This window comes from Perissodus microlepis, chromosome 23, assembly GCF_051167445.1.
Source record: "Perissodus microlepis isolate ML-2025 ecotype Zambia chromosome 23, ASM5116744v1, whole genome shotgun sequence".
Taxonomy (NCBI): domain Eukaryota; kingdom Metazoa; phylum Chordata; class Actinopteri; order Cichliformes; family Cichlidae; genus Perissodus; species Perissodus microlepis.
This window is the reverse complement of record NC_140482.1, coordinates 36,597,877-36,731,904: the sequence shown is the minus strand read 5'-3', so window position 1 is coordinate 36,731,904 and position 134,028 is coordinate 36,597,877. Positions and strand designations below refer to the sequence as shown.

The 134,028-nt window shown below is 40.2% G+C and overlaps 11 protein-coding genes across 16 annotated transcripts; 7 read left to right on the top strand and 4 right to left on the bottom strand.

The window, feature by feature from the left end:
* Positions 1–5,150: 5,150 nt before the first annotated feature.
* On the top strand, positions 5,151–9,620 carry LOC146362022 (cytochrome P450 2J6-like). The gene is made up of 9 exons (XM_084922190.1): positions 5,151–5,695; positions 7,406–7,571; positions 7,659–7,811; positions 7,904–8,064; positions 8,160–8,336; positions 8,419–8,557; positions 8,669–8,856; positions 8,951–9,092; positions 9,198–9,620. Exons 1-9 carry the CDS (start codon positions 5,510–5,512, stop codon positions 9,371–9,373), a joined length of 1,488 nt encoding a protein of 495 aa, XP_084778316.1. The 5' UTR covers positions 5,151–5,509; the 3' UTR covers positions 9,374–9,620.
* A 5,927-nt stretch (positions 9,621–15,547) lies between these two features.
* On the top strand, positions 15,548–16,721 carry LOC146362021 (cytochrome P450 2J6-like). Its single transcript, XM_084922377.1, has 5 exons — positions 15,548–15,638; positions 15,724–15,832; positions 16,021–16,129; positions 16,277–16,453; positions 16,548–16,721. The coding sequence occupies exons 1-5, from the start codon at positions 15,548–15,550 to the stop codon at positions 16,719–16,721; spliced, it is 660 nt and encodes a 219-aa protein (XP_084778503.1).
* Positions 16,722–18,720: 1,999 nt separating this feature from the next.
* Positions 18,721–19,424, top strand: LOC146362020 (cytochrome P450 2K1-like). Its single transcript, XM_084922193.1, has 3 exons — positions 18,721–18,908; positions 19,003–19,144; positions 19,249–19,424. The coding sequence occupies exons 1-3, from the start codon at positions 18,774–18,776 to the stop codon at positions 19,422–19,424; spliced, it is 453 nt and encodes a 150-aa protein (XP_084778319.1). The 5' UTR covers positions 18,721–18,773.
* Positions 19,425–20,265: 841 nt separating this feature from the next.
* LOC146362019 (cytochrome P450 2J6-like) lies at positions 20,266–23,345 on the top strand. Its single transcript, XM_084922192.1, has 9 exons — positions 20,266–20,463; positions 20,774–20,939; positions 21,042–21,194; positions 21,267–21,427; positions 21,526–21,699; positions 21,794–21,935; positions 22,044–22,231; positions 22,815–22,956; positions 23,032–23,345. The coding sequence occupies exons 1-9, from the start codon at positions 20,266–20,268 to the stop codon at positions 23,205–23,207; spliced, it is 1,500 nt and encodes a 499-aa protein (XP_084778318.1). The 3' UTR covers positions 23,208–23,345.
* A 3,732-nt stretch (positions 23,346–27,077) lies between these two features.
* Positions 27,078–42,142, bottom strand: hook1 (hook microtubule-tethering protein 1). 2 transcript variants are annotated; one of them, XM_084922188.1, is made up of 22 exons: positions 41,893–42,142; positions 38,955–39,040; positions 37,880–37,952; positions 36,264–36,314; positions 35,967–36,099; positions 35,659–35,726; positions 35,362–35,424; positions 34,344–34,427; positions 32,706–32,869; positions 32,486–32,626; positions 31,259–31,460; positions 30,980–31,090; positions 30,792–30,879; positions 30,640–30,706; positions 30,408–30,548; positions 30,184–30,271; positions 29,744–29,775; positions 29,553–29,635; positions 29,372–29,472; positions 29,193–29,294; positions 28,665–28,733; positions 27,078–28,573 (listed from the first exon to the last, which is right to left on the bottom strand). In XM_084922188.1, the coding sequence occupies exons 1-22, from the start codon at positions 41,935–41,937 to the stop codon at positions 28,415–28,417; spliced, it is 2,151 nt and encodes a 716-aa protein (XP_084778314.1). In that variant the 5' UTR covers positions 41,938–42,142; the 3' UTR covers positions 27,078–28,414. The 2 variants fall into 2 exon arrangements, with proteins under 2 accessions (XP_084778314.1, XP_084778315.1); XM_084922189.1 differs by lacking the exons at positions 38,955–39,040; positions 41,893–42,142 and adding an exon at positions 37,655–37,724 and having other exon boundaries at positions 37,880–37,945.
* A 2,433-nt stretch (positions 42,143–44,575) lies between these two features.
* Positions 44,576–48,278, top strand: LOC146362017 (E3 ubiquitin-protein ligase RNF170). The gene is made up of 5 exons (XM_084920593.1): positions 44,576–44,674; positions 45,186–45,294; positions 46,568–46,641; positions 46,728–46,838; positions 47,415–48,278. The coding sequence occupies exons 1-5, from the start codon at positions 44,654–44,656 to the stop codon at positions 47,751–47,753; spliced, it is 654 nt and encodes a 217-aa protein (XP_084776719.1). The 5' UTR covers positions 44,576–44,653; the 3' UTR covers positions 47,754–48,278.
* pfas (phosphoribosylformylglycinamidine synthase) lies at positions 48,238–65,357 on the bottom strand. Of its 2 annotated transcripts, XM_084920590.1 has the most exons (28): positions 63,784–65,357; positions 61,772–61,894; positions 61,470–61,605; positions 60,468–60,573; positions 60,162–60,360; positions 57,507–57,612; positions 57,270–57,410; positions 57,064–57,188; positions 56,848–56,976; positions 55,738–55,875; positions 55,391–55,519; positions 55,218–55,291; positions 54,984–55,140; positions 54,829–54,890; positions 54,552–54,713; positions 54,179–54,415; positions 53,853–54,083; positions 53,531–53,711; positions 53,358–53,441; positions 53,031–53,186; positions 52,652–52,771; positions 52,409–52,554; positions 52,118–52,325; positions 51,544–51,623; positions 51,328–51,442; positions 51,090–51,239; positions 50,791–50,931; positions 48,238–48,961 (listed from the first exon to the last, which is right to left on the bottom strand). In XM_084920590.1, exons 2-28 carry the CDS (start codon positions 61,890–61,892, stop codon positions 48,651–48,653), a joined length of 3,945 nt encoding a protein of 1,314 aa, XP_084776716.1. In that variant the 5' UTR covers positions 61,893–61,894; positions 63,784–65,357; the 3' UTR covers positions 48,238–48,650. The 2 variants fall into 2 exon arrangements, with proteins under 2 accessions (XP_084776716.1, XP_084776717.1); XM_084920591.1 differs by lacking the exons at positions 60,468–60,573; positions 61,470–61,605; positions 61,772–61,894; positions 63,784–65,357 and adding an exon at positions 59,945–59,958 and having other exon boundaries at positions 60,162–60,234.
* A 103-nt stretch (positions 65,358–65,460) lies between these two features.
* Positions 65,461–96,529, bottom strand: LOC146362015 (importin-13-like). 2 transcript variants are annotated; one of them, XM_084920592.1, is made up of 23 exons: positions 96,418–96,529; positions 95,918–96,004; positions 87,497–87,622; positions 87,047–87,403; positions 86,267–86,520; positions 83,083–83,223; positions 79,689–79,830; positions 79,009–79,175; positions 78,593–78,713; positions 78,085–78,232; positions 77,785–77,966; positions 77,493–77,519; positions 77,130–77,264; positions 75,439–75,591; positions 74,969–75,049; positions 74,753–74,890; positions 73,116–73,212; positions 71,034–71,086; positions 69,431–69,497; positions 69,230–69,288; positions 68,957–69,046; positions 68,631–68,812; positions 65,461–67,644 (listed from the first exon to the last, which is right to left on the bottom strand). In XM_084920592.1, the coding sequence occupies exons 2-23, from the start codon at positions 95,984–95,986 to the stop codon at positions 67,548–67,550; spliced, it is 2,886 nt and encodes a 961-aa protein (XP_084776718.1). In that variant the 5' UTR covers positions 95,987–96,004; positions 96,418–96,529; the 3' UTR covers positions 65,461–67,547. The 2 variants fall into 2 exon arrangements, 1 of the variants encoding a protein (XP_084776718.1); XR_014799381.1 differs by lacking the exons at positions 65,461–67,644; positions 68,631–68,812; positions 71,034–71,086 and having other exon boundaries at positions 68,990–69,046.
* Positions 96,530–98,520: 1,991 nt separating this feature from the next.
* LOC146362014 (uncharacterized) lies at positions 98,521–110,919 on the top strand. The gene is made up of 5 exons (XM_084921329.1): positions 98,521–98,822; positions 102,559–102,786; positions 106,553–106,960; positions 108,088–108,242; positions 109,291–110,919. Exons 1-5 carry the CDS (start codon positions 98,753–98,755, stop codon positions 109,330–109,332), a joined length of 903 nt encoding a protein of 300 aa, XP_084777455.1. The 5' UTR covers positions 98,521–98,752; the 3' UTR covers positions 109,333–110,919.
* An 87-nt stretch (positions 110,920–111,006) lies between these two features.
* Positions 111,007–123,403, bottom strand: LOC146362013 (uncharacterized). Of its 3 annotated transcripts, none has more exons than XM_084921327.1 (13): positions 123,278–123,363; positions 122,143–122,397; positions 121,619–121,696; positions 121,126–121,168; positions 120,801–120,961; positions 120,609–120,690; positions 117,149–117,332; positions 116,926–116,999; positions 116,716–116,792; positions 116,523–116,623; positions 116,338–116,429; positions 116,112–116,252; positions 111,007–113,091 (listed from the first exon to the last, which is right to left on the bottom strand). In XM_084921327.1, exons 3-13 carry the CDS (start codon positions 121,682–121,684, stop codon positions 112,919–112,921), a joined length of 1,194 nt encoding a protein of 397 aa, XP_084777453.1. In that variant the 5' UTR covers positions 121,685–121,696; positions 122,143–122,397; positions 123,278–123,363; the 3' UTR covers positions 111,007–112,918. The 3 variants fall into 3 exon arrangements, with proteins under 3 accessions (XP_084777453.1, XP_084777452.1, XP_084777454.1); XM_084921326.1 differs by having other exon boundaries at positions 122,143–122,409; positions 123,278–123,339; XM_084921328.1 differs by lacking the exon at positions 122,143–122,397 and having other exon boundaries at positions 123,278–123,403.
* Positions 123,404–123,561: 158 nt separating this feature from the next.
* On the top strand, positions 123,562–128,531 carry mmachc (metabolism of cobalamin associated C). Its single transcript, XM_084921330.1, has 5 exons — positions 123,562–123,684; positions 124,019–124,216; positions 127,026–127,178; positions 127,273–127,449; positions 127,756–128,531. The coding sequence occupies exons 1-5, from the start codon at positions 123,595–123,597 to the stop codon at positions 127,936–127,938; spliced, it is 801 nt and encodes a 266-aa protein (XP_084777456.1). The 5' UTR covers positions 123,562–123,594; the 3' UTR covers positions 127,939–128,531.
* Positions 128,532–134,028: the final 5,497 nt, after the last annotated feature.

Sequence of the window (134,028 nt, the reverse complement as noted above, 5' to 3'; positions counted from 1 at the left end):
AGCCACTCGCCTAGCTTGGGAGTCACCGCACCTAGTGCTCCGATTACCACGGGGACCACCGTCACCTTCACCCTCCACATCCTCTCGAGCTCTTCTCTGAGCCCTTGGTATTTCTCCAGCTTCTCGTGTTCCTTCTTCCTGATATTGCTGTCATTCGGAACCGCTACATCGATCACTACGGCCGTCTTCTTCTGTTTGTCTACCACCACTATGTCCGGTTGGTTAGCCACCACCATTTTGTCCGTCTGTATCTGGAAGTCCCACAGGATCTTAGCTCGGTCATTCTCCACCACCCTTGGAGGCATCTCCCATTTTGACCTCGGGACTTCCAGGTTATACTCGGCACAGATGTTCCTGTACACTATGCCGGCCACTTGGTTATGGCGTTCCATGTATGCCTTGCCTGCTAGCATCTTGCACCCTGCTGTTATGTGCTGGATTGTCTCTGGAGCATCTTTACACAGCCTGCACCTGGGGTCTTGCCTGGTGTGATAGACCCCAGCCTCTATGGATCTTGTACTCAGAGCTTGTTCTTGTGCTGCCATGATTAGTGCCTCTGTGCTGTCTTTCAGTCCAGCTTTGTCCAGCCACTGGTAGGATTTCTGGATGTCAGCCACCTCCTCTATCTGCCGGTGGTACATACCGTGCAGGGCCCTGTCCTTCCATGATGGTTCCTCGTCTCCCTCCTCTTTCTTGGGTTTCTGCTGCCTGAGGTATTCACTGAGCACTCGGTCAGTTGGGGCCATCTTCCCAATGTATTCTTGGATGTTCGTTGTCTCATCCTGGACTGTGGTGCTGACACTCACCAGTCCCCGGCCCCCTTCCTTCCGCTTAGCGTACAGCCTCAGGGTGCTGGACTTGGGGTGAAACCCTCCATGCATGGTAAGGAGCTTTCTTGTCTTTATGTCAGTGGCTTCTATCTCCTCCTTTGGCCAGCCTATTACCCCAGCAGGGTACCTGATCACGGGCAGGGCGTAGGTGTTGATGGCCCGGATCTTGTTCTTACCGTTCAGCTGACTCCTCAGGACTTGCCTGACCCTCTGCAGGTACTTGGTGGTTGCAGCCTTTCTAGCGGCCTCTTCATGGTTCCCATTCGCCTGCGGGATCCCCAGGTACTTGTAACTGTCCTCTATGTCTGCAATGTTGCCTTCTGGTAGTTCAATCCCCTCAGTTCTGACTACCTTCCCTCTCTTCATTACCATTCGACTACACTTCTCCAGTCCGAACGACATTCCAATGTCATTGCTGTATAGCCTGGTAGTGTGGATCAGTGAATCGATGTCTCGTTCACTCTTGGCATACAGCTTGATGTCATCCATGTACAGGAGGTGGCTGACAACTGCTCCGTTCCGTAGTCGGTATCCGTAGCCAGTCTTGTTAATGATCTCACTGAGGGGGTTCAGGCCTATGCAGAACAGCAGTGGGGACAGAGCATCTCCTTGGTAGATCCCGCACTTGATGGTGACTTGTGCTATGGGCTTGGAGTTGGCCTCTAGTGTTGTACGCCACATCCCCATTGAGTTCCTGATGAAGGCTCTTAGGGTCCTGTTGATCTTGTACAATTCTAAGCATTCCAGGATCCAGCTGTGGGGCATTGAGTCATAGGCCTTCTTGTAATCAATCCAGGCAGTGCACAGGTTGGTCAGTCTGGTCTTGCAGTCTCGGCTGACTGTTCTGTCTACCAGTAGCTGGTGTTTTGCACCTCTGGTATTCTTGCCAATCCCTTTCTGTGCCCCACTCATGTATTGACCCATGTGCCTGTTCATCTTAGCCGATATGATGCCTGACAGGAGCTTCCATGTAGTACTGAGGCAGGTTATTGGTCGGTAGTTGGATGGGACCGGTCCCTTCTTGGGGTCCTTGGGGATCAGGACCGTTCGACCTTCGGTTAGCCATTCCGGGTGTCTCTCGTTAACTAGCAGCTGGTTCATTTGTGCTGCCAGACGCTCGTGGAGTGCAGTCAGCTTCTTCAGCCAGTAGGCGTGAACCATGTCGGGCCCTGGTGCTGTCCAACTCTTCATACTGGAGACCCTTTCTTGGATATCTGCCACTGTGATGGTTACTGGTCCCTGTTCAGGGAGGTCGCTATGGTCTGCCCTCAGATCCACTAGCCACTGAGCATTGCCGTTATGGGTTGCGTCCTTCTCCCATATGCTCTTCCAGTATTGCTCCGTCTCCAGCCTTGGTGGTGCTGTTCTCTTATTGTTCCCTTGCCACTGAGAGTACACCTTTGCTGGTTCTGTGGAGAACAGCTGGTTTATTCTCCTGCCTTCTATCTCTCTGGTGTACCTCCTCAAGCGGCTGGCCAAGGCTGTGAGTCTTTGCTTGGCAGTTTCCAAGGCCTCAGGTATGGACAGTTTGCTGTATTTCTTATGCACCTTCTTTGCCGCACCTTTCTGCAACTCCGTTAGTTGGCTAACCTCCCTCCGTGCTGCTTTGATCTTGCTCTCTAGCCTCCTTCTCCATGGAGGGTACTGCCCCTTGTGGCTGAATTGGGATACAGCCTGTGTCACCTCTCCTCTGCAGCAGGCCAACAACCCACGCCCCCACCACACCTTCCCCACCGCCACACCGAGGCCGGGGACTAGGGATAAAGGGATCAATAACAATTTAAAATTTATAATTTACAGTTTGATTATTTAAAGTCACACACACAACCCGTCGAAAGGGGAGGGGGCCGGCTGCTTCCAAATAGAGCACATTTCATTTATAATGTTGTAAATCCAAGCCCATTATGTAGTCATGATTTGAATCTTGGGTTGTGTGAAATCCCAGAAATACACCTTAGACAAAGTGAATCTGTGAACTAAGGAGTAGGTCTGTTAGATTATGTTGTGGTGATCCTTGGGTTGGGGGATAAGTGTTCATACTGGAGTGCAAAATTAAAATCAATGGAAGATGGACAAGAAAAGTTCAAAGCCATCAGGTCCAGAGGGAGTGTTCACCTGGGGTGCCAAACAGGCTAGGACCGCCACTGCCGGGTGCTTCCAAAAACAATAGATGGGGGCCGATAAGTCTGGGGGCGATACACCTGCTGGGCATCACCTTGCTGTGCAAGTTTAAAACAATGAGGGTGGGGCGCGCAGTTGCTGAGCTCCGGTGTAACTGGCCAAGATAGGCCTAAGGGTCCGCTGTTGCTGGCTACTTCAGAAAACAGGCGAGACCCTGCCCGACTGGTACATCTGCGGGGCTTTTACCTTCTCGAGGAATTACAAAAAGAGCCGATACCGGCCACTTTAAACAATAGGTTGGGCCCTTGTTCGCATGGTACTCTCAACAACTAAGTGATACACCTATCTTTTGTCTTCCTATGGAATCACATGATGATAAATGCAATCCTGAACACTTTCAAACAATTAACCGGCTGTTGAAAAGACGGGGCGGGTCTGTGCGACTGGTTTTAGAAGTATCACTGCAGCGTTTATTTTCTGAAGGGCTGAATGTTATTTGCGACCATCTGTTGTGTTAAAAACTACTCTGAAACCATGAAACCCATGAAAATTCCCATTTTAAATAAATAAAATGCTTGCATCGCTGCATGCAGTGACATCAGAATCACAAAATGAGTGTGATTAAAACACAATTAGTTTGAAAGAGCGATACTGGCTGCTTTGGGGGAAAAGGTGACATAGTGTGCAACGTGTTGTAGAAGTAGCCCAATAGCGTTTATTTTCTAAAGGGCTGAATGTTATTTGTGACCATTTACTGTGTTAAAAAACTAGCTGGCTCTGTCTCCCTCTTAGTTCAACATTCCGAAATCCCGATTTTTTTTAAATAAAATGATTGCATCAACCCATGAAAGAAACCCCAGTAGATGCGTAAAAACTAGTTAGATTAAAAACTAGTGGTTTGATTAAATGAAACGCTTGTGAACAGGCTGACATTGCCCATTCAGAAGAAATTCCCATTTGTGCCGTTTTTAAAATAAAATGCTTGCATCGCTGCATTCTGAGACATTGTCAGAATCACAAAATTAGTGTGATTAAAATAATAATAATAATAATAATAATAATAATGGATTGGATTTATATAGTGTTTTTCAAGGTACCCAAAGCGCTTTACAATGCCACTATTCATTCACTCTCGCATTCACACACTGGTGGAGGCAAGCTGGTTGTAGCCACAGCTGCCCTGGGGCAGACTGACAGAAGCGAGGCTGCCATGTCACGCCATCGGCCCCTCTGGCCAACACCAGTAGGCGGTAGGGTAAAGTGTCTTGCCCAAGGACACAACGACCAGTTACAGAGGTAACACTGTTACCAACACTTTTGACTAGACGTAAATAAAAAGCATTCCAGCTTTGTTAATGCGCACTGTGAAGCACCCCTCCACGCAAAAACAAAGAATTGCTCTTAAGAACACATATGTCTGCATAACTGAATGTTGAGACACGCCAAAGCGATAAAATAGTTTAATTAAAAATCCTATGGTTTGTTTAAATTGAAACCCAGTTAAAAACACATAAACTCATATAACCTCTCTGACGCCATGTGTGTTTCCACATGAACTCGCTATGGGGCGCCGTTTGTAAAGTGAAACATGCTGAAATTAACGGCAACATTTTTCCACATTTAGCTCAAAACAAGTCCTTTTTTACAACATTTAGTAAAATATTTCTAACTTTTCATATTTAAAACAGAATTTTAAATGTTAAATCTAAATGTTAAATATTCAATCTAAATGTTAAATGTTAAATCTAAATATTATATTTAAATCTAAATCTAAATGTTAAATCTAAATGTTAAATCTATATATTATATTTAAATCTAAATGCTAAATATTGGACTAGTGCCATCGTATTACTACTATCACAGATAAATACAACAAAATAAAATGATACTGAAATGTGCCTACAACATTGAGAGTAAAATCCTCCTCTATGTCCCTTAATGCTCTCTGGTCACTATGGTAACGGGCAAATATTTCTTTCAAAGTAAGACAGACAACTACAACACGGAAAAAGACCCAGGGAAACCGAGTTAACGATAAAAACCCCGAAAAAGATCAATTTCACCCCCGAGCCTCAACTCTCACAGCCCGGCCGGTACCAAACTGTTATGATATTACTTCAGGGAGCAGACATGACATCGTCTTAGGTTTTAGCCATCACTTTTTTATTATCTCCACACCACCCTCCGGTGGCTTCCACATGAACTGCACCTTAAACAACAACTGTTCACTCATATCATGACACAAACGACTCACGGACAGGTACCAGTCCGTGGCCCAGGGGTTGGGGGACCACTGCTCTAAGGTGATCATTTGGGGGGAGGCGCCAGAGGGAGTGTTCGCCCAGGGCGCCAAACAGGCTAGGACCGCTACTGACTACATCACATTCACCTTTGTTTACAGATAAGGCTCATATATAAACTTTGTGACGCCTGGTCTGTCCTGAAATTCTACATAACAAAAGGAGTTAACCAGGCGTGTTGTTATAAAACCCTCTGTCATCCGCGAGGACGCACATAATACAGATAGTGTACTGCTCACGTCTTCGCTCTCTGTAACGATGTGGTTTTCCAATTTTGTGCTGAGCACTGAGGGGATTTTACTTTCATTTTTCTTTATCCTTTTGATCGCATACTACTTCAAAAACAGGAATCCAAGAAATTTTCCGCCTGGACCTTTTGCTTTACCTCTCCTCGGGAATCTTCAGTTTATTGGCAAGAAACATTTGCATCTTTACTTCGCTGAGGTACTGATTCACACTTCTGTTACATTTAGTATTGAGTGTACTTTGTAGTATAGCTTTGTTTGTTTGTATGCTCTTGTGTGCTGGTGTGTTTGAAATTGAGATATTTATTCAATGTTCTATGGAGGGAAATATGCCTTAAAAGGGTTTCAAATCCGTAAAACAGTTTTACGTGTCTTCAGATTTCTGTGGATTTGTGTGTGGATTGAAGCAGGCGCCTGTCTGTCCTTAAAGGTTACACCCAAATCATTGTACACATTTGTAAATCTTAGTTTACGCTTGTGGAAGATATCGTACGCATTTGAGGCAGATTTCTCTTCTCTCTTTATTTTTTACTGAAACACGGAAGGAAGGACAACTGCATGCATCGATGCAGAGAATATCAGAGCCATGAAAACTAAGGGCGCTTTTACTGTAGCCCGACTCAGTTAATAAGTTTGTAAACTTGTAGCTTTTCCACGTAATTTAGTTTGTTTTCACACAGCGAACAAAAATGCTTAACCAAAAAACACCTGTGAATGTCTCGATGCATGTTCGAAAAGGAAAGGAAATCAAAAAGTGGATTCTGTTCATCTGGATGAATTTTCAGTGGGATAATTCGTTGGTCACTCATGGAAACACCTTTCTCAGTCTCAGCTGAATGCAGGTGTCGTGCAAAGGTAATTATCCCCGACAGAATTTGTTTCCACTGCTGGACGGAAACAATCTCTCTCTCTCTCTCTCTCTCTCTCTATATATATATATATATATATATATATATATATATATATATATATATATATATATATATGAGAGAGAGAGAGAGAGAGAGAGAGAGAGACATTTATATATAGAGAGAGAGAGATTTATGTAGAGAGAGAGAGGGGGGAGAGAGATATTTGATATCTGTATGGTTGCCATATATGAACATATAGCTTATATAGCTATAAGTGGACAGGCCTCGCCTGCATAAGAAATGGCTTATCAGACAATTGTCCCATTCAGTTTGAGGCAGTGAGAAAGAGGGGCTGAATATCGCCACCTGGGATGGCTGGAAGACTGTTTACTTGGCCTAGCAGGGCGAAGGACACGCACACACATACATATACACTGATATGCACACACTCATCCCCCATCCCTTTCCAAACGCCTTCGACGCTTATTCCCTTCCGATGCTGCACCCTTTACCCATCCCTGTTGCTTGTCATGTGTTTCTTTGGTGTATTAAGAGTTTTTTCATGTGCTATGTGCAGAGGTGTTTTTTTCTGTTCTCAAACTGATCTCCCTGTTGGAGCTCAGTCTGGGGGGAGTTATTTTTTCTCCTTATCTTTCCTCATGTGGTGCATTTTCGATTGTTATACCTCTCTGACCTGTCTTCCCCATGTGATGTTTTGTGTAATGTATGTATGGTCGGAGGGTAAGATGGCGCCGCCATTGCGTGCAATAGGTCGGCAGCCTTGTGAAATTTCCCCTTGTGGGACTAATAAAGGTATATCAAATCAAATATAAAATGGGCTGGACGTCCTAAGGAGCAACACAAATACAACGCTTTTGTAAAACCCCTTAAATTAAAGTCTGTACTTGATTGATTGATTGATTGATTGATTGATTGATTACTTCACATAATGATTATTTGATCTGTGGCTGTGCACAGAGGGAAATCTACAAAAATTGCACCTTTGTCCAATAAATTATGGACCTAACAATATTGTTCATGCTTGTGTTTTTTTGTAGCTGGCTGAAGTCTATGGGAACGTGTTCAGTTTCTGCTTCGGCAGGGATAAAATGGTAATGATCTCTGGATACAAGATGGTAAAAGAGGCTCTTATGACGCAAGCTGACAACTTTGTGGATCGACCATACCGTGCCCTGGCTGACAGGTTTTACTCGGGACCCACAGGTTAAGAAATTATTCTCTATTTCCTCTCATTCAGCGCAGGAATTGTTTCCCAGTTATTAACTCCCAAATCTGCATGTTTGTATTTAGAGGGTCTGTTCATGAGCAACGGTGGGAAATGGAAGGCACAGAGACGCTTTGCTATGTCTACATTACGAGACTTCGGCCTGGGGAAAAAACGCATGGAACAGTGTATCTGTGAGGAGATCCGATACCTGCAGGAGGAGATAGAGCAGGAGAAAGGTGTTTTACATTAAGGGGAACATAAGCTCACAATCTTGCACAAGGGAGCAAAAATTTACCTGTAACAATTGTCTCTTCTTCTTCTTCTTCAGGTAAACTTTTCAGTGCAGCAGGTCTCTTCAACAATGCTGTGTCTAATATAGTTTGCCAGCTGGTGATGGGGAAAAGATATGATTACAGTGACCACAACTTCCAGCTCATGCTGAAGTATCTGTCTGAGAGTCTTCAGTTGGAGGGCTCTGTATGGGGTCAGGTAAGTGAATTTCAGAAAGTGAAAAAGGGACAGCAGTATGGCATGCGTGGGATTTGTCTTAATCATTTATAAATTTAACTTCCTCTCATCACCAGCTCTACGACTCTTTCCCTGGAGTGATGAAACTTTTGCCAGGTCCTCATAACAAAATGTTCAGCTATTTCGACATAGTCAAAGATTTCATCGCTCAGGAGATAAAGAGCCACAAGGAGGACCTGGATCACAACAATCCAAGAGACTACATTGATGCTTTCCTTATCAAGATGGAGAATGTATGTGGACACTGCATTGCACAAACTGCACTCTACCAGTTACTGTGACTGTGTACTGTAACTTTTTCATTTGTCTGAACAGCTCAACAAATCTGACCTGGGCTTCACTGAGACCAACCTGGTTATGTGCTCTGCTGATCTTTTCCTGGCTGGAACAGAAACAACAGCCACCACTTTGCTGTGGGCTCTGGTTTTCTTGATCAGAAATCCTGATATTCAGGGTGGGTGACATGCTGGGCTTCATATGTTTTAAAGTAGCCAAAACATAAAGCCAGCAAAAGTAAATATTTCTCCCACAGTTAAAGCTGAACTCCTTTAATTCTCTTTCACAGAGAAAGTCCAGGCAGAGATAGATAACGTGATTGGACAAACTCGCCAGCCTTCCATGGCTGACAGACCAAATCTGCCCTACACTGATGCCGTCATCCACGAGATTCAGAGGATGGGAAATATTGTTCCTCTCAATGGATTCAGAATTGCCGCCAAGGATACAACCCTGGATGGTTACCACATACCCAAGGTGCATGCAATATACATTTTAAGCTTCACATGTTTGTTCTGTCAGGTGTTGTTGTTAAAGTGCATCTTGTTGTTTTCTTGTCTATTTTTTCTAGGGTACCAGTGTGTTGCCTGTACTCACCTCTGTGCTGTTTGACAAGACTGAGTGGGAGACTCCAGACACCTTCAACCCAGGACACTTCCTGGATGCTGATGGGAAGTTTGTGAAGAGAGAAGCATTCCTACCTTTCTCTGCAGGTAAAACCCACAATGAGTGTTTTGTTTTAGCACAACCTGAACAAGAAAAAAAACATCATCCACAGGTTGTAAACCTGCACGTGTATATGTTTGTGAATTCTTCAGGGAAGCGTGTGTGTCTTGGTGAAAGCCTCGCCAAGATGGAGCTGTTCCTGTTTTTTGTCGGCTTGCTGCAGAAGTTCACTTTCTCTGTTCCTGATGGAGTGGAGCTGAGTACAGAGGGAGTTTCTGGAATTGCACGTGTGCCTGAACCCTTCAAGGTTCACGCCAAGACTCGCTGAATTATGAAAAATCTTTCCAGTTAACCAACATGTAACAGTCTAAGACTGTTAGCCGTCATTAAAGTAATTTGATAAATGTCTGTTTTTTGTTACCATGCGTAGGGGGTCATCACTGTATGATTGCTGCCTTTAAAATTGACGGATTCATTTTTTATCCGTACATTTTATTCAGTATGAACCAGTTATGTTCCCTTAACAATATTCCTTCAGTACCAGTATTATTAAGAAATAAATGCTATAAGATATGTACATGATGCATTTTATTAAAAACATTTGCTAAAAAAGCTGTGTTGGTTTTAGAACAGTGAGAACAATCCATGTATTGTATTACATGTAGGCTCAGGACAACAGTGCGAAAAATAGAAATTATTATTGGTATTGTCATCTTTTATAAGACACAGATCTACATTGACTTGAGGTAAAAATTAAAAAAAAAAAACAATTATGATTTCTTTTTTTGGGGGGGGGGCAGTCACATTAAAATGTTTGGATATCTTAAAATACCAGAATGATTGAACAATTTTTATTTTATTTTACTGTTTAGCCTTCTAAACAAATGAAGACTGATAAGTTTTTACTGGAAAATATGTTTCTTGTGGCTGAAAGCTTTTTTCACAGACACAGAGATTATTATATCCACCCAAGTTCCGAGTCAGCGGTGTACCAGCCCATCTCTAACTAGGAAGGAGTGATTCAGTCACGCAAATCTTCTGTACACAAATGCAGTACATCAGCAATAAAGAAGTAAAACCATCATCTCAGCCACACCTGGGTAATGTTTGCTTTCTTTTTCTTTCACTGGGTCTTTTCTTCAGCAGTGGGAAGGTGTGTAGGAGACAGCAACATTTTGCCATGGCAACATTACATACCTCTGGTCTGGGTAAGAGGCCAAAAGGAAAGAGTATTTGCCATGGAAGTCATACACAGATACACATACATTGATCATTATGAGGAATCTGACTCAGATGACTCTAGGATGGTCCATATGGGTTCCTGTAAGATGCAAATAAAACTATTTTGTATGACCACATTCAAGCATAAAGCCGTTTTTGTACACATTCAAGTAAATTACTGAGACACAGTGTGATTCAGATGACTGATGCAGATCAGTGGTTATTGTTCCAGTGAAAGTGCGTTCTTATAGAGAATATTGTGAGTTAAACCAGCAAAACAACTTCCTTATTTCCTCCCCTAACAGTTCAATTCAGTTACATTTAATTTTATTTATACTGCGCCAAATCAGACAATAGTCACCTCAAGTTTTAAACTTAAACTCGAAAGAAAGGATACCTGCCTCCCAAATCCAAACTGTGTGTTGGTTCCACAGAACAGGGGCCTGAAAACTGAAGGCTCTGCCTCTTATTCTACTTTTAAATACCCTAGGAACCACAAGTAAGCCAGCAGTCTGAAAGCAGAGTGCTCTACTGGAGTGATATTGAACTATGAGGTCTTTAAGATACGATGGGCCCTTATATGTGATGAGAAGGATTTTAAAATCAATTTAACTGAAGGGCTTTCTAGGAGTTTTTAGGACCACACATCAATAATGAATCACAAGTCCAGCCTAGAAGTAATAAGTGCATGAACTAGTTTTTCAGCATCACTCTGAGAAAGGATGTTTCTGATTTAAGAGAATTAAATTTTTCTTGTAATTGTGAGAAAAGTCTTACATATTGGTTTAATGTCACCACTGAAGAACATATTCTGGTCAAAAACGACTCCAAGATTCCTCACAGTGTTACTGGAAGCCAAGCTAATGCGATCTAGAGTAAGCATCTGGCTAGATACCATATCTTTTGAGCCGAGTAGAATAACTTTAGTTGTATCTGAATTTAAAAGCGGGAAATTATCCAGGTCTTTATGCCTTTCAGACATTTCTACAATTTAAATAATTGATGTGTGTCAATTGGCTTTATTGACAAATAAAGCTGGGTGTCATCGACATCACAATGAAAATGTATGCTGTGCCTTTTAAATGATACTACCTAAGGGAAGCACTGCACCCAGGCTGAGCGGAAGAGGCTTCAGAGAGTGGTCAACACAGCGCAGAAGATCATCGGCTGTCCCCTCCCCTTTGTCACAGACATCCATACATCCGAGTGCAATACTCACAGAATGTCACTTTTTGTTTTATTGTTTGCTTGTTTTTACCATTCACTAACCCTTAAAGAACAGGGGGGAAAGGTTCCCTCATGCTTCTACAACTGTGAAACCTGACTGTTACAACTGAGCTGTTGTCCTGGGAGACCATGGAGGCCTAAATAATACAGAATCAGGGGGGAAAGGCAGTCCAGCTTATTATTCCATCAGTCCATTTTCTTCTTCCTATCCATTTCAGGGTTGCAGAGTTGCTGGAACACAGCTCTCTGTGAGAGGTATGGTACATCTCTTGTCCTATGACAACTCTGCATAATTACACAACTGTACATAATAGACCAAATTTAATCAGTTAATCAGACCACATACATATTCCACACTGAAAACTTCTTAGCTTTACAATAAAGACACCTTATGAAACACATCTGATTTTGCAAAAGTGTTCATTCATATAACTGACAGTTTCAATTTACAAAGTTAAATTCTTTTATATATATATATATATATATATATATATATATATATATATATATATATATATATATATATATATATATATATAAAGATGAATAAAGTTTTTGTGAAAATGACTACTGAGTCCGGTGCATCTCTGGAGGCCCCAGGAATGAAAAGAACCGGGGTAAAACTGATTTCCCAACAATAGATAGATAGATATATAGATATATACATGAAACTGCAGAATCAATCTCTTAGATTATGTTTTTTCATCAGTGCGTTACATGTACAACGACAATAAGGGGATATTCTATTCTGTTCTATTCTATGAGGTGAAAGGTTCATTCATTGACTTTGAATAGATTTCATCATGCAGACACAAGGGAATGCGGTGCTCTTTCAATGTCTCTCTCAACCACCCAGGTTAGGAGGGAACTGAGGAGGATTAATGGCAAGAAGGCAGCGGGCCCAGATGGCATCAGCTCGAGGGTCGTCAGGTCCTGCGCGGACCAACTGTGTGGGGTGATGGAGCACCTCTTCAACCTGAGCCTGAGGCTGGGAAGAGTCCCACAGCTCTGGAAAACCTCCTGTGTTGTACCAGTGCCAAAGACTTCACGCCCCAAGGACCTCAACAGCTACAGGCCGGTGGCTCTGACATCCCACCTGATGAAGACCCTGGAGCGGTTGGTCCTGGCTCAGCTTCGGCGCCTGGTGAGCTCATCACTGGACCCACTTCAGTTTGCCTACCAGCCTGGCATTGGAGCGGATGATGCCGTCATTCACCTCCTACATCGTTCCCTCGCTCACCTGGAGACCGCTGGAAGCACTGTGAGAATCATGTTCTTTGATTTCTCCAGTGCCTTCAACACTATTCTTCCCTCGGTCCTAAAGGACAAGCTGGTGAACTCTGGAGTGGACCATCACCTCACTACCTGGATTTTGGACTACCTCACCGACCGACCACAGTATGTGAGGACTCAGGGCTGTGTGTCGGACAGGGTCGTTTGCAGTACGGGGGCCCCACAGGGAACGGTTCTGGCTCCGTTCCTCTTCACCATCTACACTGCAGACTTCTCCCACAATTCCACCCAGTGCTTCCTGCAGAAGTTCTCTGATGACTCTGCAATAGTCGGCCTCATCACTGATGGGGACGACAAGGAGTACAGAGGACTGACCCAAGACTTTGTGGACTGGTGCCAGCTGAACTACCTCCAGATCAACGCCAGTAAAACCAAGGAACTGGTGGTAGACTTCCGCAGGCACAAGCATTCTCCACTGCAACCACTGAACATCCAAGGTATGGACATTGAGGCTGTGGACAGCTACAGGTACCTTGGTGTTCATCTGAACAACAGACTGGACTGGACTCATAACTCAGACGCCCTCTACAGGAAAGGGCAGAGCAGGCTGTACCTGCTGCGGAGACTCAGGTCGTTTAGAGTGGAGGGCCCACTCCTGAAGACCTTCTATGACTCTGTGGTGGCTTCTGCTATCTTTTATGGTGTGGTCTGCTGGGGCGGCAGCATCTCTGCCGGGGACAGGAAGAGACTGAACAGGCTGATTAGAAGGGCCAGCTCTGTTCTAGGATGCCCTCTGGACCCAGTGGAGGTTGTGAGTGACAGGAGAATGGTGGCTAAGCTGTCATCACTGTTGGACAACATCTCCCACCCCATGCAGCAGACTGTGACAGCACTGAGCAGCTCCTTCAGTGGGAGACTGCGGCACCCACGGTGTGGGACAGAGAGATTTCGCAGGTCTTTCCTCCCCACTGCTGTCAGACTCCACAATAAAGACTTTAACTGATCAAACACACACATCCACACATGTGCAATAACACTAAGTGCAATAATCTTTTCTGTCATCATTGTATTTTTACTCAGTTGTATATAGCATTTGTATTCTATTTTTATCTTATTGTATATTTATTTTATTTTATTCTACTGTATATAGTATTTTATTTTATTCTATTCTGTACAGTTGTGTACTGTATTTATTCTTATTGTATCCTAATTTTTGCCTCATAACTTTTGCACTGTCCACTTCCTGCTGTGACAAAACAAATTTCCCACGTGTGGGACTAATAAAGGTTATCTTATCTTATCTTATCTTAAACACAGGCTGTTGTGAAAGCGCTGTATCACCATCACCTTTAGACTCAGATAATTATGAGCCTTTTCTTGACTCATCTGACCTGAACTTCTGGCTAACAACCCCCCCCCCCCCCCCCCCCCCCCCAAGCGTGACAGGCTTACAAAACCACGGCTTTGTGCCTGGAAAAGACAGATTACAGACTTTCAGCTGCTGCTGTCTCTGTCTTTAACTATGTGGTTTTCCAGCTTTTTGCTGAGCACTGAGGGGGTTTTACTCTCTATTTTTTTATTCCTTCTGATCACATACCACCTCAAAAACAGGAATCCAAGGAATTTTCCACCAGGACCATTTGCTTTACCCTTTATTGGGAATTTCCAGATTGTGGACAAGAAGCACCCACACATTTATTTTACCAAGGTATTGAGTCATACTTGTATTATGTTAAGTGGATTCTAAGTATTGAGTGTCATTGAGTGTTTATAGTACTGCTTTGTTTATTTGGACATATTGTTGTGTGCTGGTGTGTCTACATGCTCTACTTTCAAGACAGAAACTGAGATGTTCATGTTACACTCACAAATAATTCTTATTTCTACTTAAACACAGGGAGGAGAGAATACTTCAGAAACAAGTCCATTGTTGTGGAAATTTATTAACAAAGCCTGCAGACACGATCAGCAGTTAAAACCCAACACTTTATTTCCCATGCATGAGGAGAGACGTCAGTCAGGGGGCACTGAAAGTCGTCTCTGACAATGAACAGTTCAGGTCCCTTTTAAACACAGTCACAGAACAAAAGGCTTTTACAGCTGCAGTTCACACCTTGGCTCTAAACAGAAAAACTCTCTATCACCTGTGTGAATCTCCCCCAATCTGGGGTCAAGTCTTCCTGTGTGAGCTTCCGTCTCCTGGGAGGCATTCACTTTAAAGCGCTTTGGGTGCCTTGAAAAGCGCTATATAAATCCAATCCATTATTATTATTATTATTATTATTATTATTATTATTATTATTATTACCAGTTTCTCACCGTCTGTTTCCCAGCGTGAATGAGGTGTGAACCAGACATACTAAACTAAGTAACATGAAGGCATTTCATCAAGACAATACATTAAAGGACAATACGCTAAAGAGAAATCCCACAACACCATGCACACTGCTTGTGGTCTATGTTCATGAACTTTAGAAAAACTTTTTAAAAATCTTTATTAATGTTGCTGTGTGGTACAGCCCATCCAAGAAGTTTGTCCTCCTTTTTTGAAGACGAAAATATATTTTTTGTTTACCACTCTTAACAATGAGAAAACAAAAGTTGATGTGATTTGATTTGGATTTTGAATATTTATATTTGTTAGTCAAATTGTGAGTGTGGATTTCTGGCTTCTGAGCAGAGCAGTTTATACATATAAAACCAAACATATTTATTTCATCCTTTGTGTTTGTTGTGTTTTTTGTAGCTGGCTGAAGTCTATGGGAACGTGTTCAGTTTCTGCTTCGGCAGGGATAAAATGGTAATGATCTCTGGATATAAGATGGTAAAAGAGGCTCTGGTGACGCAAGCTGACAACTTTGTGGATCGACCATACAGGGCCCTGGCTGACAGGTTTTACTCGGGACCCACAGGTTAAGAAATTGTTCTGTTTCATGTCATCCAGTGTAGGAATTGTTTCCCAGTTATTAACTCCCAAATCTGCATGTTTGTATTTAGAGGGTCTGTTCATGAGCAACGGTGGGAAATGGAAGGCACAGAGACGCTTTGCTTTGTCTACATTACGAGACTTCGGCCTGGGGAAAAAAACGCATGGAACAGTGTATCTGTGAGGAGATCCGATACCTGCAGGAGGAGATAGAGCAGGAGAAAGGTGTTTTACATTAAGGGGAACATAAGCTCACAATCCTGCACAAGGGAGCAAAAGGTTGCCTGTAACAATTGTCTCTTCTTCTTCTTCTTCAGGTAAACTTTTCAGTGCAGCAGGTCTCTTCAACAATGCCGTGTCTAATATAGTTTGCCAGCTGGTGATGGGAAAAGATATGATTACAGTGACCACAACTTCCAGCTCATGCTGAAGTATCTGTCTGAGAGTCTTCAGTTGGAGGGCTCCATATGGGGTCAGGTAAGTCAAAAACAATTTACTTCTTCCAGAGTATGACAAAAGCATACATGCTGTGCTTTTCCTCTGACAGATTTCCCCTCTGTAAATACTAGGCTGTTGCTATAATGCTTTGAATAAAACTGTCTCTTATTATTTGTTATTAACAAGCTCTATGAATCATTCCCTGGAGTGATGAAGCGTTTGCCAGGTCCTCATAACAAAATGTTCAGCTATTTCGACATAGTCAAAGATTTCATCGCTCAGGAGATAAAGAGCCACAAGAAGGACCTGGACCCCAACGATCCCCGAGACTACATCGATGCTTTCCTTATCAAGATGGAGAATGTATGTGGACACTGCATTGCACAAACTGAACTGTAAAAATGAACCATTTTCTAATATTAATTGACAAATGTGACTTTTCAATATCTCTGTGCAGCTCAATGAATCTGACCTGGACTTCACTGAGACCAACCTGGTTTTGTGCTCTGCTGATCTTTTCCTGGCTGGAACAGAAACAACAGCCACTACTTTGCTGTGGGCTCTGGTTTTCTTGATCAGACATCCTGATGTCCAGGGTGGGTGGCTTATAAGCCCTTATATGGAGCTTTAAAATAGCCAAAACACCAAATGTGAGATTATATCCTTTTAAGAAAATCCTAACATCAGCCAAAACAAGCCACTGTTCATTTTACAGGTGTTTAATACAAACAACCGGACAAGTTCAAATTGAGTGCAGAAATGTGTATTGCTCCCAGGAGTAACTGTTCACAATGAAAAACACAGTTCATCTTGTACTGTTAATGTCCTCTCCATGTGGTTTTAGTCTGCGGGCTCCAAGTAGCTCTGCAACATCTCCATAGGGTCCATCTCCTAGCAACTTGTAGTGTGTACAGGGTGTTGTTTAAAAGAGGCACCTACATTAGTATCAATAGGACCAAATTCTGATCTCATCTGATAAGGATGGGAAATGCAATGGCCCTGCATGCATTAGCAGCATTTGCACACAGCAGATCAAGAACTGTCTTCAGAAAAAATCATAAACACACTAAAATACTGGATTAGCCGTGACGTGAGTCATGTCGCAATGGATCAGATGATTGTAAATGTGAACAGTAACAACAATAACAGGAACTAGTATGGATGCAATCCAGCAGCTATCAATTCAATATCTGGACCAAAGAAACAGTTCTTCACACAAACATGCTGACAATTGCACCACTTTTTGTTCACCAACAGTGCATTTATTTCACCGTTCTTCTTGCCACTCCGCCGGCTGTTGTACTGTCAACCGGGAAGGTGTGAGTTCATTAAGGAGAGAACTGGACTTGATTTATTGAGACAGAGAAATTAATCATTTTATATTTGATGATTGAACTCAGATGACCCATCATGGCAGAACAGAATCCTGGTTTTGATAGGAGTTAGGACAGAGTCTACCTCAGAGTGACTCAGGTCAGGTGGAGGTGTGGAGTCTGAAAGGGAGAATGACAGAAGAGTACAGAGCTTTAAAGCACACAGAGTGGATGATGATTGGCTCAATGAAGGCAGCGAGAATATGATTGGACTAGAATAATGATGTCAGTATTGATTTGGACAGTGTAAAAACTGGAAGTGATGTGAAGCATGTACTAGCAGGCAAAGTTAAATAGAGTTAAATGATTAAATAATTATCACTCCTTTTTAACCTATGCATGAGGTTCATTTCAGTTCAATAATCATAATCTCAGTATCCTCATGGTGCTTTATTTTCGAAAAAAAAAAAAAAAAAAGGACAAACAATAAGAGAGAGAAAACCCCAATAATCAGATGACCCCTTATGAATAAGCACTGTTAACGGGAAGAACCAGAATCAGAGAGGGGCAGCCATCTATTGGGCAGAGGAGAGGGAGATGGGACAAAATACTTCTAACGCTAACAACTAATAACACATTTTGTTTTCTGTTCTCATGCTGACCTCCCATAAGGAGTCCAGCATGACTAGAGGTCTCTTTTTTCCCCTCCTCCACTTGCCCATTGTTTTTTCCATATTACTACCCGTCTCCAACCTGTCTTCCCATGTCATATCTTTGCTATGTATGTATGGTCGGGGGAGGGGGGTCCAATTTCACTGCAGGTGTAAACATTGCATGTGACAAATAAAAGGCTTGATTGACATTTCAGACAAGTTTTTATGAAGCACATAGCACTAAATTCTGAATCACTGCACTAAGCTCATCCTTTTTTATTGCCCAAGAACCTCACACTCTCAGCAATTACAGCTGGAGCAGAGTTTATATCTTTGTGTTTGGTTGCTTAGCTCCAGCTCAGCAGCTCTGTTGTCTCCCCCTTTGTCTCTGAGGAACAGAATGTGTTCCATTCATTATTATGAGTGTCCTCACCACCAACAGTTTGTCCCGTGTGTAAAGTGGCTCTCTAGTGGCAAAAGAAAACATCATGAGCAAGAAAAACAAAGGTGTACAAAATAACCATGATATTACAAATAAAGAATAACAACAAAGAGTAAGTTACTCAGACCAAAAAAGCACAGACTGAGACTCATAATTGTGCTATGGTAACAGACAGGTGTTGAAATATGGCTTCTTCTGAACTCTATTAATTCTCTTTCACAGAGAAAGTCCAGGCAGAGATAGATAACGTGATTGGACAAACCCGCCAGCCTTCCATGGCTGACAGACCAAATCTGCCCTACACTGATGCCGTCATCCACGAGATTCAGAGGATGGGAAATATTGTTCCTCTCAATGGACTCAGAGTTGCTGCCAAGGATACAACCCTGGATGGTTACCACATACCCAAGGTACATGTAGTATACATTTTAAGCTTCACATATTTGTTCTGTCAGGTGTTGTTGTTAAAGTGTATCTTGTTGTTATCTTGTGGTTTTTTTCTAGGGTACCAGTGTGTTGCCTGTACTCACCTCTGTGCTGTTTGACAAGACTGAATGGGAGACTCCAGACACCTTCAACCCAGGACACTTCCTGGATGCTTATGGGAAGTTTGTGAAGAGAGAAGCATTCCTACCTTTCTCTGCAGGTAAAACCCACAATGAGTGTTTTGTTTTAGCACAACCTGAACAAGAAAAAAACATCATTCACAGGTTGTAAACCTGCACGTGTATGTGTTTGCAAATTTGTCAGGGAAGCGTGTGTGTCTTGGTGAAAGCCTCGCCAAGATGGAGCTGTTCCTGTTTTTTGTCGGCTTGCTGCAGCAGTTCACTTTCTCTGTTCCTGATGGAGTGGAGCTGAGTACAGAGGGAGTTCCTGGAATTATACGTGTGCCTGAACCCTTCAAGGTTCACGCCAAGGCTCGATAAATCTCACTGAGCCATTTAACCAACGAGTAAGAGTCAAGACTGAGAAAAAGTATTCTAATGAAGGATGGATTTTTTTTTTAATTTTAATATCTTCATTTCATTGCTGTATCACTGCTGCCTGCAAAGATTACCTGATTTTCTTTACATGTGCATCCGAATCACTATATTGTGTTTTAATTCAAGGATATTCCATCATTAAATTGCAATAACGACAAATTGTAATGTACACTTTTAGTAATAAAATGTATTCATAACTAGTTGTTTGCCAATCTGTGTCGCACACCTGATTTAATTCACTGGTTACACAAGAAACCGTATATGCAAAGCCACAACTACATATTCAACTAGCTTAACATTTGATTTTTTTCACAAGCCAGTGCTCCTCTAGTCTGCATGTCAAAGTATTGTTGTGTGTATGCATGCACGTGAATGCTAGACAAAGTGCTCAGGTATATAATCAAAGTGCTTTGTGAATGTGGTTGGTAGTAGATAGCGCTTTAAATGCTCAGCTATACTTATGTATGTGAGCACCAGCACATTTAACTATTTGTGTTACTATTCAAGTTTTTTTTCTCCCTTATATCAGTTTACTGAAAACCGTTCACCTATTTTTGTAAAGATTTCACATCAACAATGTGAACATAAAACAAAAATGTTTGTGCTACTTTTTAGTAGAATCTGTAATAATTGAGGCCTGACCCAGTATCAGACAAACTTTCACACACACACACAGATCATTATATATGCCCAAGCTGTGAGTCAGCAGTGTACCAGCCCATCTCTAAATAGGAAGGGATCCTGGAGCTGAGGTCCTGATCACTTAGTTTTACTCTGCTTCACAATGCAGCTGCGTGATTTGTTTCTTTGTCTTGATATAAAGGAGCAGCTGCTTATTATTTTTGCCGGCCTCCTTATGGTATATTTTCATTTTCGTAAGGATAAGGATCCACCGGGCTTTCCTCCAGGCCCTCCAGCTCTACCTATTTTAGGAAACATCTTCAACATTGATGCCAAACAGCCTCATATTTACCTAACCAAGGTAAGCTGACATCGTTGTGGCATTTACACATTTCTTAAAAGTCCACTTGGGCAACCTCAGGATTTTCACTGACACTGACGCTCTTTAGTTAAACTTTTATCTGACGTAGAATCACTGCTTGAATAGTTTAAAGAGAACATTAATAATAAAGTTTACAAAATGTTCATGTTTCACTCTGGAAAAATAATAAAACAATACCAAATACCTTGCAGATACTAAGTTATAGTGTTAACAACAGGTTGTGCTATGCATCTTATCAGAATCACATGCTAGACAACAGGCCACTTATTGTCTGCTGCTGCATCCACAGCTTGCTGATTTTTATGGGAATGTGTTCTGCATACGTCTGGGAAGACACAAAACAGTGTTTGTGTCCGGGTGGAAGATGGTGAAGGAAGCTTTAGTAACACAAGCGGACAACTTTGTGGACCGGCCTTACAGCCCGATGGTGACCAGAATTTATTCAGGGAACTCAGGTGAATCACAAAAAAATACACAAATGCAATACTTCAGCAACAAAGCAGTCAGGTCACCCTCTGAGCCACACCTCAGTAATTTTTGCTTTCTTTTCCTTTCAGCGGGTCTTTTCTTCAGTAATGGGAAGGTGTGGAGGAGACAGCGACGTTTTGCCATGACTACTTTACGCACCTTTGGTTTAGCTAAGGAGTCGACAGAGCAGAGTATTTGTGATGAAAGTCAACATCTGAAGGACGCGATGGAAAAGGAGAAAGGTCAAGAGACAGCAATGAGTGAAAGCAAAACACACACAGTGTACTGTGACTAAACGCGTTTCCTGTCTTCAGGTGAGCCATTTGACCCAGTGCCGTTCTTAAACAATGCTGTCTCCAACATCATCTGCAAGATAGTGTTTGGGAGACGATTTGACTACAGTGACCACAACTTCCAGGTCATGCTGAGCAATCTGACTGAGATGGCCTATCTGGAAGGTTCCATATGGGCTCTAGTAAGACACAAATTGTATCAGTGGAATTTTTTTCTTCCTGAAAATATTGAAAGGTAACCCACCACTGAATACATTTTTTCAATTTCCTCCCCTAACAGCTATATGATGCATTCCCAGGACTGATGAAACACCTGCCGGGGCCTCACAATCGCATCTTTAGCAGCTCCAAATCTTTGGTGGCATCTATCAGGGAAGAGATCGAGAAACATAAGTTAGATCTGGACCCCAACAACCTGAGAGATTACATTGACAGCTTCCTCATAAAGGAGAAAGTATGCTGTTTACGTTCAACCAAAATAATAATAACAGTAATAAATAAAATCTGTTTATTAACTTGTATTTTTGATACCTTGCTTTGCTCGCTAGAACAACAGAAATAGTCATTTGGGCTTTGAGGAAGAAAACCTGGTTCTGTGCTGTCTGGACTTGTTCCTGGCTGGCAGTGAAACCACTTCAAAGACTTTGCAGTGGGGACTCATCTATCTCATCATGAACCCTCAGATCCAGTGTAAGTTCAGAACAAAACTAGTTTTTAATACCATCCAGGTCAGAGATCAAAATAATTATATGACACAGATACCTGTTAATTAACAAGTTAATATAATTTGACTCCTAGGTAAAGTCCAGGAAGAGATAGACAGAGTGATCGGACAGACCCGTCAGCCCACCATGGCAGACAAACCCAACCTGCCTTACACTGATGCTGTCATCCACGAGATCCAGAGGATGGGAAACATCGTTCCACTCAATGGACTCAGGATGGCCGCCAAGGACACAATCCTGGGTGGTTACTTCATACCCAAGGTGCATCTGGCCTGCTCATAGAACACAGCAGCTTAAGCCCCCTACATAAGATTAAAAATGGCTTAGTTCAAGTTCTTGCGTTGGTTTCATCCAGGTAAACCATCACATTGGGGACCAGAAACAAGGTTTGCATTTGCCAAAAATAATTTAGCTTTTTACAAAAAATACTTTTCTATTTCCAAAATAAACAGTGACTGAGATTTCTATTTTTCCACTGGCCACACTGCAACTTAAAACCGACTGTTGCTTTCAAATGCATTGCAGATGCCAAAATGGGAAAACATTTTTTTCTGAAAGAGAGCAAGGTCGCTAATAATGATACATGCTAAATATATAGGCTATGCCTTAACAAAACAGTATGTGTTGTTTCCCAGATTATAACCCCCTTAACAGTGTTAGCACTGAGCAAGTGTTTACTGTCAACAAGCCCTCGCATGAGATTTTAGGCAGGGTTCTTTGTCCTTTTTTCAAGATAAAATGGTCTTTTTTTTGTCTTATATTTGTTCTTACAAACATTGCCTAGCTGTATAAACCAGCACTTTGAATACTATCTTTGAATGTGACTGCTGTCGTCTATGTGCAGGGGACCTCTGTGATGCCTAACCTGACTTCAGTGCTGTTTGATAAGAATAAATGGGAGACTCCAGACACCTTTAATCCTGAACATTTCCTAGATAGCGAGGGCAAGTTTGTGAGGAGGGGAGCATTTTTACCTTTCTCTGCAGGTAATTTTAACATATAAACTGTAATTATGATATTGGTTAGATGGGGTGATAACCAGAGTCACCTTCATTTCCCAGGAAGGCGTGCGTGTCTCGGTGAGGGGCTGGCAAGGATGGAACTCTTCCTGTTTTTTGTCAGTTTGTTTCAGAAGTTTAATTTTTCCACTCTGGATGGAGTCAAGCTGAGTACAGAAGGAGTCACCGGAGCCACTCGCACACCCTACCCTTTTAAGGTGTACGCTAAGCCGCGCTGAACCATCCCCAACAAATCAACAGAAAAAGCAAATATGAATATTGTTGTGTTGCTGTGAGATGGAGACTATGCCTTTTTCAATATTATTATTATTTATCGTATACTGAGTTTTGACTACAGACTGTACATAAAAGATAGACCTCACACTGGTTAACAAAGTGCATTGTAAAGCCTTAAGCTGGCATCTTCACTATTTTTGTGACTCAAAGGTGATGTAATAAGCAAGAGGCAGCGCTAACTTTGAAACTGAAACTTTTCTTTAAAGGAGAATATGTCCAGCAAGGGGTAGCTCAAATCTGCTGCAACATTTTCTGATTGTTGCCATGGCTGTTTGGAGGTGCTTCCATGATGTGCTGAGCAGACGTCTAGTGCTATTAAGCACTGGAATACTCCCCAATGTGTGCACACACACACAGCTACATGCAAAGGTGGAAAGTAACGAATTACATTTACTTGCGTTACTGTAATTGAGTAGTTTTTTTGTGTATTTGTACTTTTTAAAGTCATTTTCCAAGTCGGTAATTTTACTTTTACTTAAGTATATATTTTAAAAAGTATTGTACTTCGCTACATTTTCAATCACACCCGTTACTGAGTAAATTAAAAGAACAAACAAACAAAAAAAACAACATTTCGCTTTGGAAATACTGCAGGGAATGATGGGTAGTAGAACAAATTAGCGTTGGGTCACGATAAAAATGGAGTCTGACATCGGTGGTACGGATCCAGCGAAAAAAGAAACCCCATCGAATTCTGCTGACCCTGAACTCGAAGAAACCGATGTGAACCCCTGGCCGTAATTAAGGGACAATTTCGGCTTCAAGTGCAAGAAAGGCAACAGCTTTATTATGCAGTGTAAGCTGTGTTTACCCAGAGAGACCGAGTTAGCAGCTTTTAAAAATTCCACATCAAACCTGCGCAAGCATGTAGAGGTAAGTTAAATGAAACTTGTACATTTATTTTAGCAAAAAAGGCTGTGCTCAAGTTAATCACATTAAGCTAAGACATAAGCTGTTATTGGGCACGTTGTTGTCCACGCAACTTAAAATATTTTTACTTGATTGGTAAATTGCCAAAAGAAAATGTGTTCACTTTTCCTGTTTGTTAATAATAATAATTTATTTTTAAAAAAATTAGTTAAATTAGACAGAAGACAGAAGCGGCTACTTTCTTACTTAACCCACATATGTTCACACTGCAGGCAAAAGAATAACATGTGCTATGTGCAGAGGTGTTTTTTTTTCTATTCTCAAACTGATCTCCCTGTTGGAGCTCAGTCTAGGGGGACTTATTTTTTTCTCCTTAATCTTTCCTCACGTGGTGCATTTTCCATCGTTATACCTCTCTGACCTGTCTTCCCCATGTGATGTTTGTGTAATGTATGTATGGTCGGAGGGTAAGATGACGCTGGCAAAGGTCGGCAACCTTAACCCAATTTCCTTCGGGGTCAAACTTCAGGATCAATAAAGTTTTATTGAATTGAATTGAATTGAATTGCTCCTCAAAATTAACAGAGCAGGGCCAAGTTTAAAAAATTAAAACACATTTTTATAGCAGCTGCCGTACAGCTCAATTCAGTACTTGTTCTCTTATTTGACAGTTTAAAACACATTCACATGTAAAAGAATTATATGGTTTTGACAGTTTGGTTGGTTGGTTTGGTGACCATTATCCATTTTGATGTATAGACTTGCAGTTTAACTGCCACTGCGCTTTAATTTGTAAAGTTTTTCTTTTAATTAAAAAACAACTACTTTGAGATTTATCCCATTGTCTTTTTTGCACTACTCAGAAGAGGCTGTCCTCCTGCTGACAAAAAAGTAACTATGTAACTTTTACTCTGAGTAAATTTTAAATGAGCTACTTTTTACTTTTACTTGAGTAAATTTTCAGACAGGTAATTTTACTTGTACTTGAGTAAAATTTCAGCAAAGTAATAGTACTTTTACTTGAGTAAAATATTTTAGTACTCTTTCCACCTCTGGCTACATGCACGTGCCCAGTTGAACCACAATACTTTTTTGTAAGGCTATATAAGATGGCACGTGTGCAGACATTAGTCAACTATGCTGCTTGTTGCTATACCTTTTATGTTTTCCACAAAAGTGCCAATAACTGTTCCCAAATGTTTTTTTTAGTCAGTGCTGGATGTGTGGAAGCTACGAACAAACTGATATACTAGACTACAACTGCTGTTTTTTAATTACAGTTGTTTTGCTGTGGTGAATAATTCTATTTACATAAATAAAGGTTAGGCCTTGAGGCGACTTTTGTTGTGATTTGGCGCTATATAAATAAAATTGAATTGAATTGAACTGATATACAGATTAGCTTTAAATGAGACGTTAAGCAGTTGTGTGTTACGTGACCCTTAAGTGTGAGTTTTAAATTGCATTCTGTTGTTTAATTTGCTTGTGAAAATTATCAATCAAGTTTTTATATACATATTTATATTGTTATTGCACCAACATTTCCTTTAAAGTAAACAGGTTCAAAGTCATCAAAAGATTTATCTTCCTAAATTTAAATAATGCAACTTCTGCATCACCAATTGGAAGTATTTTTATTTTGTTTTTACTGTTTATTCAAAATATCCGAGGCCTACATTTCAGAGACATGTACAGTTATTACCCCAAAACCGAGGAGGTCATTTCAACAATCAGTTGAAATTTATTATTCACAATTAAAATGCTCCGGTACTTATCCAACTAGTTCAAAAACTACAAACATTCAAGTTTTAAAATGTATAATATAGTACATAAAAAAACTAAAGTAAAAAGATAGAGCAACAAACTAAAAGCATTTCTATTCACAGAGTTCTTAACTGATCTGAATAGGAAAATTAGCAACCAATGCGGAAAATAAGTGTGATGCAAAGTCGTCTCTTGATTGCAGACATTGGCCATGATGTGCCCTCACACATCATGTAATATCAACACCCAACTCAAAAATAGAGACTAACTCAAAAGTGCCATCCAAACACCCTGGACTTCATTAATACTCCATGCTCCATCATCCATGCTCATTTCCCGGTAAAGGAGTCCTGCTGATGTTTACTTGTTTCTAATGGTCTAGAGCAGTGGTCCCCAACCCCCGGGCCTCAGACCGGTACCGGTCCGTGAGTTGTTTGGTACCGGGCCGCGAGAGTTGAGGCTCAGGTGTGAAATGTATGGTTTTCAGGGTTTTTAGCGTTATTTTGTTGTCGTTTTTATCGTTAACTCGGTTTTTCTGGGTCATTTCACGTGTGTTATGAATAAATCTTTTTTCGGTACCGGTACTAGTTTTATTTTGTTGTATTTATCCGCGACACCTTAAAGGCCGGTCCGTGAAAATATTGTCGGGCATAAACCGGTCTGTGGCGCAAAAAAGGTTGGGGACCGCTGGTCTAGAGCTGAGTACAGAGTAAAATGACTCAAACTACATGTACCGGAAGACTCGCAATTTTATGGCAAGGCTTGCTGAATTATACAATCTCGCCAAGAAATCTTCTATTTATCAAAGTGTAGCAAACAAAGAAGACTGTTGCAATTTCTTTGATATCAGCCTTTGGTTGGACTAGTGTTCAGTAAGACCTGAAAGTAGAAACTGAGGTGATAAATTCACAAACAACAGGCTTGAACAGTAAGTATTTGGGACCATTTTATCTGAGTGTATCTGAGCTACAGGTGAATGATCTAGCATCATCCACACACAACAGCAGGGTGAAAAATACAGTATGAAAATGCGAATTTGAATTATTCTGGAGCCTGAACTTTTGGCTCACAGCGATGATTTGCACACACCGACCACATCATCTGAAACCTTTGGTTTGTGTGGATAATGAGGATAGAGCTGTACACCCCCCGAGTCATAAAAGAATACAATATACATGTTTAGAAAAACAAAATGCATTTATTCACAAGAAATCCAAAAGCATTAAAATTTGAACTTCTTACAACCCAGAAAGTTTATAATGCCTTTCCCCTACACTTTTTTTAATCCATTTACTCACAGTTCTCTGTGCTGTGCTACACTTGATACCACCTAGTTTTAGGAGTCACTGCTTTTTAACATCAGAAATCTATAATCTTCATTCACTCAAAAGAAAAATCAAAGCGATATTAGATACTCCTACACAAAATTATAATAGAATCTAATTATGTGTTGTGAAACTAGTGCAGTTTAACTAGAAGGTGTAACAACAGGCAGCCAGAAACCAACAACCTGAAAGACAAATTCTGCTCCTCTATAGTGCTGTTAACCTCTGCTGACACTAAAGAGCCTGAATATATGTTCACGATACAACCTGATTAGAGTAAGAAAAAAAAATTCAAGTTACAATTTGAAGGTACTATATAAATGTTCAACCTGATTCTGACATTTGGATCAAAGGCTGGTGTTAAAATCATGTTTACATTACAGTTGTACAAATTTAGAGACTACAGTCTTGGATAGTCACTGCTAAATATGATTCAAGAAGGCCCAGCAGTTTTTACTGTGATCACATCACTCCCTGGAAATATAGAAAAATATTCCTGGATTTACTTTAAACTGTTTAGGATTTTCACAGCTTTACACAATGAGCTTTTTTCCGTTGTAGTAAAAATCTTTAAGTGGCTGAAGCATAAAAGCAGTTGGTGGCCAGCACCAGACACAGAACTGATTTTTCAAAGCTTCTTTGTGTTTTTCATCAGATGCTGCTGTTTGATGACCGTGTCACCATCACTGCATACTTTGACTGTTCAACTTGGACGTATTTCAACACTCATCTAAAGTTACAAGTTCTCGGCTTTAGTGTTCATTAATATCACATTCGTTAAAACGAGTGGGCTCAAACTCTATATTAAATATTGTTAAGCAGTCAGTTATGTTTCTCTTAGTCCTGACAGGAGATAAATGAGCTGATTATAACAAGTATTCAGCTGCACAGCAAAGCAAAGACAGGGTAGAAATGTGTTCTAGTCTACTCTAGAGTTGGTGAATTGTGCACTGCTTGAGTTAACAGTAGGTTAACTTTCTATCCAGGTTCAATGTACAGTAGGAGAGCATAAATATCATCAGGTGGGTGACCTATTGGATGAGCCGATGCTCACTGATCCCAATCAGCATTTCATTGACCCCTCCCTGTCTTGAGAGCAGATGTGTTTAAGGTCACTTATGGGAGGGAGTGATGCTTATAGATTTTTCCTTAGCTGAATTAAAGGGAGACATTTGGCTCTGTGACACAGTCTACTTGGAGGTAGTGGCAGGCACGCTGATTGAAAGTGCCCGGCGGGGGGCATTTGAGATTTGCCGTTGCTGTGTCAGAAAGGACTGACCGGGGGACAGCATGGAGGCAGTGCGGCCCCCGAGACGTGATTCGATGGCCAGCTTCTGAAAGTTCAGACTCTGAGTACAGAAAGAAGACACTGAGTGAAGAAGAGGCAGTAGGTAAATATGTAACTGACCATCTTGCAGGCAATGTACCATTTTACTTTACCTTGTTATACCACGCCGTGACAATCAGCTTTTCCTCATACTCTCTCAGCTTTGCCTGCTCACACTGACGCTATGAGACAAATAACCAAAAAATGTCAGTCCATTTAAATGAAAACATAAAATAAAATGAAATAAACAACCCTTCAACTTAAAACAAGCAGTAAGCAGTAATGTTTTCATATAGCAATCAAAAGCTTTTCCACATCACTTCTTTCACACCAGAAAGACCCCCACAGGATAAATGAACCAATTTCAGATCTTTGCCCTAAAAGTGAGGCAACGGGAGGTAATCTTATTTACTGGTTTCGGAAATGCAAGAAGGGAAAACATTACTGGAACTTTATAATGGAAAAGCTAGAGACTGCCATATTCAAAAACCTGGAAATTTATGGCTTACATAAATTTTCTCACACTGTTGTTGATATCTGTATATTCTGATACAGAGTTTCTTCTCTGCAAACTGACTCAGTTTAGGGAAAAATGTAGTAAACATAACTTCAGTTTGAACAAGATTAAAATGCAGATTTACTTCCAAGCTGAGAATCTGCTTGTCTCGGTCTGCAACCTGGTTCTTCAGAGCCTGGATCTCAGCAGTAGCAGGATTCAGCTTAGGGTCCAATGCTCGGATCACCTACAGTAGGAACAAAGGAAATGAAATACTAACACAGACAATACTCAAAGTAACGAAACATGAATAATATTACCCACACTGCGAGCTTTCTCCAAATACATCTTGTATCTCTCCTCCATGGCTCTCATGTCATCATCCTTCTTCTTAAGAGCAGCCATCAGCTCATCCACCTTCAGAGCTTTCAAATAAAATAGCAACACTTATAACTAAGCCATCACTTTGTGTCTAGTGTTGATAATGACGCAGCGTGCAACTTACAGGTTTGAGTGTTGTCCGGCTGAAGGTCCTCCAGCAGCTCTTTCTTCTTCATGATTTCATCCTGGGCCTCGTTCAGTTGGACCCTGAAGGGGAAGAAAAATGCTGCTTCTTTACCTCCCTCTACTGGAAAACATAGAAATTCATTTTGCACCCCTCAGTTATTTGTCAAAGCTCAGACCAGCTGCACTTACATGTGTGCATCAAGTTTCCGCTTCAGGTTTGACTGAAAATGAGAAAATAGAAGTACAAGATTAAATGTGGTAAAGGAATTTCATTCTGGATGGCAAAATAAATAAAAGGATTTCCCCTGACACACTCACTCTAAAGTAAAAACTAACAATCAAGGCGTGATTGAACTGTGCTGGCTCTTTAAGGTGTTTTCTGAAAAAGTTAATTTGGCCTTTCTGTTCTTGAATTTAACCAGAGGTTTGCATCTTGCTGTAAACCATCTATGTGAATGTATACAAATGGCTGTAATTACAGTGCATACATCTTTCTCTACCAATACCAATCTACCTACCTTATATAAAGTGATTTTCTTTTGTAATACCCTGTCAGCATCAAATATACCAGGCTAACATTAACTCTGCATTTTCTCTGTACTAACGCCAGCCCATTTGGGCAAACTTACATCATCAGGCTTGGATGCCTGGCTCTGCAAAGCCTTTTGAAGGTCCTCAACCTGCTGCTGCAGCTCACCGACCCGTTCTCGGCTCAATCTGAAGATTAACCAGAATGTAGAGGAATGAAAGGTTAACATCCAGATCAAATACATTTGATAAATGATGAAAATACATCAAACTAAATGTATGGAGAGAACAGCTTCCATCACATCTATCAGTGCTTGACAGAAACCTGTTTTCAGTGTCCAGTTCACTGCGAGTCTTGTGTGCTTCCTCCAGCTGGGCCTGCAGAGAAGCGATCTTCTCACGCTCATATTCTTCCTGCTGCACTCTCAACATCTTATTCTCATGCTGCAGCCGGATGAACTTTTCTCTGAACAATTACACACACATAAGTCACACACATCAGTTTGGTGGGAAAAGTAGAAATCTTATTAAGTGCAGCAACAGCAGTAAGATACTACCTGTACTCAACGGGCATCAACTCAGCAGCCAGGTTATCATGACTGGGGCTGCTAGAGGGAAGCATGCCTATATGAAATAAGCATGCAAACTTCAGATTACCATAGCAACACCACAATAACTAATGTCAGGTATGACCTTTCCTATAGGATACCTGCTTGGGAGAGTTGGTGCTGCTGAGCTTGAGTGCATCGAAGCTCCTCATTGATTTCCTTCAGAGAATCTCGCTCAATGATGATCCTCTTGTGGTGGTGAAGAAATTTTTTAACAATGTTAGGAGTTTTATCACAGCTAGAAGAAAATTATTACTTTATTATTGCTAACAAAAAAATGCTGCTAAACCTCTTTTTCTTTCGTTGCAGTTTCATGTTTCTCCTCCAACTTCTTCATCTCAAACGCCAGGTTGTCTGCTCGCCTCGTCTCCTCAGACAACTTCCTGTGTAGCTCCTGGACCTAAATAAATGAAAATGTAATAATATAAATTCATCCACCACCAGACACATTATTGCTCATAAAATGCCAATAAATGTTATTATTACAAACAAATGATTATATTGTGAGATTTATAATTTGTGTGGATTTTGGATGAAATTTCGAGCTGTGCTTTTGCATGTCATTTACCTGTCTCTTGTATGTCTCGAGCTGTGCACGGGCAGCGTTGGCCTTGCGCAGCTCTTCCTCCAGACTGACTGTGTTTTGCATGTAAGTCATGTTGTTTTCCTCCAACAGTTTCATCTGCCTCTTTAAATCACCCAGATTCTCCAGCTTGCGCTTGTACGTTTCCACCGAAGCCTCCAGCATCACCACCCGATCTGAGCAGTTCCTATACAGCACATGGGAAAACTGAAATGTACAGTACTGCAGCACATATCTCAATTTACTGTGCCTGGAATAAGCAACATTTTAATACAGATATTAAGATCACTGCATACTTTAAAACTACCTCTTTAATTAGTTACATATTAAATATCGTAAAACAAACATTTTCCTACGCAAGAATATGAAGGACTGTAAAATATCGTCGCCACACATTTGAGTCTCCATTATAACCGTGAACAAGAGCGTCTTCAGAAATAACACTAAGGTAGAACGTTTTGATCCAAGGTAAGCACCTTTTGTGTTAAACTTAAAGGATCTCCCAGTGCTTGCGTGAGAGATCAAAGAGCTCTAGTTTCAAAAACCTGCTGATTATCTAGTCTCAGGACACTCTTACAAAAGAAATTCGAAATCTCATTGTTTCACTTCCTGTAACATTATCGATTAAGAATTAGTCATTTACTGGAATGAGATAATCTGTACCGGTGTTACACCGATTTCATGCCAGCAAAATTACACCCCTTATTGTTAAGGTCAGAAACTCAAACATCAGCCAGTTTCACTCATTGAAGGGTGGGGCCTTACTGCCTCTACTAGTTTCGCAGCAGGAGGCAACAGAAAGTGGCTGCTTGTAAACGGTCCTTCGATTACTCCCTTTAGAGGTCACCACAACAGATCATCTGTCTCCATCTGAGTGTATCCCTAGCATCATCTTCCTTCACACCAACCTTCTGTGTGTGTTCCGTCGCTATATCCATGAATCTTTTTTGTGGTCATCCACTTTTCCCTTCACCTAGCAACTCCATATTCAACATTGTTTTTTCATTGTAAGCACTAACCCTCCTCTACATATGTCCAAATAATCTCAGCCTTGCCTCGCTAACTTTTTCTCCAAACCAATTTAAGTTATCCAACTGATGCAATCATTTCTAATCCTGAGCCTGAAATGCATTTTTATTTTACTGAATTTGTATGATCTTACCTCTACACAATTTAATACTTTAATGAATCTGTTGTATCACAGACACAAACCTCAGCACATCCAGTTCATCTTTGAGAGCTCGCGATTCTTCTGCCAAGCTGGTGAGCTCATCGTTTCGGTGCTGAACTTCTATCAGCTGCTTCTCCAGCTCCTCACAGTGGATCCGATAGTCATCCTTAGCAGCCTCCAGCCTAGAAAATGCATAACACATCATTGTTTTGTTTTCACCATAAGGAGGTTCATCAGCCATTTCAAGAGGAAAGGACAAACCTGAAGTTCTCCTCCTGCAGTGTTTCTAGCTGTTGCTGTAACTGACTGTGTTTTCTTCCCGACGGCGTGCTTGGATCATCAAATGTGTCCAGCTGATTAGCTCGGTCTGTTAGGACGTCATTCTCAGCCAATAAGCTGTTCCGTTCCTCTTGAAGAACAGCCACCTGTGCAGGGAAAGTAAGGTGAGCGAGCCATTCCCACAAGTAGTTTTAAAGTTGAACTGGTTTCATCGGGGGAAAAAAATATGACATTAAATATCTTCATTTATTTCATGCAAAGTAAAATGTCACAACATCATCGCATCAAAAGATACACCACTGCCATGAGAATTTACTTTCCCAGCTGTTAAAGCAAACAGTGCAGTTAATCCATGCTGAAAGCAGAGCACAGACAAAGTGCACTTTAAGCAAACATGTTAATGCATGGTTAGTTTTCATTCTAACTCACCAGTACCTCAAAGCTGGTTGCCAGTTTATGAAACATTAGTTTGAGAATAACATATCACTGTTTAAATTCCTATCCTTACAACTTATCTACAACTAAAGTTGAGATATATGTTCACTATTATTCTTATTATTATGAATACCAATCAGGTACATGACTAAAAATCACAGGTATAATTTTAGTGATCTCATTATAGTGCAGAGTTCTGCTAGTAGACCTTTGATTCTGACCTTCATGTGCATTTTTCTTTGACTGATGCAACCTTTCGGCAGGATGCTGCAGACTATACACCCATGGCAACAGGCGTCCTCGAAGACAACAGCATTTCCAAACGCAAGGGTAAGTGATAAGGAGCCTACTACCAATGTAAGATGTCAAAACCTCTTACTGTGCGTGTAAAATATTTACAAAATGCACTTTCAATTTATCTACTACCACCAAACAAAACCATGTAAAATAAAATTATTTAGTAACTCTGTATGGCCTGTTGTAAGCTAACTTAAAGCCATTTATTTTGATAGTTTGAATCTTTAAAACAACACCTAATTAGTAACACAGCACATCAGTACAAAAGACCCATATACATTACAAAATAATGTAATGCTGCTTTTCTCAAAAGAATATGGCAAAGTCTTTAGGTTAACTACTGGAAAAACAGTAAAAATTATTAAATAAACATTGCGTGCCCTGTGTCAAACAGAATTCCACCTGAACCGTCTGTTAGCAGAGTTAGAGTACAAATATTTAAGGAGCTCGTTTAGTTGAGTTTAGTTGCGCGGGACAGACAACCATGTTATACTTACCTCGCTACGATCAGAGAAGAGCAAGACTGGAAACAGAACAAATCAATCTGTCGAGAGTCCAGTTGAACAGTTGATCAGTCCCTATGCTAAAATTAGTCTGCCTGTTCAGTGATGAATGAGGCCTTGTAGCAGTGGCAGAGCATGGGCTGAATGCCACGGTAGGACAAGCTGAGCCCAGACTCTAAGCTCATGGTCATTCTGCCACAGCAGCTCCACACAATGGAGCAAAGCATTACACAATTCCTGTTTATACTGTACATAGACATGTATGTGTGGAGACATAGAGACCTGAATATCAGCAAAGTAAGGCAAAAGAGCGCTAGTCAACCAGATTCAAGAATATTTCTCAATAGAAATTCTCCTTGGCTGTGTGTAACAGGTCTGCACTCACCTGTAGGTCCAGCTCTTGACATCGGTGGGTTAGCGCTTCCTTCTCTGTCTGAAGTTCAGCGAGGTCCTCAAGAACTTTTTTCAGCTGGACACATGAGGATTTAGAAGTTAAATTATCGAAGAGAGACACTGATGCGATTCTCACATGGATCAGAAAAAGCAAATATTAAATGGCTAAGTTTTTCTTAAAAAAAAGAAAGAAAAAAAAAAAGCTAAGTTCAAGAACTAAGCATAAAATGCATTACTCATAAAATCGATACAAAACCATTAATGTTCCCTGATTCATTTTCCCATTGAAGATGCAGATCTCCAGCGCTACATGTGCAGTTCATGTCAGTACTTGAGCTGTGGTAGTCTCTGCACAGTGACAATGTTCTTCCGCAAACACATCAAGGAAAATAAAGGCTCAAGTTACAGAAATAAGTTGGGTGGACTCCTTTGAAATGGCAATATTATCAGCAGCTGTGATGCCAACTGCCTGACAAAAGTTACATTACTGACTTGTGCAGTTTGCACAGTACAGTAACGCTCCAAGAACAAGTCAATAAACTGACAAGCTGAACAAGCCAGCAATTTAAATTACATACACAGGTCCTTTGCTTGACTTAGCACAAGCAAATTAGAGTAAGCTGAACTACTTTAGACTTTATGCATGTTAGAAAAAACATAATATTAAATACAACTAAAGTTTTAAATTATGAGGTCAGTATGTGTGCAAGTAATATCTATGAGCCAAACGCTGAGGTTGCAAGAAGCTCTAAAGGAACATTTTAACTGCAAAGAAATAGAGGAGTGGCTGTCACTCAGGTGGCAGATCAGGTCGTCTACCAATCGGAAGGTAGGTGGCTCAATCCTAGTCTGCTCCGGTCCACATGTCACAGTATTCTTGAGCAAGATACTGAACCCCGATTTGCCCCCCGATGCATTCACATCCACCATATCGCACCAAATGGGCATTAACAATGCATTTAGCAACACACTTTCTTTCAGAATGAGTGGGATATAATAATAATACTAACCTGCTGTTCCAAGTTCCCGGACAGCTCTGCTCCAAATGTGGTCTTGGTCTCTTTACTCATGAGCTGAAGAGGAAAATGGAGCAGAGTTTATTACATACACTAACTGAAAAAGCTGCAAAGCCTCAACCTATTTCAGCTTATGCAAGCAAATACTCGAACCTCCTTCATACACTATTGCTGCTGCTGAAACAGTTACTGTTATTTAAAATGGCAGAACTGCTCAGCAAAGCTGTTTCTGAGTATCCTTAATACAGCTAATTTGTCAGAGCAAGTAATGTTGTATTAAAACAGGCTGACCTCCTGGATGGCTGTCATGACAACATGCTGCACAGACTCCTCCAAGGTCATGATGATCTGAATGTATTCTGGTGATATAATGAGGGAGATTAAATCACACAAACGTACACACCATTGTAATATTTTGTCAAACTACCAAATGCAGCACCTGTCCTCACTGGTTTCTAATCTAGGCCATCTCATAGACTCCATCTTTGTAAGTGACATGTTACAACATTTTTATTTTTTTTACATTTTGCTCCTGAAAAATGTATTTAATTGCTTACATGAGTGTAGAGATTATGTGTAACACACAAGCAGCAACATACCCTGTTTGCGCTCACATCTGACTGCACAGCCCAGTATAAGCTGCAGAAGTCTCCCCAGTTCAGTGGGGTCTGAATGCTCTGCCACCAGTGACACATCTGGCAAGGGAAAATCTGAAATTTCCTGGGATAAGACCTGAAGGTGCACAGAAAATAAAAGCTGCACATTAACTTTTCACTAAAGCTTTTCTCTAAGATGTAGAAAAGCCGTAAACAACTGTTTATAGGTTTTCAGATTCTGTAGTCGTCTCTACCAATGACTTAACATCTCTGCATAAACAAGGATTACATACTTCATACCTCATTATAATAGTCAACCACCATCTGAAGTATCTTTTTCAGGTTGTTCATCTGAGGAAAGATATAAAATATTCTCATATTTGTTTTATATCGATCAAAATGAACAAACAACAATGGAAAACAATATACGTTCATGCAGACCAAAAGAAAAAGAGAAACTTTTCAATCACACATTTGAAAATGTCCTTTTTCATGGCAGATATTTTGAGTTGCATAGTAGATTAAGTTAATGTTAATGATAACGCTTAAGACCAAATTAGGTCATTTAATCGCTCATCATCAAATTTCTGCTCAGCCACCTCTGATTTTCCTGAAAATCTTATGGTTTAAAATCTAAAATTATATAGCAATTGCAGTCAACCTTCAGGTCATGTATCAAATCCTTGTAGATAATTATCTATAAATATCCTTTTATTTTTTTTAAAAGGCCTGTCCATCTACTGTAAAGCTTTATTTTTGCACATTGAAATCTGAGGCAATTTTTGAACTTGAATATATCTCAAAAACTATTTTGAGCCTAAAAAAGCCAAAAATTTTCACTGGTTGCTCTATAAAAATGAATGAGTAATTTGAGACACATAAATAAAAAATGTTTGCATATTTGCCAGTTAAAATATGAAAAAAGGAAACATTTCTGTAAAGTCCCATATTTTATGACACGACAATAAAAAAAAAGGCACATTGCAGGAGATAATTTCTGAAGAGTATAGAGTTGTATTTAACAATAATTCAAAAAAATGAATAAAACAAGTACAATACTATTTAACATGAAATTCTTATTCACAAATATTAAGAAAATCTTATTTACATTCAACTTTCATGCTGGACTGATCAAGAAAATGACAAGAATTTTTTTTTTTTTGGACCATAACATTTTAAGAAAAATCTGAAATGTTCAGGCAAAAGATTTGAGATGAATGACCCACATGTAAATAAGACTTCTATTATATGCACAATAAAGCAACGATCCCCAAACCCCAGGCCACGGACTGGGACCGGGCCACGAGAGTTGAGGCTCAGGTGTAAAATTCATGGTTTTCAGGATTTTTATAGTTTTTATCATTAACTCGGTTTCCTGGGTCTTTTCCCATGTGTTATGAATAAATCTTCTTTTGTTGGTACCGGTGCTGGTTTTATTTTGTTGTATTTATCCGAGACACCTTAAAGGCCGGTCTGTGAAAATATTGTCGGACATAAACTGGTCCGTGGTGCAAAAAAGGTTGGGGACCGCTGCAATAAAGGATGTGTCCATGAAAAAAAGCATTCAGGGGAGAGGACAAGGCAGCAGCAGGGAAAGCATCACAACCAAATCAATGTAGAGAAAATGGCTTTTTTTTTTTTTTTTTTTCCCATCCTTACACTTTACAGCTGACATATTTGGACAAACATACATGCACACTTTCACCAGAAGAGTCAGAGCGCAGAGTCAGAGTGCACGCTTAAGCAGAACCCCTGGAGCAGCTTGGAGATCAGTGTCATGGACAGTTTGGCAGGTGTGGAGCAAACAAAGGATTTAGCACACAAAGGGTTCAGCAAATTAGAAAAAAATTTAAAATTTAAAAAAAAAAACCCAAAGTGAACAAAAAGCAAACATGGGGCATGGTAGTACTTTGTACCTTTAATCTCCAGTTGTCTTCAACATCCGTTTTGATACGACTGAGCCATCCATCAGTGAACCATGCAGGGTCTCTGAAGCACAGAGATGATAAGACTTATTCTACACAAGAGTCCTTGTTTAGTAGTGTACAGTTCACATTCTTTGTTAGATATCCATGTTATGTGCAAGAAATTTCTGAAATAAATGCTACAACCTTTTCTACTCAAGCTGTTTAATTTCTACAACTGCCAGCATTAGATGAGATACAACAGGCAAGTTCTTTTATTCAGCTGTGGGTTGTACATGGGGAAGAGCCAGATAGAATTTAATTAGGTGAAAATGGGTTTCCATAGAAGAGACACTTGACTTTTAGAACAACTCTGTCAGGCAAAAGTGGCAAAATTGTTTCTGTAATAGAAGAAAATGTTTGAATTCTAAACTAACCCACTGATTGTGGATTATATGAGTAAGCTATTATCTTATTGGAAATATCTGACATGTGATAGGTGAGAGCATGCAAACTCCATTCTCGCTCTCAGAAATATCACACAAAGCTATAATTGTGCAATTAACTGAAATTGATATTCACTTACAATTAAAACCTCCAACAAGTGATTGAAATGGTGCTTTCACTTTGCCTTTCCTTTACAGTGGGGCACTTTCTCTGTTCTTTGTTAAACTAAAAAGTTTAACAAATGCACTTCATTTTAAGTTAATTTTTTGTGATAAATAATCCTCATCATAATTGTGATTAAGATTGTTGCCATAATTAAGCAGCTCTACTTTGTACCCAAAATGTTCTTGCTGTGAGGGGTCATTGTCAATGACTACAATGTGGTGCTGGCCAGAAATGTAATAAGATAAGATCAGCAGTTTTCTTTTTGTTTGTGTGCACTTTAAAGCATAAGTACCCTTTCTCTCTATAGTAGAGGAACTAATGAGGGCATGAGAGCAAAAGAAAAATGCAAGCACGCTATCCCAACTCTTCCAGCAGTGCACGTTTGACTTAATGTGGAGCAGGCAGGAGCATGTGTGACATGAATTACTCAAGCTTAACGAAACTGGCTGGAAATAAATAAAGCATGTGCTCTCACATCTGATGCAGAGCCTGTGACATTGCTGCTCCAGTGGTCAGCTCCTCCACTGTTTGGCAGGGTGCAGGAGTGTTGAAAGTTTGCAGCTGAGAGGCAGAAAACAAAATAATATTATGATGACTGATAAACCAAGGGAATAATGTAGTAGTGCACCAGCAAATATATTTTAAAGACTTTAACTACAACATTACAAAGATTCTGAGATGCCATACAGTGCTGTGAAGTATTTTCCCCCTTTCTATTTTTTACTTCTTTGCATATTTGCAAAGAAATTTTTACCTGTTTTAGATCAAATAAATATTATTATAGAAAGAACCCTTTAACAGAACAAAGCTATTTAAACATACCTGGACATACCTGAAAAGTAATTGCCCCTTAAACCTAATAACTAGTTGCACCACCCTTAGCAGCAAGAACTGCAAGTATTTGTGTTAAGTGACAATGAGTGTCTCGGGTTGCTGTGCAGCAGTGATTCTTAAAGTGTGGGCCAGGGCCCCCTGGTGGGCCACAGTAATAACAGAAATTCAGTGTGAAATTACTCACAAGTATGTACAGTAACATGTTTATATAAATGTATTTATTTATATAAAAAGGTGATTTAAAACTGGTAACAGAACATTACTCTGACCTAAATTTACTATTATTGAAGTTTGTGCTGCAGTGGCAAGTGGGTCAAACGTTGGCCTTTATACTTTGCATATGACTGGGTAGCATTAGCAATTTATAGCCACTTATTTTATTTATTTTTTTATAAAATTTGCGTGGAAATTGAGCACTGTTTCATATTTTGTAAAGAGTACAGATTTAATGATGGCAGGCCCCTCTGGAATCTTTCATTTTTAAATGGGCCGCAGCACTCTTAACTTTGGGAACAGCTGCTGTGGAGGAATTTTGGCCAACTGTTCTTTGCAGAATTGTTTGAATTCAGCCACAAACTAATTGTCGGAGCAGAATTTATGTCACCATCAAGTTGTCCAGGTCCTGAAGCAACAAAGCAACCATCACACTACCACCACCACCACCACGTTTGACTGTCGACATGATGTACTGTTTTTGAAATGGTATCATAGTTTTATGCAATGGGATGCAAACATTTGAAAAGGTTCAATGTGTCTTGTATATTTCTCCAAAAGTCTTGGACATGTGAGACAAGCCTTTGTTTCCTTTTTGGTCAGCAGTGGTTTTCTCCTTGGAACCTCCATGGATGGCATTTTTGCTCAATTTCCTTCTTAATTGCAAAGATCAGCCTTGACTGATGCAAGGGAAACGTGCAGTCTTCCAGGTTCCTGGTTCTTTTGTGACCTTCATGATGAGTCATTGATGGATTATTGATGATAATTTTGGTAGGCTTACCACTGTTCACTACTGTTCCAAGTTGTCTCCATTTGTGGATAATGGGTCTCACTGTGGTTCGCTGCTACCTTTTGAGACTTTTTAGCCTGTTTCATCTTGTCAGACAGGTTCCATCTAAGTGCTTTTGTGATTTAATAGTGAAATTAAACTCAGGCTTCCAAAACAAATTTGGTTAATCACAGTTAATTATGATTTAAAAGGAGGGGGAGGGGCAATTTCTTTTTCAACATCAATAAGCCAAGTAGGTTTGAAAACTTTTTTCCCTTAACAAATGAAATCATTATTTAAAACTGCACCTTTTTTACTGGGCTTATCGTTGTCTAATATTAAAATGTGATGATCTGAAACATCATGGGACAAAAAAACAAACAAAAAAATTTTTTTTTAAAGAAATCAGAAGGGTGGCAAATAGTTTTCACTGCACTGTAGTTGTTTCAAAACCCCTACAGAGAATAAGGAAAGATGAGAGGACAGAATAAGACACATCATCACTTTGCACTGTTTCATTTGTATTCTTCTTTAGTCTTGTTCGTCTCATTTATAGCAGTGTTTTTTACTTTTCTACATTTGCAAAAGGTTTCCAAAGTCAAACCACTGAGTTAAAAAAAACAACAACTCAATATTGACTAAAACAATTCCAATTATAACGTTTCCCATAATCGAGCAGCACTAGGACATAGAAGAAATGATAAATGTTTAGGGCAGGATGTACAGGGACACACAGGACAACAGTGGCAAAGAAACCACAGCAGACCCAAGTAAAGACAAAGGCTTTCTTGCTTACATGATAATGTAAATAATTCAAGCAGCAGCCACGGTGTACGGTTAATTCTCCCAGTCGAATATCAATATCCTTCCGCAAGAACAGTGCAGCTATAGCCACGATAAAATTTAAAGACCACCAAGCACGGTTTTGAAGAGTTTATAGGAAGTTTTACTCCCTTCATGGGACACCTTTACACATTTTCTTGTTTTTGGCATTGGGTAAGTTGACCCGTTACTTAGTGACACTGCTGTTCAAAGTTACGGGTTCAACAAAGTGGCTTACTGACAGACACAGCAATCGTGGATCCTGGACGAGATCTCATTAACTCAGCGCTTATCCTATTACTAACCACAAGACAGGCAGCAAAACTGTTTGTAATCTGTGAGCGCAAAGTGCCTTATTACTTGCTGCTGTTTGCTACATTTAAGCAGTTACATAACATTAGCAAAAATCCAAACCGCGACATTCCGCAAATACCCCCCTGGTTAATTGGATTAGCAGCCCGAGTCTTGCCAAGCCACATAAACTAGAGGATTGTTATCTTTGCACCTGCTAGGTGTTAACTTTACATTCAGCAGACTGCAGGACCCCCCGCCCCCAGCTACATTTCCTACCTATGGGGTCACAGAGACTAACAACAGCTGCACAAGAAGCTAATCTCTCTAATAACGACCTTATTCTGCCATTACACCGTCCGAACAAATCGTCAGATTTCCTTCATTTTCTCTCTAGTTTCTTTCGTTGACACCCCCACCAGCTACGAACAGGTGACTTAAATCCCTTCCGCGGTTTCGGCGACACATTCACAAATAGACTCACCCATATTATGAGGCTTTCGACCAGCTCCGTTTTGTTTTTGTCCATTTGTTGCCTTTTAGCTTAAAGCTAAAATATTTCTTCCTCCACCTGTCGGCAAAGCTCTTCCGCTCTGTCCCTCAGCATTTGACCTCACCTGCTGCCAAAGGTGGCTATCTAACGTCAGATACGTATTTTGAAGACGAGTGAAGACCTGTCTGACCTAAGTTTGCGTAAGATGTACGCGAATAGCGTAGCTTCTTCTTCTTGCTTACAGGTTGGGTTGTTGCGAAGTGAGAGGGTATCTAAGCAGAAACCAATCGGTATTAAGATCGGGGATGATTGACGGCTGTGACTCCACACTCTGGCCAATCAGACAGCTTGATTTGAAATTCGTGTACGCCTCAATTATCTGCACAAAATAAACACATTTTTTGTCCGCTCAGTCGTTTTCTTTGCCCACCGATATTAGGGAACAGGAAAACAAAAAGTTATTAGAAGAAAATGGAGCGTGGCTAATTTAGTATTATTTATTGTGTTCTATAAAGGTTACAGTATCCATTTCCCCCAAATGAGGTCGTCATTTCACCTGCAGTTAACAGTTAAGTAGTAAAAACCCTGCTCGAGGCTACAGCATCATGACTAAAGTCTTTATACACTGATATGATAACTTAAGGAGAAACCAGACAGTATCGAATTCCCAAAAATACAATCAGATTTGCAGGCAAAGGTAAATATTTCAAACTATTTGCTGCTTGAAACAAGTCACAACCAAAACCATGTAAAAAGTGATACTGAGCAAGAGATAGTGGCCCAAACATAAATGTGGCTCAAGCTTGCTCAGCCAACATCTCTTCACTGCAGTTTATATCATGTTTGGCTTCTCTGCTTTAAAATATTTTATTATCACACCCAACAAATTAAAAATCCTGCACAGCTAATTTTCTTAGCAGAGCTTTAAGATAAATACTGTTGGAATGATAATCCCTAGGACACGTTTTATTGGCTATACAAGTATTTCTGTAATCTGCACTGTTCCCAAAGAGCCACTAAAACCCTGGCAGCATGTCAGCTACTCTCTGCCAGTAAATCATTTCCCATGAAGGCAATACATTTCTCAAGTTACCCATTTATTTTATGCCTCACATGAGGTTGTGTCTAGTTGATATGAAATCTTCTCTGTGTCACATGCTTTCCCAAGCCACACCATGGAAAATTACAAACAAATCTTAAAGAGCACCTATTATAAGGGGATTGTTACATCACTCAGCAAGTAACCTAATGATCACAAATCAAAGCTAAAATTTGACACACTCATAAAATAGTACGTGCTTGAACTGACTCTGGACTTTACCCATTAAACTCTCTTTGGATGAGGACCTCATTTATCTCCTGATTTCTGCCACTCAGACCTTGACCCTATAGTGGCTATTTTTAGAGGATTTGATCCACATGAACTTCCCTTTTTTAGCATCTAAGGTATGGTGAAGTGCCAGGGCAAATATTTGACAAGATATTTCTGCAATAGCTGCCTTGGAAAAGTACGTGATGGCTGTCACAACATTTGGCACTACCAGACAGGTTGCTTTGCCACAAATATTTGCCACAGTAAGTCAATGCTATGTTCATGTAGTACTCTGTTTTTAATGGTTTTACTATCCACCGATTTAGACATTTCTTCCTTTCACATTGCAACTTGGATTTGGATCAAAGGATCAGTTGAAGTACCCTTAGTGTAGTAATATAAAAAAGCATTGCATGGACAAGGTTTTGGCTAAGTAAACTCTGGGTAAATTATTGGCAAGTTCAAATATAACCTACTTAAACAAAGCGTAGGAGGAATCTCTTCTGGCTTTGATCTGGTCATGCGACCCAAACCAGTTACCTCTGGCCAGACTGAAGGGACAAATATGTTGATTTTTTTTCTCATTTTTTTGTATTTATTTGAGACTAAAGGTTGACAGCTGCCTATTTTAAAGGGAAGTAAGTGAGTTTTGTACAAAGCACCAATGTATTGATCTGACCACAATGCTGTCCCCTTTAAGTAGAAAGACTCACAGGCCAGCTGATATTGGAAAATGTAGTTGATCATTAACAGGGAGCTTCAGTTTATTTTGTTCAGTGATGCTGTTGGGCAGCACTTCACTTCCTTCTAGAAGACACTGATTATCTATCTGCCTAACCTCTATACACCCGTGCAACAGATTTAAGTCCAGGTGAGTCTTTTTTCCAATGTTTTCTGTAATAGAAATATGATTTTATGATTGCCTTACCAAATTGTTAGAGAAGGTTTGGGGGAATTTGTTGAGTGTGTTTCTTACAGATTTCTTGATTTGTATGAAAGACCAGACCTAATGTTAAGGCCATTAGGCGATCTAAGCCATAAATTGATACTGAAGTTATTTGACAAATGAAATCTGTTATAAACCTGCAGCCTTCTTTGATTTGAGCATATTGTTATTAACAGTTTCATCTTTCCATCTGAAAAAATAATTTCACCTGTTAGTGCAGGCTAAGCATTACAAAGCATTTAAATTAGCAGTCCGAACGCTGAAGTCGGAGCATCAGTAGCCGTAATCCGCAAACAGAGAAGAGCTGAGCTTCTGTTCTCTTTATCTCACACATCAATAATTAAATCATTATTTAGATAAACTAGCATTACAGGTGTGTTTATCTATGTTGCTATGTCATGTCATGTTTCAGATCAGACTGAAGTTCCACTGAGTCAGGGTCGCCTGTAGGATAATCCACGTATTTGCTGTGCACACCTGATCAGTCAACATCAATGTATATGAGCTGCCTAAAGGTGAGTGGTTCACACAAACGCATACACTCACAGTAAAGCTCATGTCATGCAGGGGCTTATTATATTTCCTTGTTTTCAGTGGGGGTTACACTTCTCTTTGTCACTATCTCTGAAGCACTTGGGTGAATCTCATGGTTTAACTTAAAGAGTTACATTAATTTGGATTTTTAAAACAGTTTCTCCTACACGGAAACTGGGAAAACATTATTTATAAGACACTTCCTGTGTTATAAAAAAGGTAATTTATTGCTTTTATTGGGGGCACAGTCTGGTGGAGGAAGTTGATGTCACTGCTTGCATGACTCAAATCAAAAGTTTTCTGTTGTGTTGTGTTTTGTGTTTCACCGTTACATCGGTATAAGCTTTTCAAAGATTATTTCACTTGAAATCCATGAACACCAGGAATAAGAATAGAAAACGCTTATCGATTCTTCTGTCATTGTCCTTTTCCTTCTTCCTACTTTTCACTTATGTCTTCTCTTCTATGTCTCCTCGTCTCTCCTGTTTTTAGGAATCCATGCAGGCATGTCAGTCTTCGAACAGACGAGACTGGCACTGCCCAGTCTGCCTGCAGACGGCCAGATTCCCAGTCCAGACGAACTGCGGCCATTTGTTCTGCGGTACGAGATCCTGCACACATTTACACAAACTGACCAAAATCTTCTCAGACTCTAATTATTTTATGCACACACCTGTTCGGTCAATCATCTGTGATTAGGGCTCACACTTCATGTCTTAGTTTATGCGATTTATTCACTGATCAGTGTAGAAGTAGTTTGCTGTAGCTGTTTCAGGCCCATCTGTTTGGCCCATCTGTTTGGCTTTTAATAATTAACGTTTGCCACGGTCCACCCATTACACTTGTAGATAGAGCAGCAAACGACCAAACACAGTAAGGTATGTGTTCACAGACGATGCGAGATGGAGGTTTTATGGCAGCTACTAGGAAAGCAAAACCTCAACATCATTAACCCAAATTCATAATCTACACTTGGAGCATTAAGGAGAGTTGCGCTATGAGTTGACCTGAGAGGTGTATAATACATAGAATAAAAAAACAGAGTTCGTATCTGTATATTAGGCTAACCATGTAAAAATGTTCAGGTCTTTACAAATCTGCTTTTGAGAAGGGCTCTTGTAATTTTTGCTACAGGGTCATTCTACCTTAGATTTGCCTGAAAAAAAAAGAATCCAGGAGAAAGATTGACTTCTCAATGGGGAATACATTTCAGGTTCTGTCATTTAGGGATTGTTTTTTTAAAATAACTTGAGCTAGATCCTTCAGTTTTCTGGTGTAAATGCACTATGAATATAGAGTCTCAAGAGTGGATAGCATATAATGACTGTTGTTGAAATCCCTGAAATATTATGTCCAATCTCTACCAGCAGATTTGGAGACCTAAAGACACCACATTTTTGCAGGTAGAGGACTGATATTTTGTTCACAGCTTCTCATATTCAAGGCGCATAATATTCTTTGAAGAATATCCAAAACTTGGGATGGTGATCTCTCATGTTTCCAATATGAATTTTTGAAAATATCTCATATTTATATGTGGCAGCCAAAGATTGCTTAAGAATAACAACAAAAGCCAATTTATGCAGAGTTATGACCCAGAACCATGACTGTGCATAAACTTATTGCTTTAAAAAAACCCAAAAACTAAACAGTAGAACTGAGAACATGAAATTCTGGATAATTGTTCAAATTCCTATTAGGAAGTGTTTCTCCTGGAATTTCTTCGGGCTTATCTGAGATGGTCAATAAGATGTTCATATCTGTAGCTTTTGAGTAACATTTATGGCATGAATGCACTCATCCAACCTTGATACTACGATATATGTTACAGATTAAATGACGAGTTAAATAAATAGTTGTGTTTGATTCTGCAGCTCCCTGTCTTATCACCTATTGGAGGCATGGGTCATGGTTAGATGCAATCAGTTGTCCTCTTTGCAGACAGAAGGTGCGGTATTCTCGTAGTTCTTTTACTGTACATCATAAATGTGTTACGAGCGTGGACGTGAAATAAAAATGCTTGCAATCTTGCAGGTCAGCGTGCTCTGCCACCTGTTCAACGAGACCCGATCAGACCAGCAGTCAAAAGAAGTTCTCGATGAAATCACAGCCTACAACAAACGTTATTCTGGAGCTCCACGCAGGGTCAGTACTCTGTTAAAACATCAGTAACATCATTGTACTGCTACTCCCCAACAGCACACTCACCTATCAAAGAGCCAAGAGTACTTTTATTATTATTATTATTCTAAGATATCATAAGCCGTGGTATCTATCAGGGCATCTAAAAGGGAAGAAAAGAATTCTTTCATTATTTCCTCGAAGAGTTAGAAAAGGGAATACCTCTTATGCAACCTAGCAGTTATTGTCCTGTTTAACCAACAGTGATAGACAAAGGAGGTATGACCTCAACAGCTCACATTGACACACCTAGAAGCCACGTGACCTTCTTTGTGTGTTTTTTTTCTCCTTTGAAAACATATCCTGTAGTGTTCATGCTTAAGAACTGGAACTACTTTTGACTATACATTTAGAATAATTTATTTCTTGCTTTTAAGAGATACACAAATATAATAAATGCAGCATCAGGAAATCAGCAGAATACCCCTGACCCATGTCGAAGTGCTCAGTTAAAAATCTTGTGGATCATTTTTGATTGCTCCAACTTGAAATGTTTGGTATCTGGTTGTCTGACATCCTCCTGCATACTCACCCCTCCAGGTAACGGACTACCTCTGTGACACCCCCCTGCTTCTGCAGTTACTGGTTCGTGGCCTGGGCACCATGGGAGGACTCGTGTGGCTGTTTCTGTTCAGGGTTGCCCTGTGCTGCGTGGGGACCGTGATGTCCATCTCCTCCCCTGCTCTGGATGCCGTGTCTTCATCGAGTACCCTAGAAACAGACCCCTCTCTCTGTGGACTGCTAGGTCTCCTGGACGACCTGGTGGTGGTCATCCTGCTCCTTATCTGTGTTATCAATATCAACCAGCAAATAACACCAGAGAGAGGACAACCTGGAAATGCTACAACCTCACAGGGAGTGATGGGAGATTCACTTTAGAGAGCATGAGCAGCTGGAGCGTGGCAGCACAAGCTGTTAGACATGGACTTTTATTGAATTTCTTCCCTCTGGCTGGATTAGTGGTTAGAAGAATATTGACAACTGCACAGCATGCAACAGTCAAGGTGTTAGAGGTTGTCTGAGCCTCCCTAAATGTAGATTCAGATTCCAGGTGTTTTTGTGAACTGTTTACAGAGTTCATGCTAAACTAACTAAAAATATGATGTTATGCAATTTGTAGGTTCAGATGTGGTTACAAATCCTTAACCCTTCTTGAGTCCTTAAGTGTTTGACTTGTCTTTGTTTTCCCTTTAAAAAAAAAAAAATCTTTACCAGTTTCTATTAACATGCATCTTTTATATTTTAATAATCTATATTTTTTTTTAGCTTGTGATTTCCCAGAGACACAGATAGGGGTCTTTTAGGACCATATATATATATATATAAATAAAACAAACGTGTTGTTCCAGTAAGCTACAGAACATGTGTCACATCAGTACTGTATTATTGACATCCATGTAAATACTTGACATTGTATAAATTTAAGTTTTTATCGTTTAAATAAACAATATTTATTGATTTATATAGCTGTTCTTTATCATGTCACACAACACGTTTTTCCAGTATTAAATCATTTATTGTTAGCAAGTTCAGTAGTGGATGTTTCAGCAGACCAACACTAATAACAGCAGACCTGCAGTTTTGTACAATATGCAGATTAAACCTATGGAATTCATGTTTAATCCATAAGTCAATAAAGTATAACAGGCAGTAATAATGTATAAACACCAGCGTACCCCAGTAAGTAAAAAGCTGGGCAACAAAACGCAAACAGACATGGCAGTTTTAGTTGAGACCCTACTTTGACAGCACTAGAAACATGTTAATGGAGGAATATCACTCTTGATTGCTGCACCAAGAAGCTGCGTTCTTGAACATACGCAGCCAGGGTGAAGGTGTGAGAGAAGGTCTGAAGTCCCTCGGGGCCCAGGGCCACTGCCAGCTCAGGGTGCAGCGCTCCGGGTGGGGCATCATGGCCAGGTGTCTGCCATCCCTGGAGCAGAGTCCTGCGATACCCTGCAGTGAGCCGTTAGGGTTGAGAGGGTACTCTTCAGTGGGATGACCCTGGTCGTCAAGGTAACGGAGGGGGGCTAGTCCACCAGAAATAATCAGGTCCTGAGCCCGAGAGCTACGGAATTGCACAAGACCTACGGGAAAGAAAAAGGTTAGGGGAAAAATCAATACTAAACACAGGTGCTGATTACGGAGCATACTGACCCACTGACTTGTTAGGCAACCAGATTAATCTTTGATGTTATGCAAGTTTAAAGAGGGGGGCTCATCATTTCTGTACATTCTGCTAGAAAAATGATAAATAGCTGAGTGATTTATTGACGTGTGCAAAATTTTAAGGGAAATATATAAAGCTAGAACATTTTGGCTATGACCACTTTTAGTGCATACTTTTCTATATTCATAATTCCATACATTCTGACAAGATCCCAACACCATGGCTGAAAAGCAGGGCTGAACCACGACAGAGCCTCCAACGTGTTTTACAGATGTCACAGATTTTCGGTCCAGTTCTTGTGTAATCTGATATACCTCAGCTTTTTCCCCCACTTCCATTTCCCTCCCTCAAAAACGACTTCTCGTCAGCCAACCTTCCACCGAGACTATTTCTGATGAGGGTTTAGTGAACAGCAGATAGATCAGCTGAAGAGAAACATGTCATCTCTCAGGTCTTATGCCAGGTTTTTGCTTTTCTTTCTCCCCTATTTCTTAAGGACATGAATGTCAGCTACTATCCATTTCCTGCAGATAGCTTTTAAGCCTGCCACATCGTCTTTTGTACTTATACAGTTTCTGCAAAGTTTTTAGAGACAGTGCATCATGAGAAGATATGCCAAGTTTGAAAGCTAATAGTTCCTTGATAATCACCTTGTTGATGCAAAATACTATTTTATGCCTGTTGAAAATTGAACAGTCATAACATAGTTGCAAGCTGTTGTAAGAATAAATGCTACATATGGATCATTTTAGCCCCTTGATGTTTGGTAGGCAACATGATGATATCTGATCTGATAACATCCTGGGCTTAGGATGCCCTGTGGCCAAGTTTGTTCATGTTTGGCTGATCAACTCCTGACCACATATAAAGAATTCATGTCCAAACATCCTGAGATTTCATGTATTATAATAAAATTAATTAAATGATCTGTCATCATCTCTGAATATTTGAGCTTCATAGGATCCTCTAGTGCAGGGGTGGGGAACTCCAGGCCTCAAGGGCCGGAGTCCTGCAGGTTTTAAATATTACCCTGGGTCAACACACGTGAATCAAATGATTAGTTTATTACCAAGCCTCTGGAGAACTTCCAAGACATGTTGAGGATGTAATTTAGCCATATAAATCAGCAGTGTTGGATCAAGGACACCTGCTAAAACCTGCAGGACACTGGCCCTTGAGGCCTAGAGTTCCCCCACCCCTACTCTAGTGTCTTCTAAGACAGCGGTCCCCAACCTTTTTTGCGCCACAGACCGGTTTATGTCCAACAATATTTTCACGGACTGGCCTTTAAGGTGTCGCGGATAAATACAACAAAATAAACCCAGTACCAAAAAAAAGGAAGATTTATTCATGACACACAAGGAAAGACCCAGGGAAACCAAGTTAATGATAAAAACAATAAAAAATAATGATAAAGTTTATAATAAAAAATTAATTTATGGTTTATTATTTATGGCTTTCAGGATAAAAACCCTGAAAACCATTAATTTCACACCCAAGTCTCAACTCTCAGACCGGTACCGGCCCGGGGTTTGGGGACCGCTGTTCTAAGACACCATTTTCCAATAGAACAGAACTGGTTTGTGGGTACTGTTTTTACAGCTGGTGAGTTTAAGTTAAGCGTAAGTTACCACTGTGATTTAGTTCAGTAAGTTGTGACCCACTGTCATGATACTAAGCTCGCTCGTTTAAACCTGACTACAAATCCTGCTTAGCAGTAGACCTCTCATGTTGATCTGACTTTACCTTCTCCATGTGCAACCCAGACTCCCAGCGCTGAGCCCTCCATGCCTCTCAGCCAGATGGATGGAGAGTCCTGGATCCCAACGCTGACAAAACGCGACTCAAACCTGCCTGACTTATTGTGACTCAGCACCACTTCAGATTCTGGTGAGAATAAAAAAGCCAAGAAAAAAAAACATCAGGATTAAAAATTATTCTAAACAATTCTGTTTTAATTCACTACTAAGGTATTGTGTTGCTTTATTTCAATCATCACATTTTCAAGAAACATTTCAATGGCTTTCTTTGCAATGTCCTCTTACCCACTCCTTCCTCGCTCTCTCCCACCCAGCCCAGCAAGGCGAGCAGCTGACAGCCATTACATACGCCCAGACTCACTGTATCCTCACGTTGTCGGAAACGATCAAATTCAGCCTTGGCTTTGGGGTTGTAGGCAACAGTAGCTGCCCAACCTTTATGAAAAAGTAATATTGTTACGCAGGAAAAAAATAATATGTACCTCACAGTGGTTTACGTCTGAGTACATGCGAGTGCGATTACCTTTAGCTGATCCCAGGACGTCTGCATAGCTGAAACCACCAACAAAGACAACTGCTTTGAAAGGGTCCAGGGTTACTGAGCCAGTGCACAGGTCCTGCATGGTGACATCCCAAACCTACACACACATTTACATTACAAAGTTCAATAATGAACACATGCAACACAGTTTAGATTTAGATGAGCAGATATCTGGTTTATAAGGCTGTTGTTAATGACCTCAAAGCCCGCCATGTACAGAGAGACAGACATCTCTCGATCTCCATTACTGCCCTCCTCTCTGACCACAGCAACACGTGCTGAAAGAGCAGAACAGTTTAAAAAACAAAAAAAAACATAATAAAAAAAATCACAGAGTATTAATAAATGATTATCTGACTAAACCTGATGAATTTAAATGATTAAGAATATAGTGGTGCTGTCCAACCACTAAATAAATATGGTTTCATTCCATTCAGCACACTGGGAAATGATGTAAAGTGAAAATATGTCAGATAAAACAGACTTATAAAGAAAAACAACAATGGATGACAATGCATTACCAGTTAGCGGCTAGCTGTTGCATCAGTTCAGTGTTGCTACTGGCAGTTTGAAACACTAGCGAACTGAATAAAATGTTTCAAAGGTTTGTTGTTCCTGGAGGACTTCCCCAGTGGGGATACACCCTCTGACAGCATGTACAACTGCTATGCTAAACTATAGTTTATAGACAATTAAATAATCAAAAAGTGTTTGACTTCATAATAAAAACAACCATTAATTCCAATTCTGGAGTACAATAAGTCACTGATACCAGGTTGGCTGATGGTGGGCATTTCAGAGGGGTTAAAGGTCAGTTTAAAGTATGGCTGTGTCCTCTTTGATAGCCCCTCCTCCTCCTGTTTAATACACAGCTCATTGGCTTGGAGACGCTCCAGCTGGAAACTCGTGTCCTCCCACATTGCTCTGAGGTCAGGCAGCAGCTCCCTCAGCACCTCCTTTCCATCTACACGGACCCTGATCTGGAAGACAAGTGAGATGAAAGACAGCGGTCATCCCTCACAAAGACACAAGACCCGAGTCCGTGCCAGGTTTAACATCTCACCATGGCTTCTGGTCCAAAGCCACATGTTCTGCCGATATGAAGGCACTGGACGCCTGCATCGCTGTATCTTTGACACACAGTTTCTAAATCTGACTGAGAAACCTCCAGAACCAAACCCAGCTCCTCGCTGAACAACAGCTCCATGACTGCACGTGGCAAAAGATTGTAAAGACACAGTTATTTTGCATTGTGTATGTGTAATTAACTGGTAAGGAAAGGGAAATGACACATTCAGGCTCTAACCTCCAGCTCCTTGTGAAGTCAATTCAACATCAATCCCACGGTTTCCTGCAAACGCCATCTCTAGCAAGCAGGTAAGAAGGCCTCCGTCACTGATGTCATGACCTGCACTCAGCAGGCGATCTGAAAGGACACAAAATAGATTACATGTTGTTGTTCTTATTTTTTTAGAAGCTTTCCAAGCCACTAGGTGGCTCTCTCGTCACAGTGCAGAGCTGTGGCTGTGCAGTAAGAATTTAAAGGAATATTTAAACAAAACTGAAAACGGGGGAAAAAAAAAAAAAAAAAAAAAAACACTGAAGAAAACTTTGCTCCCAGTATAATTCGATGCCAACTTTTTCCCTTTCTGTGGCAGGGAGATGTTTTCCCTGTGCAAACTGACCGTGTATGAGTTTCTGAGTGGTGTTGAAACAGGCTGTCAATAGTTCTGGCTGGTCCAGGTCAGGAGAGCAGTCTCCCAGCTGGCTGTAGCACTGAGCCAGGGCAGAGCCTCCTAGACGATGATGGCCTGGACTGAGAGGAACCCACAACAACACGCCTGCAGACAGAGGACAAAAAGTCAGAGGCAAGCTGTCTGTTACTGAGATCACGATGTGGGCAGCGTGAGTTAGAGAAGCATGAAAATAGAAATAAAAAAACTAAGGAAAATTAACTTATTTTTATGCCATTAAAACACTGACAGATTTGAGTCTTGGTGTGTGCGTTATACCTTTGCCATCTGGATCCTCGAGATCAGGCGTCACAGTAGCAGTGATGTCAGGGCAAACAGCATATGCTGAAATAACAAGAGCACCTGAAAAAGAAGCAGAGCAAAAGCTAAGTTTAGACAGCTCTCTCACACTCACACACACACACACACACACACACACACACACACAGTACCTGGAGCTTTGACCGTCTCTTTTCCAACTCTAGCAGCCATGCTCAGAGAGTCCTTGCCTCCATCGATGGCCACTCCCAGCTGACCCATGACTGCACACATGGCTTGGCAGGCTTCCCACAGGCATGCCCCCTCTCCAGGCAGCTTAGCAGCCCACATCCAGTTACCACTGCACTTCACATCCTGACAAGATTTAAAAAAAAATAATAATAATAATAAAATTCTAATAATTACATCATGTTGGGATTAAAAATACACCTTTTTACATTTTTGCATATCTGCGATATATTAATTAAGCTTGTTTGTTTCTGCATATTTACTCACCTTTAGTTCTGTTACCCTTGCAAACACCAGATTGGTCAGAGCCTCACCCACAGCCATGCGAGCCCCTGCTGCAGGACACACCAGCCCTTTAATTGGCTGCTCCCCAATGGCTGTTGCTGCTCCCCCTAGGCTGAAAGGTGATAGAGCAACAACAGCCACATCGGCCAATGGGGTGTGAAGAGGGCCGACGCACTGTTGCTGGGCAACCAACCCAGTCACAGACCGGTCCACCTGATGGAGGGAGAGAGAGACAACAGAGAGAATCAGTGTCTGCACAAGTTATTTCTAAAAACAAGAGACTGTAAGACGGGTATATATACACACACCTTGTTGGTCAGGTAGCGTTTGGACGCCACAGCAGGCAAACGTAAAACTCTGTGCAGAGCATCTTTGACAGTCAGCCCAGCAGGAAGACTCAGTGTTTGATGATTCAGGGCCAGTGACTCCATCTTAAACTCCTTCTGCGGCATCTTTCCCAGAACCCACTCCAGCTGCAAGTCCACAGGACAACGCCCGCTGTCTGCCTCATCGCCACTTCCTCCCTCGTCACGGACCAGCACAATCTGAGTGAGAAATCAGTAATTCACTGAGCATGGATTTACTCAGTGAGACACTTGTGGCATTATGACCTAGCCAACAAGGTGAAATGACCGGTATGATAGATGTGCATTTATCGACTCGAGCCAGTCTAAAACGTGCCTTGCCGTCTCCTGTGATGTTTCCCACAAAGTCAACAGGACACTTCTCCCTTTGACACACCCTCTCCAGGAAGGACCGGTCTGATGGCTGCAGCAGGAGGGCATTGCTCTCCTGATACTCAGCCCCCCAAAGCTCCAGCACACTCAGTGTGGGGTCACCTTTCTACAACACAAAGCATAAAAAAAAAATCCAGACATTTATCTTGTTGGATTTAAAAGAAAATACAAGAAATGTGTTTAAAAACACAAACAGAAAGCTGTGTTCATGTGGTGATTACCTTGAATCTACTGCAGTATATCACAGCTCCTGCTGGCTCACTGAGCTCCTTGAGCACATTACCTAAAAAAAGAAATGAGAGTATAGGTTCAATACCTTGGTTTTTCTCTCATTTCAGCTTCACATAACCTCTTAAAGAAGCCACATTTTCCTCACCATTTCCTCCTGCCCCCTGATCATGTATACTGCAGATTGGATTTCCGCCACTTCTTTCCAGGCATGCCCTGAGAGCACGGTTCATCTTTTGCTCCATCTCAGCATCTCCCCTCTGGACAGCACCCAGATCCCTGTCGCTGGAGTTGTCCCCCTGAACCTACAAGTTTACATGTACTTAAATACTGAAAAACACTCACGTCACGTGAGGTCATTGATCGATTGTAGTGTCCATACTTGAACAGAAGAGGCTGCTCCTCCTCCTACACCGATCCTGTACACCGGCCCTCCGATCTTCACCACCTCCATTCCTGATGGACAGCAGAGCAGCAGAGAGTCTCTGATCAATGTGTGTAAATATAGCCTCTGAATTGATTAATGTCATTTCACACAGTGTGTTAAAGCATCACCAGGCTCCGGCGCTTCTTTCTTCACGTGTATATCTTCGATAGAACCGAGACCACCACTGAACATGATCGGCTTAATCCACTCCCGTCGCTCCCCATTAGCCAGCCGCATGCCGAAGGAACGAGCAAAGCCTAAAGGAGGGTTATATGTTAAAGCAGTGCCAAAATAATTCAATAGTCATTCATAAATTTGTACAGTTATGTTAGAAAACAGGTTACAGATTTAAAGATGCAATGTTTTTGGGAAGCAGTCTGAGGAAAAGAGACAAAATGAATTTGCAACAACAGAGATAATATTGGATTTGTGTTGTTGTTTAAACTTATGTGTTTAGTATGTACGGTCTTCCTACCTGAGAGGACAGGTTCTCCAAACTTGTTGCCGTAGTCCGACGCTCCATCGCTGGCCTCAATAGCCACCTGCAGAGGAGGGGCAAAGGTGGAGGGATACTCCCATCCCTCTCCTTTACACTCCCATGGGAGATCATATCCTACAGATGGAAAGACATGTTGACTCAAGGTCAGTTTCTGTGCATTTTTTCTGATACCTTATTAACAAAAATCCATCTATTTTATGTTTGGCATGTTGTGCCTCAGGGTTTCATTATTAGACCATTATCCATTTTCTGTATAGATGCCATGTGTGTGGCAAATCATTCAAGACTTTCAGATTCTTTTTAAGTGTTATCCAGATGACATCTAGGTTTATCTAAATGAATGTGGTCAAATTCTTCAATTTTACCTTTAAAAGAGAAAGTTATTATACTTTAATGAAACCACCTTTTTACTTTCCTCAACTGGCAATTCACTGATCAACATCAACTTCTAACCAAAACCATTTTAGCATCCTCGCATGGTGTCAAAATGACTCATCGATAAAAACTATATTTAGGTATTTAAAACTTGTGTGAAGTGAAGACTTGTGATATATTATAATAACTCTAATATGTGGATTTTAACTTGTTGTCCTGTAGGTTTTAAAGCAGCGGTCCTCAATTCCCAGGCCACGGACCGGTCCATGAGTCGTTTGGTACCGGGGCGCGAGAGTTGACGCTCTGGTGTGAAATTTATGATTTTCAGGATTTTATCGTCAACTCTGTTTCTTTGGGTCTTTTCCCATGTTGTAGTTGTGTGTCTTATTTTGAAAGAAATATTTACATGTTACCATAGTAACCAGAGAGCATTAAGGGGGAGAGAGGAGGACGTTACTCTCAATGTTGTTGCTGCATTTCAGGAGGACGCTGCTAATAAAGTTAGACAGTGAATTCGCGTTTAGTATTTACAAAACACCACAGTTTTTGTCTTAGTTGTATCATTTTATTTTTATTTTATTTATCTGCGACACCTTAAAGGCCGGTCCGTGAAAATATTGTCTGACATTAAACCGGTCCGTGGCGCAACAAAGGTTGGGGACGGCTGTTTTAAAGCTTGCCCTTAAATATTAGATGCATAGAGTCTTGGACCTGGTATGTGCAGGTTCCCGAAGCAGTATCCTGCAGTGCCAGCAATGACGTGGCCTCCTCGTCCGGCACTCTGGACATCTCTGATACGACCACCAGTCCCTGTTGTTGCTCCGCTGAACGGTGATACACCTAAAATGTCCATCCAGCTCACGATTAATCTCAGGTAAAAACAGAAACTTGCATTTTAAATAAGTACAAAACTTTTTGCGCCCTAACCAGTCGGGAAGTTGTGCGTCTCTGCTGTGAAGATGACATGTCTTAGTGAGCGCCGAGTCTCATACGGGCTCGCTTGGGATGGGTCTTTTGGGTAAATGAACTCAAGCTCCATGCCTTTGATGCCACTGAACACACACAGAAAATTTACAGTGAGCCAAAATAGACAGACACACAAGTGTGCTCGCCCCTGCTGTCGCCACTACTACCTGCTGTTGTCGCAGAACTTGATGACGTTGTTCTGGTTGCTGTGCCGCTGCGTGTCCATTATGAGGCTGAAAAGAGTCTCCTTCTGCTCCTTCCCGTCGATCACCATCCGCCCCCGGAAGAACCAGTGACGACTGTGCTCACTGGGAAGGACAAAGAAAACCTTGCAGCGTATAAATACCAAAAACACACAACACACAGAGCAGTCCCGCCAATCTGTTCACTGCAGACGACCCCACCTATTGGACTGGGCCAGGTCAAAACATTCCACACTGGTGGGGTTCCTTTCAATCCTCCGGAACATCGATGTGTAGTAGTCCAGATCCCAGGAGTCAAAAGCCAAGCCTGCACCAACCACAAAAGTGCATACATAAAGTTTCTCAATACTGAAAAAACAACCACATGGCATCACCCGATCATTTAAAGAGCACTGAGTAGTTTCCATCCATTTACTATCGATTCAAAACGTGCTCTTCTAAAAAGGTGCACAGCGCTTCGGTCAGCATTTCTTCCCCTGAATTGTTCTCTATATATAAACTTGGAAAAATATCATTTAACCCTCGGGCGAAACAAAAATCAATCGACACACTCCCATGCATTCAAACATGCTTCAAAACACAAGAAAGCCGACAACTCTGAGATAGTTTTGGCTCGTTTATACATAAATTTGATCACTTCCACTGCACTTAAACTTAAGCAGTACTTAGCATGAACACATTACAATTAGTATTCCAAGGATCCACACTGCATAACAAACTTGTGTCCCATCTATTAAACACCAAAACACTGAGTGTAAAATTGATTTCATAAGGATTCAAAGCAGCTGTAGTCAGAACAAATTCCACATATACCTCTTTATAATTATCTCCTCAATTCACCAGCCGAGCATGGCAGCGCCTACAAAGTACGTGCACTGAAATGATTCTCATTTCTTTGAGCTGCTTGTGAATGTTAATGAAGCTGAGCGAATAAGCAGAGCATGAACATAAGAACGCACGCCACGTTCTGTCGCTGTGACTGGTGTCAGCCTGAAACCTGTTCACATTATTAGGAGGAAATAATCACTCAGCGTGCAGACACATGAAATGTTTTACAGTTCTGGGTCATTACACAGAAAATCGCCGTTACGCACAGATGACAGAACTGACTTGTTCGTATGGCTGCAAAGATTATTTTTACTGTGGGCCGTAACTGCAATCTTAATCATTTTGGTAAGTCAGAAATCATCACATATTTATTGAGCTTGTTTTTGCTGGAGATTTCCTTGAACTTTAAATATTATTTAAAGGAAAAATTAAGGAGTTTGAAGAGGACACAAGGTCGTCTGGTCAAACAATTGCAACTGGCTGTTTCTGTCAGCCTACAGCTTTCACCGCAGTGTGACTGCAGCTCCAGGTCGGCGAATAGAAGATCATGTTACAACGGGCTCATAAACCCGAAGGAGAGACACCGAGTGAGATATACTGGAGCGCTTTAGCATTCAAAGCTAAAACAGGAATTTTAAAATTGACTCTAAAGCTAACAGAGTGAATAAAGATGCAAGACATCTCTTCTTGGAAACAGTTAAAAGATGTGCAGCTGCATTTTGGACAGACTTCAATGGATTTTAAAGATGGTTAGTTAAGAGCGGTAAATAGCAATAATTTAAGTAAGAAAATATAAAACCAAGAACGACTTAGAAATGACACACCTTAACTTAGCAATGATCCTTAAATAAAATCAGCGTCACTAGGGGAACAAAAATGATTTTAAACTGTGATTAACAGCTGCATCCAACTTTTTCTAGGAAAATAACTTAACTGCTTTTATTATCTTATACAGTAATGTCTCAAGCCACTTCTAATTTATTTGCATGTTAATGTTAATATAGTATATAAGGCAAAAATAGAGTCGGTACAGTTTTAAAACTCAGTATTTGGTATGAGCACCTTTGTTCTTCAACACAGCTTAGGGAATAAAAATCAAAGACCTCTGAGTGTTTTCTGCCTTTAGTTGATGACAAGATGATCTCACAGTGTTCAGTGATGCTGAGGTCAGGGCTCCGGGAAGGCCCGTCCATGACTGACAGTGTTTTCTGCTTTTACTCCATTTCAGATACCATTCACCTTTTTTTTTTTTTTTTTTAGGTCTGCCAATAAGTCATTTGTTCTCCAGTTTACTCAATTTTTCTAAGGACAAACTACACACCATGCTGAGATACGCCAAATTTTTAGTTAATAGCTCATTAAGAATCACCTCATGGGTACAAAAATACCATTTTATGCCTGTAAAACTGGGATTTTATGACATACTGCCTGTAACTAAGCGCTTAAAGATAAAAAATAAAATAATATGTTGTAAGTTTTTTGCCATGTGTGGACTAAGCACTGGTTCAGTCCCTTGTTTTCTGTGTGTTACAAACCTTAACAAACAAACTAACTAACAAAGAAAATGGTCAGGTACAAGGACTAAAAACTTTTAGTCAACCAGAAACAAACAAAACAAAAATCTTGGCTTCAAATATCACTCAGATCAGTTTATTCAGTCCTTCAATCGACCGCCTTTATCTCTTTAGGGTTTTACATTAGACACACACATGCACGTGCAAGATAATCAGCAGCAACACTGCCATCCTGTGACTTCAACCAGCTAAGTAATAATGTCATGCATCATGTGACATTATTAGCAGTGTACTCACAGACCACTGTAAGACTGAGAAGCAGCATAAAGGAAGAGCAGACAAAGAGAAGAGAGAGGCAGGTCACAGTTCATTAAATGCAATAAAAGACTGATTGAGGAAAGTAAAAGCAGAGATTAAAAGAGGATGAAGCTCAATAACGCTCCATTAATTAAGAGAGCCCCAGTAAGGAAACTCTATTAAAGTGTAAATAAATATAAAATGAATAAATTCTCACCCAGCTCATCGTTAGCGCTCTCCAAGGCTGTGCGACCCTTCCCCAGGATGTCCACGTCGAACACCGCCTGAGGTTCTGTTTCCACAGTGAAGGAGGTGATGGGGTGTTGATAGATGCACTCCGTCATGCTGTCATACAGACACTCAATCAGCTTCTTTACATCTCCACTGATTTCACTCACACTCTGCTCGGTCTTGGGCTGAAGCAGAGACAGTTCACATTAGACCCAGAAAGTAAAGTCGCGAAAGAAAAAGAAAAGTATATATATATGCGTAGATTTTTCTGTGTGTGTGTGTGTGTTCACACCTTGATGAGAAACCTGCGCGACAGCTCAACTCGGGTGACATTAGTGAGACCGGCACTCTGGCAGATGGACACAGCGTTAGTAGACCAGGCAGTGGAGAAGTTCAACCTGAAAATATAACATAAAAGACTTTTTTATAATGTAGACTTTCTCTCATATGAACGATTTAAAAGAATTATTTTAATTAAAACTGTACCATATGTTTCCCTATTTACTTTTAAGTCAGGCTCGCCTACAGTCTGCTCAGCACTTTTAAAGATTTCCATATTACTTACCCTTAGTCACAGTGAACACCTGCCTAACATTGTTCAGTACAGACAGTATTTATTTTAATGTATGCTACAGGAAGTCACAAACGTCTTGGCCACAACCCTCACGGCCTGGCTTGTTTGCAGTTTACCAGTTTGACTTCTTTGTTTCCTGTATTTCATAACCTTAAGTTCTCATTTCATTAGCTGGAATCTTATTTATACAGAATGACAATGTCTAAGGCAGGAGGAAAAAAAGAAAGAAAAAAAGTTGGGGTATATGTAGTCAAAGAATAGAGTACAAATAGAAATGCACAATGTATCACCAACTGCCAAGAAAACAAACATACAGCACCTGGAACACAAACATTTGAAAATGCACAGGTACAGATTTGTATCTTCCTTCCAGCTCCACCTTCTTGCAGCTCGTAATCGCGACCTGCTGCCTAGGACTGCAATATCTGAACCATTTTAGTTAGAGAGGTGCTGTGGATCTCAAAAAAGAACAAGGACTAGCAATCCCAGCTGCAATCCAAAAACAGTGGAGGTGGATGTCGGATCCTCGCTGGTAAAGCAGCTGATTGCTACCTAGCCAGGACCTCATCAAGTCAGGATTCACAGGGAAAGGTCAGGACTAGCTGCTTGGCAGTGACAGAACTTTCAAAATAAGAGCAGGGATGGCATCTGTGTGTTTTGTGCTAAGCAAAAACACTGTGAGATGCAAATTAATTATCCCTAAAAACCAGGCAGCAGTACCTGGGCCCGATCTCCACCAGTTTCTCCCCACTGCCCTCTGTGAGGTTTGGTTTCTCAGACAGCGGCTCTGCGTGCAGAGGATGACAAAACAACCACAGTAGAACCCCCTTCTGCTCATCGCTGAGACTCTCGCAGCCTGCAGGAGAAAAATCACAGCAGGACAAAACATTATAAACAGATGTAAATGTGACATTTTAAGTGGTAGACTAGTAAAAAACCTTTAAGGTGAATTCAGTGACTTTAATCCTCATTCTACCCACATCCATAATAATTAGCATCTTTAAGGCCTGTTACACACTCACCTGTCAGTTCCACATTGTAGCACAGCTCGGTCGTGACTAACAGATGTGGGTAGAGCTTGGCTGCCCTTTGTAAGGCCCGACTTTTCAGAGCTTCATTACTGTAGAACCTCACGACAGCCATGACTGATGAAGAGATACACAAATCCAGTTTAAAGGCAGAGGGTAGTGCATTAGTCAAATCAATTGTAGAGGGTCAAAGAAGGTGAATTTTAGGCATCATTTGTCAATAGAATTGATTTAGCCTATTACTAACTGCATTTTCTGAAGTAACGAGTCATTAAATCAGAGTCCAAAGTATGAAATTGATGACCAATATTAAGTGTGCCGACCCTTGTCTCCAGATCGATTCAGGTCAAGACAAACCAATAATGAGATAGCAGGCCACTCGTAATACTGCAAAAAGCCTACAACCCATTCCAACACCTCCGCAAGACCTCAGAGAGGCTGTGAAAGCCATCTCTCAGTATAGCAGAGTAATCTATGTTTAGATACGGCACTTTTCAAAAGCTTTAAAAGCTTTAAATATTTTGATTACAAACCATTACGCTGTAGCAGGATTGGGCTACACTTCATTCTGAACCCAAACAGGAAAAAGAACTGGAGTCCTGCAACATGCTATGGGCCACACAGCGCCCGGATTTCATCATCATGGAGTCAGCGATTTAATGAAGGGATAAAAGAAAGAGGAGGGAGGCTGAATCTGCACATTTTGTGCCAAGGACCTCGAAGGCACACAGAACAGAGAGGATGTTACAAGACAAATTCTCACTCCGACTTAGGCTTTTTCTTAAAGGTCTTTTTTTTTTGGATTTTCAGCAAGATTACACAAACTACAGAGGTGAATTTCATGAAATTTGCTACAAAGGTGGAACAGGAGCTAAGAGGAAGAACGCTGGTACAGATCACTTTATTTTGATTTGAAATTCTAAGAATTTACATTAGCAGAAAACACACTGAAATCTAATTTTCATTTACTGTACATTAAGTTCAAAACGAATAAAAACTATTAATACTGCACAATCTCAATTTATTTGTAGTTTCTAAAAGTTTTCAGTCCACTGTACGTTTGACTCAAAAGGAGAAAAATGTTGCAAATCGTCACAGAAAGCCAACGATATCAGCATGTTGAACATACAACCCAGGGACCACAACAAAGTTTGAAAGTTGTATTCAAGTCATTAACTATTCCAATTTTTAATTACAAAAAAAAGTTAATCCATTTTTGGTAAAACATCTGGAAAATGTCTAGATCCAGACTCAAGTTGTTTGAATTATAAACATGTATAACACTTTTGCAAGGTTAGAAAACCAACATGTGAAGGTTTTCTTTGATCTGTACTCTACATGTATTGACACATGTGCAGAGAATAAGTTTTTTTTCCTCCACATAAGAAATTCTGGGCTCCCCTAAAGAAAAACGAGCAGTACCCAAGCACTCCTTAAAAATATTCTAATTAAAAAATAATTCATGTCATCAGATTTTCAAGAGATAAGAGACGTTTGTCATTTCATGGTTTCAAAAGTATTTATTCATTTCTTATATATATATATATATATATATATATATATATATATATATATATATATATATATATATATATATATATTTGCTGTGGCTCAGGTGAACATTCTATTAAACTTCCTTAATTTTACACTTAATAAAACCTACATTACAATAATAAATGCAGAACTATGTCCAATATAAAATCACACACACAATCCTGATCCTGATAAATGGCCCACTGAACTGATTGCAGGTTACACACTGCACGGTCAGGAGTTTTCTGTTAGTGTTTAACACGCTACAAACTGCAACCCCCTTCAACATAAACACACACACACACCTCTGTGTCAACTGACTGTAACACAACAACGACACATTATAAGGGATACAACTTCTTAATAAGTGACTCGTGTCTAAAAAGAGCTGGGGGAGTTTTCCATGTTTCCTGTGTGGAAGCTAAGCGGCTAAAAGGCAGCAGAGTTAGCAGAAAGCACATTAGCTAACTTACGTGCAGCAGCAGTTACGCTGTCTGGGATCAAACTTGGTCTCTGCTGGAGTCCCGGAGTAACTTCTGCTCCTGCAGGACAGACTGAAAGCGGCTGGGTTAGCTGCGGTCTGCACACTGATTGACTGACTGACTGACTGAATGGATGGAAGGATGGCTGGACCTCTGCACCCACGTGTGAGCCACTCAAACTGCAAGACGCATGCGCAAGTGGGTGTCGCAGCAAAGAGTGATTTACAGTATTTGCTCAGTGATGATCCCCAGTATTTAAACTGTGGTAAATTACTTTTTGGCTTATAATCTGTCAATTTTATCCCATATTTCAGCCATATTTCTTATGAATGATATCAACTAATTTTGAGCAACAGTGAACTTTCCTGTCACAAGTTAGAAGCTGGAATCTGCTTGTTTTTGTTTTGTTTTGGCAAAGTGATTTCTATTTATCCTTTATTTATTCTGGGAAAGTCTCATTGCCATTAAAAATGTCTGTTTCAATCGAGTTCTGGCCAAAGAGGACCAGAAATTGCACAACAGTCCTATAAAGATATTTTAAGTGGGCAAAAGGGACAAAAGGAGGATAATGCTTTCAAAACAGGTTATTTCTTTATTTTATATAAATCCTCTTTGTAAATCCTGTTGATGGCAGTCTGTTTATCATTTAGATCTTCATGCTGGAAAACTTTGGGGGTTTACTTTGATTATTAATCTTAGTATTTCTAACATCCTGTCCCGGTGATCCTGAAGAATTGTATACAGCTCAAGGGAGCCAATTACTGTTTTCCTTATTTATTCTCATATAAACTCACCCTGCACATCTTTCCTGCCTCAGGTCTTTGTGACAAAAATTCAACAAGGTGCTGAAAAAGTTCCTCAGAGATCTCAGTCCACACTAAGATAGTAAACATCACACAGCTGCTGCAGATCTGGTGACTGTGGAGGCCATCTGAGTACAGAGGACTCACTCTCATGTTCATTTAAATTTTGTGACACCACGAACTAGCCTGCTGGAAGCAGCCATCAGAAGATGGGTACAATACTCAGGTCAGCTGTGGCCTTAAAATAATGCTCATCTGGTACTAAGGGGCCCAAAGTGTGCCAAGAAAGTATTGCCCACATCATTACAACACAATCACAAGCCTGATACAAGGCAGGGTAGATCCATGTTTTCATGTTCTTTATGCCAAATTCTGACGCTACCATTCAAATATATGTGCAAATAAACCCTGTAAGCAAAAAGCTGCTGTGGGTGCAGGTAATATAGTCATCTCAGGGACACAATTCATGTTGTGAGTAAAGAAATAGCCCCTAACTGCTGTTTAAACTTGATGTACCAGGTACAGCCAATCATAAAACAGTTGGCTTTAACTAAAGGTGACATTAAAGAGAGAGGATAGGATACACTGGGTTTGCACCCAGGAGCAGAATAAGGTAAATAACTACTATTTTGAACTGTGAGTAATACAGTGCTGCTCTGGTGCAGTCCAAAAACAGAAATATGGAGTTGTAAATTCGCATAATAGGCTCACTCTCTCAAGCTATAAAAAAAACAAAAAAACAATTGAAGACATTTTCTTAGTTGTGTAAAACGTTTTGAAAATTGGTTAAATATATGCAGGAGGTTGCAGACATTTTAATGCAAGTGTTGAAGGAAAAGAAAAAAAATACTCCCACACACACATAAAAAGTCAAGAGTTGCAGTCTTAGATATATTTAATAAATTAAAGCCAAGGTACAAAAAAAACCAAGTACATTTCATACCTCCCTCCCCTCCTCCTACAAGTCGTTCTTTAAACTGTGACAAACATTGTTCATTTCCTCGCCTCAGAGTAAGAGCGAAACACCGACAGAGGATCGGCGTTCAACGTCACAGTTCATATCAGACTCTGAAGCAGAACAGCTCACTCCAAAGCCGATTCATGCCTCGGATCTCACTCCACAAATCGCATCTCTACCCTACCTCGCCCCCACCCACCCCCTCCCCACAAAAACACATACATGCTACATGTCTGCAGGCACCGCGGATAAGACAGAAGGATTAGACTGAGATAAAGTTTTATCAGAGACCACAAAGTACATTTCAAATGCTGAGTGTTATTAGGTGTCAGCTGGTCCTGCTGATTCACTAGACAGTGTATTTTACAGCCCTCGCATCACTTCACCAATAATGTCTCAGGCATATTAGATGAGCACAGAATGTCGGTTTCAAAAAAACTTTCTCAGCGGTCTTGCAATTTGTTACTGAACTCTCTAATCCTTCTCGGTCCTCTCCAAGGCAGTGACCCAGGTGGGTAAAAGGATTCTGGGTAGCTTGTTTGCAAGCAGTTCGTTAAGAGCAGTAGTTGGTGTCAATAACAGATAGACGGATGAATCTCAGCAATGATTTTCCACATGAAAAAGAGGTTTAATAGATGGGTGTGGTTGCTGGTGAGCAGCATAGGTGAAATATTTGGACGTGCATGGTCAGTTTTAATGAAGAGAGTAAGCTGAATAAGAGTGGTATGAAGATACGAATGGATGACTGGGCTCTTTCTTTAAAAAACCGGCAGAAATTATGCATGTGAACTGTAGGTCTGATATAAGTGCACTAAACAAGTGGAAAAAGATATAATCTGTGCAGACACACGCGCACACATTCATGCACAACCTCTCATACATACAGGTATGAACACACGCATACACTCAAATACACATAAGTGTTCAGCAATAACTGTTAATATGCACAAGTTGATTAATATTTTTGCACAATTACAGTGACTAAGCAGTCCACCGTCAGGATTATTATTCCCTCCCAGCAGTCTGTTCCCTTCTTCATTTACATCTTGGGCCGCGTTCTCTTCCAGCAACTACAATTTATTTTCCTTTCATTTTGTTACTGTAGGCAGCCCTGCTTCACCTAAGGGACCACTGCATTACCCACTATCTACAAACCTGAGGAGACTGCAATATGACTGGGTGGAATCGTATGTACATGAGGTACAGCCCTGTACACTCTGGGCAGGGCAAGACTGACCAAGTTAATGTGGTCTTCAGCTTTCTGTCTCCATATAAACCCCGTAAAAGGCATTTATTTAAAAACAAAACACAAAAATGAAAGATCCATGATAATTTGGCAAATGCAGAGACCACAAGGGGCATGAGTAGGACTAAATATTATATCGACGTCAGTCTTCCTGCAGAATCCCCCGCCCCTCCCCCTAAGATTGGTCCTTTTCTCCTTTCTTCATAGCAGCAGCAGGACTGAAAACCACTGTCTTAATATATGTGCATACATATACATTTATATAATTAATTTGATTCATTTTGAAAATAATGTTAAGTAGCTACGTACGATACCACTACCATTTCATATGGATGCTAATCACCAGGAAACAATCTAGGAACCACAGGAAGATCTAGAAAGGCAGAACAAGACAGAGAGAAAAGGAGATGTGTGGCAGCACTTCTCCTCAAAGCTTGACTTAACAAAAGACCTTTAAGTAAGAGAAGAGAGGCAAGTGGGCGAGAGAAACAATCAAGGTTATAACAAAAAAAGAAAAAAAGAAATCATGGCCTCTCTAGAGCCATGGATTTAATGTTTGTCTATTAATCCAATGGCGCGTCTGCACTGGAATGGTTTCATGTCTTGTTCTGCAGCGGGTTCGGTTACATTACAATCATTTCATGATATCTTCGCTGAAGGGGTTCAAGAGAACTGTGTAGTTGTGGCATCCAGCTGTTTTGCACTGAAGACAGAGGTCATGGTTAGGTGAAAGTTCAAGGGTAGAGTTTCAGTACTCAGCGGCGTACTCTGTACCATGGAGACCTCTGCACAGTAGCGTAAACTCCTTCACTATATCCTTCACCCTCCTCTTGTTCACTCGCTCTCTGTTTAACAATAGAGAAGAAAAGAAGGCAGAAAAGAAACAATTAAAAAGTGTATGTAAATTGCTTCTTGGGCTGCTTCCTTCTTTGTGTGCAAACATGTGTTTAAAGCATAATCAGTAAAGTCTCATATTTTACAAACATTTGTCTCCAAACTTAGAGCAGAACTCTGGTTTGTTTTCCCCCCTTGGTGCTGTTCCTTTGTGTAGCTGTGACACAGTAATCGCGCTCGGGTGCAGACAAAAACAACCGCACTGAGACACTTTGGAGGAGGTAGTTTTGTGTGGTTCGTTTATGGCGTGAATGTGATTTGACCTCAATCTGAACAAACTACCAGAAGTAAATTTCCAGTTTGAGCAAAAAACGTCCTGTAGGCATGTATGCCGTGTATTCTGGGAAGCAACAAGGTCCAATATACGTGCTGTGGTCTGTACGGGCTAGCAACTGTGAACTTAACTTAAATCTCCAACAGTTCAGAACGCAGCATCCGTATTTACTGTTGTTGCTCACACTCCAGACATATCTAGCCAATGACCATACTGAACAGTCTCGCGTGGTTTGTAGTGACGAATTATCATAGTGTACACGTTACAAGTTTACAAACTCATCAACAGATTCAGACCAGAGTAAATGAACAACAGATGTGACAATGCCTCAAGTAATGGTAATTTAATGGTCGGGCATGGCACAGCAATAAGCATTGCACCTCATGTCATACTGTGTATGGATGTGTTATGTGACCAAGAAAATTTTAATTTTACTTGAAATTTTAAGTATGCCACCTCTTTTTTCTGGAATAATCTACAGAAGGACCTGAAACTGTCAGAATTGGTGGTGATGTTACTTGTTCTTAAAGTGTTATCGCATATGATGTGAGTCTCACACTCCCTCGATTTTACTGTGTGTTTCTGTATTTGTTTCATATGTTAAATCTCAGTGAGACCAAATAAAAGGATGATATTATGGATGTGTGTGTCCAGTGGTGTTACCTGAGTATCTGGTGTGAAAAGTTGTCTTTCTGCTCAGCTGTGATCCGTGATGATGGGAATCCTGGAGGTTGCAGCGCCTCTTTCAACCACACGGCGAGAAGAGAGAAGCAGTGCTTGTTCAGACAAAACAGCACATCTGCAAACTGGTCCATCAGACTCCGAGACGCCCCACCCCCAATGCCCTGGGAAGAGCGGAGGAGGTAAATTACATCAGGGACTTAATTGCAGTAAATGAGGAAGAAGAGTTTGGAGTATAATAACACAGCAAACTGCAGGATCACTGAAATGATGAAACATTTCTGTGGTGTGAATGTGGTGCTTCTCACCTCCAGAACGGCCTGTACCAACAGCTTGCCGTCCTCCTGCACCACTCTGGCTAATGGAGGCACGTCTGAGCAGTGGGGTAATAGTTCAGTCTAAGACAGGAACACAGAGAGAATCATCAAATTTAAAGACAAATGACTCACTTCTGAACACACTCGTATGGTTTAAGCTGTGTGTGTGTGTGTGTGTGTGTGTGTGTGTGTGTGTGTGTGTGTGTGTGTGTGTGTGTGTGTGTGTGTGTGTGTGTGTGTGTGTGTGTGTGTGCGCGCACTTACAAAGAACAAGCACGTTGACTTGACAGTCGGAGCCTCAGGAAATTTGAGTGACAGAACTCCTAGAAGTGGGAGACAGAAACTACTGAAGGCTGGTGTCAAACATTTACAATTTGTACTTTGTACTGACAAGCACACATTCACAGAAACTGTAGCAAAACACACAACAGTGTGTATGGTTGTGTAAATCATGTGCAAACTTACCGCAGTGGAACACTGCTTTCACGTCGAGGCTCTCAGACAAGAACAAATCGGGCTTCCGTTTGAGGGCCTAAAAGCAGATAAAGGAATTAAACAGAGTATGTTTTTGTCGGCCCGACCCAATCGGTACTGCTTCACCACATTCCACTGCATAAGATCCTTCAAATTTCTGGTATCAACAATACCCGCTAAGCCTGGTAGTCAGATCTGACAGCAACACGGGCAAGGAGCCAGATCTGCTTACCAGGCTGCAATACTCTCTCTCCGTCTGTTTAGGAAGAACTATATGCAAACTCATACAGAGATCCTCCAATGCAGAAGTCGGCAGGTGTAACAAACAAATTGCACAAAATCAAACTTTGAAATCATTTGAAAACTTAAGTCAAACTAAAAGCAATGGTGGTTTTGGGCTCGTTTCTTGAACTCAATTGTATTCCAAACATTACATTCCTTGTTTTTGGTTGACTGGATTGAATATGCAACAGAAGTGTGTAAGTAATTAACATGTGCAGATAAAGAGAAAGACAACTCATCTCATAATAATGAACTCATTCAGGATGGAGGAGAGGAGAGAGGGAGAGAGGGAAAGGGAGAGATGAAGGTCAGATCTATCCAAAGATAGAAAACAAAGGAAGAAGAATGAAGACGAAAGACAAAAAATATAAAACACGGAGAGCCATCAGCCAATTTGTCTGAACTGATTAATATTAGTTGAATATTAATTCATTTGGGCTTTGATTGGCTCTGGGCTGGAATGACTTCAGAGGAGGACTCAGCTCAGAGACTAATCAGTCACCTGAGACCACAATGCTGATACTCATACTGTTGCATCATCCTTCCCATGAGCGCCGCATCAACTAAAATATTTCCTCTGAGGTTCTGAGTTTGTGGATTTATTTTTTCCAGATGAGGAAATCTACCCTGGTGTTGACTTTAGGGAAAATGGTTAAAGACATAATACGATTTAAGTGTGTCAGGTGGTGGATTTTATTGCAAAATGACTTCAAACAAGTCCTCTTAATCTTTTGTTATAAAGTAGTAACTGGTTAAGGGTTTACATGGCATGTGTCATGAGAATTTAAGACATCAGAGGGTATAAAACCCTTCCAAAAAACCCAGGGTCATTTTAAAAATGCCCTGTTATCTTACTGAAACAAGACTGGTTATGTGATGATGGTAACTTGGCAGCGAGAAGAGAAAATCCTGCATATTTGCAAGAGGCCATAAAAAAATGTTTTATTAGCTGATTACCTGAATATAACCTGAACTTACAAAATAAGGATTTTGGTTGTTTTTCCTTACTGTACTGGGCACCCTGCACAGATAAAGCTCATTTCTACAGGGCAAATAAAAACTCTACATGAGTACAGCGCTATGTTTTTGTGGTGAGGAGACTGTTAGAATCAAAAGCGTTTGAGGAGAGACAAACGTCCCGTTTTCAAACATTCCCCTCGTGTGTTACATTCCACTGCCTTGCCTATGTAACAAAGAACAGAAAAGGGTATATTTATATAGAGAGAGAAGAGGACAGAGAAACAGGTCGGAACTAGAAAAAGAGAAAGAGAGAGAAACCCAAAGTGAATGAAATAAGAAACCAAAAACACACCTGAGCTTGGAGTTGCATAAATGAATCAACAATATCAGGATGATCCCTGGGTCCTAAAATATAATAAAGATGAAACTTAAGAAATCATAAGAGAATAAGAATAATATACAAACAGCAACTTAATAGATTCAACAGTCATGTGGAAATAAAAGAGAACTCAAAAATATTTCATTGAAATAATTCACACGTGAGTAAGGAACGAAGGGGAGAAGGGGGGGAGGGGCATATGAAGCTTTGGCAGAGTCTTGGAAGAAGAGACCAACCAAAAACAAAACACAGGCAGAAGACAAAGACATGGGTCTGTTTGGAGAGAGAAACGGAAAGAAGTAACGAGAGAAAAAGAACAAACCTAAAAGAACAAAAGTGTGTTTGGAGTGGGAACCCAGGAGGCACCTCTGTTACTGTTACAGCTTGGAGGAGGAAAAAACAAGGAGAAAAAAAAAAAAGGCACCAAACCAGAATGAACCCTTTTTTATCTCCTCCTCATGAGGCGCCGCCAACATCAACACCATCAAATAGCAAGAAAAGCATTTCCTCTCATTTAAACGAGCACCTCAGAGGTGAAGGTTACTGTAAAGGGTCCATTCAGCACTAGTCAATAACATCCCCATTGGTTCAAATGAGAGCCCACAGCATCAATAGGAATCACATTTAACATTAAGGACAGCTTCACTTATCACGACCTCCCTTTATGCTGGACACAGACTACAAGGCTCTGAAAACATATGATGCAGAGTTAAACACACATCTCTTGTAAAAGCGGAAGAATCCACATTGAAATTTTTGACTTTCGGGATCAATCCAATAGCGAACGGTTGACGTTGGAGGGACTCCAACTTTTTTTTTTCTGGATAAAAGAAAACAGATGTAGTGAGCGCCCAGCTTTGGCTGTTCCCAGACTCCAAACAAAGTTTCCTGCTCGATACCCTCCTCCAGCCCACTACCACACAGGAACACTTCCGAGACAATTCAGGATTATTCAAAAGGATTGTGATAGTGAGCCTGACTAATTCTTGGACAACAGTGGTTGCAGTCGTATGGAGCAAGCCCTCCCTGCTATGTTATATGTCAACTGAAAAAAGCTAGTCTTTTTGCTGTGACTGTATCCCGTACTAATACTACTGCAAGACACCTGCTCAGAAAACAAGAGTTTAGAGGAGGGAGGAGAGGCAGCCATTACTTAATCAGTCAAAACAGGAAAAGGGGGAGAAGAAAAGGGGACAACACAAAGGGAAGGGGAGTATCAGACAGACTTGGCAACAATACTCAAAGCCATGTTTAATGAAAGAGGAGATATCGACTCAGAGATGTCCATTTATGTCAAATATTTAACAAGCCCCCGGGTTACGCATATGAGGAAACTTTTCCTCGATTAAATACTTACATCGGTTTGTAAATGTAAAAGACAAATAAATGTAATAAATAAATTCCCCTATTGAACAGAATCATGACAACATGTCAACTGTTACAAGATAGTAGCAGATAGCAATAATCTGAAAATGACTTGAATCATAAGTGGAAAAAAAGGTCTGCTTTTATGACTCTGTCAACACACCAAGCAGACAGACAACTTTGTGGCTCCGCTCACATTATTGAGTAATTAGAGTGAATGTCTAAAGGTCGACTGGAGTCCGATGACCTGTAACCTTCTTTGTTGTTTTCTTTTTTATGCTCCCAGGCTGACCTGTTAGCAAAATCTACTATGTTGCACAAGTATTCTTAGCAGGAAGCATCAATGGACATGAAATAAAACCACCTCTGCTAAACCAAATCAAAAACTGTCAAATCAAATATGACTAGAAACATGTACTCAAAAAAGGAGCATGTGCACATTCAGGCAATTTTTTATTTTTTTTAGGTGCCTGACAAAAACCCCCCAAAATAAATCACAATATGTTGTGAAAATTACACGTCCATGATTTAAAGGTCTACCTCTGCAGAATGTAAAGGAAAGATTAACTAACTATTAAATTGGAGCCAAATAATGTGCAGCTTTTCTGTCTTTTTCAGAAAAAAAACCTACCTGATTTTAACAGAAACCATTTATATTACTGACACTCCCGCCCCTGCAGGACCCCCTACCTTGCTGGAAGATGGACAGTGTTACCGAAGTAACCAGCTCAAACAGAGCCTTGATGGGTGGGAAGTGGTCTGTCTCACTGGCAAAGATATGCACCATCTGAAACAGCAGGGCCTCACATTAAAAACTATTTTTACTTACACATAAAAAACTGGGTTACTCAAAGGAAAACAGGCTGCAGTATGAAGAAAGGACTTTAAACAGGCAACAAACTAACCAGATAATTACCGACTTACATTCACCAGACACTTTATTAGGTAGGCCTCACTAGTATTGAGCTCGGGCCCCTTTTTCTGTCAGAACTGCTTTAATTAATTGTGGCATAGATTAAACAAGGTGCTGGAAACATTCCTCAGAGATTTTGGTTCATATTCATGACATTTTTGTGAGACTGTTTTATAAATTTTATGTTCAGTTTCTCATTCTTTGCCGACAGGAGTGATGCCTGGTGTGACCTGCTGCTGCAAACACTCATCTGCTACAAGGTTCAATGTGTTCTGCTTTCAGAGATGTTCTTCAGACCTTGCTTGTAACAAGTGGTAATTTGAGTTGCCTTGCTATCAGCTTGAAGCAGTCCAGCAATTCCCATCTGACCTGAGGCATCAACAAGGCATTTGGACTATTCTCTGAAAACCTCAGAGACAGTTGTGTGGCAAAAATCCCAGTAGATCAGCAGTTTTTGAAATACTCGCACCAGCTTGTCCAAACCAGAATCAAAGCCACTTAGATCAGCTTTTTACCCCTTATTCTGATGCTTAGTTTGAACTTCAGCAGGTCATGTTGATCATGTCCACTTGCTTAAACTGACTGAGCTGCTGACATGATGGCTGATTAGATATTTGTGTTAATGAGCAGCTGAACAGGTGTACTGAACAAAGTGGCTGGGGACTAGAGAGATTTTTTAGATTCATTTTAGAATGCAAGCACATATTTTTCTATTTTCTTTCTTTACTGTTACCCAGTGGAGAGATAAAAACAAGCTTTGTATTATTACTTTTAATTCCTTCAGTATTTCTGGATTTTTCTTATCTGTGGAAATTGGCATAATTAACACTTGTTTAGTAAGTAGAAATTCACACTTTCAGCTGGACTTGCATTTGAGCTTTAAAAGAAACGGACAAAAAAAAAAAGGAAGAAAAAAGAAAAATCAGGTTTCTTCTGCAGAAACCTTCCTGCTTAGGCTACAAACTTTAACTTAAAAATATGCTGTGAAGCTGCAAATAATAAAAAATCTGACTAAATACCATCTGTAAATAAATACACCAGACCTTTTTCTGTGGAGTAAAAACCTAACACATTTATTTGACATTATAAATAGCACTAAACTGTCAGTAACTGCTTCTAATAGGTTCATTATTAGTGTTCTTGCTTAACCTCCTGAAGGAAAATGTAATCAGTAATAAAAGCGTGTTTCAGTTATGTGTCTTCAGTTATCCTACTAGAAAGTCTGGTGATGAATAAATACTAAAACTCTGGATCATGATTTACAATGTTATTTAGCATTCTCATTAACCTTGGACTTGCTGGCACATAGCTCTGTAACTCCTACACTACCACTTTTAACAAAGCTTTAGAGCTTTAAAAGCAAATGAAAAGATACTCATTTATGTCTAAATCTCTGACCAAAATGTGTGTGTACCTGTCGGGTGAGGTCAAGGGCTGAAGCCTGCGGAATGGTACTGTACATCTGCCCAAGCATCTCACTTAGCTGAGAAACCATGGGAGCAAAGTCATGAAGGAGAGTTTTCACTGACTTCTCAAAGATGGCACACACCGCCTGAGGGATATTACAAGATTAGCTACATAAAATATAGACAAAATATAAAGGCATGCATTGCACATCTTAACAACTCACCTCTACAACCTGTGAGTCGTTGAGCCACTTGCTGAGTACCGTCTGTATGAGAGCAAAAACTTGTTGCAAAACAACCACGACCTGAAACACACAGACATCATTAACCATAATCTGCTGACATCTGTGAGTCCATATACTGCGGCTATGAGTGTTATTGTTATAAATAGAAGTATAAATCCCCAGTCATGAGTTTATTCAGTGACATCCTGATGTGTTCAGTGACGGAGACAGCACGGGGTTGGGTTGTAGAGAATTAAAGTCAAACGGCTGCAAGGGCTATGCATCTCACTGCTTTCCATGTCTACTTAACTAGAGTGTGTTATGCTATAAAGCTGTAAAATGGTACACTCTCTGTGTTTATATTAGCTCAAATCTGACAAATACAGATTCAGCTCATTGACGACAGCCATAGAAACTGTTCATTCACGCAACACTTCTAATTAAAGTGATGACTGTGTGCTGTGACTGACCGGGTTTGGTCCTGGTGGAGGTGGGGCTGTTTTGACAGGTGGTGCTGAGCCGTCCGCCGACTCGTCATCCTGCTTGCTAATGTCGAGCGTAGTGAATAGGTTGGACAGCAGCCCCAGGATGTGGATGATTGCTAACTTATTAGAAGGATTAGGCTGAAGGAACAACAAAAAAAGAGAAACAGATTACTTCTAATTGGAAATTTGCTCATTTACAGCCTAATGCCGGGACCCAGACTGACTAAGAGCATTAGTGTCAGCCTTGAAATCTATAACTGCTTAATTATTTAAGACACAAACAAATCTTGAAAACTAAGACATGTTGGCACAATTACAATTGCGAATAGAATAAACAGTTTTAAGAATGATTCAAAGGTATTAACAATTCAAGGCGGTAAGAAGTGAAGTGTAAATAATAAAATAAAAACAATAAATGAAATTTGACACTAAATAATCTATTCAGTAATAATAAACTCAATGTTACGGTTAGGTTAAATTTGTTCTTTCATATTTATATCTTTACAATTAAACTGTTAAATTATCATATTTTCAATTACAATTTCAAGTGAAAATGCTTGTAGATTAAAAAAACAAATTAATTAATTAAAAAAAATGTAGTCTTGTTGTCATACCACTTTTCTTAAAGGCATCATCACACCGACCCATGCAAACACACTTAGCACAAACACAAACACACCATCACAGGTAAAAACATTAGTAGGAGTTTCACAGGCAGTGGTTAATAATTGCCATTTTTTGTGGAGATGTAACAACCAAATTGCAACAAAGAGAACAAACATGTAGTTGCCACACCCTCTAAGAGCCACATCTTTTATGTCTCCTTCAAATCCATTGACAGTCCCATGCTAATCCTGCAACAACTGCAGCTGAACTACAGTTCATGGACAAATGCTTCAACAGCCCCCAAGTGCCTCCATCAGTTATTTATTCCCCCATCACATGTCATGGTCATTCACCCCTGACGTAATGCAACCCGAAGGTCTCCCCACTAGGTGCCACTATTTGTCCGGCACCAGACACCACCTGATTTCCTAGTCTGATGTAATGCCGATACATCAAAAAGCAAGACAGAAAACAATAAGAGGGGGAGGAAACGAGGATGGGTAAGACATGGTTTGACTGTGTGTGCGTATTTTGTAAACTGGCATCTCTATTCAGCCCATCCAGGGTCTGTACTGATAAAAACAAACAAAACAAAAAAACAAAAAACAAAACCACACACAAAAACAAGCGATCAGGAGAAAACCTGTTCTGTTCCACAAACAGTAAATATCAGACTATTTTTAGACAGGAACAGCTCTATATTTGTACTATCCAGTATGACAGTTTATTGGATGTAACATTTAAACAGAGTCATGAATTTTCTTTTGCCTGACTGTTTGCTCACAAGCATGACCTACTGTAAGTACATTGGTGTAGGCAATTTTATTTTCCCAACTCTGCTTTTATCCTGCTCTAGTGTGCATGTTTCCATGAGTAAGAGAAAGGGTGTCTTTGCTACTTCCATGTGAATCACTAGCCCATGGTGCAGGGTCAAATCCAATCTGGTCCCGCAGAGATATGTTCCACTGCAGTGACACCACACAGACACAAGGCCTGTTCCTATTGGCCAGAATCCAACTGTGCCTGCGCTCTGTTTGTGTGTGCCGTTTCACGTTGGTTTGTATACGTACCGTCTCATCTGCTAGTTTCTCCAGTTGCTGAATGTAGGGGGTTATGAGAGAGTGAAGGTTTCTTAAGATGTCTTCCACGGGGAGAGCAGAGAGCAGAAAGCCAAGAGCCTGCATGAGCCACATACACTGACTTGTCTGCAAGAGGAAGGAATCACAGGTTTAGCTTTAGTTTAAGCAAGCTTTAAATCATCACAAAGATCTATACAGACATAGCTAACAGATTGTTGCACAACACATAATCTTCAGACTACAGGCTGCAAACATGTCACATAATGCTTTCACAGCTTTTCTCATTTAATTGTCACTTCTAAACTGAGTGCCAGGACAGAGACAGAGACTGAATGTGACACGGTAAATACTGACCTTGTGTATCTGCTTGATAAGCACCTCCTTGATGGAAAAAAAGAGAGAGAGAATGAAGGCTGTATGATTCTGAGAGCTCAACAAAAACATCTCAAAATAGCAATAAAAAAGTAATCCAAAATAATACAACTGAAGTCAGTTCAAAGTGTACTTATTTCTGGAAAACAAGAACATTACAAAAATCTGCAACACCTTAGCTTCCAAAAACGAAGAAGGAAGCGGTTAGATTATCAACTTCTTAAATCCTAGAACAATTTGGAAGAAAGTACACAAGCGTATAATATCCACACACCTGTGAGACAGCGACTATGTTTGTCGCATATGGGGGTAGGTCATATTTGCACTCCCTACAGATTTTCTTGAGGGTTGACACTGAAGACACAGAAAGGTCTGGGTTTCCTAAAGCTTGTAGCACCAAGGGAAGGACACTGCTAAGCATCACTGGGTGGTCTGCCAACCATTCAGCCAGAGCACCTAGAATTCAGATACAGATCAACAAACTATTTGTGTGTTTTTTCTGTATGCACTGTCTAGTCACATGAATTACCATTATTTACATTTGATATTCATTTTATTATCTTTATTGTCTTACCTATTGTGAACATCACTGTGTCTGCTAACTGGACGTTGTTGATGTTGATTCTAGGGATGAGACCTATCAAGCCTGGGATAACGTCAGAGTAATTCACATCTATCGTCTCTGCTATGGACTGGAAGCCATACAGCAAAGCTTCTGTGTGCTGAAGGAGGAAGAAGAAGCGTATCAATGTATTTGTGTACAAAATAAGAAAGGTGACGCAATTATAATAACTTAAGGAATGGATTAAAAGAAGAAGAAGAAGTAATAAATAAATAAAACATTGGAAAGAAAAAATAATTCAAAACTGAAATCAAAATGTTTTTCGTGTTTTTTGTTTTTGAGATTACACATTTCGCTTTTACGTCTATTTAGGTTATATAAGTCTACAGGTGCTAGCCTCAAAAAAAGAATTATATCTGGCATGATACATTTTCAGTCCAGGCTCTTTTGCAACACTGAAAGAAACTGAAAATAGCTTAGATTACTTCTTTGCTTGTTTATGTGTCTATGTCTCACCCACCTGCCATGATGTAGGCTGCTCTGCATTAGTCAACAATCTTCCCAGTTTGTCATACAGGTTACTCAGCAGCTCAGATCCCAGCATTTCATACACATACATGAGTGTGTCTGAGATATCCACTCTGAAGGACAAACGTGCACAGACAGACATTTTAGGGGCACGGAGTCTAGAAACCTTATCCGTTGATCTGTTTACAAGACAGGTTTTGCCCTCTCAGCTGTCAGTTCAGTGAGAGTCTATTAGAGGAATACATGCTCATTTGTTGACCAATCATCCTGTCAGTGAGTAATTTCTGAAACTCTAAGACCATCACCGAAACACTTGCACACAACAGCAGTGGCACAAACGGGCTTGTACAATAGACTGAGACAGAGCCATGCATACAAATGCGCAAACACAAAAGCAAACAAACACACCTGTAGATTCGGAACTGCTCTTTTTCATCTGAGGACCAGGATGCATATTCCTGATCAGAGGGGAACTGGGCTTTGTGCAGCAGGACATCCACCAGCTGGAAATACACTGGCCTGTAGACCTGCAGATATACGGCCTGTTTGTCTGACTCAAATGACATGATCTCATCCTGAGAAGAAAGAGATAAAGAAGAATCAAATCGATGGTCTTTTACATAAAATGACTGAAATACTATCTGACTCACACAAAGTTCACAAAAAAACAAGAACAGATTTTGGTTAATAGTTTAGATTTTACAATAATAACACAATTACCCAAGCTCTGCAAATAGAAACCAACCATGAAACAGATAATATAGAAGACAAAACCCAATGATTTCAGAGCTGCAATTAATAATTTAAAAAATGAAGACAAAGACCTATGACAGCCTGAAGAAGAGTTTATTTGTGCAATATGAAGTGCAGAATGACTCATGTTCTCATGAAGTCTGTTAAACGCAAGTGAATTGCAAGCTTTGTGATACTATGGAGGTAGCAAAACGTAATGGAAGGGATGGTTTTGAATGCCCAGTAAAGACATGACTAGCAGAAACATCTAGACTTGCTGGGATTAGCCATAAACACATTTTATATACTGTAAGAATCTAACCTTGAGGTACAGATCTGATTTGAACATCACTCACTTGTAACGTGTACCAAAAGGTGAGCGTGAGGGAGCTCGTTGTCTCATTGACTGGGTAGTGGCCGGGGATGCCTGTACAAAACATGATCATGTTGACTAAAGCCAAGAAGCTCTGCCAGTGATCCACCTGCTCCAACAGAGTCCTGGAGAGAGTGGGAGAGACGAGTGTAAAGGGAAAAAGAGAGAGATAGAAGAAAGGTGTGATTTGGCAAGTGCACAGTGAAGTTAGTACACATTTAAACTAGACTACTCCTCTCTTTAAACACAACAACACATAGAACGCTGACAGTGTAAAGACAGTTTAAAGCATGATTTATTTTATACAAACTGAGCTCAGTAAAAACCAAGATTTAATTGGGGGTTTTTTTCCTCTCCAAAGTAGGGATGGGTATCGTTTAGGTTTTATCCAATACCAGTACCAAACCGGTACTTTTGAAATGGTGCCGGTGCTTAAACGGTGCTCGAACCGGTGCTTAAAGAATGGAGAACACAAAATTGGTCCAAAAACCTCTCATGTTCAGCTGTTTTTTGTAAAAAGATAACAATGTTAGCCTTTTCTGCCGCTATAGGGGATTTATGGTATCACTCTTGGCTGGAGGCAGTGCTTAATCAATGGAAAAAACACAAACTTTGTCCAAAAACCTCTCATGTTTAGCTGTTTTCCACTTTTTCTTTGGTCATTTTAGCCTTTTTGGCCAGGGTGAAGGGAGTATCTGCCATCAAACAAAAAGACAGCCGCATGTAACTACGACGGTGTTTGTTAGTTCACCTTACGTGCATTAATGTAATAACGTGGTTAGCCTACTCAACGTAAATTACACACGGACAACATTAAGCTACTCACGCAGAGAAGAACGGCTGCTGCTGCCATCATCATCCATCATCATTTCTGCTACACTGGCAGGGCTAGGGGCCAGGACTCTACTCTTCGGGTTTTTGGGGGATGTTGCTAACTCCGGGTCCGATAACAGGCACCACACCCGCAGTAGATGTGCCCGGTGTGAGGTCTCGCAGCAAGCTATCAAATACGGCGCATTTCTCGGCTTTTAACAAAATGCTATACGTCGCCAGGTGTTTCATCAGATTCGAGGTGTTACCTCCTTTGCACAGTATCACCTTAAAGTACTTGTTGCAGGCTGCTGAGTTTGCATCTTTTGCTGTGAAGTACAGCCAGACTTTGACCCTTCACCTTGGGCATTTTTAATCTGTAGCTCTGCTCTAAAAGAACGTATGTACCTGGGCCCGCCTACTACACTTGCAAAGGTAAAATGATTGGCTAGAATCCAAAGTGTATGACATTTCAGGGAAAAAAAAGCACCGAAATAAAGCACCAAAATGTGCGCTGCTTTTCGGTCTGGTTACTACCGTTTATGTCAGAACTGGTGCCATAATGGCACCGGATACCGGTACCCATCCCTACTCCAAAGTAGGAGGAAGTTTTTTTTCTCAATAACTTTGTAAAGACTTTGAAAAAGCATTGTTTTCGTGCAACTCTGCTGCACTGAAGACCCATGAAAATGGAAATTAGTCTGCTATTGTTGTAGCAGCTGTTTTCACACCCAGGAATTTATTTAGAAAAAAAAAAAAGAAAAGTGACGAGGTTATGTCTCAGCTGTCTCCATCTTTCTTTTCTGTTCCCTGTCTTTGTCAGAGATGCATGTCTGCGTGACAGCACCGAAACAGACACACAAAGCAGCCACTGAGGATAGGATGAGGCCTGTATATAAAGAATGAAGATGAAGCCTGGTCTTTGGCTCTGAAAATTCTGCAAGCTGCACCTTCCAGGATGACCGTGTCGGGGTTGGCTGTGTTAGAATATGCGCAGTAACCAATCAGAAAATAAAAAGCAGTTCTCCAATTCAGTGCTTTGTATACACTAATACCTCTTCTGCTCTTCATTCACTTTCTAGGCTGCTTAACCACCACAGCTTGCTTCTTCTCACTTTTTCAATTCCAATGCTGCTCTGGACTAGGGCTGCCACGATTAGTCGACTAGTCACGATTACGTCGACTATCAAAATCGTCGACGACTGATTTAATAGTCGACGCGTCATTTGAAGCTTTGTAAGATCACAAAAGACGCAGGAATAAGTAGTAGGATTTAAGAGTGTAATAACGGACTGAAACAGAAGATGGCAGCACTGCATGTACAAGGATGCCAGCTGCCGTTAAACCCCGAAGAAGAAGAAGTAGCTCTGTCCCAGAATTCATAGCGCGGCCCAGCGCAGCCCAGCTCATTTTCCAAAATGGCGGCAGCTAGTTAGTTTTAATATTACTCTTATTATTCTTTCTGGGTCACAAAATAAACGTTTAACATATTTTCAGGCGAGAATGTAACTGCGTAAACCTCAAATATCTGCTCAATTTATCAAGACACCACATACTTTCAAAAGTGCTCCGACGTTTTCGGAGACGTCTGTTACCCTCTAGCTCGATAGCGAGCCGGGGGCAAGGCTCACTAGAGCCGGTGAGCACACCGGACTTCCGGCAAATCGTTTTCAAACCCACCGCCGTCTTTCGCTACTCAGGTTAAACATGATATATAAGTCACTTAGATTACTTAAAAATGTTATTGTTTGGCTTTTTTTTTAGTATTTTATTTGTTCCTGAGTAAATCGGTTTGGCTGAGATTAAAGTTATAGTTTTTACACAGCTGAATAAATGTCAAGCAGACAACTGATTATCAGAAGCATGAGATGCTCGAGAATATACTCCGGTGTCCCGTTATATTTTAGATAGCAAGGAGTTTATTAAACTTCACCGAAACAATCTGCAAATTTCATTAAAATTTAACAAACTATCATCTTGTCTTTATTTTTAGTTAGCACATACCTTAAACACTTAAAGCTATAAGCTAATGATAGTTATATAAGAGCAGATGCATGCTGGTGCAATAAGCTGTACGTTTTACGTCCAATGGATGCATGATCTGATTAGTCGACTAATCACAAAAATAATCGGTGACTAGTCGACTATCAAAATAATTGTTTGTGGCAGCCCTACTCTGGACTCTATATTAATATTAGAGTTTTTTTGTTTTGTTTTTTTGTTTAATCTAGATTCACTTTTAAATACCGTTTGTGTTGTTTGTCTTATCTAAATTGAACTAACAAAAAGTGCTTTTTAAGATTTTTTTCATGGCCACTCAGAAGTCCCTTCCCCCAAAACCATGCTTACCTTTATGTGTGGAAACACAAAAAGGTAAAGACCACTTCAAAAAATAAATAAATAAATAACTCGTATTTCCTGTAACCTAAGAAGGTAGGTTAAGGTAGTGCCACTTTCAAAATTTCAAGGGCAAGTAATTTCTTGAAATATTAATAGCAACAATACTGACCAAGATCACTTTATTTTTAAGTGTTTATTATTATGTTTATGCTATAATAAACACACACCTGGAGTGGTTTTCTCCCAATGTGACGGCGATCCGGCAGATACCGTGGCAGGTTTCCATGTCTCCATTCTGAACAGCCTCTCTGAGCTGCTCCTGGAGTGCCAGCACTTGAGGGACCAGTTTCAACAAAGTGTTCACATATCTGCAACCCATAAACACAAACGAATAAAAAGAACATCTACAATCAGTATTTATGAGACTGCAACGTTTAATAAAAATGTTTTTTTTTTTAAATACAGCAGATAAAACACAGGATGCAAGGCTAGGGACTCTCAACTGGTGTATATCAACCTGACTCACACTGCTCACAGCTAGGTTGATGTATTTATTGCTCCTTTCCAAGACAAGTGTTTATTTCAAATCAAATCTCAGTCCAAGTTAGTCCAACCTCTGATCTAGCACACCCACCGTAGAAAATCCCACCAGAAAATCTATTCAGAGCTTCTTCTCACAGCTTCACTGCTGTCAAATTTGATTCTGTCCTCTTCCTGCTGTCTCAGCCATTTATAATTCCCTCACTCTGGCTAAAAGACACGTATGACGTGACACACGGCACCACACGCTCCCCTCACAGCTGCTCATGTGACGATATCATACAACATCAGTTCTCCTGTCGTCTTTAATGACAGCAAGAAAAAGAGTGACATTTGGAGATGAAGGGCTCCTGAATGTCAACTAGAAGATTATGTGCATGAGTGAATGCTATACATGTAAACCATATTACGTGTGTCCCACTGGGTTTTTGTGGCATGCAGCCTGTGCTTCATCTTTTACGAGAAAGTCAATACGGAGGTTGGTCCAGGTCGATGAATATTTATCAATGACAGAGCAAGGTTGTGGGACTATACCGGCATTTGGAAAAGCACACAAAATTATAAAACAACAACAACAAATATTTCAACCTAATCAACTGTAGGTTAGATTAGAGCACTAGAGAAGCACACTAAGGCCACAACTGACTATTATTTCCATTATCAGTATCTGCCAGTAATGTTTTTTTAATCTTTAAAAAAAACAACAACAACACCAACAAAAAAAATCATCTATTTGACATACGCAAAAAAAAGTCGTCTTTAAATTTTGATAGCTACATGGATTCCTGTCTATGTTGACTAATTAAATATTTCTCAGTGGTAATTTAACAGCAGCCACAGGAAAAGTGTCCAGACCCACCCAACCCCCCTTGCAATGTACCTCCTGTGTTGCACGTTAAATGTATCCCTTGCTGCGGTCATGGAAAAGATTTATTATTTTAATTTCTTTAGGACCCTCTTATGAGTCAAGTAGATGGTTCTATGGTCCTGTATGAAGTCCAGCCCTCTATTAAGCTGCCCATGCTGATTCAGCCTTTTCTTGAGTGAGATCCACCCTGTAGCGAAGCACATGTGTACGAATATGGCCTCCATCTAATAATCTCATACCTGTACATCTATTGGCCTAGATCCTGTGTTCAGCTGTGAAAGTAATGCTATGAGTTGCACTGAGAACTGCACTTAACCTAACTGACTGTGCGAGCACGCGTGTGTGTACATGTGACCGGTAGACTGCACTCATGCACTCAGAAGATCATTCATTTTTAATAAGGTGCTTTGCAAATGCAGGTCATGCACTTTTAGCTCAGAAAAGGAAGGCTTGGTGTGCATGTCATGTGATTAAAAGGGAAGAATGAATTTGTATGCATTTCCCCACTTCCTTTACTTGAGATGACATTCTGGAGATTCCTCTGAGACAGCCTGCTGCAATCTCCTCTCCGCTAGCTTATAGTTATCTCCTCTTCTCTTTACCTCCTACCATGATGTTATACACTTTCTGCCTTTCTTGACTCCTCCTTCATTCTCTCCCTCTCATTCCAGCTCCTCCCTCCCCCCCAACATCCCTCTCCCCACCTCTGATCCCCTCTGCAATTACTGCAACACTCTGAGACAGGGGAAATGGGTTGCCTGGCAACAGGATGCAGCTGGACCAATAGCATCCCCCTAAATGAGTTGACTGTAATGTGTTTAAACAGAAAGAGAGAACAAGAGACAGGGAGGAGGGCTTAGTGCTGACGAGAGAGATGAGAAAGGGGAAAGGAAGAGCACAAAGAATCAGAGGTAGAGTGAGAGAAGCGATAAAATAGAATTAAAAAAGCGATTGTGAAGGATGGAAAAAAATGTGGGCTTTGACAGTATTTTAAGGGATAATGGAAAAACATATTTATTCGTTTCCTTGTCTTTCATTCATTAATGAACAGATACTATTTTATGGAGCTACTTTAACCTTATGATTAAACAATGGACCAACAAAACCAGCGGCCACATGTGTCTCAGGAGACGCTTCTAATAAGACATGACTTCTGGGAGGGGCTGACAACCATGACATTAAAAAAAGAAAAAAGGGGAACCAAAAAAAACAGAAAACAAAAAAAGAGAAAACAAAAACATAACTGAAAAAAAAGGAAATCAGAAGAAATCAGAAGGATAACATTTGTAACAGTCTATTCTAGGAGCCTGGAAATACTTATTTTATGCTGTGTGTGTCATGTTGAGACTGAAGATGTTCTACCTGTAACTCCACTGCCATTAATTGTCCTCCTACCATCTGCTAGGAATAATGTCAGGTTGTTTAAAACAAATTGTCAACAGCAACTTCACAGGTCCAACCCTCTGTCTGTGCAGCCGTGCAGAGGTATGGAGGATGAAGCCTTTTATCCTTCCACACATCTCACACCTTCCCTTGCCCTCCCCTGTCTCTTAGCATCCTTTCTTCTCTTTGCATCGCCCCATCGCCCCCTCCCTCTAGATTTCTGTCTCTAAGGGGAGGGGTAATGGGTGCCTGCTATGTCTGAATCAACCGGGGCATGATGACATCTCTCCCCAGCTCTGTAACCATAGCAACTCCAGCCAACCGAGAAATGCCGCTCTCCTCCCCCTGGCTGTCAGATTGCCCTGTATCAATCCCTCCCTCCTTCCTTCCTTCTTTCCATCCCTCCCTTGTGCCCTTCCAGTGCCCACCCTGTCTGCTCTCAGCCCTAAGCTACTGATTTTTTCATCTCTCTCTTTCACTGTTTTCATTTTGTCTCCAGTGTATTTTCACCAGTTCCTCACAACCTTTTGTGTAGCAGTATAGTTATGATGTCGTCTTATAGTTATAATCCCATTTTAATGGGTAAACATAAACGCACATTTACAAACATTTGTACACACCTTTGGGAGTCGGGTTGCGAGATGGCATTGACTATTGCCTCTACTGCTGTGTCGAAGAGCTCTGGGTCGGGCAGGGCACTAAAGCAGTCGTGCACCAGGCCTTCACTCTCGCTGAGGGGCACATCTAGCAGCACCCACGATGACAGGCAGCGTAGCACGCGAGCTTTCACGGCTCCCGGGCTGTCTGTCCGCCGCAGTAGTTGTTGCAGTAAGGGACACACTGACCCCCACTCCCGTCCCAGGGCTCCCCGAACCTAGAGTGAGAATGATAAAAAGGGTTAATACTGCTAAAGCTTTGTTTAGGTCTGGTATTTGCCTCTTTTATTTTGGCGTCAATAAAATACTTGGATACTATACTTTTTGGAATATAAACCATTGTCTTCTCACAAACATCTCTGTAGTTAAAAAATCCAGTCAAAAGAAAGAACTGTTGTTCAAAAACACTTAATAAAAGAAAGAAAGAAATGAGAGGTAGCTAAAATGCAAAAAAATGTTAAAGCTTTCTTAGTCTTGTGTTGTCATATCATAGCATAACATGAACTCTGGTTGAATACATGGGCTGCATAAAATACTACAAGAAGTCGCTACTGGCATGTGAGCCGTTTAAGTTTTTTAAATTTTCCACATTTCCACAACTAAAAATCTTGTAAAGCACTATTAACACTCTGAAGATGCATGGACAGTGGTTGAGTAAAAGAGTTAAAAATTTAAAAAAATATTTAATAAAGAGAGACCTGCAGTGGATGCAAAGATAGGAGAAAGGGGGGCCTGGAGAGATACCTGTCCTTTCCGGTACTGGGGCAGGCGGCTGGTCTGGAACTCCTCAGGCAGGACAGTGAGCAGCTCTAGCAATGCAAGGCAGCGTGCCCGTCCGTCCACTCCTCCCCCGTCCTCCTGAAACACTCGCACCATCTCTGCCACTGCGCCAGGCCAGGCCTCAGGCATGGTATTGAGTGCCAGAGAGGCCAATGCCACACACAGCCTTGTGAGCACCATCTTGGAGCCAGAGGAGAAGCAGGCAATCTGGGAGAACAGCTGGCTCTTCAGAGACTCATACTGGTCTGTGGGGATATCTGACCAGTACCGAGAGATCTTGGTGTGAAGTGCACTAGCGCCAAAGTACTGGATCTCTGGAACCTGTGAACGAAGAAAAGATGGATGCAAATTACAGAAAATATCTTAGTTTCTTCTATCTATGTGTGTCTTTGTGAGAGTCTGTGTACCATGTACCTTTTCTGGGCTCAGGAGGGCCCAGCAAAACTGCCAGGCCTGAGGCGAGACCTGAGCCTGCATTAGCCATTTCTGGGCCAGATTCTTGTTTTCTATATTAGGGTCATAGTACAACTGGTGGAGTGCCTATGAAAAAGAAAAGAGAAGAATAATACTAAACAGTGAAACCAATCCATACAGTCTTGAACCATGAAGGATCTGAACAACTTTCTTGTGAGAAATGTTTGCAACTACACTCCACAGTCACAACAGTGGGTGTCCGCAAAAAGACCTGCTGCGAATAGATGCATTCCTTTGAGCGCTTATATGCTGGAAAGGCCTTGATGCCTTGAGAAATGAGAATCTTTTCTCACTTGGCAACACATAAACACCAAATAGACAGGTTACCTCCAAAATCTGAAGAGTTGAGAAAGCAATGACCTGAAAACACGACTCTGTGAAATGTAGCTCTGAGTAATTTGAGTACTTAAGTGCAGAGAGAGCAAAGAGAGAGCCAAAGAAAAAAAAGATAAGGGATGAGTGTGAGAGAGGGCAATACAAGAAAATAAAATGCAGTGTTAATTAAACAGACACCTCTAATCCTGACAATGCTAGACAAAATACTGAGGCACTACTCTGCAAAAAATGCCTTTTTATTTCCTTCTCTCTGTCTCGCACACAAGCGCACTAGCACACATACATGCTCACTGAACTGAAACAGCTGGCTGCCAGCACATAGTGTCTCAGGGAAGCAAAAAAAATCTATTCAGTGAGCTTTTGATCCTTGTCTTTTACCCCTGAAGCCTGCTCACATCACTTCCTCCACCACCAGTCAGGCTCTCCTCTTTTCTCTCTGACAGTTCATCTCTCTATTTTTCTTCCTCGAGCCTTAACTGTCCATCTGGTTTCTTCCCATGCCTCTGTTCCTCACATTTCTTCTAGGATTTACATTTTATCCCAAAATATAATGTTGTAGAAAAGGGAAGGTTTAACAATACAGCAAAAAAACATGACAGGTTACAAAGGACAACAATACAACTAAAGCTGAAAAAAGACTATCAATACAAAGTCAATACTGACTAGAGGCAGAGTTTCAGGTGATGTTCTCTAAATGTCTGTCACCCTCCACTGCAATTATCTGTCCCCACTCACTATACTACTCTGAACACAGCTGCTGGCTGTTAATGAGCTGACTGTTTGCACAGTCAGGTAGCAAGAGCTATAGGAGCCATATGTATGGTAAGGGGCCTTTACTTATTCTTAGCTCACACTTAACATCTATCTTCAGTTTCAGAGAAACATAAGTGATAACAGGCTATGAAACCTCTTTTTTTAAACCACATATACCACAATTGAGGACTGTTGACACATAGAGAGAAACTAAGCCTGATAAATTTTAGGGAAAATAAGGACAACGGTTTACTGTTGCTTTTGTGCTAACCTTTAACTATAATTCAACCTGCATTACTGTTAACAACTTATAAATTGAGGGGTGTGAACTATGTTTCACTTCAAGTGTAGCATGCTAGAAAATATGAGAACCACTGATGTAGAAAAATCTCCATGGCAAAATGTATGAAAAATGAATGTTGTGCTGTGATTTGGCAGGATTTTTGCAATTTGGCCCCAATTATACCTGGATTTTTAGAACATTTATCATTTTTAGAGAGGGGAAAATAATTTCAATATTAATATAGATCAGCTAATCCATCCATTTGTGATGTATATAGACCTATCGGCAGTATTTTCCTGGAAACATTACCTGGGAAGCATATATGGAAAATAGGCAATGTTTCCCATATACTCAGTTATTTGTGGCATCTCAGTTATTTGCGAGATGCCAACTGACCAGCTTTCTTCTAATGATGTTCTGGGTTTTTTTTTAACCATTTAAATCTCATTTTATTGATGATTAGCACTGAGTGTAATCATTTCACTCAGCACCTTGTTGTCCTTCTCACATGATCGTATACAAACACTAGCAACAGACCCATCTAGGAGTAGCTCTGCTTCTCTGTGCTCATTATCTGAATAAAATATGATAATTCAGGGGAGGAAGGATTGCAGTTTGCTTTACTACTAGAGAAAAGTGTCTGACTTCACAAATCTCACAATCAACACAAATATTTATGTGCAAATTTGCCCAAAACTACTGGATTCAGGTAAAACTGAAAACACACCACTTTTCAATAAAGTTAACAGAAGCAAGAGTGCAAGGAGCCTGGTACCAGGGACAGTTAAAGTTATAATACAACAAGGTTTATGAAGTTACTAGGGTATACATAGCTGAGAGCGAACTGCTCATCCAAGAGGAAAATGTTAATGCAAATCTGAATAGATGAATATTCAGGTCCAGCTTTAACTCATATACCAATTAAGACATAGATCAAACATAAAAAGATTGGATGTATAAAAGACGGTTTAGTCAGTTCCACTGTGCCATTGATGTAATCCGAGTCATAAACAGCAGCTTTTAACTCCACTGTGTGATCGTAGACTTCTCCTTATTTAATCCTGAACAGCGCTGTGTCTGAGCTGCTCTGTCCTTCCGAGGTTTATTATCAAAACACACCATGCTAAACAGTCTGCTCAGTTTGCTCCTTTAATCTGCTGACAAAGAACCACTGCTTGTCTTTTCCTATAAATCACACGAGACATCTCAAAAATCTCAAACAACTGTATTGTCTACTGTTAACTGGTTCTTAAAACAAGAAGAAAAGAAGAAAACCCACATCCATAAAAACACCAGCTCTCAATATTACTTGCAGTTGACAGAGGTAGTTGTATCTACAGATGGTCGCAAAATGCCTGAACCACCTGGCTTCACCTGAGGAAGCCGAGCTCTTGGCAGACACTGTCAAAGGTCATTAGCCTCCTCACCACTGTAGGAAGGGAAAGGGCGTGTAGGTAAAAAAACAAAACAAAAAAAACAACATGCCTCCATCAGACAGATTCACTATCTAGCTGAATCCTCACTACCAAAACAAATAGCTATAATACTTCACCTATAATTTACTAAATACCAAATATGAAGCAAATCCAGGAGGTGAGAGCCATTACAAATTAAAAATGATCTTATTAAAATAACAAAACGTGCATAGCAGCAGATTTGGACTAATAGAGGCAGGCAGATCTAAAATAAAGGCAGTCTTTTTGTTTTTATTTTTACTAAAGAAATCTCTCTTCCCCAGCATGCTTTTAAGGCATAAAAGCAGGAACCCCCACACACATACTTTGGAAATATCTTTGCACACTGTGTTCACACACAGCAGGTCAGGTTCAGTGTATTTTCAAGCCATCTGTCCACAAGTGTCACTGTAGCAGCTACGGTTGTGTATGCAGAAGGCAGGATCACATCACTGACCCATGATAACACTGCGAGAGTCAGAGACATGCAGACGAATGATGATTAATGAGGGAACAAAGAACAATAGTTTGTGTGCGCGGGTGGCTGTTGACAGCATACAGCCAAGATAGAAATTAAGAATACTATGTTGCCAAGAGTGATTATATCTCAGTCACATGAACACTAAAAAAATCTCTTGTACCAAATGTCTCCATATGCAGTCCCTTGTTCCATAAACCATTTATTTTCCTGAAAAGTTTCAAAGGACTGCTGAGGTGTAGATACTGAATTGAGGATAATAATATTTATTTACTATAGAAATGCATCTATCTGATATTTAGAGCTGATGTTAGTTAACAGACATGACAACTGAAAAACCCCCATAAGTGTGCTTTTCCTGTTGACTTCACTCTGTGTGATTTGTGCTAATGTTAAGTGTAACTGTGATCAACTTTATTAATATCATTTTACTTCATCTAACTAAAGGTGCGTCCCATGATTCAGTTCTAAGATTGTTGCCATTTATCTTAGATATAAACAACCATAATACTGTCACAGTACCACCCACCCAAGGATTTGGCCACAAGGATGTGAAGGGTGTGGGTCTGAAGTAGGGCTGTTCGATATAACGATATATATCGGATGACCATATAAAAACGTCTATCGTTTCATTTTACGCTATCGTTTGTTTCGTGGTGTCGCAAAATAAACTCTTTACGGCAATATTTTTTCATCCTTTTGATGGTCACTGTAGTGGCTATATTAATTTCTTAAAGTTCTCTCTTTCTCTTATATTTTATATAACCACACTACAGACGGACAAGCGCCTGTTTTTATGCATTGTGGTTAGCAACAACGACGGTAACAACATCGCATGTCCGCTTGTTTATGTTCCACATAAACCTTTCACAATAAAGCTCAAGATCCTGTTGAGACTTTTCAAAATAAACTGAATCACGTGAAAGAGCAGATTATTTACAGATGAGAAGTAAAAAAAAAGAGCCGCCAGGTGCTAAAAAATAAACCTTAGACTCAAACGTTAGAACAGGCTTTTCCCCGCAGCACGCAGTGTAATAAATACTCACAAAGAAAACGGCGGCTGTTACAACTTATGTCTAAAAATGTATAGTTTCATGCATCTGTAAAAACACTCGACTCCAGCTACATGACGCGCAGCTGGAAACACTTCCCGCAAGTCGAGCTGCCCGAGATTCACAGAATTTACAGAAAATTATACATTTTTGTGATTTATATCGTTATCGGACGATAGAATTCTTATATCGGGATATGAGATTTTGGTCATATCGCACAGCCCTAGTCTGAAGGGCCTCCAGGCATACTAAATTGCCCTTCATGAAATGACAGGAGCAGGTGTGAGATGATGGGTTTTCAAGAAGAGGATACTCAAGCATCTCCAGGCTTCACTTCCCTCTTTTTTTGTTTATTTGGAATATGATTACTTTTATGTCTCATCACCCAAGTGTTGAACTGTCTGCGGGGTGAGGAACCGCAACTCAAGACTGAATGGAGTGCATAAGCTGGCCCAAATCTTCAGAGTAAAGATTGGGCGAGTGGAAGCCATGTATTCTGGACTTTACAGGGATCGTCATTTCGCCTAGTGAGCCTACGTGTCATCATAAGGTCAGCCTTCTTTGCATGCCGGTGGCCCCTAGAGAAATGTGAAATGTTTGACGACCATTAAAATATCACTAAAGCAAAGTTTCATTTTTATGCAGATGATACTGTGATCCACTCCTCTGCACCTACTCCTAATCAGGCTCTCTGTCAGCTACAATTAGTTTGTAAAACATTGCAGCACAACTCTGTGTGTGTGAACTCAAACGTACTAAACCTTTCAGCTCTGAGAGTGAGTTAGTATCACAGAAGTTCTTATGAATTACAATTGATAACTTTAAAAAGAATATCTAAATTGAAGCATCTGGTGAAAAAAAATTGAAATTTTAATTACTTTAAAACCAAATTCTTTGTGTTTTGAGGCAAGAAAGACACCTGATGTTAAAACTTCTAAGTCAGGGCTGGACTGCACTGATCTTATTTATATCCATGCATCTTCAAAATGTTAATATAACTGGATAATGTCTATAATAGAGAACTGGGGTTTATGAGCACTCACCGAAAACATGCATTTTAATGGTCAGATGAGGTTGACTTCTCTGGTAAAAAGAAGTCTGGTTGTGTAGAAGTCTATAGTAAAACTGTCCTCGGCTCACTTTCTCTGTCACTGTTGATTAAAACATTATGTTAATTTTGTAAATTATGGTTATTATTAGAGTCAAGAAACAACACTACTCAGAGGAGGTTCTTTGGCCAACAATTGGCCCAATAACAAGCTGCGAGAAAGCGCAGTGTTCTTAGTTTCACAGTCAGATTCTCCTGTTCTTTGTTTCAAAATACCAAGATGGTGAGGGTGAGAACACTTAACTTGTATCTTTACATGACAGGAGCTAATTAACCAATTATTAATGTCTAGACTTAAACATTAAAAAAAAAAAGATTCCCAGTCTCTTTCTCACAGTGAGTAATTCAGGTTATTCATTTAATACTGGCATTGGATTAGCACAAGAAGATATATAAAACTCTTACACTCTCACTACTGAAAAACTATTTAATACATCATGTGTAATTTCTCAGTGACAGATTTTAGGGTGCTGCTATGTTCTATAATATGTTAGCTGGCTGGGTGAATAGTCTCCTCAGCCTTTAAATGTGATAAAACTTCTTAAAACTGCACCTGCTGCTACATAGATCTCACCCTGAAATTACCTACAGTTACTGAATGACAGAGGTGCTTTACCAGCTGAGAGGCAGGGAGCTAAACCATACTAAATGGACCTTGACAGTCTCCTGTTCACAGCATCCTGTGTGGGGTGATTACAGGTAGTTACGGTAACATAAAGTCACCCCGTTAAAGTTCCCTTGAGCAAGAATTGGGCCGATCCAGTGCAGTGTTGGGCTTCTTTCCTGTGGTACAGCAGTATTTTGTCTCAGGGGAGAGCTGAAAAATGGCAAAATCCTAAAAACACACTGTGGCGCTCTCCTCTAAAAAATTCCCTTTCTTGGCACATAGTGACTCCAAAGATAATTATAGTTGAGCGGAAATGTACGCCAGTGTTCGAACCCCTTTTATTATGCACACAAATATCCTGACAGTGTGACACTTTGTTTCACAGAGCTGAGACTGAACAAAGAGCACTCTATGGAACACACAGAAACACTGGGCCAGGAACCATCATCTCCACCACCATCTATAATATAAGCACACACTACCCAACACCCACTGCAGCAAAGGGAAAATTCTGCATCTACAATCTCCTTTTTTCAACTGCTCCAATAAAATTACAATTTATCTTTTTATTCATAAGCCATATGCTACTGTACAGTAGGTAATTTACTGCCAATACTAACATATTAGACAATAAGTTAAATATCAGATTTACATGCTAAGGATGTTTTTAGGTAAGCAGGAAAAGAAATTTAAAGACACTTTCCATTCTCTTAGCATCCTACTGATCCCATAACCAAAGTGTTATCACCAAACTCACAACAAAAGATAAGAAAATAGAAAAAAAAATCTCAGCTACCGGTATTACTTTCTAAATATAGTCAAGCCTTAGACTAACAATATCTCATTAGTTTTGAAATGCCACTGCACTATAAATACAAAACTGCTGATATCTTTTATGGGAAATTATACTTCAGATGCTATGTGCTGTATGCATGCTATATTAGTTCATGAGATTACAGATAGTGCTGTACGGCTTGGAACAGACTGAATGCTGGTGCAAGCTGTCACACAATCTGAATAACGACCTTAAATTCTTAAACACTACCCACACATGACATTTTGTTATTTGCAAAGACATTACAGAGATGCTCTTAAACACTTTTTAAAAACTATTATTTACTGAATGATTAGTACCCTGACACAACTACCTGATTCAGACAGTAAAATGAGTCAGTGAAAGCTGAATGTAGCGCATGTGGTTCACACCATTTTTTTTTTAAATATCAGGCATTGTTTTTGCTTGTGTGAAGGGTGTTTGGTAAGCAAGGTTTCACTTCAATATTGCAAACCCAAAATAAAAACAGAACAATGTTATGATAATATCTAAGCATATGAGTTTGGACTTAGTTTACTTTATCTAAAAATTTACCTCCATGTTTCAAGTTATATTAATTACACATTTTAAGGAGTGCATGTAATATATGTTAGTGTTAACTTTAAATTTAGAAAATGTAATTCCATGGAATGGAGTATCTTTTTCCTCTGTTGTGCCAATAAAAAATACACTCTCCACTTGCAGAAATGAAACATGAATAAGTGAAAATAGATTATCCCAAGGCAGAACAGGACCGTGCTCAGTGTTTGTTATTCTTCTTTGTGCTTTTATTACACCACACTACCTATCTATCCAGGCATTTTCCCCACAGGAATCTGCCTCTCTCCTTTAAACCTGCCTCTAATCATTTCTGTCGCATCCCCAACCTCCTCTCACCCCCTCCTCTTTCTTTACTGGCACTGTTATCGACATGGACCCCTCCCTCCTTCACCTCATCCCTCTATCAGTTTTATCACATCAGCTCTCATCCACCACAGGGGAACCTTTCTCTCACACACACACACACTCTCCACCGCCTCCCCACCCATCCCCTTGTGCCCCTGTTAGCGGCCACCAAGGAGGGAGATTTATCACAGCGACCTGGCTGCAAACACTGCCATGCACACACACACGCACACACACACACACACACCAGCTGAATATAACCAATCTGACAAAGATAAACAAAACCTTGAAGCGCACTTAGGAGAATGTGCATGGTACAACCTGTTACCACTTCAGTATTCTTTCTAAACATAGCATTTAGTCGAGGCTAAATTAGGTGAGGTCAGCTCGTAAACACAGCAACATCACGTCCCCTAAATAAACCAGCATTGTAAGAAAAAGTCTTAACCAAAGTAATTACAGCGGGCTACAAGGCGCACTTAAGCGTCCTACTTTCCCCCTTAATTCGCCCGTATTATCTTTAACACAGCCCCTGCTTTTCCTCTTGAGCTGACTGATGCAAAAACTTACCGTCTCCACGTTTTCCACCGTAAAGTCCAGGGCGTCCGGTGTGGCTGCTATTCTCCCCGGTGTCTCCATATCTCCGCTGATACGGAGCTGTCAAATGATCAAAGAGGAGCAACACATTCAGCAGCAGCTTTCGTTAAACTTTCCCCCGCAAAGTGTGTAATTTCCATAATAATTCCGCAACAGCAATGAGCATGTTTAGGTTAGCTTTACGATATGATTAATTGTAGTCATAAGGATGACATGAGGGGCTAACCGGCAAGCTAACATTAGCTCTTCTAGCTGTCGCTAACCTCCACTATGTAAGAATACTACAGCGATTGCTAGCGTCACTGTGCTAGCACGAAACTAGCTAACGTAGCAATGTAACTTGACGCAACCCTAGTGTCAAATTCAACCAAGCGAGACGGCGACGCTGGTATTTTCAGAGTGACAGTTTTATCATAACAATCTCATCTCAGTGTATTATCGCCAGTCTATCTGGTGGACCAGTATTTTCACACCTTTCTATCCTGCGACGGTCTGAGACGATGCTGGCAGCTCCCCGCCGCTCTTCTGCCTCTGCTCCGTCACCAGTAGCCTTTGCTACGTTCACGTGTTGTTGGAAACATCGTAATCGCAGCGTAACCAATGAACAAGGCAAATGAAACAGCGATTTTGTAAAATTCCCATAATACTAAATGCACATGATATGTATACGTTACTGCAAAGAGTGAATTTTGCAATTATAATCTATTAGTTAGTTATATATTATCAGTCTTACTAAACTGTTTGCGTCATCACAAGGTTAAATTATATAAATCGTCCAGAGTTGCCCTTTTGAAGCCATTAACATTAATGCGACAGTTTCCTCCCTAAATAGATTGCGAGTGATGGAATACACATCTATGCACACATACTACCAATACTACTACTACTACTACTACTACTACTACTAATAATAATAATAATAATAACAATAACAACAGCCCACAGTTACCATTTAAATATACCGATACTGTCGCAGAGCGAACCATTTACACTCACACCAGGCAATTCAGAATCACCAATTAACCTAACTGCATGCACTTCTTTGCAGGGAAGTTGGGGTATCAGATAGAACATACAAACTCCATACAGAAAGGCCCAGGACTGTATTTCAATAGACAATCTTCAGCATCACCATGCCACCCTGTGTTTTCAAATACATCTTAATCTTTAGGTTTTCAAGCAAGTTGTGCTTTTTAAACAATGGCTTTATTTCTTTTACTGAACTTGGCTTGCAAATCCATTCATTCATCCATCTATTCATTTTCTTCCTTTATCCATTCCAGGGCTGCAGCTGGTTGGAGCCTATCCCAGCTATCATATTAGATTTATTATTTTATATGCAAATAAAATATATAATAGACCAATATATATTTTTTAAAGTGCATATCGTATAAATTTCTCCTGGACAAAATGATAACCACACATCACTGTCAACAGACAACTATTTAAAACATATATATAGTGTGCAAACAGTAATAAAAACAAAGCCATCCAATTCAACTGAAGAAAATTGCAGTTAAAATTGAATCAGGAGTTGTAGGACATCAATGACTCACAAGTCTAATCTTATTTAAACCAGTGAATCAGCAGTAGAGTTGAGAGCCCTAACCCAGCCCTAACAACCCTCTGTGTATATGTTTACTATTCTTCATTCCACCCCCAAAACAGTTTAATATGTTAATATAATTATATATCTACATGAAATGTGTGAGACAAATGGCTTTCAGTTAATCAGTCTAACTAGAGCAGTGTGTTGCAGTTTACAGTTTGGCCTGTTATAAGAATCAACTTTAAAGCAACAGCGCCCCCATGTGGATGAGAGAAAAACTTACAGCATGCCTTAAAAATCACAAAAAGCGAGAACGTTCTTATTTTTTATTCCGCTTTAGCATAAAGTTATAAACCCAAAAGAACGTCTGTGAAGGTTCTCAGTCATCCAGGTCATCGTAGTCAAAGGAGCTTGCAAAGAAAAGCGTCTGGACTTCTTTAAGTTACTTGAAGACGTTTCACCTCTCATCCGAGAAGCTTCTTCAGAACTGAAGAAGCTTCTCGGATGAGCTTTTCTTTGCAAGCTCCTTTAACCCAAAAGAACGATTGAAGCTTTTTTAAAATGTTGCATACCTGAATCCTTAGTGATTTAACATAGTCCCAGTTTAAACATGGATTTGTTGCAGATTTAAAGGCGTCAATAAGTCAAACATTACGAAAACCTATTATTTAAAAAAAGAGAGAAAAAACTGGAGTAATACATATTATATAACCAGTGCAATATTACTAATGCATCACAGGCATTTGAGGAAGTAATTTATTTGTTAACGTTATTTTTAAATTAGGTATGAATGGAGAGGAAAAAACAGGACAGAAGAAAAACAACGTTAAAGTTCGTTGAAGTGAGTAATATGGAGCTTAAATATTAACTATAAATAGCAATGTAACAGATCTTTAATACATTTGTGATTTGTGTGGCTCGTGTTTGCGTCGTCGTTGCCCTGTGCGCCTGTGCGTCACAGACTCGCTGACTATTTTGAACCAGGAACACGTGGCACTGGTTCTGGAGAGAGAGAGAGAGAGAGAGAGAACACACCACACACTCCTCCCTCAACTTTGTCCCTCCAGCCACGCACACACTGTTAGAGCTACTGTTTCTGCGCCGCGGTTAGGACACTAAAGCGGCCTCAGGTTTTTAAACTGTTTCGTGAAAGTCTGCAGTCCGACTGTGGACAAAAGCGAGAGAAGTCCTGGGTGAAGAAGAGGAGAGGAAACCACGCTTGTGTAGTGATTTTATTACTGCGTCGCCACAGGACACAGATGATGGAGACCAAACTCTGGATTGCCCTTTGCGCGCTTCTAGCGATTTACTTGGGATCCGCTGTACACGGTAGGAGGCAGTTTATTTCTGTATGCTACATGCCCGAACTTTATGCTTACAGCGCCTAAAAAGTAAACATAGTCTTTCACGCCAAACTCACCTGCTGACACTTGTGATGTTGTTAGAGTGGGGATTAGTGGCATTATTAGTCATGTCTGTCCGGCTTTAAAATGACAAAATTCATCTGGGTTTAAATGATGAAGTCAGTGTTGGTGTTTTGTTTTCATTTTACGCAACAAAGAGACAGACAGGTTGTTCTTTTATTTATTTTAGTTCCTCTTTTTTTCTAGCTCGAACTCGCTTTTACACTGCGCACATTTATTTTAAAAATTCTACTCCACATCTTCGCCTCTACTTTTTGTTCAAGCAAGCCACATTTTATCTCGCACATCACTTCCTCCCTTGTTCCCTCTCCCCTTCTTCCTCTTTCTGCTTGCATTACATTAACTCACCTCTCACACATCCTGTCTTTCACTCTTAACCCACCTTCTGTTTTTTGCCCCCTCCTACCTGTTACAACCCTTTTCTATCTTCCTCCGGCCTTCTCTCTTCTTTCTTCCATCACCACCTCTCACATAAAAGGACAATGAGACTGTTGACATTTGAAAAGATTTTATTGGGCTGAACTGTCCCTTCAGCTCCTCGAGCTGAAATTCAAATGAATAGGAAACAGCACGGCTCCACTGGAGAACATTTATTGACTGTAAATTAGCAGGAAAAGTACATTGTGATAAATGACACCTCTAATTATGTGCAGCAGCACACTGTCATTTTACTGGGTTCCTACTAATTGGCTCGCCTCTGCAGTACACTATGCAGACTTTATGAAGAGATTTTAAGCGGTTCAGTGGTAACAGGTTCAGTTTTTACTGTATGCATTAAACACAATGAAGGGGATGATGGCAGGTTATTAGCATTCACCATAAAAAAGCCCCCTGAGTTTTCATAGCAAAGAAGCAAAGAATATGAGCAATGCTGCACTCATATAGCCTTCTTTTGTAACCAATCAATCAGATCTTTTCTCCTGTGGAAAACACAAGTTTTAAATAAATAAGAGTAACATAGACAGACTATTTAAAATTAGATCAAAAGTAAGAATATTTTCAGTAACTGACATCATGCTTCAGCCAGCATACCTATGCAATAATATGCACACGGTATAACAGAGCTGGGTTTAAGTTTCATTTGTATGGAGTCGTATTTACTCAGGAAAAGAACTACAGATAGAGCATCTTATGAAGCAGAACTGTGATATAAGTTGAAGCTCTCTCGGTGCCTGGTTTCAAAAAGGCTGTTTTTAATAGCTTCCATTTACAAGAAATCCCTTTGTTTCATTTCATTGAGCTTCATTTTTAATTCTGATAAATTCCCTGAGCTGGATAATTATTAAGTTTTACTGGGAGGGTTTTTTATGGTGCAAATTAGTTTAGGACAGAAGTTTTTGCCTGCGGTGTGTAACATGCATGCACCAGGTAAGTTCGCTATCATAAAAAATAACGGAACACCTATAGTTAGTTTAGGCTCTCACATGTGGTCTATTGAATGAGAACGAGAGCCAAAAACATGGTAGGCAGTTTGAGTGCAGCATGTGCATAGCTGTTTGTTTTTAGCTCTTTCAGTTTCACTTAATAAAAAGCTCACTTCAGCAGTATTGGCTGAAATGTCACCAGAACCACTTGCTGAGAAAACAGAGCTTATGATGTGTCTCAGGCAGACTGTATCGCAGTATATTTTTCTAGCAGTGCTGCTGCAGCAGACATCTGTTCACAGAGAAACTTTTGGCTGTTTCTCTCGCTGGCAGGGTCAACAAATGGGCAAAAGCTATCTCCCCAGGTACATGCTGCATTGGCCTGAAAGATTGTGAGTAAGCCCTTGTAATATCTAAAAAGGGGCGTGTGCAATGGTGGAAACAGTGACTCTCTTCATGATTTTACCCTGCACACACATGCATGTACAAAAACAGACATAGCCTACTAGACGAGACCTAGGAAGCTCACTAATGGAGCTAAAGTGAGGGAACAAGGCCAGTATTATACAGCCAAGCACCTCTGTCTATTTATGAGTGTGTCTGTTTTGGTATCATTTAGTTCACACAACTCTCTCTTTCTCTGGGTCTGTCTGTGTCTCACTGCCTCGCTCTCTCACTGTGTTTACTGATGAGCTGTGTGACTGATTATGGCAGTAATGAAAGGTATCAGGGCAGTGTGTTATGGAACGGTAATGACTTTACATTACATTAGTGCTCTGGTCTTCATCAAAGGAGGGGAGAAACTGAAATGGAGCCTTGTACAGTAGAGATAAATGTGTCAGCACAGAGGGGGAAAAGAGAGTGCAAAAGACTGAAGGTCTTCATTAGTTCACACAGCTTATATGGCTTGTAGTTGAAAGTGGCAGTCAAACTGTGTCTATTTTTTTTTTCGTGCGGCATTGTGACTGTGCACTTTAGTTAGCAATTCACGACCTATAGGTTAGAGTTCATAAAAGGATGCAAGGTTAAACTTTTGTTGGTAAAACACTTTTTAAAAATAGATATATACTTTTATTATGGATGGTTTGTCATATCAGCCTTCTAAAGATGTCTCCCAAAAGGGAACATCACACACTGGCTAAGCTAATCACATCTCTACAGGTCACAAGTAGGTTTACTTTGATTTACTTTAAAAGGTCACATGCGAAAAATGGTTGGGAATTTATGGCTCCTGATGCAAAAGAAACTCTGGACTTGCAAAACAAATACAACTTGATATCCTAAAAAGTCGACTCTGTTCGTCTGGATGTAGCGTTTTCGGTGGGAGAAACGTTTCGTCACTCATCCAAATGACTTTTTCATTCTCACTGAGACTGAAAATGCTACATCCAGATGAACAGGATCAACTTTTTGGGATTTCCTTACCTGGATAATTCTCTTTCCAAATTCTTTAGCCAGACACTAAAACCTTGTTTGATCCAGGGAAGCTGTTCGATAATTGTTGTGATGATTTTGAGGCTTTACTCAGGACAGAAACATTTACATATAAAGCACTATGCAAATGTTTGGGGCTCTTTAGACTTTTGGATTCCAGCAGTAACACGAGAGGGCATCTGATGGGTTTTATCCCAGACATATAATGAGACTTTTAAAGTGCAACCTGCTGCAACGAGATGAACAAATAGTTTTGGAGCGGATGTTGCAACCCCCGCAAATCTCTGATCTCAAGTAAGCAGACGTTGTGAAAGCTGAAAAACCTCCCTGCCAAAAGCCAACAACTGGGGTCATGCGGAAACTTTGTTTGTTTTCAGTTTATATTTCGATCGTGTAAACAATATAAAGAAAGTTATTTACGAAAAAAGAGAATTAATACTGTAAAAAATTAAGCGAAATACATTCCAACATTGCTCCACTTTTTTGATTTAGTTTACATATTGAAAAGAAGTGAGAAGACGTGCACATTTATTCAATAAATGAATGAATAATAATATTAATAATGTTATTTATTCAAAAATGTATTCATGCCATTATCACTTGTTAATACCTTACTGTTGTTGCTTAAAATGTTTGCACAGCTGTATGTGTGCATGTTTTAATTTCAGTATCCATTGTTTGGTTGTTTAAACATTAGCCTGTGTTGACCCTGAGTTGTTACGATGGTTTTGGGGTGTGAACACTGCCTGTTGCTCCATATGTATTTGAAATAATGAACAAATAATTTGTGACTTTAAGGATATTAATAAGATGACACATTTGCTTCTGTCCTTACTTCTTCAGCTGATGGGCATACTCCTGCTCCTTCTTCAAAAACTACTCCTAGTACTGTTCAAACTACAGGGGCTCCAGTTCTGGACCATGAGTCTGGTTTGGGCCTGGATGCTGCCAATCATTCAGGGAGCAGCCCACCGACAAACACAAGTTCCAATGGCACAGTCAATGTGAGCAGTAGCACAACTACAGAAAATACAAGCATCACCATCACAGCCGAACCAGGGAAAGATAATGGTAAGCATGCACCTCCAAACTCTTACTCCTGCGCTCACTTACAAAACATGATGGTAGGCTAAAGTGTTTAGGAAGTGGCCTAATATTGCAAACTTGCAACAAACTGTTGCGCTGTTGTGGTTATTGTTTCTGTCTGTTTGACGTTTGCCAGTACGGGAAGTTTTGTTAGACTTCAGAAGAATTTATAGGAAGCACAACAGCAGGTGGCTCAGAGTTGAGGAGCTATATTTAACAGAGTCCTTATCACCGTTTTCCACGTCCAGAAGTGGGCCACAGGGCTAGTGACAGGGTTTAAGTGTTGACTGTGATTCCACAAACACAACACAGAAAGGGACAGAGAACTCAGTTCAGACTTTAAAGAAACGGAGTACAGAACAGGAAACGCCACTAAATGCAAAGATGATGCAAAGCAGTGAAGAAGAGCAGTACAAAGAAGCTGTGACTAGCTTAACTGTATAGTAATTGGAGAATAAAGGCAAAATATAGTTGGAGAAGAGCTGAGAAAGAGGTGATTCAGATGCCACTGAGGTGAGAAGTGATTAAATGCTGTGCGACTTTTCACATGGGGGTGAGAAAGAGAAGTGAAATCCTCTCCCCCAAGACAGACATGGATAGCTCTTTCTTTGCCTTTCTCACACACACACACACACACACACACACACACACACACACACACACACACACACACACACACACACACACACACACACACACACACAGTCCACGCATAAGACTTCTAATCAGTAAATCTGTAGGCTGAGTACCTTTTATTAATACGCAATTACTTTTTGTAAAAAATAGCAATTATTTTCATTTACATGAGTCAGTATCTCTGCAGGATTTAAGCTGGCAGATAGCTGTGGTTATATGTTTTCATCAGACATATTTAACTTTTAAGTCATTAGCACTTACCTCAGCAGAGTGGAAACAAGTGAATTTTCATTTTTAGTGCTTGTAGGTTATACTTTGCATGCTCATGCACGTAATTATATGCTACCACTGTGATTCATAAGTATGGTGTGAATATCTGTAGCTGCTTTCTTGATACACACAGCTGTATATGTCCATAATGCCAAATGAGCAAAATATTTTAATTTAACTGACTGTGTCAGCTGCTAATCAATAGATGAACATGAGCTGTTTAAAGTTAAATGAAGACAAAGTAAGGCACCAAGTGTTAGAGAGCCTCTGTCCTGTAGCCGCACAGACGTAATCAGAAGGGAAAAAACTTAAGGGACACATTTGATTCTGATATCTATTTAATAGCTAATAATTATTCTTGGACAAAATTGCTGTTTACCATTCGTGAAACACAGCTGAAGCTAAAAAGCTTGTTCAAGGTTTTCCCAGAAAGTTGATTCTGTTCATCTTGATGTAGCGTTTTCAGCGGGAGAAAGAATTCGTCACTTGTCCAAGTGGCTTCTTAATTGAGCACGCATCAAGACATTTTAACCCACTTTGGCAGGTACTGCCTAAAGCTAGTGTTGGAGACTGAAGAAGTCACTTGGATGAGTGAAGAAATGTTTCTCCCACTGAAAACGCTACGTCCAGATGAACAGAATCAACTTTTTGGAATTTCCTTACCCAAATATTGTTCTAGCTTTTGTTTCTTACTCCTGTTTAAAGTATATACTGACCTACTGAACGCAGCAATTACAAAACTGCATGTTATCCAGGATATTGCTGCCAGAGTTTGAAGAAAAGCAGATCAGATAATTGCTGTTTTACATATTCTACCATTAAAACTGAATTTAAGTCCTTTTAGTTTCGAAAGCACTTACTGGCCTTATCTGCTCCTATAGCGCAGACTTCCTACACTTTGTGGGCAGAAGTACTGGGCCACCTCCTTATTCCATCTACAGTAGCTTGCCATGAAGCTCCTGGTGCACAGTTTTTGTGCTGATGTTAATGTCACAGGAGGTCTGGAACTACTGAGTCAGCAGAGCGCTGCTGACTTCTATGCCCTGTGCTCCTCAGCACTTTTTGATCCCACTTTGTAAATTTCCATGGTCTCTCACCTTGTTGTAGTTCTTAAACACTTCCTTTTTGCAAGACATTTCGCAAACTGACTAGCTGTAACAGTGGCGTCCTATTACAATGCCACACTCAAAATCAGAAAGCTCTTTAAAACAACTCATTCTTTAACAAATGTTTGTAAAAGCAAACTGCATGGCTGGGTGCCTGATTTTGTACACCTGTGACAGTGGGACAGAAGACACCTGCTCAGCACTTATCTCCATATAACGTGCCACAATATGATCTTACAAATAGCTTAAAATCCACACTTTTTAAGTAATCATAAGGTTTCTCCATGAAGCTTTTGGGTGCCAGTTTTAGTTATTATAGACCCAGAAGTATGAAGTCTTCTGTCTTCAATATCACTTTTACCGGGCACTTTTAGCTTTAAAAAAGCAGCATACAGAAAAGGAAAATACATTTTCCTTTTGCATGTGTATATTTAGTTATATTTTAAGAAAAAAATATTCTATTGGAAATAACTTTGAAAGGTGATAAGGTAAATTAATTCACTGATATTTAGCATGTATAATAGATAACATTTGCTTCATATAATAGAAAGCAAGTCTTGTTTAGAGTGATTTATGGTAAACGTTAAATTAAAAATGCTTTCAGCACAAAAGTACAGCCGAGGCTGATGAGAACTGCATTACATTAGCAGATATGTGATGATGGCACCACATAAAAGTTAAACGATCATCAGAGTAATTACATTTTATCCTGTACAAAATTTAATTCCACAGTTCTCAAGAGATTTCACCAGCCATGATCATTTCATTTCATCAGCCTCAAGCGGTCACTAAAGTTTTCAGGAGACAGCTTCTGAAAAAAACATGAATACCTGAACGGATTTCATGGCAGTCTATCGAAAAGGTGTCAGAGTAGCTGAAAGTCAATTGAACCATCTGTTTTCAGAAGAAATGACCTTAATCCTGGTCCTCTAATCTTTTTTTCTTCGAAAGAAAATACAGTAAAAAAAATATTTTAAAATTTTTTTACAGTAATGTGAAACAAATTCATTTAACTCCGGTGTTTTGCTTACATTCAAATATCCTTCAGTCTTGTTAAGATATTAGATCTGCTTCTTTAACAGAAGTAGATCTAATTTTCTGACTATTTCAGGAAAAAAAATTTTGAAACCATATGCTTCACCATTATGGATTACAGTAAGAGGATTTATCTGCATATCTCTGTCTCCACCCCTAAGCCCTTGGATGATGTTTATCCTCAGGTTTATATGGATTTTATATGAATAAATCTTATTTGTGTAAAAGGTATTATAGGCATATGTTGTTATATACTGTAAGGCTCTTATTGGCAAGCTGTCATTTTGCACACTGGTTCTAGAGACTGGTTTAGTTTTTTGGCTATCACTGCAAGCCTTTTAAGTCCATACTGAGCTTGGAAAAACTGATCTTATCTTCTATGTTTAGACCACCTGGAACTCTTCACCATTTATCATAAAAATAAATAAAACCACTTCCTGTGTGAATTGATAGTAATAGTTACTGTTTATATCATTTTGTGTCATTTTAAATAATCAATATTATTATAAATAAAGGCTAGATTCACTGCTTTTTTTTTATTTTACAAAATAAAATGGGTCAAATTAAATTGGATGTGCTGGCAGAAATGTAAACACGGGAAACTAAAGGCATGACTGCTGCATGACTTGATTTTTTTTTACCTGATCTACATCATTTTGACAATAACATTGTCTCTCTTTCTCTCTCTCTCTCTCTTTCCATAGTAACCGACAACGCCATTAAGACCACATTAGCAAAAAATGAAAACATCACAAATACGGCACTTTCAACTTCTCAGAGCAGCCCCACCACAGCTGTTCCCATTAATATCAGCACCACACACGTACTGCACACTTCTGCAGGTGCACCGGTCACCCCGACTCCCTCATTAAATCAAAACGCATCACACCATGAGACCAAAGCACCCCCTGCTACTTCTGCCCCAGCATCTGAAACACCAAAGCCTGAATCTACCACTAACGCCACCACCACCAAGTCCAACACAAATTCCAGCACCGCCTCCGTCCAGCCAACGTCAAACACTTCACAGTCCGACAGACAGTCCACCCAGCCTAGCATCCAGACCAGCTCCCACGCCAACAACCCATCACAGCTCAACGTGGATGGGGACGGTAAGTGCATAATACCTTCTGTGCTGGTATATGAATTTGTTCTTGACTGTTCACTTCCAGGATATTGACAGAGCCAGAAGTGAATTGGCTTAACAACAAAGGAGATGCTGTTCTTTGTTTCCAGCACAAGCCAGTCTTTGGCTGTACACACAGAGACACAAACACACACCACGCAACCCCCCCGTTTACATCTTCTACAAGCACTGTCACCACCAAGCACTCCACAATCATGGGTTTGTTTGAGAAAGGGACAGAGGCAGTCATGGGACTCTAGCCTCAAGATTTCTGTTTTTCTCCTTTTTGTCTGTCTCCGTTGCTCTATTTACTAAATGATTTATATATGAACAGTTGCTCTCTCTGTGTCCATACAGTCCACACAGGGTTAAGAAACCATTCAATTGAACACGTTGAAAGTACTTTTACCAGACTATAGGTGCAAAGAAATGAATAACTGATTAACTTTTCTCAGCTGTCAAGCCTGCTTGACTACAGTTTAAGTGTAAAATTCTCTCTGCTTGTCTCACTCTGTGTGGTTTTATTAGGTGCTTGGCACATTGCCTCTTTCCATAAGCCAGAGGAACAGCAAGCATTCATGGTTCTGTGGTTGTTGTTACTTTTGACCAAAGGATATTTAAAAAAAACAGCTCAGTTTACAAAACAGTCTTCCATAGCAACATTCATATACAGAGATGCCAGAAACGCAGATCTGAAATCCTCCTGCCCAGAAATACTTAGCGGAAAGAAACAACAAACAAAACGTCAGGCTAGTCTTTGACATTAAACAATAACCTGGGAGAAAATGGAAACACACTTCATGTGCTGTATACACTGATCTAGTTTAGTTTGAAAAGGTCTTAAAATGATACCTTAATAATAAAATGACTTGCTGATTTTACTTGTTCACCTTAAGTATCGTTCTGGCAAGTTTAAACATCCTGTTTGACACTTCTGTCCTGAGCTTCATGATGAACACTCAGCAGGCTCATGGAGTGTCTATATATAGTTCTAACCAGAACTTCAAAGTCAAATCCTCCCTAAACGCTGCATTGCCAGCATGTTTACTCAGCATACAGTGTGGTAATAGAAAAATGGCCCCGGCTGATGTGTCTCTGGTGTTTCTTGTCTAGGGACGGCCCACAACTCTCCTGGATTAGACCCCCTCCTGGCTGGTCTGGTATCAGCCTTCATCATTGCTGCTGTCATCATCACTCTGCTCCTCTTCCTCAAACTGCGCCGAAGAGGCAACGGGCCGGAGTTCCGCAGGCTGCAGGACCTACCTATGGTGAGCTCACCCATCATATCCAGGCAACACTGGAAAATATTCAGCCTGTCAGATGTTGTTAAGCACAGATGTGTTATGCACTCTTAGTTACAGTTTTCATTTGGCCTGACTGGAGATGTGCTTCTGCTGCTGCTCTTCCTAATATAGTTAAAACTCACAGCGTTTCCTCGGGCTTCTAATATAGGCCTGGGAGTTTGAGGGTTATTTCTAGGCCTTTACGTCTTTGAAACCACACGTTGTGCCTTGAATCTCATGTAGCCACTCTTTGAGTTTGGTGGTTACAGCCCCTAATGCTGCTATTACTACTGGGACCATTTTGGACTTTACCCTCCACAGGGCTTTTCCATTTTCCATTCTTCTCATGCTCATTCTTTCCGATGTTGCTGCTGCGATTACTGGCATCTTTTGTTCCTTGTTAACTACCACTCTATCTGGCTGGTTAGCCAGTATCAGCTTGTCTGTCTAGAACTTGAAGTCTTACAGAACATTTGCTCTCTTGCTCTCAACCGCTTTGGGATGTGCCTCATTGGACATTCTGGGCACAGATGTTCCTGTGCACAATCCCAGACACTTGGCAGTGTCTCTCAGTGTGAGCTGCAATGGCGTGCACCTTCCACCCTTCTGCAATATTCGGCCTCTTGGGCTTCTTTGCACAGTCTTCACCTTTGGTCCTCCTGTCTCTGTTGCCTCTGATACTTATAGCCTGCCATGATTTAAGCCTATGTGCATGTATACAGCCCCAGCCCACCCGAGGGCTTAGGTCTCCTCCTTCTGCTGCCCATAACACCCTTTTAGCAGTTTATCTTGCATCTTCCTGAAGGATTCATGAATGCTTTTTATTCTATAGTGGCTTCCAAAGTCCAATAGTCCCTCAGACAGGAGTGTTAATAATATGAGCCAATGATAAAGCTATTAAAATGTTATAATTTGCTGCCTTATAACAAAGTGATTCCTGAAGTTCAACTGTATTGCATAAAGAAAAGGCAAAAGTGTGAGTATGACTGTGTAAACATAGGTGTAAGCATTTACATCGTTCTTTTTCTTGTAGGATGATATGGAGGACACACCTTTGTCCATGTACAGCTACTGATGAAGGCACAATAGGATGTTTGATGTCCAAATACCCTCGTAGATTCCAGAATCAGGCCACTGTGGTTGGTGAAGTTGGTCTCTCTTCCTTAATCTGCACCAAACAGAAAGAATCCTGGGTAGGTGTAAGCACATTTCTGGATTGCTTTAAGTTACCCAGATCATTGGCAAAAGGATCCGATTGAAACTGCAATGGACAATGAAGAAAATATCCATGATGTTGCCTTTTGGATTTTTTTTCTAAATTTGTCTGTTATCACAAGTGTTCCCAATTTTTCATCCATCCATTCATTCATTTGTTCATTACTGTAAACTTTACATTATTCAGCCCATCTAAGGTTGCTGGGGTTGTGTAATATATTTGATTTCTCTAGAGTTGAAAATAGGTTGTTTCAAAGCAGAAGATCATCTGACATGGCCATCGACCGAGCCTCTCCTACTGTGGCTCACTGTTTTAATGTTGCTTTACCAGTTAAAGTCTGGCAGAAATAAAGGCCAGCGAGCTAAAGAGAAGAAATAAACAAAACAAACCACCTGATTATATTGTTAACAAGGTTGCACTTTACTTTTTTTAGGAGTGGAGATTAAAAAACATAAGTAGAAGAATTTTCTGTGTATTAAAGATAAGGTTTTTGTGTACATAGGCAGCATAGCTGGTTGAACGTTTGTGTGTGCAAGTGTGTTAAAGAGGCATGGGAGGTTTTATTTAACTTCTTTTTTTTGTTACCTTAATGGTCTTGCTGGCTTTTTTGCCTGATTTTGATATGTGCAGTGTTTTAAGTCCAGGAGAGAGTGCCTTACACAGTACACGAACAGCTTTTAATGTATATTGTTTTCATATTCCACAAAAACTAATTTCCAGATTAAGTAGGCATTCCCAGTAACCATTTAAACACACGCTCTGAGGGCCAAGTGGCTGCTAGGAGTCGTCTGTGTTTGAAGATAAGCCTCAGGCATGTTCACCGTAAGGCACTCTTTCATACAATGACAGACTGATGTGCGTTAGTGGCCTTTCCACACAATGTTTTTCATTTTCTTGTGTATTGTAAATACTACTGATCTGCATCAAGCAAAAGAATACGGATATAAAACACATGGGGGAAAAAATATAATGGGTGGAAATGTGACAAACAGGACAACTGAATCGCCCACAATGACACAAAGCACATTTTAACTACTCTTTATTTAGAAAAAAAAAAAAAACATTGTCCACTGATACAAGTTAAATTCTGGTTTAAATTATGCTGATAAGTTTGAGCTACAGCTGTGTTTGTAGTTTAGTATTTGTGCCACAGAAAAGGAAAATTAAAGAAAATTTGTGTCAGGCCATAAAAGATTCAGTGGTCTTTGGCATAAATTCTACACTTCTAATTCTCATCAATCCTCAAACTCATTCCTTTATTTGGTGAGAGTAATGGTTATGCTATAACCATTTAAAAAGATCTAATGTATAATTCAGTCATCATTTTTAAGTCCTGTATTGTCTGTTTCTGTAAAAACGAATGCCGAATGCTTTTCCTGAGGCTTTGCTGCCAGATGTGAATTATTGGACTGTTGGTGATTTATGATTAAAGATATTTTGAAACCATCCCCTGCATTTCCCTAATTAGCATTTTTGGCTGTGTTGATCCAACTTTTCACTTCAGCACCAAAGAAATCACAATGGAAAAGAGTCTCTTCTTTTAAAACAGACTTTTATTTTTGGAGACAAAACGTAAAACATTTCTTTTACACATCTTGAATAAATGAATCAGTGCTCTGCTTTACTGTAGCCTAACCGCACAATACTTGGCAAACACCATAAAATGGCAGTAAAAGGGTCTGATTCATTAGCCATTATGTGGACACAATAACAAATAGATGAGTTTTTTCTACATTAAATGGCTTACACAACAAAATTAACAGCTATACAAAGATAGTGTTACAGTGGATTGTGAAAAATACGCTCTGCTCTGGTTTTTTAGAAGGTATTGTATTGCTCACTACAGACTACTAAGACAATCTGTCTTGTTAGTGAGGTGGACAATGTGTATGTGGTCAATACTGTTGAAGCCTGAATGCATGCACCCCACTGAATACCTAACCTGGCTGTCAGCTGCCTGCAGCTCTGCACTGTGGTCTGGGATCCTTGATGGGGGGTGTCTGGAAGCTGAAATATTTAACAGCTTGACACGTAGCCTGGCGCAGTGTGATTCATGTCAGACACTGTAGCAATAAAGGGGCCTTCAACTGCCTTGCTGAGTTGTGGGTATATGGAGTTCGAAGTGGAGACTGATGGGCACCGGCGCCTTGATAATGGTAATGGCTTTTGATTCCTATTTATTTTATCTCACTCCACTCCTACCTCACTTCAGTTACATTACCAGGAACCAAAATCCCATCCCTCATCAGATTCCTTCTGGACTGAAGAGTGCATTATGCAAGACGAAAAATCCATTAAATATCCATTAGTTTCACAGAGAAGACTTACAGTTACTTTTAATACAGAGTCATGACATTCACCAGAACTTTAAACGCAAGAGCTGTCTATAAAGTGATCCAAGTCCCAGTTATAAAATACCAACTTAACTCAATCTGAGTATATCACGGTGCTCTAAGCTTGCAAACCAGTGGTGTGCTCTTCAAATCCAAGTGATTAGTTATGTCTCATTATGCATCCCACTGTCGCTATGGGCAAAGATGCGAGTCCAGCCCAAACCTTAACCACATCAAAGTTTCACCTAACCCCAACAATCTGTAATCATAACAAACCTAAACATAACTATTTTTAATTTTGTCATGCCTAAAGCCAAACTTTGTGGTTTAGCAGACCAATTGCAGCAGTTCTATCCTGAACTCCAGTAGGACCCATAATTTTCTGCCAGTAGCGCGCAACATGCGGGCAGAGGGTGTGGCAACAATTAAAACGTATTCTTTTAGTGCCTCACACTGCAAAAATAATGCACCTTACAAAAGTGCTTCTATACTGACACAAAGCTCCACAATAATGGGAGAAAAAAAGGTTTTATATCAAAGGTCATACAAAGAACTATTTAAACAACTGACTGTCACCTCAAGTGGTTCCCTGCATCCTATCAGTCTGCGCATATGGGAACAGAAGATTTTACAATCCTAAACTGTACCTGATAACACTAAATAGACTGAGTGGAGAAAAAAATGCTTTGATGATGAGTACTTTAAACAAACAAACAAACGAGAAGGAGAGTGGGCGATTCAAACGAGACCAGTTTAAAAAAAGAAATTTAAAATAGCCTCACACTTAGTGATCTGTCCTTAGTCCAACACTTCTGGCACTCTCACAAAAACTGTTAAACTGCATTCAAATAAAGCTCCCCCCCAGAAAAAAATCATCATATCCAAGCAGCTCTGTAACAGCAATAGGTAAAATGATCTAATTACTCGCTTTCCTTTATGTACAGTCAATACTCATTTTTGAATTTATCAAGTTTTATCTCACATTTTATGCACCTCATTTAATTTCTCATCACGCTCGGCAATGACGAAGCAACAACGCTGTCTGCTGTCTTTTTCTTGCTGAATGCTTCCTCAGTCTTCACCTTTTCCAAAAAACTCACAACACATAAAGGTCAAAGCTCATCAAGACTTAGGTCAGATCCCAAATCTGCATTCACATCATCTTCAAGATCATCATCACCATCATTATCATCGTTGTCATCACCATCCACATCTGATCCAGGACCAGCAAAGTCACTCCGCCTGGACTGAATACTCAGACGTGCTCTGGGCTTCTGATGAAGAGCTGGCAGACACAAGGAGCAAAGAAGAGCGGTTAATTTTGTGTACGCGAGTACCTCATTGCTGTGGTACCATCTGGGATTGGGTTGGAAAAGATTCAAATGTTTTCCCTTAACAACTATGCACCGGCACGAGTGCGTGTGCAAGTGTGTGCGGATACAATTGTCAAATTATCCTGGCTTCGTGGTCCCAAATCACTCTGGGAAACATTTAGAGCAGTGATGGTAATCTCTTCCGGGAACGTCAACCCTCTGTTACAGTAAGTCTCAGGGCGAGCAGTGCATGAGCTCACACAGGCACAGAGTACTAAATTTCCCAGAGAAATGACCGGCTTTGCAGAGACCGTTGGAGAGGAAATGAGAGCTTTAGTGTTTTTTCTGCAGACGGAAGAACACAGAAGGACACCAGCCTGCTGACAGTGACATGCTACACTCACTATCACCAGCAAATTATATAATCCTGTATATTTTATATCTAATTTCAAGTTTTTTGTTTGGTCATTTAATTTTTTAAAACTACTGTTTTTTTTGTGTGCATCTCTTCACTGGTCATGGTTCATGTAAGATGAAGTTACAAAAGGATATGGTTAGCTTAGCATAAAGACTGTTAATGAGGTGACCACAAGCGTTGTTGTATCCCAGTAACACATTTTTCCTTTAACATTAACATGCTTACAGTTAATCCCTACAAAATCATCTACCAATATCAACTACCTGTAGTTTTACAATACATCAAACTAGATTGTAAAATAACAATGAAATATCATCTTCAAGATCTTGGCAGAACTCATCTCTAGCAAATCCTCTGAGAGTAGAAGAGCAAGGATATTCTCCAGGACTGTAGTGGTATTAAGGTTTTCTTTTAACTCTTGGAAAGAAACCTAAAAGCATATTTTATTTCCTGACATGTCAATCTATTACTTTAAAGTCCTTTTCAGGCATGGTCCAACTTCAATTCCAAAAAAGATGGCACACTGTTAAACAGATCAATGATTTACAAATCTCATAAACCCATATTTTATTTACAATAGAACATAAAAAACATATTACATGTTTAAAACTTTGATATTTTCCATTGAAAATATTAGCTAATTTTGAATTTGATGGTAGAAATACATATGAAAAATGTTGGGACACGGGCAGGAAAAAGGGGGGGGCTGTATGGACTAAAAAAGAAATTAGAGGTAAATTTTATAACTAGTTAGGTTAACTGGCAACAGGTCAGTAATATTATCATATAAAAGAGCATCTTAGACAGTCAGTTTCTCAGGAGTAAAGATCGGCAAAAAATAAACAAAAAAAACTGTCTACAAATTATGAAGCAATTTAATATTCCTCAATGTAAAATATCAAAGACTGCCTCATCATCTACAGTACATAATATTATCAACAGATTCACAGAATCTGGAGAAATCTCTGTGCGCATGGAAAAAGACAGAAAATCAATATTGAAAGTCCATGATCTATGGGCTCTCAGCTGGCACTGAATTAAAATGGGCCATGATTCTGTCATGAACTTCCCCATGCCATCCATAAAAGCAGGTCAAAGAGAAGAAACCATATCATGTGAACATGATCTAGAAACACTACCTTATTCTCTGGGCCAAAGCTCATTGAAAATGGACGGAGGCAAAATGGAAAATTATTCTATTGCCACATAAATCCAAATTTGCAATTCTTTTGGGAAAGGACGGATGCCAGGACCATCTCGCTTGTTATCAGTGCTCATGTTGCATCTCTGACTGGTGCATTACTGTCTATGCAACATCAATACTCAAAGGTATATACAGGTTTGGAGCATCATGAAATGAAAAATACAACAAAGAAGAGCCCGGACTATTATCAGACAAGAACGAGGCAACATTCCTCTCCTCAGCTCCCAGATGTTTATGGACTGTTGGTAAAAGCAGAGGAGACATGAGACATAATGCCATCAAATTCAAAATGACCCTTTTTTTTTTTTTCTTAAAATGCTACATTTTCTCAGTTTAACCATTTGATGTTTTCCAAGTTTTACTGTGAATAACACATGGGTTTATGAGATTTGCAAATCATTGCATTCAGTTTTTCCCCCCACATTTTCACACAGTGTCCCAATTTTTTTGGAATTGGGGTTATTTATTGCTGCCTATTAAAGTGTATTTACGAAGTCTTTCAGGTATAGGCTATATTTATGTTATATCCCTTATTGCTTCAGAGCAGACATACATACCACAGCAACAGAGAAAGCAATATTTGCCATATATACAAAAAATTAAGCAAATATATAGTTCAACCATATTTGTGAATTTTTGTGTGTGTCTGCTGTGTGTGTGTGTGTGTGTGTGTGTGTGTGGGGGGGGGGGGACTTCTCTTTGGGGAAAATACACCATATATAAATGTATTTGTGAATTAGAAACAGAGTTGCTGACAAAAACTGCATTATGCATGCTACATAAAAAATTGGTGTTTAGGCCAGTGTGGTGGGCAACTCACAAAGATTCCCAGTCAAGTGCATTGTCAGTGATTATCTGTTGATATGACTGTGTGCAGTTCAGACTTGTATTGACAATTATACCAAAACAAGGTCCAAACCAGTAAGACTGCAGCTCTGACTTCAACAGATCACATGGTTTAGATATACTGTCAGATCAATGGAAAGGAGTCATGTCTAAACAGGGCTTATTTCACTGTAAGCTAAATTGGCAAAGACTGTAGTGTACTCTCTGCACTGAGTCACACCTACTGGGTTGAATAAGACTGAAGGTTGAGCCAGATGTGTGGGAGAGTGGCGGGAGAGGGAATGACTAGTCTCATCTTGTTAAAACCGCCATCAGGTCGTGCACATCTGCTTTCCTCTTCTGCTTTTCCAACGTTTATGTTGATGTGACAGGTGGTTTAACTGTCAGAACATGTGCTGTATTTGCACCAAAAGGTTGATTTGCAAGAATACTATGATGCACACATGTGGTATTGCTGTGACTTTAGGTGCACTAGGCCACCGGGCTTCAGTGCATTTTTTCATTCCAAAAAGATAAATTCTTACCAGGGTCTTCCAGCCATGAGAGATCATCTGAGCTGATCTCCGCCAGGCTCGGGGTCAGGCTAAGGTCTTCTGAGTCAGAGTCCGCCTCTTCAACTTTAACCACTCTCTTATGGCTGTGAGAGAGTGGGAGTGGTGATGCCCCTAAATCAAACAGCAAAAAACCCCCAAACATGGTTTATTATGCTGTGCATCTGTGTTCAACAGAAACAGAAAGGATGGCACTTACTTGATGTGTGGGCTGAAGGCAGAGGTGATGTTGGTTCACATCCTCGGAGAACGAGACTTCTGACCTCATCCTTCAGTTCTGACACAGTTGATCTGGTGTAAGTGATTTACAGTAACATATGTAATACAAGACAAGAAAAAAAAAAAAACTAGATACACACAGACTATACATGGTTACACATATACCTGATCTGGCGAACCTCTTGCTGTGTGTGAGAATACTGTAAGACTGTCTTTGTCAGATCAGTGTTGTGAATTCTGTAGCTGTCTGTCAGCTCCTCCAGAGTCTGAATAAATCACACAGAGAAAGATTAAGCATCTGAAAGAATCAAAACCACAAACCCACAAGAAAACACTGGCTGTGAGTTACAATGTGTACCTTGCAGCTGTGTTCGTACAGTCTCCTGGTCTCCCTGGCCTGTGCCTGCTGGAGAAACATGTCCTCCTCCTGTCTCCCTGTCAAGGGTAAAAGAAAGAGCAGATGTTCCAAGCAAGATGGTTCTTGCTTTTCCTTTGTAAACCAACAGTGGAAAAGGACATGTGCAGTCTCGCTGAATGAATGCAAGGAATGTGTGTGTGAGAGACTCACTTAGCCGTGTTTTTAGTTGGTCCAATTCTCTGCGCAGCTGTTCCAGCTCCTCTCGGCGGAGCTTTGAGCTAAAACTGGGAAAAAGAGAAAGTAAATGACACTCACACAACTCTGTAATAGCCATCTCTTATTAAGAGATGTAAACATTTTAATGTCAATTTAGGGTTGGACCTATCATCATTTCAGTCTCCAGTCACCTCCCCCAGCTCCACCCCTAATGCACCTCTCCTCCAGGTTGCCTAGCGACGTGGCTCGGGTGATGTGTCCCCTTAGACTGTTCAGTTCACGTCCAACTTCCCTTCTCCACTGCTCCATCCTTCTCTCTGCTCCTGGGCTTTGTCCTCTCCTCCATTCCTCCCTTTGTCTATCCCTTTCTCTCAACTCCTCACGCAGCCTGTGAACCTCGTCTGGAAAAGATAGATAGATATCTAGGACCAGCTGATTTTTTTTCTACTTTACAGCTCCTTCCATTACCCTTGCAGACAAACCAGAATAATTCATCAATATCTTTAATTATGAATGAATCCATTCTGGCTGAATACACTTAGCAGTTTTCCCAGGCTGTAGAGAGAAAGGGTGGATAGTGAGTAGAGAAAATAGAGGCGGGCCAATAACAAATAAAGTTTGCTAGGACTCATCTCTTTCAAGCGGTGCTGTAAGTGCTGATGGCTCACAAAATTGAGACCATATTTTCCTGTAAATCCACTTGCTTCCTGTAGCTGCAAGTGTTTAGCTATTGGCTAACTTTTTCTGCATCTCTCCTGAGACAGCTAAGTGAACCTGTTAGAGTAGAGTGGAAGTGGGCCGAACTGTATTTAATGTAAACTAAAACTTTAAGCACCTCCAAGTTTTTTAGGAAAAGCATATTATGCTTTTCCTAATTTCTGTCAGTTATATAATGTTACAGAAGCTGATCATCATATTAAATGTGGTCAAAATGTCAAATAATGTCACCATGTCCACAAAGTAATCTGTGTGAGTCACAATCTTAGACTTCAGCTACACCGTCTGAGTGTTGTTATTTTTTCCAATATGTACATATAGAGAATGTAAAAGAGAACTGACTACATAAACCTCTGCAGGGATGTTGCTGTGCCAGTAAGAACTGTTTGCTGCAAATCATCTGCTAGCAGTATCAAGTGCCTACTAAACCACGAAAAGGAAGCACAACCTGAGAGGCAGTTTTAACAGGTAAAGGGAGACAATAACAGGAAGCTGGAGGGGAAACTACCATGCAGCAACATCAAAGATATGTGTGGGAGAATGAACACCATGACTGGCTTCAAGAGGAAGAGTAGCCAGCCCCCAGGACATAGCATATGAGTTTAACCTGTTTTATAACTGGTTTGAACTTGGCACTCTGCCACTTCTGCCAGTCCAGCATCTCCAGCACCATCCTCACTAAGCACACTACAGCTGCAGCACCTTCTACACCAGCTTCTCCTCAGCTGTTCTTTACAGTGAATGAGGTGAAAGCAGAGCGGAGGAGGCTGCACTCTAGGAAAGCAGCTGGGGTAAGTCCCAGGCTATTTAAAGACTGTATCTCAGATGGCAGTGCCTCTGCACACTATCTTCAACCTTAGTTCAGAAGAGTTCCAACCGTCCTGTGCCAGTGCTCAAGGCAGCTGACCGTGATCAACAACTACAGACCATTTACCGCCACTTCCCATATCATGAAGACAATGCAGAGGCTACTCTTTCCCTTTCTGACACCACAAGTCCAGCATGCACTGGAGCCTTTATAGTTTGGACAACAGGGTAACACTAGACTTAATTCTTTTGGACAAGCCTGGTGGCAACATGCGGTTTATCTTTTCTTATTTTTTTAACGTGTTTAAAACTCTTCAACCTCAGATTTTGAGAAACAAGCTTGAGAAGGTGAGGTGGATTCTACCTTCACCTCGTGGATACATAACTAATTAATGAGCCAACCACAGTTTGTTAAACTGGATATATGGATATATCCAGTGGATATATGAACATAAATGCCTTAGGGTAGGTAAAAACGATAAAATTCAAGGATTGTTTGTACTGTAATCTGAAGCTCATCACATGTAATGTCTAAAATGGAGAAGAGCAACACAAAAACTATGTGATAACAACTAATTTACATTAAAATGCTACATGCTTTGGGCGCATCGTTTGTGACCTGACACCTCAGTTTGGATGATGACTCTCAACACTTCTGAATCTGGTAACAGTTCATTTCTTGTAGAGATGGACCGATCCGATATTACGTATCGGTCCGATACTGACCTAAATTACTGGATCGGATATCGGAGAGAAATAAAAAAATGTAATCCGACCCATTAAATATCAAAAATCACCTCACAAAACTTGCGACGTGGCATAACTCGGCTCATAACCGTAGCATGTCGGAGCAGAATGCATCATGTGATAGAGCGGCTGTGGCGTGCGGGACCTGTCGGCGGTCTGGTTGAGCATTTGGAGCCTCGCTACCAAACCGGCATTTCATCTCCGAGAAAGTTATCCCAGAGAGAAGTAAAGCAAGTGTGTAAGTTCATCTCTGAATGTTTGTAAAGCATTCCAGCGTTAAGCTTAACAACCGATATATGGAGCGACTGCCTCTCTCTCTCCCTCCCTCTCCAGCTGCTACTTCAATCGTGAAACTGATTAATGATCAGCTGATCGGTTTTTCTGTCGTGAGTCCGTCTCTCTTGTTTGTTTATTGCCCAATTCGCGCCAGAAAGAGGAAACCAGCTGCTGAACAACAGCAGCACGTTTAACCTTGATAAGCTGTTATTAGAATTTATTTAATATTACTTTCTAGACCAGGATCCTTTTCTACGCAGCTGACGGCTGGTAACTGTGCAGGGGCGGATCTAGCAAAGTTTAGCCAGGGGGGCCGATAGGGCATGAACAGGGAAAAGGGGGCACAAAAACGTAGTTTTCTTTCTTATTCTCATTTAAAATGTCTAGCTTTTAATAAATAATTATCTGAATCTTACAACCAAAGTTTTAATCTGATGTAAAATGTATAGAAGTCCATTACTGTATATAGTAACTGTTAAGTCTAATATACCCTAGTAAGCTATTGTACTTTTTCCTTTGGGAAGGTACCATCTGTGCAGTCTGCAGTTCTGTTGAAGAAAGATGTTGAATCTATTTAAATATTGTAGAAAAATAATTGATTTCTGTGCATTTTTTTTTTTTTTTTTTCACACTGCATCAAATTAAAGTTGATTATGTCAATTAAGCATCATGAGGTGGGGGGTGGTTCCCTTTTTTTTTTTTTTTTTTTTTGCTGGGAGTTTGCAACCCTAGGTTGCTTACTCTTTAAAATACCAGAATAGGGAGGATGGAGTAGATTTAAGTTTATTAGATTGATCAGTATTGCTGAACTATGAAATATTTTGGGTGCAGTGTATTTTTTGCATACAGGTATAACAGAATAGCTTTAGTGGGGTTTTTTTTAAACTTGAGTTTGAACTTATACAAAATGCAGCAAGATATAAAAAAACAAAAAACAGTTTTATTGATTAAAAAAAAAAAAAAAAAACACACTATATCGGATTCATATCGGTATCGGCCAATATCCAAATTTATGATATATCGGTATTGGACATAAAAAAGTGGTATCGTGCCATCTCTAATTTCTTGTAGTTGACAAAGTGGAGTGAGATGTGTTTATGAGAAAAGTAATATGACACAGTAACGGTTACCTTGAAGCACCTGAATGTGACATTGCTGAGAGTGCTTCTCCCTTTCCAAATCATGGAGCCTCTGGGTGAGGGAATCAATCGCCTTTGAAAGATTTTGGGAAGAGAAAATGAGTCACTGCTCAAATCAAACAATCTGTTAAATACCATAAATATATTGCTATTTAGTTCTCAGTGTTAAACAAATAAACACACCTGGCTCTGTATCTGGAGCTGTGACTGGACAGAAGCCAAGTCTGCCCACTGCACACCAGGACTGAAAGTTGGGGAAGTCTGTCGGAGAAGTGGTGCTCGAGGAGGAAGAGCAGGGGGGTCTGAATCTGAATCACAACCTCTCTCGCGCACTGGAAACAAATCTGAAAAGGAAGAGTGGAAATCACTTAGATGGTTCAAACAACTGTTGCGCCTACAGTATTTCGTTAACTCTGAAAGAAAGGAAGTCAACTTAACATAAACAATGACAAGTTAAGGGTAATTTCCCCTTCTAGTCATATTGAGAAATTTAAAATGCTACGCTCACCTTCGCCTCCTTTGAAGAATTTCCCCGTTGGCGTCAACCTCTCCTGTTAGAGACAGAAGTTGTTTTTTTTTTTTTTACATTCAAAGGGTACTTCCCAAAGTCTTCTATCTACACTGTCTTAATTTAAAATCACTTTAATAGAGCACTGCTGCCATCTACAGATCGCTACGGGAACTGATCACAAGGGATCAGAGAAGGTTCTCCTGTGGTCAATGCCAGAGCTTATCAAACAACAGGGTGCAGACAAGCATGTGAAATATATAAAATAAAATGACGTTTTTAACAGGTTTTGCAGATGCTACTGTGCTTTGATATGCACCTTTATTTATGTAAATATCAACACCGAGCCTTTTTTTATTGTCAGCGATTGATGAACATTGTGTGATGTGAACTTTGTTTTGGCTTCACAGAAGTACTGTTCAGAGTGATGCAGAAAAAAACCTGCCTCAGTATGAATCAACACGTACAAATAGAAGTATTTAAATGTACTCACCCTCATCTTTGCAACACTGCCATCTGCTACAGACAGAATAGAGCTCAGCTGATTGTCCCAGTTCATGTCTCATTCGAACTACAAAGAGAATTCAAAAAGGGAAGTTGTCAAATTCAAATATTCATTAATATTGTCGCTTAACTGATTATTGATCCACGAGGAGCATCATCTGACACGAAGCTTTCTGCCCTGACATACGTTAAAGCTACATCAAAAACCACTAGACCACAATGACACAACCTTAGACACGTGTTATTCCTGGTAGGCGAGGTATCAGCTGAGTTAAGAGCTTACACTTTGAGGGAGATTAAATTACAGCAGCCCTGTGCATTTGCACGTTTTTAGTTACAGCGATCAGCCGCTTCACAGGAAAATGTAACATGGGATGTCACGATATGACAGCGTATTAAGCTCATTTTCAGATTAAAAAGAGAGCAGGAGTTTTCCCAAACAGGCCTGTTGGGAATGACTACAAACGTAAACACAACTGGTTCACATGCAGTTAAAATAAAAAGTCGTATTACCTGACTTAGCTGAAGTTTGTGCATTTTCCTAATATTTTTGGCTACTTTATAGATAAAAAAAAATTCTAAGGGGATGATCATCAACATCAAAAAGGCCAGATGAGTGGATTTGGACATCTGACAAGGATGCCTCCTAACTGAGGTGTTAGGTCATGTTCACCAGGAGGAGGCCCCAGCACACAAACACTCGGGTGTCTCCCTATACATGCCGGATGAGGTGGGCAGAGAGAGGGGTTTGGGCTTCTCTTCGAAATCCTGTCAATGGGACTCAGACCCAGAAAAGTGGCAGAAAATGGGTGGATGGATGGATGGATGGATGGATGGATGGAGAGACAAATAAAAAAAAATTAATTACATTTTCCTACGCTAATTATTGTTAATAATCCATGAGAAGGAAAATGGATATTCTCTCATAGTAAAGCAGTAGATATGAGAATATTTCCTCAATTCTCTGAGGTATAAGTCACTTTAATTTCTGGAAAAACACGAAAAACGTGCAATTATCTTTTTTTTGTTGTTTTTCAGTCCATGAATCACAAGTCCGACACATTCAATTAACCTTTCTGCACCTGGGACCATAGGTGATCAGGAGATGCCACAAATGTCCTTATGACAAAATGATGAATCCGGGATTCAATTTCAGGTATTTCATTACTGCTACAGTGCTAATTATAATTACAGGGGTTGCACACAGGTTAATCAACGTCGCCCCCCCTATACTATGTTTCGCCCACGCCACGGTTTGTAGGTCGATAAGGTAATGGGCCTATTAAACTGATCTGCAGGTCCGCTAGGAACTATAGAGCATATCGCTGTCCGGCTGCTAGGAACAGAAGCTTGAAAGAGAAGCTCTGGGCAGAGCAAGCATTTCCTAACATAGACAAAATGCACAGCACACAAACATGTTGATACACATCAACTGGTAAAGGCCAAGTTTTACAGTTAATACCGCTAACGTTAGACGTTAGCCGTGATTTGCGACATTTTTTTTCTATCGGGTTTTTATTTGTGTAGCCAGGAAAAAAATTTCGACTCTAAAACAGTAAATAGAGTTAACTTTATTGTTTCTAATGCTGTCTCTGAAACATTATTAAGAAAATAAGCATATTTTCCTACCGCTAATCGAGATACTCACAGAAAACCTCCCGACTCCACTTTTAAATCCAGGAGCCCATAACAATAACGTGATTGCGTATGACGTAAGGCACATGCCTTCTGGGTTTTGTAGTCAAAAGATCCGTAATTATTTTTAGCCTCAAAATTACAGAGTACTCGATGTACACTCACTTAGTAAAATACACTGTATTCTAAACGTATTCTAGTTAGCAAAAACAAACAAACAAACAAAAAACAGTTCAAATATACCCCGAAGCTAAGCTTTTTCATCGAGGACGTTGATTGGCCAAAGAACACCATGTCCCACAATGCAAAGCTCAATGTTGACACGCAACAATGGCGGCTTCCAATGTAAGCGTGGAAAGTGTAAGACGACTGTTAAACGACAGTTTAACAAATCTGGGATTTGAAGTTTACCCGTTAAAGGTATAATGAATTGTATAGTTTTATATTGAAAAGTATGAAAAAATCATTCTGATCGTAGAACTATTTCTTTTATGTTTCCCAGTTAAATCTTTACGTTTAAATATTAATTGTTAAACATGCTACAACAAGTAAAAATAATGATAGATGGTTGAATACTGCATGTTTACTGACGTATTACTGGTTCTTGCCTTTAAGGGAATGTGCGTGGATCTTTTTTTTTCTGTTCTTTTATCTCTTCCGCGGAATTGAAATTTTCAGCCAAATCAGATGATTTGTGATGGAGTAACCTGCACATATTTGGTTCTTACTCCCTAACATGTCCCTCTGTTTGCAGATTGGCTGGTACAACTCTGTGCTACCTCCCACCCTGCACCTGTCGTATCCAGATGACACCCTGGCTGTGGTGGTGCTCAGCACTCCCGCCATGTTTGAAGAGGCCTTTCTGCCTTTCCTCGAGCAGAGGTGCTACCAGGGGCTTAATGACCCCATAGACCAGTGTGTTAGACAATGCATCACCTCTGCTGTCTCTCAGGTGAGGATGGAGGAGTGGTGACCAGGGTTATTTTAGTTAAACTAATTAAAAAGTAAAACTAAATTTTGAAAATGTAGTAATAATAATAATGATAATAATAGTAGTAGTAATAATAATAATAATAACATATACAAATATACAGGAAATATTTCTAGTTTTAGTCATTTTTTTTATTAATGAGAAGCCAACATGAGAAGCCACTGAGGTCTGTACTACAATGCAGGATCTTGGCTTATCCAGGTAATTTTAGGGTTAACTCTTACCAGGGTAAATGGTAACATATACCATAGGCCTAACTCCTTTGAAGCCGATTATGTTTCAAATTAGAGATCAACAGGGGTAAAATTACCACCTACTGATCAATCAGTTGACTGGAAAATAGCACTTCTGGAAGATCCCTCAGGCTGTTGGCGGGTCTGAAGCTTTTCAGTAGCGTCTACACTCATACCACTGATTTGTCTGCAGCTGCCAGCACACTTATCCATGTCTGTGATTTGTCAGATGCTGGCAGTACCACTCCTTTCATGTGAACATGCTCGTAGCTGGATTGATAAACCCTGAGTTAATTTTTGAGTTGATAAGCGGCTTCGTGCGACCGCTCAGTCTGACCGCCACTGTTAGGTTAAGTGGGTCCAGACAACGGAAAGATACCCTGGGTATGCTGAAGTTTCTTTGTAGTGTAGAGCCTAGATGCACATGTGTATTGAAAACAGGACGTCTATGTTTGGGTAGTTGTGTTCCAAAATCATACTGTTTTTAAATCTTTCTCCTTCCCCCTGAAAAATGCCACTCATTTCTGAATAAAGGAAAACCTAAAAGTAGCACTGAAACTGATCAAAAATTAAACTAAAACTAAAGCGAATACACTAAAAATGGTTAAAAATACTTGGCTATAATAATGGTGGTAGTGATTGCAAAAATCAGTTTCAGTGGTTCACTTCATTTAATTTCAATCTGCAGTTCATTCACTGTTAGTGACCTAATTATAATTCTTCTCAAATGCCTGCATTCTTTCGTCCATATTCATTTTCACTATTACTGACTTTTTCCAGCATCCTAAGGCCTGTATTACAAAGTGAGTTCAACTTACAGTATACCTCAATGGGTATTTCCACTGGGAAAATACAAAGGCTTTAAATGCTATTGAAAAACTTTAGACCCTCCAACTCCCCATACACAGAAGTCTCAGGTGTCTTCCAAGTATTGTAATGCTATTTTCTTGAGATCTGATTGGTCAGAAGGCGGTGATTTTATACCTATTGATTTTGAATTTAATCTGGGGTTAACCCTAAAGTTACCTGGCTAGATGAAATCCTGCCTTGGAGTGCAGGTTTCTGCTGAAGGCCAGTCTTGTATAGCACTGCTATTTTGAGACAGTATTCGAATTCTAGACACTTATTTAACCACATGTATTCCTTCTTTTTGACATTTTTTAGCTTGGCTAATATAATTAGCTTTTCTTTAATTATCAAAGAGCCTTTGCAGAAGTGCTGGCTTTTGAAAATGGGGCTCTCCATGCAGTTATGTTATTTCCAATATTTCTAATTAACTTCACGTTGGATTAAATGGAAAAATAAAATACTCACATACTAAATGTCTAAGTCACTCCTTCATTTTTGTTGTTTCTCATTAAAATTTTCTATATGTTCAGTCTCAGTTAGTTTCCAGGCAGTCATTGAAGTCACTTAGCTTAGACTGGCTGTACTTGACATGAGAAGTCGCGTGTTTGATGAGCCCACTGGATTATTGAACAAGGCTGTGCAGTCAGGGTAATACCTATAAATCTAAAGAGATGTCATCCACTAAGGATGTGCCTTGTATCACCCTGTTTCTTATCAGATTCACTGAAATTTAATAGGTTATGGTGGAAGCTTGTTTCTGCCACTGCAAAAAGGCCACCCTTTTCCTGACCTGCAGATCCTTTTTTGGCATCTATAACTCACATTTTCTGTCATTATCACATTTTGAGTCAAGTATCTTGAAATGTCTCCTTACGAACTCGTACCTCTGAGAGAGTAACTCAAACTTGAGAAAAATAACTCATTATTTCAAATAATTTTGAAATAATAACCCAAAATTTTCACATACTTCTGGTGACTTATGGATGAAAAAAAAAAAACAACTTTTTTTCAGCGCTGAATCAAGCTTCCATACTATGATCTGCCTCTGCACCGTGTTTACTAAAAACTGATGTGACTTTTTTTGTTTTGTTTTGCACGACTGAACAATGCTGATTTATTAGACCACCTGTCATAAAAACAAGAAAACAAAATATTTTAGAAACCTCTCAAAAACTTGTTTAAATTAAAAATTGAATTGTTATTTATTAGACAAATAACAAACTCAAAGTCAGAAATGAATCATAACATTAATGGTAACATTCAGTGACCAAAACGTAATTTTTGATTTCATTCAAAATAACCATAATTTAGCATCGTATTCAAAAATGTATAACAAGAATAGTTATATTTTAGAATTGAAAAAATAATTTTGATTAAGGCGCTTGTGCATACTGGTATATCAACTGTTATGGAAATATAAAAAAATATTTTGTAATAACCAGTGCTGCTAATTTAGGGCACTTGTAACTTAAACCTTACATTGCATGAGCTTACAGTTTGTGTGTGCATACAGTTTAAACACAGTGTAAAGGTTACTGGAAGCCTATAGCACATGAAACTTTATGGGAAAGCCTCTGACAGTCTCACAGCATCATCATGCTGGCTAACTATTTAGATTGCAACTGTAATCATATTCATGAACTTTTTCTCACATTTAAACATATTTCTTACTTGATCCTCCCCTGCAGTGTTTTCCAGGAGAGAAGGTGGATGTGAGGTACGACTATGAGCTACTGCCCAGCAGGAAGCCCAAGTTCTTGGCCCAGACTGCAGCTCACGTATCAGGAGCAGCTTTTTACTACCAAAAGGCTGATGTGACGGAGCAGCCCTGGGCTGAAAAAGTAATCACATTCTTGTTTGCTCCCTTGGTACATTTTTGAAAGGCAGTCTTTACCTTTCTTGTGTGCTGTGATCCTTTGATCCTTTTGCTTTTAGAAAATGTTTGGAGTGTGTGTGCATCTGCGGTTTGGGGGCTGGTTTGCCATCCGAGCTCTGTTGGTGTTTGGAGATGTCACGGTGGGCTCTGAGCTGGTGCAGCCTGTTCCTCCTGACTGTGTGCCATCCAGAGAGGGCAGGATAAAGCTGCTAGAGGCTTTTAACTTTCACTGGCAGGTAACATCTTTTAGTCATAAAACCTGCATCACACACAAACTGTAGATAGACACCAACAACTGTTTTGTGCTCTGTGATGGAGGTTTTGTTCTCTGAGAAGATTTGTCTGCGCTGTAGGGGTGATGTGGAAAAGGACCCATGTTGTTGTCCTGTTTCCTATTTCATGACGATAAAAATGGACAAATTTGGCGAATTTCATATCATTGGTTAGTTTTTGAAGCTGCATTTTAGTTTTCCAATCTTTGGGAAGTTTGAGTATGTCAGATTAATGTATAACTGAATTTTCCCACCATTCTGCCTCATCAGGATTGGAGCTACCGAAACATTATCAGTCCAATCCAGACCTACTCTCAGAAACAGAGGGACTACTTCTCCACCCCTCCTGCCCAGCGTGTGGCTCTGCTCAGGGCTTGGGGCTATCTGCCAAGTGACAATAATCAACCTGAACCCACCTCGGACACACAGAGTCAAGAAATTGGACATGGGTGAATTGTGGAAGCACCGCCTGTCCTTTCTGAATTCAAACCTCTGTTGTATCTAGAACTTAAATTAAATCTTGGTTGAACACCTTTTTAATCAAACAGCTTCTTATTGAGACCAAAGCTGGGATTTTAATGTAAGCTTGGCTTTTTGGTGAAAGCTGCTTTTTCAGGGTTGAAAATGTGTTTTATTCTTTGTTTTGTTTTTTTCTTAAAAGTTTAACACTACTGAAAATATCAGTAACATATCAGCTTCCTCTACGTCTTGTATTATTAGGTAATAGCTGATATTATTGAGTGGATGTTTGCTGAGTAGTATTCTGTTCAGGAAAGCAGAGTTTACAGTCTGATGTGCTTTTGCATAGTAATGCACTTTAGTTTTTGTTGTGTCCTATCGGGAAAATAGAGAATGTGTGTGTCCAAGTAGCAACAGGACGGTTTTGCTTCACATTTTGAATGACTCAAGTTCTAAATTGAGTTAAGCCATGTGTCATCAGCATGTTTAATCTGCATGCAAGTGCCTTGATTAAAAAAAGAACACTATTGTTTTTCTGTATAATGTTTTTATTTGATTTAACAGTGAAGCAATAAAAGTTGAGACTAAATGGCAACATCGCTTTAGTCTGTTTGTGAGCAGAATGACTCAAAAAATTATAGTTGCTTGAATATTACTCTTTTTTTTGTCCAGAGATGAGACTTAACCCAACAAACTGAGAAATATCTGAAGGATTCTTTAACAATCCTGATTCTTGTGTTATGTCTTTCTCTATGTTCTTTTCATGCTTGCGTGTATTCCCAGTGGATACTAAAGCCTCCTCTCACAGTCCAAAGAGATGCATGGGGTTAGTGTAATGGAACTCTAAACTGGCCCTAGGTGTGAATGTGCGCGTGAATTGTTGTCTGTTTCTGTCTTAGCCCTGTGACAGACTGGTGATGTCAGCTGGGATAGTCACCAGCCTCACACGACCCTGAATTCTGAATTGCATAAGCAGAAGACAACGTATTGATGATATATGGCAATATATTCCTTCTGGATCCAAGAAGGATGTAAACCTGTATATATGCCATCCATGCATGCAGTCTTTGTGCAGGGCTTTGAGAAAAATATTGATCACATCTGTAATTTTTTCCAGAACAGTGTACTTGTTACAGGAGTGTGTTTCTTTAAGTTTATAATTCAAACTGAATGAACCTACTTGCAGAAAATCAACGCTGAATATTGCAGCACAAAGTCAGAAATGATTATTTTGTTAAAACAAACAAACAAACAAAAAGTCCATCCAGTCATCTGTCTCCAGTATTCATTCCCTCCATTGTTTTGTCCTTGTCTCTAGTTTACCTGACACTCAGCTGATGCATTATAGATGTGAGCAGCCTCTGCCCACCTGCCTGGTGACAGACTGACTACCTTTAACTGTGACTAACCTCGGTGACGTTGAGTCAGCACCCAGCATGCTACTGTGATCCTGAGAATGCTCAGTTTGTCAGGTTTATCTGCTCCTGTCTGTTTATTTTTAAGAGGAATGAATACAACAGGATCTAATGTGCACTGAGGGGTTAACTGCATTTGTACGGGTTCAGTCCAGGTCACGTTTACACTTACGCCTCTAGGTGTCGCTGTTGTCGTGAGGCTGAGGGTTTGCGCTGCTGTTTCTGAAGCATCTGCAAATGTTCAGCACTTCATAAAGTCAAGTACTGACTGCAGATAACCTGCCTCAGATTATGAAGTATACATTTGCACACAGCTCAGTGAATCTCAGACAACTCTTTCACTCTTAGTTAAACGGCTGTACTCTCTGCTATGTTTTACTTTCAATTTTGGTGAGTTTTTACTCCACTGAGCCATCTATTGCTTAATTTCCTCTTTAATGCTCAATCCAACACCCCATCCCTGACTCCTTTACTCTCCTTTGCTCTTATTGCCTCCCTCTCCTCACCCCTTTCTCCCGCCCATGCTATTCTGTCTATCTGTGTACTGAATCAGCATTTCAGAGCAGTATGCCGCAGGCCTGCAGAGAGCCAGACCATGGAGTTAATTATACTCCCACAGATACTCCATCTCTCCTCTTTCCCCCACCACTGTTACTCCATCCCATCCCACCTCACTCTCCCCCTTTCTTGCTTTCTCTGTGTCATTTTTTTAGGAGGGGTCTTCATTTCTCAGCCCAACATACTGTGAGCTTCTAACATTTCATTTTCTGAATTCTGAATTTGATCAAGAAGACAAGTTACTGTTAAAGTCAGTGAAGCAAAGTTATGTAACTTATCTTTGGCTGTACTGAAGTGAGGCACATTCTGCATGCTACATTTGCAGATGCAGATGTTTAGCACGGGTGATATATTTGGCACAAATTTACACACCAAGAACTGAAGCAAGCACAGAAATCATTAGCAGAATGATGCTTTTCTAGCTTTTTTTCTCTTCTTTCCTTCCATCTTTGGTTAGTTCTGAATAGTCATTCTGATGAGGTGCAGAGGTAATTTTCTTTGTGAAAAAAAATGGGAGAAGCCAACTCTCGGGTTTCTGAGTCCTTAGAGGTGAGTAGTATGCCTCACCTCTCTGCAGCTGGCAAAACACTAATATATGGAGCAGAGCATGTCTGAAATGAAGCAAAAAGACAAGCAAGCAGGATGTAGGGAGATACTCCTGATGATCAAGCTCTCCCTTCGCGTCTGTTCAGTATCCTGCAGGAAAGCACATTGCAGATCATGTTGGCAGGCAGAACTGCAGGCAGAACTGCACCAGCAGGTTCTCATGCTTCCAGTGTTTTTGCAGAACTACACAGGCAGTTTTTGGACTTTCACTGAGTTTAATAGATTTGATTGTTGGAAACAGTAAAATGGTTAAAAAAAAACCAACCCTTTTTATGATTCACAACAACACGCACAAAAACCATCAACAAGAACATGAAGCACGCAGATTCTCAGATCTGTCATAGTTTTCTAAATAGTTCAAAAATAAAATAAGTTCTGAATATATCTGCAAGGAGGAATGATGCTAAAAGTATACTGGATGCTGCTCCTCTAAAATCCAAAGATGGAAAAACAACTCTGGGCTGTAATTTAATGTGTTTGCTGCACAAATTATCTGAATCTCAGATAGTTTTGGGCAGAGATGAAAAAGAGGAGGAAAAAATGAGTGGTGTTTCATGAGTTGTGGATCAGTGAAGCAGTGTTATCCGCCCACAGACATAAGCTAACAAGAGGAGAGGGGAAAGGGCAGCAGAGTACCAGCAACAGAGGAGGAACTGAAAGCCGAGTGGGGGGAGGAAAGGACCGGCATCTAGAGAATTTAGTGGAATTTTGAATTCAATGTTTATTATGCTATTCTGAAACTGAGACAGAAAAGGTAGAATTTAACACTGAACATTTAAATAACCGAGGTTGAAGTTTATGAGAAAAGGGGAGGATCCTAATTATAACTCTTCTCCATTTCCTGCACATCCAATATTTTCTTATTCTGACGAAATAGTCTCACTTTATTCCTCAAAGGGTCTGCCTCTCTTTAAACCACACTGCCTCGGTGTGTATCTGTGTGTTTTAGAAGGTTTTAAATTTTTAAAACCGCCTTCTTATCACTTTCTTGGCTTAGCATAATTAACTAGTCTTTTGCATCAGAATTCTCCTTGCAGCCAATTGGTTATTTAGCTGTGCCTGTGCAGTCCAATGGTTGTGGACAGGGAGTGGTCAGCAGGGGGAAGAAGGGAATACTGAGAGAGAAAGCGAGTGGAGGTGGGTAAGTGGAGAACTGCCCAATTGTCTTATCAGACACCACCTGCAATAGACTAGAAATCCACCCTCTTTACACAACAACAACAAAAAAAAGCACAAGTACTATTTAAAACATCAATAAATCAGGTGCATTGCATCATTAGCAAACCTGCTCAGTTCCCCCAGCTGTAAAAGTGCAGTGAACATGTCAATGTGTACATTTAGTTTGTCAGAAAGGGAGAATTTGGCTGATCTGTCTGTGTGCAAACTCTTCATTTGTGCTAAATGCCATCGGGTTGCTTGCACATGTACTTAAGTATTGCCATCATTTATTTTTATGTAAATCCAAGTATATGCAAACTTAAAAAAACAACAACAACAACAACAACAACAACTAAGATTTATTGAATGTGAGGCTAAAGATATTACAACGGCAATATTTCTGTTTCTTTTGGACAACAACGTTCACCTGACACCGCATCATCTCCACAATAACCAAGCCATCACGCAACAGGGTGGCAGGCAGACAGCAGAGGATTAGCTCGAGCTAAGACTCCCCTTACATAATCCACATTTTTAGATTAACTTCATTTCCTTGAGACAGTGATATATTTCAGCCTTTGAACCATAAAAGAGGAATGCAGCCTCACAAAAAAAAGAAGCAGAAAACAAAACGGAGGGTGGTTGTCATTTACAACATAAAATACTCTCCTGTGTCTACTGAGATGGAACGTTTATGCTGTTGTGGAGTACACACAGCAGTGCTTCAGTTCTGGGAGTAAAAGAGGCCTTTATAAATCTTGGCTGAACCCGCTTTGGTTACTAGCAACAGTTATGGAAAAAAAACTGGAGATAAAATTTAGTGGCACAGGAGCAGAGATAAAATAGAAAGACTCAGTAATGTCTGTTATGCTTCAGCCCAAAAACAGCTATCGTGAGCCATCAGCATGAACTGCTGCTCATACCAGATCGAGTCTGCAGCAAAAACCCTAAATGTGTTTTTAAATGAGAGAAAGAAATGAAAGCATCTTATTGGTTATGGATTCGACATTTACAGAATGAGGAGCGAGCTATTATTTATTGTCCTTGTCTTATAGTTCTGCTTTAAGGTCAGAGTCGGGGCTTTTTTAAACTCTTCATATCAAGCCAGCGAAGATGAAGTCAAAGCCATTATTTCCTATTTTCCTTATATGGAGATGACCTGCTGAAACTCAAATCGATCATCAGAATGGGGAAGAAATGTAATTAAGGTGACTTTGAACATGACATGGTTGGTGGAAAATGGCACCAAACCAGGAGAAAGGTGTATGAAAATCCAAATAATGCTTTCATATCCATGAACAAGAGCAGTGATTGATTCCTCTTTTGTGGTGAGGAAAGTTATACTGCACCCATTTTTACCCCTCAACTGTAAATATCTGATGCTGTTGTCATACCACTGGGCGGGTGGGAGGGCAGGGTGGACACCCAAATTTGTGAATGCAATAATTCGTGAACGAGACAATGTAGGATTTTGAAATTCATACTGTAGGTGCAATCTCAGATGAGTTCAAATCCTGGTGACCTCAACCTCAAGGTCAAGATCAGAGGTCAAGTTTTCTGAAGGAAGAAGTAGGATTTTTTCCCATACGCACGTCTACTAGGAGTCTGAGGAGTGGAGTTGGCAACCACCAGTACTTTTTCGATTCATGGTGGGGAGTGTTCTCGCTCCTTTCTCCTCGCTTTCTATTGTTTGATTGCAGTGAGCTCCATGCTTCATATGCTTGGTCTGCTGCTCTCTACCAGTGTTGGTCAAGTTACTTGAAAAAAGTAATCAGTAACTAATTACTGATTACTTCCCAAAAAAGTAATCCCGTTACTTTACTGATTACTTAATTAATAACTGATTAAGTAATTAGTTAGTTACTTTTAAAAACATGATTTATCCCCTGAATAGGTGATAAAGCGATAGATCTTTCAGCCCAATTCTACTTTTTCCTGCATAATCCATCATATAAAATGTAATCAAATGAAAGTGTCTCTTTTTAAAACTTGTTTTATTAGTTTTAATCTTTTAATTTTATGCATCAAGCAAACATTAAATTATATGCAACATTCTCTGACTGGAAGAAATTTGTTTAACATTTAAACCTATTTTCTGCACATTCCAGCACATAAAATAAAATAGTTTTTTGTGTTTACACTCACTCTGTCAAATAGATGCACGTAAAACACAGCAGAAAATAAATAAAATCAAAGAATCAGCAGTCCTGTTGCTCTATTTTCACCTGTATAGCAGGAGTGGGGCAGGCGGAGGTTTGCCCTGGTGCAGGTGTGCCGCAGCGGTCAGTGGAAGGATACGGCAGTTTCTCTGTTTTGGAATGTGGTTTTGGAATTTCACATTACAGCA

Excerpts from the sequence above, each read along its gene's own strand:
- pfas (XM_084920590.1), bottom strand. The coding sequence starts at position 61,892 with ATGGCTGTCGTGAGGTTCTACAGTAATGAAGCTCTGAAAAGTCGGGCC. Across the intron at positions 55,520-55,737 it reads TGGAGAACCTGTCCTCTCAG|GCTTTGCTCGTTCCTTCGGC; the intron begins GTAGGAAGACCG and ends ACCCTCCTTTAG. Across the intron at positions 50,932-51,089 it reads AGAGAGCGAGGAAGGAGTGG|AATCTGAAGTGGTGCTGAGT; the intron begins GTAAGAGGACAT and ends TATTCTCACCAG.
- LOC146362019 (XM_084922192.1), top strand. The coding sequence starts at position 20,266 with ATGCAGCTGCGTGATTTGTTTCTTTGTCTTGATATAAAGGAGCAGCTG. Across the intron at positions 20,940-21,041 it reads AATTTATTCAGGGAACTCAG|CGGGTCTTTTCTTCAGTAAT; the intron begins GTGAATCACAAA and ends TTTTCCTTTCAG. Across the intron at positions 21,428-21,525 it reads AAGGTTCCATATGGGCTCTA|CTATATGATGCATTCCCAGG; the intron begins GTAAGACACAAA and ends CTCCCCTAACAG.
- mmachc (XM_084921330.1), top strand. The coding sequence starts at position 123,595 with ATGGCGGCTTCCAATGTAAGCGTGGAAAGTGTAAGACGACTGTTAAAC. Across the intron at positions 123,685-124,018 it reads TTGAAGTTTACCCGTTAAAG|ATTGGCTGGTACAACTCTGT; the intron begins GTATAATGAATT and ends CTCTGTTTGCAG. Across the intron at positions 127,450-127,755 it reads CTTTTAACTTTCACTGGCAG|GATTGGAGCTACCGAAACAT; the intron begins GTAACATCTTTT and ends CTGCCTCATCAG.
- hook1 (XM_084922188.1), bottom strand. The coding sequence starts at position 41,937 with ATGGACAAAAACAAAACGGAGCTGGTCGAAAGCCTCATAATATGG. Across the intron at positions 34,428-35,361 it reads CCGGGAACTTGGAACAGCAG|CTGAAAAAAGTTCTTGAGGA; the intron begins GTTAGTATTATT and ends TCATGTGTCCAG. Across the intron at positions 29,776-30,183 it reads AGGCATCCAAGCCTGATGAT|TCAAACCTGAAGCGGAAACT; the intron begins GTAAGTTTGCCC and ends TCTCATTTTCAG.
- LOC146362015 (XM_084920592.1), bottom strand. The coding sequence starts at position 95,986 with ATGGAGACACCGGGGAGAATAGCAGCCACACCGGACGCCCTGGACTTT. Across the intron at positions 69,498-71,033 it reads TTATGCAACTCCAAGCTCAG|GCCCTCAAACGGAAGCCCGA; the intron begins GTGTGTTTTTGG and ends ATCTGCTTTTAG. Across the intron at positions 68,813-68,956 it reads TGGTACAGGCCGTTCTGGAG|GGCATTGGGGGTGGGGCGTC; the intron begins GTGAGAAGCACC and ends CGCTCTTCCCAG.
- LOC146362020 (XM_084922193.1), top strand. The coding sequence starts at position 18,774 with ATGGCTGACAGACCAAATCTGCCCTACACTGATGCCGTCATCCACGAG. Across the intron at positions 18,909-19,002 it reads ATGGTTACCACATACCCAAG|GGTACCAGTGTGTTGCCTGT; the intron begins GTACATGTAGTA and ends GTTTTTTTCTAG. Across the intron at positions 19,145-19,248 it reads ATTCCTACCTTTCTCTGCAG|GGAAGCGTGTGTGTCTTGGT; the intron begins GTAAAACCCACA and ends CAAATTTGTCAG.
- LOC146362017 (XM_084920593.1), top strand. The coding sequence starts at position 44,654 with ATGTATATGAGCTGCCTAAAG. Across the intron at positions 44,675-45,185 it reads TGTATATGAGCTGCCTAAAG|GAATCCATGCAGGCATGTCA; the intron begins GTGAGTGGTTCA and ends TCCTGTTTTTAG. Across the intron at positions 46,839-47,414 it reads ATTCTGGAGCTCCACGCAGG|GTAACGGACTACCTCTGTGA; the intron begins GTCAGTACTCTG and ends TCACCCCTCCAG.
- LOC146362014 (XM_084921329.1), top strand. The coding sequence starts at position 98,753 with ATGATGGAGACCAAACTCTGGATTGCCCTTTGCGCGCTTCTAGCGATT. Across the intron at positions 98,823-102,558 it reads CTTGGGATCCGCTGTACACG|CTGATGGGCATACTCCTGCT; the intron begins GTAGGAGGCAGT and ends TTACTTCTTCAG. Across the intron at positions 106,961-108,087 it reads GCTCAACGTGGATGGGGACG|GGACGGCCCACAACTCTCCT; the intron begins GTAAGTGCATAA and ends TTTCTTGTCTAG.
- LOC146362013 (XM_084921328.1), bottom strand. The coding sequence starts at position 121,684 with ATGAACTGGGACAATCAGCTGAGCTCTATTCTGTCTGTAGCAGATGGC. Across the intron at positions 121,169-121,618 it reads GCAGTGTTGCAAAGATGAGG|GAGAGGTTGACGCCAACGGG; the intron begins GTGAGTACATTT and ends TGTCTCTAACAG. Across the intron at positions 116,624-116,715 it reads TGTACGAACACAGCTGCAAG|ACTCTGGAGGAGCTGACAGA; the intron begins GTACACATTGTA and ends TGATTTATTCAG.
- LOC146362021 (XM_084922377.1), top strand. The coding sequence starts at position 15,548 with ATGGTAAAAGAGGCTCTGGTGACGCAAGCTGACAACTTTGTGGATCGA. Across the intron at positions 15,639-15,723 it reads GTTTTACTCGGGACCCACAG|AGGGTCTGTTCATGAGCAAC; the intron begins GTTAAGAAATTG and ends GTTTGTATTTAG. Across the intron at positions 16,454-16,547 it reads TCCTTATCAAGATGGAGAAT|CTCAATGAATCTGACCTGGA; the intron begins GTATGTGGACAC and ends ATCTCTGTGCAG.
- LOC146362022 (XM_084922190.1), top strand. The coding sequence starts at position 5,510 with ATGTGGTTTTCCAATTTTGTGCTGAGCACTGAGGGGATTTTACTTTCA. Across the intron at positions 7,812-7,903 it reads GGAGATAGAGCAGGAGAAAG|GTAAACTTTTCAGTGCAGCA; the intron begins GTGTTTTACATT and ends CTTCTTCTTCAG. Across the intron at positions 8,857-8,950 it reads ATGGTTACCACATACCCAAG|GGTACCAGTGTGTTGCCTGT; the intron begins GTGCATGCAATA and ends TATTTTTTCTAG.